The sequence below is a fragment of the Xyrauchen texanus genome, chromosome 1, assembly GCF_025860055.1.
Source record: "Xyrauchen texanus isolate HMW12.3.18 chromosome 1, RBS_HiC_50CHRs, whole genome shotgun sequence".
Classification (NCBI taxonomy): Eukaryota; Metazoa; Chordata; class Actinopteri; order Cypriniformes; family Catostomidae; genus Xyrauchen; species Xyrauchen texanus.
The window spans coordinates 8,453,937-8,598,115 of NC_068276.1; the positions used below are offsets into that span (position 1 = coordinate 8,453,937).

The 144,179-nt window shown below is 40.2% G+C and overlaps 2 protein-coding genes across 5 annotated transcripts; one reads left to right on the forward strand and one right to left on the reverse strand.

The window, feature by feature from the left end:
- The first annotated feature begins 4,359 nt into the window (after positions 1–4,359).
- On the forward strand, positions 4,360–17,766 carry LOC127651286 (T-cell surface antigen CD2-like). 2 transcript variants are annotated; one of them, XM_052137057.1, is made up of 7 exons: positions 4,360–4,557; positions 8,189–8,497; positions 8,645–8,905; positions 13,387–13,494; positions 13,612–13,682; positions 14,539–14,613; positions 17,046–17,766. In XM_052137057.1, the coding sequence occupies exons 1-7, from the start codon at positions 4,476–4,478 to the stop codon at positions 17,133–17,135; spliced, it is 996 nt and encodes a 331-aa protein (XP_051993017.1). In that variant the 5' UTR covers positions 4,360–4,475; the 3' UTR covers positions 17,136–17,766. The 2 variants fall into 2 exon arrangements, with proteins under 2 accessions (XP_051993017.1, XP_051993027.1); XM_052137067.1 differs by lacking the exon at positions 14,539–14,613.
- A 17,257-nt stretch (positions 17,767–35,023) lies between these two features.
- On the reverse strand, positions 35,024–81,397 carry LOC127651491 (vang-like protein 2). 3 transcript variants are annotated; one of them, XM_052137360.1, is made up of 9 exons: positions 81,280–81,388; positions 74,498–74,592; positions 62,179–62,447; positions 58,933–59,056; positions 54,025–54,632; positions 52,020–52,156; positions 51,788–51,923; positions 45,932–46,175; positions 35,024–37,991 (listed from the first exon to the last, which is right to left on the reverse strand). In XM_052137360.1, the coding sequence occupies exons 3-9, from the start codon at positions 62,247–62,249 to the stop codon at positions 37,731–37,733; spliced, it is 1,581 nt and encodes a 526-aa protein (XP_051993320.1). In that variant the 5' UTR covers positions 62,250–62,447; positions 74,498–74,592; positions 81,280–81,388; the 3' UTR covers positions 35,024–37,730. The 3 variants fall into 3 exon arrangements, with proteins under 3 accessions (XP_051993320.1, XP_051993306.1, XP_051993314.1); XM_052137346.1 differs by having other exon boundaries at positions 74,438–74,592; XM_052137354.1 differs by lacking the exon at positions 74,498–74,592 and having other exon boundaries at positions 81,280–81,397.
- Positions 81,398–144,179: the final 62,782 nt, after the last annotated feature.

The window sequence follows — 144,179 nt, forward strand, 5'->3', positions numbered from 1 at the left end:
GAATTCCCCTGAGGAAGGACCTTCTTTCTCAGGGACGGGGCATGCTCTGGCACCTGCACCCAGACATCTGGAACCTCCACGTCTGGCCCTTGGACGGGATGCGGAAGAGCTAGCCGGACCACCATTGACCGTCATAGATACTATCAAACAAGCCAAAGCCCCCTCTACCAGGCATCTTTAAGCCCTAAAGTGGCGCTTGTTCACAAATTGGTGTTCTACCCGGGCTGAAGACCCACAGAGGTGCACGGTTAGGTCAGTGCTCATGTTTCTACAGGAGATGCTGGAGAGGTGGCTGTCCCCCTCCACCCTCAAGATGTACGCGGCTCACCACGACACGATAGACGGCAAGTCTCTAGGTAAGCACGACTTAATTATCAGGTTCCTAAAAGGTGCCCGGAGGCTAACTCCCTCCCGGCCAAACCTGTTTCCCTCCTGGGATCTCTCGATCGTCCTCACGGGCCTCCAGAGACCCCCCTTCGAGCTGCTAGATTTAGCTGGACTCAGGGCCCTTTCTCTCAAAACGGCCCTGCTGATCGTGCTCGCCTCCATCAAGAGGGTCGGGGACCTGCAAGCGTTCTCTGTCAGCGACACTTGCCTGGAGTTCGGTCCGGCAGACACATACGTGATCCTAAGACCGCGACCGGGCTACGTGCCCAAGGTTCCTACCACACCCTTCAGAGATCAGGTAGTGAACCTGCAAGTGCTGCCCCGGGAGGAGGCAGACCCTGCCCTTTCGTTGCTGTGTCCGGTACGTGCTTTGCATATCTATCTAGACCGCACGCAGAACTCTAGACGTTCTGAGCAGCTCTTTGTCTGCTTCGGGGGATAGCAGAAAAGGAACGCTGTCTCCAAACAGAGGCTCGCCCACTGGGTTGTCGACGCCATTTCACTGGCTTATCACACCCAGGCCGTACCCCTACCCTTGCGGGTCCGAGCTCACTCGACCAGGAGTGTTGCGTCCTCATGGGCACTGGCCAGGGGCACCTCCCTAGCAGACATCTGCAGAGCAGCAGGGTGGGCAACACCTAACACGTTTGCGAGATTCTACAATCTCCGAATTGAGTCAGTATCATCCCGTGTTCTCTCAGGTCCGAGCCCGTAGAACTCGGTAACACGCCGACGTTCTGGCCAGGTGAATCGCTTGCGCCTAGCACCCTTTCCCTCAGCCGAGGTAAAATAGTGCGCCTTTGTTCCCAGGAGACCCCCATCTTCGGATCCCTGATTGATTCCTCCCTAGCCCTTTTGGGTCTGCAGTTCAGTGGAGGAACTCGCCGACCCAAGCCACTATGGGTACTCTATCTACCCTGTACTGGAATAGGTGCTCCACAGGTTAAGGCCTCCTGTTCGGACTCCCCCTGTGTGTAATTCCGCGGTACTGTCCCCTCACGAGCGGACTCCCGTGTCTCCCTTAGGCAGTTCCCGCTGCCTCGGTTGCCGTGTCGTAAGCTTCCCCCCTCTTCGAGGCTGGATCTTTCACCATGCCAACTTTCCCACATAGGTCCTAAGGAGCCATGTGTTGTATTCGCCACTCTTTGCCTCCCCTGCAGGGTAGGTGTGGTCACTGCTGGGTCTTCTCCCCCTGAAAGAATAAGAAAAGGGGTAAGACCCCCTTCCCTTAATGCATGTAAGGCCCCGGCCGTAGTTGCTCTATGCGAGAAACATAGAGAGAAAAGAGGCCCAGCCAGGCTTGGCCCGCTCCCAGGTTGGCAAGCATCACCTTGTTCCCCTCTCCAGGGTAACCAGAAAGATTCTGATGGCTTTAATGGGGCATTGGGGAAGGGTACATGCAGCCTGATACAGCTGGTCGCCTTTGCAGTAAAAATACCTGCCCGCTCCTGTATGAGCAGTTCACGTACACGGCTCAGCGCATGGCACGTTTAAAGGTGGACCCCTAGTGTCACTTCTCTGACACAACATGGAGAGAGCGACAGAAGGGGAACGTCTAGGTTACGTATGTAACCTCCATTCCCCGATGGAGGGAACGAGACGTTGTGTCATCCCCGCCACGTCGCTGAGCCGAGCCACTGTTGTGGCCGGACCATTTCCGGCTCCTCAGAAAAATCCTGAATGAACTCCCGTATTTGCCCCGCTTAAAGTTGGCAGATGGTATTTGCAATACGGGATATGCAAATACCATCTGCCAACTTCTCATTGGCCTTTTTTCATAGAACATAGGTATATATCGGCGCTCAAGAGAGACCCCTAGTGTCACTTCTCTGACACAACGTCTCGTTCCCTCCATCGGGGGAACGGAGGTTACATACATAACCTAGACAGGTTTTTTTCTTCCTACACATAAACAAATCTCATTATAGAACATGACAACAACTTTATTATTGCGCTGACATAACATGATTGATTTTCATTTATTTTACTTTTCATCAGAGATCTGAAATGTATTTCCCATTGGCAAGTTCTAAACATGCCCAAGTGTGCCAAGTGCAGTTTCGTAAAGCTTTCACAGAAAAATTTTAAAACATATATATTATTTCTGATTGTTTACTTCAAACTCAGTTATATTATTTTTAGCTTTGTGCTGAACAGTCACTTTTATGACATACTAGCAGGTATTTTAGGTAACATTAACAGTGGAAGTTAGGATGATTAGATTCAATGTTGATATTCAAGCGCATTGAGGTCAAGAGCCCTGACACAATTCCAGTACTGGTTAGCATTCCCATGCACAGTTGCAAGCCATTCACTAGCATATATCTTTAGCTCTGATATCAGAAGCAGTGAACTGGTAAAATATGTACATTTCATGTTTTTAAGAGTTCTCCAAAAATTTTACTTTGCTAAACTATCTACAATAAAAATATATAAAAAAGAAATAAAATAGAAAATGTATGATTTAGATTTGCTTGCAACAATGTAATAAGAATGCAGAGCTACTTTTGAATGGCCATAAATACATAAACATGCTTATTGCCAACATCAATGATGAACAGTAGTTATGGCATCGACTGAAACTAACTAACCAAATCTTATATTCCCCAAATTCTATTTCATGTTCTTCCCTAATGTGTCATACACACACACACACACATGCTGCCATGTGTAATAAAGCATTTTTTGTTCAGCATTGTCCAAAGCAGATGACCAAAAAAAAAAAAAAAAAACTCTTTTGCACTGCTTAACACACATCAAACACCTCAAACTACAAACACAAATTCCTCCATTTTAACCACAACATAGCACTCATCAGGCACTAGCTTTTGACTTTTGCTTGCTTGAATGTGCTCATATACTAAACAACTGTGTGAGTTAGATAAATCTTATGATTTTATTCTAATATCTAATAACTATATTCTAATAACCCCTGCTGGAGGGTTATTAGAATGTGACTATTTTTATTGCTCAGAGTATTGCAGTTGTTTTCAGAATTAATGGTGCTGAAACCTGATTCCAGTATGTGGATTTTCGTAACAGGGCCTGGCATCCAGAATACTTCAGAATACAGAATTCTGCGGAACCCTCTGATTAACACTTATTAAAATGTGTTTCACTTCCTATCTGATGGCCGGAAAGTCATTGCATTGCGATGTACTTTACAGCCTAAAATAGTTCATTCTGTTTCGGAAACTCTTTATCATCATTGCAAAATATGTTTTTGAGCATATACATTTTTATAATGCGAAACTCAATTGCTTAAAACTGGTGATGATTTACAAGATCTCTAATTTGGTTGAGATGTTCCTGAGGCACACAGACCCCTTGAGAAAATGAAACGAGTGGTTTGTCTCTAGCGTGTAATAAATTGGTGGTAAGTAGAGTTTGTTGCCTTGTGGTTGGCCAGCCTGACAGACTGCATACCATATGCATTATTCTCCAAAATTATCCTTTTGCAAGTTTCATGTCTTGAAGGAGCCTTCTGTTTCTCAACCTGGAACAGGGATGATTTGACAAATTTGACAAAGATGCGAAGGTGCCTCAATAAACTTCCTTTATTACTATTTGCAATGGAATTTCACATCACTTTTGCTCCCTAATGAGGTGACCGCAGACTATTTTTGGTCACTTAGAGTTAAGAAACATCTGTAGTGACTTGTCAGCTAATTTCATTATAGCTTTATTAAATCTACAAAAAAATTATTGATTGATTGATTAATTCATTCATTCATTCATTGGTAAAAATGAATCCATTTCAAATGTAGTAAGTAACCAGTGCAAATGTTCCACCTCCAACTACAGTGTGAGTGTTTGAAAAAATGGCGTTCTTGTATCAGACCCTAGTGGGAGGTGCAGACAGAATTAGAACAAAGAAATCCCCTAAACCTCAGATGTACATCTTTCAAAAGGCATCTCTCAAAGGTCTTGTCACCAATCACTTTGTTATGTGGTATTCGTGTTGCACGCTTTTTTATATTTGACAGGAACACAGAATATTCACAAAGACAGTAGAGCAAGCGAGTTTGAGGAAGTCAGATTTCCTACCTCTGTTTTCTTGTATCTGCTATATCGGATGTCTCAGTCATATGTTTCAGCTTCTGAAAATGAACACCTTTCAGGAGTCCTGTTGCTCCATTTTTGGCATTCTCTTGTTTTTCCTTCTTCAGGGTAAGTACCTCATTTTATTCATGGACAAATTAGGTTGTTATCAAATTGGCACCCTTCCTTATTTGTAGTTCAATAATTACAAGGATAAAAGGACAAATATATTATTAAGAACTGTTCTTTGTTCCACTGGAACTAGTAGTATCACAGTTACAGTCTTTTTAAATAATGGTGACTGTGTTTATACATAAAATATATGGAAGGCAAAGAAATGTAGGGTCCATTCATTGAATGTTGAAAACTATATTAAAGTTCAAATATATTGAATTTTTCAATTATAATTTGATATCTATGTTGTGATAAGTATTATCAGTGTCATCTGTGCCACTAGGCAGTTCAGCTCAGGAAAGCTCAAGACTTCAGGAAATGTGGTCAACTGTAGCTTCAACAGTTTTCTGTTGCAACCAGTAATAGAAAATGTATTAACCAAATGTCAAGAGTTAATTTCAAAATTCACTTTATTGTCATTTAGTGTTTATACGGGTGTATAAACAAACTATATCTTCACAAAAGAGCAAAGATAACCTTACAATAAGGTTCCATTTGTTAACATTAGTTAACATTAGGTAACATGAACTAACATTTTTACAATAGTTTTTCAACATTTATTAATCTTAGTTAATTAAAACATATACTAAGACATTTTTTAAATCAAAAGTTGTTTTTGTTAACAATGCACTATTAACTAACCATGAACAATTGTATTTTTATTAACTAACATAAATAGAGATTCATAAATGTTGTAAAAAATATTTTGTTAATTGTTTAAGATACCTAATGAATTATTGTCATGGTTACTGTTGTAACCACCGTTCCCTGAGGTAAGGAACGAGACGTTGTGTCGAATGAAGTGACTTCCTGGGATGCCAAACATACCTCTGAACCTGAGAAAAGGCCAATGTCAAGTTGGCAGTCAGAATTTGCATACCCTGCCCCGGATATACGGGTATAAAGGGAAGCGGGGCAGGTGCAAGTCAAGATTTTGCACTGAGGAACCGAAAATAAGGTACGGCCATTTACAGTGGTAGGTCCCCATTACAGAGCACCTGTGATTCGTAGTGGATCTGGCCGCAAATTGCTCAACTGAATTTGCGGCGGGGGGGAGCAGGTAAGAGGTAAGAGGAAGAGGTCCTAGAGAGGCGTCTTCAGAACTCGTCAGCGCTGGCCTGCCGGGGCTGAGTAGTCGTGGGGCCGGAGGCGAGGGAACTGCGTCCGGGGAGCCAGAACTGTAGAGTTTTGGGGCCGGGTGCCATGAGAACTGCGTGCACCGGCTGGAAGACCCAGGGAGTGAGGAAATTGCTCTTTATTGAGAATGTGGGAGCAGCAGCCCGAAGGCAGTGCTGCAAATGAAACAAGGATTCTCCTCCCGGCCCTCCGGAGCGAACGTCTGACTGCCTGGTTCGCCGTCTCAGGAGCGCTTCGGAGCTTTACTGGTCCTGGAAGGGGTCCTGGAGAGCTGGGCCCAGGTTGAGGTGGAGCTACCTGTTGTTTATCTGCAGGGGGATGCCCTCGACGAGCAGGCAGGGCGTGCTGGTTTGGCGGCGAAAACTGTTGGGTGAAGTCGTCGACGGTGTCGCCGAAGAGGCCAAGCTGGGAGACGGGGGCATTGAGTAAGCGCGCCTTGTCAAATTCATGCATCTCGACCATGTTCAGCCAGAGATGACGTTCCTGGACCATGAGGGTGGCCATCACCCGCCTGAGTGCCTGCGCTGTGACCTTGGTGTCTCTGAGAGCAAGGTCGGTGGCAGAGTGCAGTTCCTGCAGCATGTCATCGGAACTACCCAGGTGCAGATCTTTGAGTGCCTTGACTTGCAGGAGAGCCATGGCATGCAGGCCGGAGGCGGCCTGTCCGGTGGCGCTGTAGACTTACGAGGTCAGTGATGACGTAATTTAACAGGCTCTGGAGGGTAGTACCGGGCGGTCCCGCCAGATGGTGGTGTTCTCGAGACACAAGTGGATCGCAACCGCTCTGTCCACCTGGGGGACCTCCGTGTACCCGTGGGCCGCCAGGCAGTAAAAGGTGCCCTCCATGACCGCGAAAGCTCTTCATGCACTTCCGGGAAGAACGGAGCATGGCTATGTGCGGCGCCCTGACCCGAGGAACCGAACGAGTTGCCATGAGTGAGTAACGGAGGTTTCCAGTCCAGCCTTGTGCTCACGGTGGCCCGGGAAAGCATAGCGGACATCTGCATGTCAGCCTCAGACTGAGCGAGCAGACCCGATGGTGGCAGCCCAGACGAGTCATCAGCATCAGACGCCACTGTGACGTTCTCCGATACAGCCACGATATCGTCATCCAATTCCGGGGGCTCAAGGGAGAATGTCACTCATCCCGAGCTCAGACGGAAGCAAGAAAGCATGCCGGGAGGCGGGTGGTTCGTGGGGATTTACCTGGCGAAACCGAGCCCATCGTCATCCCCAAATCGCCTTCATCGCCAGCCGGGTCGTCCTCAATCCCGTGAGAAAAGGAAAAACATGGGGGGCGGCTGAAGTGGCTTTCTCTCGTGAGAAATGAAAGCCGCGACCGCAATGTTGCCATGGCTATGTTCTCGAACTGAGAACATGAACCTTTCATAAAACGCTGCCTGCGTTCAATTGCAGCCCAGACACACGAGGCAGCTTTTATGATCGTCAGAAGTGGAGAGAAATCAACAACATCCAGGAACTACACAGGTGGAAAGACATCTTTAAAAAGACGCGTCCTAAAAGGACGTTCAACGCCTGCTGTGTATTGCTATTTTATAAGTGGGAACTCAAAATCTTTTAGAGGAAAAAACTCTTTTTAGGAGAAGAAACACTCTTTCAGGCAATGAAAGCACTGACTGGCACTCTCTGCCCCGCTTCCCTTTATACCCATATGTCCGGGGCGGGGCATGCAAATTCTGTCTGCCGACTTGACATTGGCCTTTTCTCAGGTTCAGAGGTACGTTTGGCATCCCAGGAAGACCCCTTGTGTCACTTCATTCGACACAACATCGAGTGAGTGACAGAAGGGGAACTAATGTTAATGAATTTAACCTTATTGTAAAGAGTTATTCGAATGTTTTAATGATTCAGTAGTGGTTCATTTGAAACCACCACCAATTATATTTTAAAATTAAGGTAAAGTAGATAGGAGAAAAACAGCACAATTTTGTGGGTGGAAGGGGTGTGGTGTGTCACTTCCTGCGCAGAGTGCAAATTGGCACTGTTGAGCAGAGTGATGGTTCTAGATGAGACAGTTACAGAATGCAAAAACACGTGTTATAGTGCAAACATAATATCATCACAACAGATAGACACTGTCTGTCAGTCTAGGGGCTATCTGAAATTCAGTAGTCAGATGGGACGAAGAGAAAGTCTGTTGTGATAGGAGTGTATTCTCCTGACACATTGTTTGTTGAAGTTGCTCTGGAAGGGGCAGAGACGTCTTGGTGATAGGGAACAATTTTAAATTTGCCCTCTTTCTACAGTGTATTCCCTGTCTTACTGGTAGTTGATATTGTTGTGGTAATTATTGTTGTCAGACTGGTGTTTGATGGACACACATCATTTTGATTGACAAAATGGAAGATCAGCTTTTTTAGATATATAGAGTAATTGTTGTATAATTTTGTAATAATATGTAACCAAAGTTGTTTTCTCTTTGTTGTAGGGTCATGTGTGATTGTACATAAAGCTGTTGGGAGCTCTCTGCGTCTAATGCATGATATTCCAAAAGAAAACCTTAGTCTGGTACAATGGAAATTAAATGAGACAATGTTTGCAGAGTATGATGGAACTAAGTTTAATGACGTAAAACAAAACATTTTTGCTGGAAGGTTAAGGATGAACCTAAGTATGAGTCATATTAGTGTAACAGTAGAAGAACTTCATTTCCAGGATTCTGGAAGGTTCTCCATTGTTGCAGAAGGACCCCAGTCTAAGCAATATAAAACACAAGACATTGAGTTGCATGTGCAAGGTAAGGTTCATCTCTTGATATTTTACATTCACAAACTAATGAAAATAATTAAATATTCATTACATAGCCTTTTTTTTTTAAATCAAGGAAAAAGTACCTGCATACCATTGGCTTATGTATACCATCTTGCTGATTGTCTTTCCATAGATCCCATCAGAGATGTACAGATTAAGTCCAATTTTACCTGGCAGGAGTCAAAAAACACATGCACATTTCATCTTCATTGTCTAGTCTCTGGCGATCTGAAGCCGTCCTACAACTGGAGTGGCTATGAGGTTGGGAGTGAACAACATCTACATTTCAATCTCCATCCATCAATGAGCGTCACACTCAATTGCACAGCCAGTAACCGTGTCAGCATTAAGTCTTCTACCTTGACCGTGAAGTGCAGTGAGGAGTCTATATCAAGTAAGTGATTTGGTAAATAGTTTTTTTAATTTTGTAGATAGCAATGTCAAGTGATGAAAACATTCCCTAAGGATTAAATGATAATAGTTTGCTCACTCTGAACCCACTCTGCCCACCTTGCATCTGGCATTTTGAAACTGAAAGGTGTGAGAGAATACCAGGGGAAAATGAAAGCTGTTACTATGAGATCTGTGGAAGAAATTCAGACACAGATTTGAGGATATGAATACACATTGTCTTATTTAAAAGTTAAAGGAATATCTCACTTTTTATCATGCCAATTTTGGAATAACTAACTGTGTCAGATCTCAAAGAGGCAAGTTCTATAAACAGTTGTTCTGTTTTGGTGTGCGGTATTTTAGTCTTAAAACACACACACACACAAATATATATATATATATATATATATATATATATATATATATATATATATATATATATATATATATATGCTCAGCCCTTAAATAGTATTACTTAAATCAGATTGCTCTCACTGAAAAACAAGAAAGGTCGAATGTTTTACCAGCTTAAACCTTGTGTTGTCTTAAGGGTCAAAAATGACCTGTCACTATAATTACAAGCAGAGAAAACCAGCTAAATTATGATTTTTTTCAACTTGAAATTTGATGAATTTTCCTAGAGTGACCCCAACATTAGAAAAAATGAAACTTTGCCTTTGTTCATATTTCCATGAAAGCTCTACACCACCAGGGTAATTTTTGACCAATCAGTTATAAAATCATATAAAAGGTGCTGCAAATGACAGTACCCCCAGTTCTCTCTTTGCTGAAGCCATGAGTGCACATTTCAGTGCCCAACAGGTCGTAGATCTGATTTTTTCAGATGTCCAGGAGGAACAAGAGAATGTCATGGTTACTGTTGTAACCTCCGTTCCCCGATGGAAGGAACGAGGCATTGTGTCGATTGTAGTGACACAAGGGGTCTCTTCTGAGAGCCTCGCGTACCTCTGAACTTGAACTTGAGAAAAGGCCAATGTCAAGTTTGCAGACAGAATTTGCATGCCCTGCCCCCAGACATATGGGTATAAAGGGAGCAGCGAGCGAATGCCAGACAGGTTTTCACTGAGGAGCCAAGAATACGGTTACAGCACATTACAGTGGTAGGGATAGTGACGTGGCAAGGGCAACACAACGTCTCATTCCTTCAATCGGGGAATGGAGGTTACAACAGTAACCATGACGTTCCCCTTCTGTCACTCACTCAACGTTGTGTCGATTGTAGTGACACAAGGGGTCCCACTAAAAAAATGCCATGCACTAACCCGTGTTACGTGGCTGCTGAGCCAGGTGCCAGCAGGCTGTTGCGTAATAGAAGCAGCTGGGTCGGCTGCACGTAACCCTCCCCAACGCCCCCAATAAAAGGTGTCATATACCGCTCTTAGGTTCCCTGTACCCGTATGAAAACAAACGACATGACTTGTATGGGAGCCAGCCGGCCAGCCGCGACCTTTTCTCTCTCTGTGTTTCTCGTCATAGAGTTAAAAAGCGGCTGGGGATATCTTAACACTATAGATGCTTCGGGGAAGACTTTTATGATATTTTTCCGTTCCTATTCTTTCAGGGGGAAAAAGGCCCTGCTGAGACCATGACCTGGCCAGACTGGGGAGAGGTAACTTGTGGCGAATAAACATGGGGGTTGTCAAGCCACCCGTGGACATGTGCGGTGGTAGATCCTGCCTGGCAAGGGAGGAGTTGCTACAGACACGGCGACCGGAGGGCAGCGAAGACTGCCCAAGGGAGACACGGTCCTGCCAGTGGGTGACCGTACCACAGAAAATACGTCACAGGGAGTTGCCTGAAGCGGGAACTATGCCTGTGGAGCCCAAGCCCAACACAGAGCACTCGACTCGTGGTGGGTCTGGCGATGAATTCCTCCACTGAATCTGAGGCCAGAGGGCTAGGGAGGAAGAGAATCCAGAAAGCGAGAGCTTGCTGGCTTACCTGGAAAAGAAGGTGCACTGGATCAGCTTGGTGAAGGGCGCAAGGTGCAGGGTTTTACCCCGCGAAACCGAGCTCTTCGTCATCCCCGAATCGCCTTCAACGCCAGCCGGGTCGTCCTCAATCCAGTGGGAAGAAGGAACTACGCTGGGGCGGCTGAAGTGGATTTCTCTCGAGAAAAGAAAGCCGCGACCGCAATGTTGCCAAGGCTATGTTCTCGCACTGAGAACATAAACCATTCATAAAACGCTGCCTGCGAGTGTTCGCAGCCCAGGCACACGAGACAGATTTAATGACCATCAGAAGTGGGGAGAAATCAACCGCATCCAGGAACTACACCGAGGCGGAAGGGCATCTTTAAAAAGATGCGTCCTGAATAGGACCTTCAACGCTCGCTTGTGTATGTTGCTCATTTACCAGAAAAACAAACTCTTTTAGAGGAAAATAAACTCTTTCAGAGAAGTCAACTCTTTTATAAGAGAAGCGCTGTAAAAGCGACCAGGGGCAGAGTCTGCTCAGCATGCAGAGAGGAGAAAGCAGCTGGATTGCGCCGTCAGATCCAACAGAAAGCTCTCTCGCTGAGGTGGGTGAAGCAGTCGTGTGTCACACAGCTCACTGATCACACAACCGTTCTGCTCCGAAGAAAAATCTGTCTGGCATTCGCTCGACCACTCCCTTTATACACGTATGTCCGGGGGCGGGGCATTCAAATTCATCGACACAACGTTGAGTGAGTGACAGAAGGGGAACAATGATTTAGAAGAGGAGGAGGTATCTGAAGAAGAATATGGGGAAGAATACAACCCAGAGCACGATGCATCATCTTTAGATGAAGAAATCCCCCAAGCTGAAAGAGAGACATTTTTGTCAAAGAACAGCAAATAACATGGTCCTTGACTACCAGGGCAGGATGGCAGCACAAAATGTTATAAGGATGACCCCAGGGCCCACAAGACATGCAGTTGCACCTGGACAAGGTGATTGGAACTGCTGGAGGATGACTGCCCGCGGGCCGTAACATCATTGATGTGTCCTCACATATGCCTTCGTGATATGGAACAAGATCAACCCTACCTAGATGCCTGATAAGCGGAAAAAGAGGAGGGTGTTCCTGGAGCTGCTGGGAAAGGCACTTGTAACCCCACACATTCAAAAAGGGAGCTCCTCCCCCTCTGCAGCGCTTGTGAAAGCTGTTCAGGGGGCTCAATCTTGTCCTGATCCACCTGAGGCTGAAGCTGGTTCAGACAAGAGGAGGTGATGCTAATGCCCCGCAAAGAAAGACTGTAAATCAAATACTATGTGCTGCACATGTGAGAAATACATCTGCAAAATCCATGTGCAAACTTGCATACATGTGCTAATTAGAGTTGATTGATTTACATTCTTCACATTTTTGTTTTGTATCTATTACATTATCTTATTCTTATTTATTGTAGTTGTTTATACACCTTGTGGGTGTGGGCAATGGTTCAAAAAATGGGAGAAGACTAGTATTTTGTTGTTGAATTCCTCATTGTACAGTATATAAGAATATATCACTGTATCAGTAAGACTGTTATTGTTTCCCTTCGATAAAATGCATTCAAAACTACTTTCTGCACATTTCTGCTACTTTCTTAGGCTATACAAGTCTCTTGCTAAACAATTAATGTTTACACCTATGCAGTACCTTCAGTAATAATAATAATAATAATAATAAGAAGAAGAAGAAACCTCTACTTCAGTAAAGAAAACAATTACAGGTGTGTTGTAATAAAAACGAATGGTGTCCACTGATTAAGTCTTTCTGCACTGTGAAGAGGTAAAACCCACATATTCACAAAGTTTGTGATGAATGGCAGCTTGTTTCTTCATGCAAAATAAAATTTAATTAAGCTGCTTTATTTTAGGGGTTTGGTCATTTTTTACCCTTAGGACAAGGGGAGTATACAGAATGTTATGTCTGCACAAGGGTTAAATCAGTCTACTGCCCGGACAGGATTTCCAATTGTCAAAGATCAACAGGCACAGATACGGATGACAACCACTTAGCTTTGAATTTAGGTGGAAACATTTAACACCGATTTCCAGTTCATATTGTTTACACGCCTCCTTTATATGTACATTTTAGTGCTTTATTCACAAAACTCAAATACCTACTGCTTTTTGCAATTACATTATAAAGAGATGTTTATGTACATTTTCTGTTGATCATGGCATCGGCAATTTATCCATTGATGGATACATGATGGAGGAAGTACCTGCATCACAGTGGTGGGGTGATGCTTTATAGTCCTGACAGAGTATGGCAGATTGCTGTATTCTGGTACATTTTCCTAAAACTATTACTCTGATCCGGCCCACAATTTTGGATATTGTGCCATGCAAATTGAGTTCAACACAGATTTTGCGGGTGCACTTCCTGTGCAACAGAAGCTATTTCGGGTCCTAAAATAGCAAGTGTAAATCAACAGGGCAATTCATTTTACCTGTGGTAATATTGGTATTGATTTAACAATAATTTGGTTTAATTAAACATTACAGGTTTTCTTCAGTACAAGTACTTGCTGATTGCGGTAGGAACTGGAATTATGGGAATTCTCATGCTGAGTGGAATCATAGCAGCATGCTGCAGATGGAGGACCAATAAAGGTATGTTGGAAAAGTGGGAACATAAACATTTTGAATATAGCTTTTTATTCAGAAATGAAAAAATTATCTGGTCTGTATGATTTAATAATTGTAATAATTATTTTCACATGCTCTCAGAAAAAGGAGAGAGTGAGGCAGAGATAACAGTGTACGAAGACGTGAACTCTGGTGGCACAGCAAGGACAACGGTGAGCCGGCCATTCAAATGACATTATGGGTTAAATACTTTTTAACTGAAAATCTTTTGCCTGTGAATTTGCAAGGCCAGAAACATACTTTACGCAAGTATGCATATGCAGATGCCAGCGCTTGGCCATCGCATTGCCAATGAGCACTCTTGTTGAGCATGCTTAAAGGAATGGTTCACACAAAAATTATAATTCTCTCAATATGTACTTACCCTTATGCTATCTCAAACTTGAATGACTTTCTTCTACAGAACACAAATGAAGATGTTTTGATGGAGATATGATGTGAATATATCCATACAATGCAAGTCAATGGGGACCAACACTATCTGCCCATGAACATGCGCCGTACACGAGCTCTGCGCATGTGTCAGAGTTTTAAATAATAATCGTGACAAGGAAACTGCAGATGGCAAGGAATATATTGAAAAAGTGGTTACATTTAAGTCTGTTCTCACTCAAATCCGAATGTATCGCTTTAGAAGACATGGATTAAACCACTCGAGTCTTTATGCTGACTTAATGTTCTTTTTGAAGCTTGGGAGTTTTGTTCCCCATTGACTTACATTGTATGGATATATTCACATCATACCTCCATCAAGATATCATAACGGTGAGTAAATGATGAGATCACTATAATTTTTGTGTGAACTATTACTTTAATGTGTATTCTTGTGTTACTGTGGCGGTAATAAACCTCAGTACTCGAGGGGGCAATAGAGTTACCTTCAAAAGTCTGTGCAATTAAACTTGATGTGTCCTTATTCGAGTTGCTATAAATATACACACTTTATTTTATTTCATAATTTCCCAAATGGGATTCCACCAAGCTAACTAGATACAATGTGTATTGCAGAAACGAACAGAAAGTGTTGTGAATGGGATGTCTATTTATGAAACCGTGGATGAAACAAGAATCATGTCAAACATGGTATGTTTGCATACATAAAAAAATACAGCTACTATTTCTTCTTCCTCTTTTGCTAATTAAATGGGTTTATGAATGTATACACTACAAAAATGTTCAATAAAGTAATTGAAATACAATAATGGTAATGCCATCATTTTTATTTACATTATACCATCATAATACATTAATATTTTGGGTCATAGTAAAGCCATGATATCCTTTGAAGTACATTGAAGCACCATATAATAGTAATTATTCAGTACCATGGTATATCTCATGCTGTCTGATAACATCACTATACCATGGTACCACCACATTACTTTTTAGTAAGGGTAATCCTGGTGATTTAATCAAGGATGGACTTCAAAGACATTGGTCATTAATCTTACAGTTCAAACACAATCGACGTTTAAACACTGACCCTTAACACTTACTTAATTTAATAATTTTAAACCATGACTTTAACTATACATAATAATATTTACATTACATTCATGATGTTAGCCAGAGGAGAACTGGCCCCCACAGTGATTCTGGTTTCTCCCAAGGTTATTTTTCTCCATTAATCTACATCTTATGGAGTTTTGTGTTCCTTGCCACAGTCGCCTACAGCTTGCTCACTGGGGTTATTAATACAATTATTATTTAATTGTTTTTAAACACGATTAAGAATCGGATTTTATCTAATTACACAATAATGATTCATCGACTTTATAGACATTACAGTTTTATCGTCTGTTAATGCTGATCTTCTGTAAAGCTGCTTTGAAACGATGTGTGTTGTGAAAGGCGATATACAAATAAAATTGACTTGACTTGACTTGGTGAGCCTATCCATAATCTGTCTCTAATGTTTACATGCATATTATGGTTCATACTCAACTTTGCTTTTTGTAGAACTAAATCTAGTGAACTCATATTTGATGAGGGCCCCACCTAAAGTAAAACCTGAACTGAAAATGGAACTTGATGAGCTTTAGAGATTTTACTGATCCATCTACTTATTAGATTATCATAAATACAAATGATGATGTTAGTACTAAATCATAAGGACATTTTACATTAATTGTCTTATTTAGCTTTTATATAGAGAGAGACTTCACAGTGATTTTCCAAAAAAGACCTGTTACAGAGTCCTAACCCTAACATTGTCAATGAACTTCCCCTAAAATTAGATGGAGCTGGTAGGTTAAAAAGTACAAGGCCCCGGCACACTCACAGAGAAATTCTCGATTAGAGCCAAAAAGAAGTTTGAAACAGTCGATCAATGGTGTACTGTTTGCAAACATTCAGACACAAACTACGCCATGGGGGAAGCTATTTAGAGGAGCATTTAAATATGAGGACACTTTAGACTAACCTAAGGTGTTGGACCTTAACTAAGGTGACATTAAAATGTGTTATCAATGACTTAATGCCTCATTCTATGAGTAGTTCACACAAGATGTAGATCACTCATTTAAAATAATATACGTATATGCAGTAGATAATGAGTCATTTGCTAGATTATGAGATAATCTAGATGAGATCATTTGCTAGATAGTAGATTATGATTAATGTTTTCATTCTGCATTCATGTCGTAATGTAATTTGTAATGACAAAAGAATGATGAGTATTTGAGTAGATTTTATTCCTTTTGTAGATTAATTTCAAAAAATTGCATAACATGTTATTAAAATGTCTCTAAGTAAACAGTTGTACATACAACAGTTCGCTAATACACCATTGTGTTCATGTTGACTGAGCTCCAGGACCAATAGGAGTAAGAACTTTTACATTTACTTTTATGCATTTGTTAGAAGCTTTTATCCAAAGTTTTTTATCCACTGCATTCAAGGTATATATTTTATATTAGGGAACCAGCTGAACAATCAAAGTAATATTTTATGAAACTAAAAGACAAGACACATACAAACACATGGCAGCTGTGTGTGGCTCTCTCCCAAACTGCCGCATCCGGCTTGGCTCTATCCCTCTCCTCAGCTGATTAGCCCGACTGGGCACCAGCCATACGGACTCACGGCCTGGCCCCGCCCTCCTCCTTGTCACACAAACCCATGATAATGGAATTAGTTGTGCATTCTCTACCAGTTGAGCTACAGGAACAAGTGTTTAAAAGCTGTTATGAAGTTTTCCTAAAAGATTGTGCTTGCAAGCTGTTATGAACAACCAAAACAAACTCAAAAACACCTTTGTTTTGATCAGATTTTGTTAAAAATGACATCACACCCATTCGTTCTTTGATTTATGCCTGGGTTTTAAGCATAACCCTAAAATCTGATTTGTTGATAGGAAAGGTTTTCCAGGACAAACAAGGATGTTGATCCAGGAATAGCAAAATCACAGTGACCATTAATACAGCAGATGTGAGATTGGTTACAGCCAAAAGAGAGATTTCTCAGACAGTAATGTTGAAAAGAGTTCTGATATAATCTACCTACTCCCTTTACAGCCTCAAACCCTTTATGACAAAATCAACTATCAACGTCACCCTGCTGATGGCCCAAGCACTTCCTCTCCCAACCAGGAAGTCTTTGAGTAAGGCATAGATGGACTGTTTATGCTTCATTTCGAGCTTACACCTCTGGATCTGTTTAATCATCTTAACATATGTATTATAGTCTGAATCTGGTGACTTTTGAACTCTGTGATTGAACCCCTGCATTAAATTAATGTTTCATTAAATGTAACATTGAAACACTTTTTGCACGCACTAGCTATAACTTTCAAGTTCAAGTTGCAGTTCACCCTAAAGATGCAACTGCCCAAGTTTAGCAATAAACCAATCTCAGTATAATAGTGTGAATACATATTCAGAGTGACTATATTTTCTTTTGGAAAAAATACTTGAAAAGAGAAGCCATTCACTCACACCCTGCAATTAACTTTTGTATGATTAGTAAATCATACATCATTAGTAAATGCCTTGAATTGCTTTGAACTGTAATAACCTGTTCACAATTGAGAGAATAAATATATCTTGGCTTTGCATGTATTTATGGTACTTAAACCCTGAACATGTTTATCATTGAATGGATGAAAAATAAATGTTTACTAATGGCATATTGTAACTCATCCAAACAGCCACTCTGGTGACAACGGAACAGTCATTGACGTTACACCCCTTGAATTGGGTATGGTATTGCACAGCAAGTCAAATTCTGGCAACATTTTTCTATCTACGAATATCTAAGAGTAACTATTGATAGATTAACTGCTTTTCTGTGATGCAAAGCAAAGGTTTTAAAATGGAGCTTCACCATAAAATCTTGCTAAATTTACGTCATTGGCAAATGTTTACTGATTGGCCACTCAGTTCCCCAAAATAACATAATTGTTTCCATCAGCACAACTAATTCCCTTTTACCTATTTTTTCCATACCACCCCCTTATTTGTTTCAGAGTTGATTAGTATATCTGCACTATATGGCCATAAGTATGTAATGAACCGCACACCACACCCAAATGTGCTTGAACGTTTAATTTCAAAATCATAGGCATTAATCCCTCCGTTTGCTATAACAACTTCCAGACTTCAGGAAAAGCTCTCCACTAGATATTGGAACATGGCTGTAGAGATTTACATCAAAAGCTTCAGTGAAGTCATGCACTGATATTGGGCATTGGGACAAGGCTCACAGTCCCAGTTTATACCAAAGGTGTTCAGTGTGACTCAGGTTTGGGTCTTGAGAAGGCCAGTCAAGTTCTTTCACATCAGACTCAGTTATGGAGGGCCATACCTGCAAAAATAATAAATAAATGTAATAATAAGAAAGTAAATAAAGGAATGTCTTGATAAAACAAATATAATTAGTTTTTAATTAACTGTATTCCTGAATTTATTATTAAATAACTTTTTTCCTTTATTATTTTCTATATTAACTTCATTTTTATACTTTTTAACTTGTATTTATTTATTCATTTATTTTGCATTGTTTACATTTTATTATTTATGTGTCCATTTATTTTTATATACATTTTTTCCCACATATATTTATTTCCATATTTATATATTCCAATATACATTTATTTATTTATACATGTATTTATTTTTACTTTTCTGTGTGCAATATGGAAATGAGGGAGGCAGTCCTTGTGTAGCTCCAGTGCATCATTAGTTGAGATGGCACTTTTCCACTGCATGTTACGGTTCAACTCGCCTCAACTCTACTCGCTTTACTTTTCTGAGCTTGCATTTCCAATGCAGTTTAGTTTTTATTATTATTATTATTATTATTATTATTATTATTATTAAGCAAACATCAAAAATATTACAACAAAAATGCATTCAAATTACAATCAACTTAATTTTAACATGGGCTGACACACAAAAATAATAATATAATAAAAGACAAAAAATTAAAAAATACAAAAAACAATAATAATAAAATAAATCAAAATTACAACATCATATTAAGTCACCAGGGTACTAAAAAAATAAATAAAAAAAAATTTATAGCAAATTATATTCTTCAATTGTATCTATCAAAATCACAGCTTTTTTTTTTTTTTTTTTGACAGGCTTATTTGGTATTTAACTAGGTAATTCTTGAAAACTACAAGAATTACAAGGGGGGGGGGGGGGATCTACATTTATGTATAAAATGTTTGGCCAACAACAAAATATTGTTAATCAAAAACCCTACTTTGCCTTCTTCATAATTACCATATTTAATATCTACAAAAGACAAGTTCAATACAGCAGACTTTTTCTCACTCAACCAATTCTGCACTCGATCCCAAAAAGCATGCGAGAATTTACAAGTGAAAGAAATGTGATCAGTATTCTCTGTAAAGGAGTTACAAAATATACAAAGAGCTTTTTCAATATTAAATCTAATATTTAGAAACTTGCTAGAAGGATAAATATCAGCTAAAATTTTAAAATGAGTTTCTTTGACTTAAGCATTAATCGGAAGTTTTAAATAGGCGGTTCTAATATATTGAAGAGATGCTTGTCAAAAAAAAGATCCAAATGATTTCTAACCAATCGAAAAGGGTAGAGAATATTATTAAGGTTTTGTCTAATATAACTATTAGAGCATTTTTCACTTGTAAACTCAATTTGCCCAAGGAATAATAATGGTAAAAAATTGGTGATTTGTCCATGACATAACAAACCTTTGATTAATGGTGTGGCAGATGGTGTGGCAGAATGGTATGGCAGATATTACCGTAAAGAATTGTTTAGGATGGCATGTAAAACCATGTTTAAGAGTAAAAGCAGTATAATCCATTAACTAGCCAGAATCAGCAAATAAATCCCTCACAGACCATATATTTCTGTAAAACCATTCTTCATAAAAAAGTGATTTGTTTCTGTGTAGAATGTATTTATTATTCCAGATGATGGCGTTGTGCGGTGTGAAGTTATGAGTATAAGCTAGTTTCCACTGTAACAAGACTTGTTGATGAAATGCAGATAATTTCACTGGAAGTTTAGATATTTGAAAGTCACATTTAAGTAAAAATTCAATACCACCTAATTTCTTAAACATAGACACTGGGACTGTAAACCAAAAACTATTAGATTTGCATAAAAAACATTTTAGCCATTTCAATTTTAACAATCCATTAATTTGTTCAAAATTAATTATATTTCAGTTTTCTTGATAAAATGAGATTTATTCTTCCAAATAAAATTGTATAAAGCTTGATTAATTAATTTGGATACAGAGAAAGATGGAGCTAATGCAGTTGCTGGAAAAATAACTCTCGACAAAAACTCTGATTTGTACAATAAAACAAAAAAAAAAAAACAATTATTTAAAATTATTTTGGCCTTTTTTAACTTATCTATAAAATTAACTTCCATGCATCTCTATGGAAGTGGAGCGTAGTTCTAGCGGGAAGACCAGCAGGTGTACATCATCACATCATTAGCTGGGTAACTCCTAGCCAATCGCACGTAAGCCAATGCTTTATAAGTCCGCTCACAATCTATCACATTGCTGCTTCGGTATGCTAACACTGCAACCTCCACCTCCCCACCACCACCAGTTGAGCCCTGTCCCGCAGGGGGGTAGGCTCCTCGCCCCTGCCTCCTATCTCCGGCAGGACATGACGGTTCCGGGTACAACTCCCTCGGACGGCTCTAACATATCAAATGCTTTTCTACGCCAAAGAGAGAAACATCACCTCCCATTTTACATCCATCAAATAAATGGCATCTCAAACTTCACTCAAGCCTGCGTGTCTTCCCGATAGAACTGTGTTTCTTGTAATTGTAATACCTAAATATTTAATTGTATCCTCAACAGTGATGCCATTGATTGATGTAAGGTCACAGTGATGAATGGACATAAGCTCGCATTTGAACATATTTAATTGAAGACCTGAGGCTTTAGAAAAACATTCAACTAAAGAAATAGAAAGAGGAATCTGACCTGCGTCCTGTAAAAATAAAGTGGTATCATCTGATAATTTACTAATTCCAATTATTTCCCCAAACACCTTACATTTTTTAACACTCGAGTCATGAAAAACTAAAGAGGCAAGCATATCTGTTGCAAGAATAAACAAAAGGGGAGAAAGGAAGCAACCCTGTCTTGTACCATGTCCAATTTAAAACTTTTGAGATGTACCAAATGGAAGAGATATTGAACTATTCATATCCAAATAAATCATTCTTATAATGTTCACAAATCTATCTCCAAAACCAAAAGAATGTAAGGTTTGGAACAAAAAAGAGTGCTCTAACATATCAAATGCTTTTCTAAAAATAAAATAAAACCCTCATCCTCTATCCAATCACTATAATCCTGCAAATCAAAGATCAATCTAATGTTATTATGAATGAAGAGACCTGCTAAAAATCCTGACTGCGATTCATTTATTATATTATTTATAATTTTTTTAAGTCTGTCTGCGAATATGTGTGCAAATATTTTATAATCTGTATTTAGCAAAGTTATCTGATGCAACTTTACTACACAAACCTGGTAAAGATTCCAGGTTTAGGTAGGTGGTCTGAATCCAGCCAATAATCAATTCTAGATTTGCTGGATCCGTTGGATTTCCTCCATGAACACAGTTTACAAGATGGGTTCAAATGTCTCCATACATCTAATAAATTACATTTCGCACAAAATTGAGAGATCAGTGCGCATTAGGTCATGGAGAGGTAAATTTACATGGCTATCGATCATTAACCTCGTCTGGAACAACATTGAAATCCCCTCCCACAATAACGTTTTCGTTCGGATATAACGTCTTCAATTCTAAAATCAAGTTCTGAAAACATGTGTTGATTAAGCTTCATACTATTATAACCATATATGTTAACTAAAATAAAAAATACATCTTCAATATTTAACACCAGCACCACCCAATGTGATACCACCGGGTGATCCGCAAAGGGTCCGTGTGACCTCAAAGGGTCCTTGCCACTTGGCGAGTAATTTAGAGCTTGATGTGGGGAGTAATACAAGTACCTTATCTCCCGGTGCAAATTCCCGTAGTCAAGTTTCCCTGTTATACAGTCGGCTCTGCCGATCTTCAGCTTGGAGCAAATTCTCCTGTGTTAGTTGCCCCAAGGTGTGGAGTTTTGCTCTAAGATCAAGAACGTACTGAATTTCATTCTTGCTATCTGAAGGTCCCTCCTCCCAAGCTTTGCGGATGATCAGCTTGAACGGGGAAAAGCTGGTAGAGGCTTGCGGGACCTCTCGTACTGTCAATAACAGGGGTCGAGCCATTTATCCCAATTTCTAGCATCCTTGTGCACACAATTACGAATCATATCTTTGAGGGTTTTACTAAATTGTTCCACCAGGCCATATGTCTGCAGATGGTAAACGCTGGTCAAATCAATTTAATACCTTAAAAGTTGTGCCCTGACGGTCAGAATTTCTTTCGGAATCCCCACCCGGGAGATTATTTTGAAGAGTGCCTCCGCAACACTTGTGCTGATATGTTGCTCAGAGGCACTGCTTCCGGATATCATGTTGCATAGTCCACTAGGACTAATACAAAGTGATGTTCGCGTGCTGTCCGCTCTAATGGCCCGGCAAGGTCCAAAACCAGCAAGTCCCAAACCAGGCAGTGATGCAGTTGCTCAGGATGCTCTCAATAGTCCCTCTATAGAATGTAGTGAGGATGGGGGCTGGGAGATGTGCTTTCCTCAGACTTTGAAGAAAGTAGAGATGCTGCTGGGCTTTCTTGGCAATAGAGCTGGTGTTGAGGGACCAGGTGAGGTTCTCCATCAGGTGAACACCAAGGAATTTGGTGCTCTTGACGATCTCCACAGAGGAGCTGTCGATGTTCAGTGGAGAGTGGTCACTCTGTGCTCTCCTAAAGTCAACAACCATCTCTTTTGTTTCGTCCACATTCAGAGACAGGTTGTTGGCTCTACACCAGTCTGTTACCCGCTGCACCTCCTCTCTGTATGCTGACTCGTCATTCTTGCTGATGAGTCCCACCACGGTCGTGTCATCGGCAAATTTAATGATGTGGTTCGACCTGTGCATTGCTGCACAGTTGTGAGTCAGCAGAGTGAAAAACAGTGGACTGAGTACACAGCCCTGGGGGGCCCCAGTGCTCTGTGTGGTGGTGGTGGAGATGCTGTTCCCTATCCGGACTGACTGAATTCTCCCAGTCAGGAAGTCCAAGATCCAGTTGCAGAGGGAGGTGTCCAGGCCCAGCAGGTTCAGCTTTCCAATCAGGTGCTAAGGAATGATTGTGTTGAATGCTGAGCTGAAGTCTATGAACAGCATTCGAACGTATGAGTAATTTTTATCTAGGTGGGTGAGGGCCAGATGGAGGGTGGTGGCAATGGTGTCATCTGTTGAACGGTTAGGACGATACACAAACTGCAGTGAGGCAGCTGGGTCTTAATGTGCCTAATGACGAGCCTCTCGAAGCACTTCATAATGATGGGTGTGAGTGCGACGGGACGGTAGTCATTGAGGCAGGACACTGAAGACTTCTTTGGCATGGGGACGATGGTGGTGAACTTGAAGCATGTTGGAACGACGGCGCTGCTCAGAGAGATGTTGAAGATGGTGGTAAGAACATCTGCCAGCTGGTCTGCACATCCTCTGTGCACCCTGCCTCCTGGCAGACATTCCTATGTTGTCTGGTCCAGCAGCCTTCCGTGGGTTGACTCTACGTATAGTTTTCCTCACATCAGCCGTATTAAGACAGAGCACCTGGTCGTTGGGAGGAGGGGTGGTCTTCCTTACCACTACATCGTTCTGTGCTTCAAACCTAGCGTAGAAGTCATTCAGTGCATCAGGAAGGGAGGTATCTTTGTCACAGGCAACTGATGTTGTTCTGTAGTTGGTGATGGCCTGGATGCCCTGCCACATGCACCGCGTGTTGCAGCTGTCCTGGAAGTGACTGTGGATTCTCTGGGTGTGTGTGCGCTTTGCCTCTCTGATGGCCCGGGACAGTTTGGCCCTCACTGTTCTTAGGGCAGCCTTGTCGCCTGCTCTGAAGGTGGAGTCTCGGGTCCTCAGCAGTGCATGCACCTCCACAGTCATCCACGGCTTCTGGTTGGAGTGTGTGGTGATGGCCTTGGAGAAGGTGACATCATCAATGCACTTGCTGATGTAGCTGGTCACTGATGCTGTGTATTCCTTCAAGTTGGTAGAGTCGCCATATGTTGCAGCCTCCCTGAACATGTGCCAGTCAGTACAATCAAAACAGTCCTGAAGAGCAGAGATGGCTGCTGCTGGCCAGATTTTCACCTGCTTCTGGAGCAGTTTTGTGCATCTGACGAGCGGTCTGTATGCTGGAATTAGCCTAACAGATATGTGGTCTGTGTAGCTGAGGTGGGGGCAGGGCTCCGCCCGGTACGCGCCTGGGATGTTTGTGTAAACAAGATCAAGCATGTTCGCCCCTCTTGTTGCAATGTCCACATACTGATGTAATTTAGGGTGCACTGTCTTGAGATTTGCATGGTTGAAATCTCCGGCGACAATAAACAGTCCGTCAGGGTGAGCATTCTGCAGTTCACTAATAGCCCCATACAGTTCACTGAGCGCTTCCTTAGCATTAGCTAAGGAATGTAAACTCTGGTTATAATAACAGTGGTGAATTCCCGTGGTAAATAAAAAGGTCTGCATCTAACAGTCACAAGCTCCACCAGCGATGAGCAGTAACTAGAGACTAGCATAGAGTTATTGCACCATTCCGTGTTGATGTAAACACACAAGCCACCACCGCGAGTCTTACCGCACAGAGCTGCATTTCTGTCGGCACGAAACAAGGCGAGCCCGTCTAGCTGAATGGCGGCATCCGGAACTCTGTCACTGAGCCACCTCTCCGTGAAAACAAAGACGCGGCAGTCTCTAAGCTCACGCTGCGTAGTCTGCTGGAGTCGGATGTAGTCCAGTTTATAGTCCAGGGAGCAAACATTTGAGAGCAGGATAGAGGGGAGAGCCGGCCGGCTAAAGTTTGTTTTTAGCCTAGCATGGACCCCCGCCCTCTTGCCACGCTTTTGCTTCCACGCAAACTGCTTACGACGTCCCCTCCCCCGGTAATAGGCATCAGGCGACGCCGAGGACTGGAGGCCTGGTCTCCGCAGCAAGCCGAGTTCGCGTAGTTTCTCCTGCAGATCATCATGCAGCTTGGTTGTTGCATGAATCTTATATTTTAGCAGTGTCTAGCTATGGTAGACATGATGTAGTCTCTCCGATGTCCATGTGCCGTAAAAGTCGGGCTAAGTGACAAAAATAGCACCATTTTGGATCCGAAGTGGCTGCTGCGTGCTACCGCACCGCCATCTTCCTTGCCTAATGTGATGTCTCTGTGAACTTTTAATCCTGAGATTGGCAGGGCACTCAAATTTTGGCAGGTGTAATAATATCATTGCCAAAATGATAATCCCCCCTGGTAAACCCATTTTATTAAAGCTACAGTAAAATGGTTTTGAGGACACAGCTTCCATAGGACGATATGTCCCCAGTGTAAATGTGATGTCTCTGTGAACTTTTAATCCTGAGATTGGGAGGGCACTCCAATTTTGGCAGGTGTAATAATAACATTGCCAAAATGATAATCCCCCCTGGTAAACCCATTTTATTAAATCTACAGTCAAAATGCTTTTGAGGACACAGCCCTTCATAGGAAGATATGTCACCAGCATAAATGTGATATGACCTCAAAATGCTGAGTTGAGGGAGAGCAATATAATTTTAGCAGGTGTTAAGATGACATTGTCCAAATGATTCTGCCCACAGGTAAACCCATGTTGTTATGGATAAGGGATATAACAATTGATATGCTATAGCGAAAGGATATTATTACAGATCAGATTAATCTTTATACAAAAATAAGCAGAAATGTGCTTGTTGCAGTATATGATCAATAATACTTGCACTGTGGTATAAATGTTTAAGTATATTACAAAGTAAAATCTTTAAATCCTTTAGCAATTTTGGGATCTACCTTTCCCCTTTGGTGAAAATGTGAGTATGCTATCAACAAACATACTGGCTCACTTTTTTAACTTACCCTCATATATTCACTTCCATTGTCACATTTGTCAATGGAACAACAGATTTGTGTGCCTTACTATCTAAAAAAATATGTTACTTATTCTCTTATTTGCGGTCTTGTTGTATATTCATACATTTTATCAATGTATGTGTATTGAAATGTTATGTGTAAACCATAATGATACAGATTCATTAATATACATTTTTATGATGTTCATATTTAGGTCCAATGATAAGAGTTCATATCGTCAATATTACATATAAAAATGACAAGAATGACACCATAACCTACATGAATAGCATGTCAATGCAGTTCAATTCTACTTTGTTTTATCTGTGAAAGGAGTGAAATTCTTTGAATGCTTGTTCCACCAAAGTGCAGTCCTCTTACACATCATATATACATATTGCACTATTTGGCATAATGTACACATTTGACATAATTAACATAACAATGCACATTACACAAACAGATTATTCACAACTGCAAAGCTAGCAACATAAGGTGTACTTCTACACATCAAACATCACAAACGCTGAGGCAGCTGGACATTTAAGTTAAATTACATGGAAATGTAAAACACATTGAGTTTGGCAAAAGACCAAATCAAAGAGAAGTGCACAAACTGTCCTGTAATGCTTGCACTGTCAAAGCCTCTGCTCAGTTTCAGCTTCCGTTGTTACTTTATCCAAATTAAAATGCTTAATGTTTTTTTAATTCACACTTTCATGATCTTAATTAACAAATTCCTATGTTGCCTTGCCGTTAATTGTGTGAAAAACATTAATTATAAACAGCTTTGTAGGAAGAGTTTTAAACTCACTGCACCGCTGTCTCGTCAACTGGTGTCATGCGCGTGCACGCGAGAGACGCTCAGATTCTGGCAGGGATTCCAATTTCGGCACAACACCGGCAGCAACCGGAACAGGAAACATGTTGTCTGGAGTTCTTTGTATACTGAATGTTCTTATAAAGATATTTTTTCAATGTTTTTTCTGTGGAAAGATCCAAAAACACTACAGTACAGCCCATTGAAGAGACAGCAAGTCTATCCCTCACAGCCTCGTTGACATTAAAAATCAAAGATAGTGCTACCATGAATAAGGTCTATTGCAACTAAATTCTGACACCCTGTAAATGTGCGATGAATAAACACAGAGGCAATAGCCTTTTTCACAGACTGTGATGACACGTTTCTGCCTTATTTAGCAGCGTAAATCTAGCAAACTTTTTACATGATCATGTTTTTTGATATTGAGTGTAAGTTTATAACATTATGTTTGTGTTATATTACCCTGGAATTATAAAAAAAAAAAATAATTACCACAGCTGTGAGGGGCTTTAGATTAAATTCACCGCTCTCTATTTATTTTATTTTTTTCTCAAAAGTTATTCAAATAATAATAATAGTGGATTTTTTTTCTTTTGCTTTGGAGCAAATGGGAAAATGAAAATAATATTTGCTATGGTCTCCCATTCACCGCTGTCAATGTTTACTATGTAATCGTTTACTTCCGCGTTCCAAAACCCAGAGGGTGAAAAGGTGCAGCTCCAACTTGAAAGCTTTATTTTCACCACCACATACCAACAACCACTGGTGCTTGTTTAATACATTACTGGAAAGCATGTAGCTTAAAGTAACATGTCACAACTCTACAAAGTGTTTTTAAAATTCATCCTGTATTGACGGCGGATGTGCAGATAGATGCTGTTTCCTTTGTTATCTGGCTGATAAAATGGAATGCATATGTAGCCAGTGGGCTGCAAATAACCACAGTGGACTCCAAAATATCTCTGTGGTTTTCTTCACGGCTGTTTATTAAAAAAAAGGGGTCGATGGGGCTGTATTAAAAAAGGGGATAAAAAATATATATATAAAATGTGTTTTCCTACTTATTTGAAGAATGAATAATGGCCAAATGAAAAATGGAAATGAAAAAAGGTACAATGAAATACAAAAAATGAAATACGGTAGAGGCTAATGCAAAAAGAAATACATACATGGCATTAGCCTACCATATGCCTCAGCACACATCGCCCCAATACATGCCCACATCATTTTATGCATTTAATACATGCTTAAACTATCACATTTTTAACCAGGCTTTAAGGACATAGTTTAAAACAACAGAATGCTCATTAACACATTTTCACATATAACACATATTACAGTTATTCATTAAACTGGAAAACACTATCTTCAACAATCTGTGTGTGGCCAAAGTGCTGGAAAGGTCTTGCTAATAGTATCTGTCCATTATCTTTATTTGGGTATTGATAGAATAGTTATTAGACAATCTCCCAAAGTATGATTTTTGACTCATGATGCAGATGCAGATTGATGCAGAATCAACTTTGAACTTGCCACATTCAATCGTAACTTTAAAAGCGCTATATGTCCTCGCCACCAATACATAATCACGCAAAAATGTGTACCAGTTTGCTTAGGTCAACTGGAGCAATTTTATGTTCAGGCTGTCTTCTAGGGATGGCAGGTTATTTCCTGGTGAATTTGGAATGCTGTCTTACATTAACTATTTAATTTACCCTTTATTATTAATTGGATTCCATATTTACTCTGTTATACTTTCAGGGTTGGGGAGAAATGAAATAAAAGTAATGGAAATACATATTTAAAATACAATATATAAGTAACTGTATTCCACTACAGTTACAATTTAAATCATTGGTATATAGCATACAGTTACATTCAAAAATTATTTTTATTACTGAAGAGATTACTTTGCATTTTAGCATTTGTTTCATTTAATATTTAGTCCTTTCAGATGGAAAACATTTATACATATAAATGATGCGATCCAAAGTGCATTTGAACAGTGGAAAAACACTATCTTATTATGTGTTACATTCATATGACCAGACATAGAACTAAGTTTGAAGTAAGTTTGGAGCAGAAGAAATAGGAATAAACCTTGTGTAAATTGTCAGCTTTACGCTCAGCTAAAATGCTATTTCTAGCCATTTTGCATGCACGTTACCAGGCACAATCATGTTTTTTTATCAAGAAATTTCACGTTGGATCATAATTTCTTTTTTCTAGTAAGACCTTTGAAATTAGGGCAAAAATCGTATTCTTGATAATAATGTTTGTATTGTTTTCCTATAAAAATATCTAAAAGTCCTTAAAACAAGATCAATTTGATTTATTCTGTTTTAAAAACAACACTGCTTAAGATATTTAGGTTTTTCAGAGAATGTATTTCTAACATGTGTATTTTGTCTTACTGTACTGGCAGAGTTTTTATAGTCAAAAAAAGTGAAAAAATCTACCAGTGCTGAAGGAGTAATCCAAAGTATTTAGAATACGTAACTGACCTTGAGTAATATAATATATTCTGTAATCTGTAGTGGAATACATTTCAAAAGTAACCATCCCAACCCTGTATAATGTATATCATTGTTATGTATGAGTTGTAAGGGTAACTTTTAAATTGATGAGTTGCTCTTTGGGTATCTTTCTTGTGTTTGCGTACATGTGTCAGCTCATTTGTTCTTTTGTTTTTATTTGTTGGGTTACTTTTCTTGTAAAGTGACCTTAGACCTTAAGTATAAGAAATGCACAAAATAAATAAAACATTATTATTAAACCAAGCTTCAAACCTTCATGTATGACTTCTTTAATTGTGTAAGGCCCCCAAATCTCATAATTTGCGAATGCCCCACGAATTTGATGTGTGGCACAGATTTGTTTACACGCACACACTGTCAAAGATTTTCCCGTTAAAAAACAGTAAAGAACTGGCAGCAGGGTTGCCAGAAAGTTAATGGTCTTGCTGTTGTTGAAATTAACAGCTACAGTATACAACTGTAAGTTAGCAGCATATAGCCATAAAATTACCTAATATGTACTGTTGTTGAAATTAACAGCTATGTTCCCAGCATGCACTAAAGATTACTTAGTTTGTTTTACTATTTACTGGTTTATTTTTACGTTGTTTTCATTTTGACATTGTTTTTGTTGTTAAGTAACTTGCATTTTAATGTTCAGTTTTTACTTTTTTACCTAAAATATTTGTTAATTTGTTAATTGTCACCATTGTTGTGTTTTGTATGCCTTTTTTATGTTTTTTTTAAATATGTATGCTTTTGCAAAGCATTGGGGCTACAAAAATGGTAAAACATGTAAAAAAGTGCCATAGTGTTATTTTACTGTGTACAGGTTTTTTTTTTGTTTGTTTTTTTCTTCATAAAAATACATATACTGATCAATCCTGGCAACATTTTACATTTAATATGTACAATGATTTGAATGTAAACTTAGTAATTTGACTTCTCATTTGACAGGGTTTCAAAATGTCACTAGCTTTCACCAAGATGATATCTTGATTTTGAATGTTCATTTTTCCATAATGACTTGCAAACAAAGGCACTTGGCATGCTTAAAACAGCTATTTACCGTAAACTAGTCACTTCACTGTGAGCCTGCTCTTGATCTCCCAGAATGCAATTTTTTTTTTAACAGCAAACTGTTGTATTTAAGAATCACAGTAGATTGCTGCAGCAATTTGGCCGTAAATTTACAGCATTTTGTTTACAGTGCATGCAGGAGGTAGATTATTCTGATATAGTAAACCAAAAACCACATCTGTAATTACAATAGCCTCAGGCTTCTGATTCTCCTCCAAAAAAATAAAAATAACTCTTTTTCATACATTTGCATATAAGTATATATAGACCCACCTTTTAAGCTACTCTGGCACACAAAAAGGTACAGCACGGTTAAAAGTGTCCAGCGCTGAAAGGTTACTAATGTGACTAATGTACTAATTGGGCTGTAAAACCGTTTCCTTCAATGACAATGAGCGCCTTTGCAAGCACGATCTTACACGTTTATGCTTATTAAGCTGACAATGCGTGTGGCCATGTAAACACCTTACAGTAAAAACTGGTTTCCTTTATCAGGGTAAGGACATAAATGGCTATAAGCATAAACTGTTCAGCACATGTACTGTACATTTTTGCCCATTGCCCCGATATCATTTTCATTTTCAATTTCATGTTGCATGTAAACACCTTTACAGGCATTCTCACTGTCTTATCACTGTTGTTTGCCTTGTGTTTCTCCCCTGTCATCTGTTCCTTCTGGACTACATTTCCCATAAGTCCCTGCCCTCATCACTGTCAGCTGTCCTTGATTGTCCTCATCTGTGTTTCATCAACTCATTAGTCATTGTGTATATAATGCCCTGTTGTTTGCTTGTTCAGTTGTTATGTGTTTTGACCTCTTGTGTATGACCAGTCCCCATCGTGTATGTTTTCTCTGTTCCTGTGTTTTCCCATCGTGGATGTTTCTTTTGTACCTGTGTTTACCCCATTATACTGTACTTTGTTTAATTTATTAAATACTGTTACACTGCACCTAAATCCAGCTCACATGACTTCCTTCCAGACGTTTCAGTACAACTGACTACAAAATGGATCTAGTGGCTTACTTCACGTAACTAAGCCAAGCGGATTTATCTAAAAGGGAGTTTCCCCACTTCTTCTCCACTGTTGCCATCTACACGCCAGTGGGGGGAATTGCCGGAGTGCGGAGATTACACGTACTACTCGACACACTTGCTTCAGAGGATCCTCCTCTCACAATCCAGGTTCCAGCTTCTGAGACTTCCTCGCCTGAGTCCACTCCATGCCATGTCCCAACCATATCTAAGTCTGCTCCGTGCCCTGTCACAGCCACGCCATAGTCGGCTCCACGCCATGTCACAGTCAAATCTGAGTCCGCTCCACGGCATGTATCAACCACGTCTGAGTCCGCTCCACGCCATATCACAGCCACGCCATAGTCGGCTCCACGCCATATCACGGTCAAATCTGAATCCTCTCCACGCCATGTCACAGCCACGCCACAGTCAGCTCCACGCCATGTCACAGCCACGTCTGATTCGGCTCCACGCCGTGTCACAGCCACGTCTGAGTCGGCTCCACTCCACGCCATGTCACAGCCACGTCTGAGTCGGCTCCACGCCATGTCCGTCCCAGAGCCTGCGTTGCCTGCCACGCCTGTCCCAGAGCCTGCGTTGCCTGCCACGTCCGTCCCAGAGCCTGCGTTGCCTGCCACGTCCGTCCCAGAGCCTGCGTTGCCTGCCACGTCCGTCCCAGAGCCTGCGTTGCCTGCCACGTCCGTCCCAGAGCCTGCGTTGCCAGCCACATCCGTCCCAGAGCCTGCGTTGCCAGCCTCGTCCGTCCCTGAGCCTGCATTGCCAACTTCAGCCTCCCGGAGGAGGAGGAGGAGGAGGAGGAGAAAGGCTTCCGATTCCGAGTCTCTGCCCATGTACAAGAACACTGAGGTCGTTTCCGAGTCTCTGCCCATGTACACGAACACAGAGGTCATATCCGAGTCTCTGCCCATGTAGATGAACACAGAGGTCGTCTCCGATTCTATGCCCATGTACAAGAACACGGAGGTCATTTCTGAGTCTCTGCCTATGCCCACGACCACAGAGGTCATACTCGATTCTCTGTCTACAACGACAACCACAGAGGTCGTTCCCGAGTCTCTGTCTACGCCCACAACCACAGAGGTCGTTCCCGAGTCTCTGTCTACACCCACGACCACAGAGGTCGTTCCCGAGTCTCTGTCTACGCCCACGACCACAGAGGTCGTTCCCGAGTCTCTGTCTACGCCCACGACCACAGAGGTCGTTCCCGAGTCTCTGTCTACGCCCACGACCACAGAGGTCGTTCCCGAGTCTCTGTCTATGCCCACGACCACAGAGGTCGCGCCCGAGACTCTGCTCATGTTCACAACCACAGAGGTAATTTCAAAGTCATCCTGGACTCAGCCTCGAACCTGCCACAGGTTACTGCCGTCCGCCTGATCTGCTCTGGTCTCCTGGCCATCCCCCTGTTTTTCTCTGGTCTTCTGGGTCTCCTGACCATCCCCTGATCTGCTCTGGTCTCCTGGCCGTCCGCCCGATCTGCTCTGGACTTCTGGATCTCCTGACAGTCTGCCTGATCTGCTATGGTCTCCTAGCCAAACAAGAGTTCATCGCATTTTCAGATGCAAATGAGTTTTGCCGCAAATTTATGGCAAATAGTTAATTGTTGCCAAAGGTTTGCTGCAGGTTCATCAATACCTGTGAAGAGCTGCAAACATTTGTGGCAAATCAAAGCTCATTTGCATGTGAAAATAATTTGCTAGTTTGCTCTACATTTTTTGTTTTGCTTATTCAAATACATTAAGTTGTACACCACATCTTATCACAGTTTATGTTTGGATGTCCTTTTAATTTTGATGATTATAACTGACAGCTAATGAAAACCCCCCCAAAAAAACAAAATCAGTATCTTAGAATATTGTGAATAGGTTCAATATTGAAGACACTGGGTGCCACACTCTAATCAGCTAATTAACTCAAAACACCTGCAAAGGCCTTTAAATGGTCTCTCAGTCTAGTTCTGTAGGCTACACAATCATGGGGAAGACTCCTGACTTGACAGCTGTCCAAAAGACAACCATTGACACCTTGCACAAGGAGGGCAAGACAAAAAAGGTCATTGCTAAAGAGGCTGGCTGTTCACAGAGCTCTGTGTCCAAGCACATTAATAGAGAGGCGAAGGGAAGGAAAAGATGTGGTAGAAAAAAAAAGTGTACAAGCAATAGGGATAACCGCACCCTGGAGAGGATTGTGAAACAAAACCCATTCAAAAATGTGGGGCAGATTCACAAAGAGTGGACTGCAGCTGGAGTCAGTGCTTCAAGAACCACCACGCACAGACGTATGCAAGACATGGGTTTCAGCTGTCGCATTCCTTGTATCAAGCCACTCTTGAACAAGACACAGCGTCAGAAGCGTCTCGACTGGACTGCTGCTGAGTGGTCCAAAGTTATGTTCTCTGATGAAAGTAAATTTTGCATTTCCTTTGGAGTCTGGAGGAAGAGAGGAGAGGCACAGAATCCACGTTGCTTGAAGTCCAGTGTAAAGTTTCCAGTCAGTGATGGTTTGGGGTGCCATGTCATCTGCTGGTGTTGGTCCACTGTGTTTTCTGAGGTCCAAGGTCAACACAGCCGTCTACCAGGAAGTTTTAGAGCACTTCATGCTTCCTGCTGCTGACCAACTTTATGGAGATGCAGATTTCATTTTCTAAAAGTACTTGGAACCTGCACACACAGCCAAAGCTACCAGTACCTGGTTTAAGGACCATGGTATCCCTGTTCTTAATTGGCCAGCAAACTCGCCTGACCTTAATTCTATAGAAAATCTATGGGGTATCGGGAACAGGAAGATGCGATACGCCAGACCCAACAATGCAGAAGAGCTGAAGGCTACTATCAGAGCAACTTGGGCTCTCATAACACCCGAGCAGTGCCACAGACTGATCGACTCCATGCCACGCCGCATTGCTGCAGTAATTCAGGCAAAAGGAGCCCCAACTAAGTATTGAGTGCTGTACACGCTCATACTTTTCATGTTCATACTTTTCAGTTGGCCAACATTTCTAAAAATCCTTTTTTTGTATTGGTCTTAAGTAATCTAATTTTCGGAGATACTGAATTTGGGATTTTCATTAGTTGTCAGTTTTAATCATCACAATTAAATGAAATAAACATTTGAAATATATCAGTCTGTGTGTAACGAATGGATATAATATCCAAGTTTCACTTTTTGAATGGAATTACTGAAATAAATAAACTTTTTGATGATATTCTAATTATATGACCAGCACCTGTATGTGAAAAGTCTGGCATGGGCTTAAATGGTATGATGAACTTAATGTATGTATGTTTTTTTTAAGATTGTTCACAATCTAAAAAATGACAATAGCTATCAAGACATAACCAATGCAACTGTATAACACTATTTAAGATTTAAAACAATAATACAATTATTTTATTTGGGATAAAATACATCTTCGGCCTGTTAATCTATTCCTAAATTGGCTCTCAACCTTGCAAAATATCTCAACCAGAAAGTTAAGAATGAAGTTGAGTTGAAACATTTAATCAGTGAACCTGAAATAATGATAATAAAAAAACACAAACTTGGGTTAGTTATATCCCAAAAATGGGATTTATCCTATATGATAGGGATAAAAGGGATAGTTCACCCAAATATTATTTCATCATTTACTCATCCTCATGCCATCCCAGATGTGTATGACTTTTTCATCAGCACATTTGAAGAAAAATATCTTAGCTTAGTAGGCCCTTCGAATACAAGTGAATCAGTGATCAGACCTTTAAAGCTCTACATCGACTACAGCGGTTAATGTCTTCTGAAGTGATACGATCACTTTTGGTACGAAAAAGATCAAAATGTAAGTACATTAAATCATTGCTTACGGTCAGCAGCAGTATGTGCCTGTGACATAATTGCGTTGGCATGTTCACGCGAGAACTGACGTGCAACACACCCGGATGGGCAGTGTTTAAAACTAAGGAGGAGGAATGCTATACAGAAGCTTAGTTGGTTTTGATCTGTATTTGTAGCTGTGTTATTATCAATAGTGCATTTGTGTGCTTACTCAACAAAGAAAAACATTTGAGATTATGTCTGTAACATGCCAACGCGTATACGTCACACGTCAGATCACCATCCACTTGCATTTTAAGAACCTACTGAGCCAAGATATAATACTTTTTTTTCTTCAAATGTGTTCTGCTGAAGAAATACAAAGTCATACAAACCTGGGATGGATGGCATGAGGGTGAGTACATGATGAGAGCATTTTTATTTTTATGTGAACTATCCCTTTGATAACCTTCATTAATACTCAATTGAAATCAACTGTAGATAGGTATGTTTAAGTATCAAGGAGGAGGTTTACATTTGGTCCCATCATCTTATGTGTGTTAAACTGTAATCCATACCGAACTGATTTAGAACATTTAAATAGAGATGCAGATTATCTCAAGAAAGAATGCAAATACAATAAAAAAATAAGATAATGTTTTGATGAATTTGTCAAAAGTACAGTGAAATTTAAACAGTGATTTTTATACAAAAGACATAATTTACTATGTACAAGGCGGTCACAATATGCTCCATTTTTTTAAAAGTTAGCCATAATGCCTGATACTTTGAGAGTACACCATTATGAAGCAAATCCAGTGAGTGTACCATGGGCTCCATTTGCTAGTTTATAAAACTCGCTTTGTGTGAAATTCACTAAAAGTATGCATACTTTACAAATAAATGACTGGGAAACAGCTGTAATACATGAAGGTCCCCTCTACTCCTGACCTGATGGGTTTAAAATTAAACTGATACTGAAGTGACAAATGGGCCAACTTTTAAAAAAGGGTGTTAAAACTGAGCTTAAAAGGTGGTGAATGTCCACACTCTAGTAAATCTCTTTAATTTAGTATATTCTTAAAATATAAGCCAAACCTCATAAGTCGATCATTTATTTTAAAAAAAGCTGCAAAATTTTAGTTCTAAAATTATGAAATGCAAAGGTTTTCACACAATAACCAAAATCTACAAATCTCTTTACAACAAGCCATATTTTTAAGGGAAATAAGTTCAAAAGATTAGATTAACTTCCTTTCAAAATGATAAAAAAAAAAAAAAAAAATACAAAACTGCATCACCTATGTGCATGCATCAGGCCAGCAAATGAAACTGCAAGTTTTGAAAACCATAACTCAACATTTCAGATTCCTGGATACATGTATGTATAAAAAGGTTTTGTACACAAATGTCAGAGGGATAAAAAGTACAATGACTCAAATGTTGTCATCAACAGGAGAAAGAGTGAACTCTTTGGAGCAGACATGACGGGTGGTCTTCGTTAAATCACCTAAAATCTGAGACTGATTTGAATACGACCAGCTACTTAAATCAGCTCTGTATGCATTCACAACATGAAAAAGGCCTCAGAATTATAAAACTTTGGCACACAATCATAACATACTCAACTGTTATTTGATCGGTCATATGTGACAGACTTACACTTTATCCTAAACTCATATCCTACCTTTTGAGGAAAATTGCATTCTAAGGCCAACACCATTGCTGGTATACAGAACTGTTTTGCTACAAAATGTAAATTATGAAAAAGTCCCCTCAAATCATTAGAATAAAGAGAAGTACTGCAAACAAGATACATACAAAGTCTTAAAACATTCACAACAGATACAAAACTCAAGGGCAATAGGAGAGTTACAAACATGCATCTCATGAGCTCTTCTGACCTGGATGCCCAGGAGAGAAACACAGTAAAGCACTTGATTGTTCTCTAGTGATCAGTTACAACTTTTAAAGATTTATGTGTTGTGTTTGTCGCCCTTTTTAGGACAGCTGGTGAGAAATGCAGGGGTTTTAAAATAATTGTAATACGGTTGTACATTTGTTGAAGGCAGCCATGTTATGGTGCTTAGAATTGTTTGTAAATTGTTTGTATTGTGCGGTAACCCCTCAGCACCAGTAAGGACTGATATGTGACATTGTATTTGAAAAATGTAAAAAGTTATTCACATCTGAGATGCAAAAGAGTTAGTCAGTCTCGAGCCATCTTGACGAGATGGTCTCATAGATGGAAGACAGTTTATGTGAAGTAAAAATGTTGTTTAAAAAGACGTGAGTGATATCTAAAAGTAAAAGAGTGGTTCTCTCCCCATATCTTTCCATTGTTCTTTCATGCCCTTATTATGGATTGGTCTCAGTCCCTTCTTCGCTCAAGTCTTTTGCAATTCCTCTTGCTATCATTCTCCTCACATTTATTTTTTTCTTCAAACAGAGGTTTCCGACTGAAGCCGCATCACAAACTTGTGGCTCTTGGGATCGATATACTCCTCCCCCAGGTTGAGGAAAGGAAGGGGCGTCACTGTGACGACTAGAGCGAAATCAAGACGACGGAGGGAGAAAACCAGTCCCTGACGCAATGCTGACGTCACGGGCTCCTCGCTCACCAGAGTCCACTGGCGCCCTCTACCATTCTCTCGCTGGTACTGCATAGTAGGGCCCGGGGTGAGGTACCGCTCGAGAAAAGCCTGATGGAAAGATGGAGAGATTTGTTTAAATTCTATGTAAATGTATTTACATTTTAAATAGGCAAGAACATGATATATAGATCTAACTGATTGAAAATAAGCAAATTTCTAACATTTCTCTTGAGGAAAAATTGGTACACTTATTTGGGGCAGTTTAAATCACAATCCAATTATTATATTAAGATGTAACCAACTCTCTACTATAACTTCACTTCAAAATAAACAATTACACGATTATTGTAATTCTTATATTGCATTTTTCTGCATATTATATTCATCATTATAAAATCCTCATTTTGCATTTTTATAATACAGTCTTATTGTTTGCAGTGCATTGACCTACTAACTCCTGAACTGAACTCATATCAACCATTTCACAAATTGAATCGCTTAAATGGTTATATGTAGTTATAATTCTAACCAAATTGGGTATTGTGTAGTGGCTAAAACACTCAAAAAATCATATTAAAATATAATTAAGCATGTTGTTTATCTTCCTAAAATAACATCGGTTATAAATGTTACAAACAAAATATATCAACATGAAAATATCACGTCGACTCATGACACGAGATAAATATCTCAAGAGTGCCCAAAAGCATGAGATTCATCAGCACAGAAGGGCAGTGCCAAGATAACATAATAAGATAATATTCAACTTTGTCATTGTGCAGAGTACAGGTACAGAGCCAATGAAATGCAGTTGTTTTCGCATATCCCAAATAAGCTGGGGTCAGAGCGCAGGGTCAGCCATGAAACAGCACCCCTGGAGCAGATAAGGTCAAGGGCCTTGCTCAACGGCCCAACAGTGGTATCTTGGCAGTGCTGGGGCTTGAACCCCTGACCTTTCGGTCAGTAACCCAGAACCTTAACCGCTGAGCTACCACTGCCAAATCATAATTCATGAAAAATGTTCCTCCCCAAGTAACTTGATGCAAATGTCAGGGGAATTACATAGACCGATTGACAAAGGTGGGCTAGCCCTATCCAAGATTTTATTTTATTATTATGCATTCGGTCTCAGACATTTGGCTCATTGGTTGCTTCCACCTGAGAGAGCCCCTCCCTGATTTGAACAGAAAGGCTTTGTAATGTCAATATTGGGGCAAGAACTTCCTATCAACCTAACTGGATAAGTTAAGTTACACCCCGTTAGCACACATTTGCACTCGGTATGGACAAAAGTATCTGTGTGTTTAATTCAGACATTTATTTATATGTTGCCTCGAGCATATGGCTGGACACAAAATTATGTATTGATAAGTCCCCTTTCTGCTGGTCAGAGTGGATTGTGAGGAGATAAATACGCTCGGTGACCCATATGAGAGTGGAGTCTTGAGAACATTAAATAAATGTCAGATTTAAACATTCTGAACCCTTTTGTCCATACCGAGCAGGGTTCTAAGCCAACTTTTTTCCCCAAGGAGCACATGTGCTCCTAAATGAAAAAATGTAGGAGCACAAAAAAAATTAGGAGCACAGTGAAAAATGTAACAGTTTATTAACAAATAATTTATTACATACATATTTATACTGCGTGTGAGGGTGTGTATGCGTGTACTAAGAGACACGCATCTGTGAAACAGCACCACCAAAATCACACATTGATCCATGCCTACTAGAATCAAAGGATATTAGTTGTCCTGCTGATTTTGTATGTTGGCCATCTGGCACACTTTGAAGTCAGCCAGCGATCTCTCATTATGTCAGCAATTTGACCGATCATCTCCACACATCTTACATCATTGTTGTATGTGGGATTAATGTAAACCCGTTTTTGTGGTGGTCTGATAAGCGGCCCAAATTTGACAAAAGGTTCTTCTTTCGCAATAAAGGATTTAATGTTTATCTTTATTTTCAGCTGCCTCCTCCTCAGACTGCAGCACTTGCCTCCTCAAGGCTGCTGACACTGTGCCTGATGGGTTCTCCTGTCTCAACAGGTACAGATCTCTGCACTTGATATGCCGACGCGAGATGTTACATTTCGCTACGCTATCTCTTTTCAGATGTGGGTTTCCTGACACGAAGGACGAGTTGCCTGCCCGTTACTCCCCTCTACAATATTTGCAGAACATGACGTTGTTTTCGAACTCTAGCCATGGGAACATTGAGCCAATTCACATTGAATCTATATGTTCTCACTCCACCGGTTACAGTGGACGTTGAAGTGACAGTGGGGGTCACGGTGGGTTCGCTAACGTTGTTCTCAGCATTCCTAACGTTAGCCGCCATTGTCAACATTAGCCGCCTCAGGTATAACTTGTGAAGAGGCTTCATTAGTTGAACCTTGCGAATTCCCCTCGCCGGATTCCTCTTTCTGCTCATCTTTTTTTTTGCTTAAAATAAAATGCAATGTCTGCACATCAACTTATAGCCTATACCTGGGGTCGGGAACCAGTGACTCTTTGTAAAAATCGACAGGGTCACATGGTGTTTCACCATTCACCAACACATGAACGTTTAAAACTTACCAGAGATAATTTTTCAACAGAAAGTGTGGGTTCGATTGCAAAGCTTGACGTCAATGACCATTTTGATTTCCTTTCTTCCGAATTTGTCACATAGGTTTGAAATGAACACCCGCAAATTGTGTTTTTTTCATGCAGAGTATTTTGCTGATGTACCAGCCATTGTGCGAAGGCAACCTGTAATACTTCTCAGAGTGATTTATTACAAGGAATTAGACACAAAGATGCGCGTTTGACAAAACGCAATTATATTTTGAAGAAAAGATGAAAGAGAAGCTGCAGATGCGAGTCTGATTTAATATATGTGCACAGTGAGCTCTGCTGTACACAAGTGCAATGAAAGCACTGCTCCAAGACATGCACATTCATAGAGTTCTGGTCCTCCTTTCCCAATAACTCGTGATCTTCTCTGTTAAGAGCATTATCTACGAGCAATTTTATGAATGTTCGTTATTTTTTATGTGCACCCAGGGTGTGCTATAGCACCCGCAACCCGCAAAATGCGACGAGACTCAATCCAGTTCACAAGCTCCTCTTCCAAATGTATTTCATGAGCAAGTAATTTAGCAAATTACACCCGCAACAGGCGGGCTGGACTGGTAAATTGGCATACCGGGCATTTTCTCGGTGGGCTGATGCACTATGGGGCTGATCAGTGGAGGACTGTCATCGGGAGAACCGAGGGGTCCGGTGGGTCGGCCGCGAAACGGGACGAAATAAGCTAAAACCACATTATGCAGAACGGACCACAAAACGGCACCGCGATATGAAGAAAAAGGACCCCTCAACAACCTTTGGCTCGCAACTGAATGCACAAATGTCAAGGCGTGTCAAAACTTCTACAGGGCCCAAAACACCCTCAGACCCCAGAGGGTTAAAGTGCAATTTGAATTTAGAAATATCTTTTAAGTTTTTCATATTTCAATAAATTAATTAAATTTGTAAAGCAAAAATCAATCAAGCAAAAATATTCATTTATATACATATATTATTTATATATTACATATATTTTGATTATCATTCAAATATTTTTTTACATTTCACCCTGTCCAACAGATAGGGTGAAATGCAACATGTTAGTCAACAGAAAGGGTGAAATGCAACATAGTTTATGGGCAATAAAAACATTTTATTTTATCGACAAATGGTAAATTATTCATTTGTGGTACGGCTCTTTAAAAAAAATGCATCAACCAAATATTTTAAAAATTGGCTCCTATGTGAAAAAAGGTACCCGACCCCTGGCCTATACCGCTTGACTTGACGCGTGACTTGACTCTCAGTTTGATAGAGAGGCTTTGCAATGGCGAAATAGGGGCAAGAACTTCATGTTCAATACAAAACCAGGGAGGGGCTTTCTCAAGTGGAAGAGACCAATGAGCCAAATGTCTGAGACTGAACACATAGTAATAAAACAAAATCTTGGGTAGGCCTAGCCCACATTTGTCAATCGGCCTATGTAACATAATGAAATGCAATCTGGGATGCTTACCATTCCAAATGAAGGACTTTACTATGCTATCAAATTGCTTGAAATAAGAGAGGGGGACATCTACAGGGAGAGATTGTAGCAGGTAGTTACACTTTGGAATACAATTCATTTTAATAACATTAACCTTCCCAATCATCGATAAATGTAATGAAGCCCACCTGCCCAGATTGCTTGAAAAACTTTTTATTAAAGGGTCAAAATTTACACTAACTAAATCAGACAAATTTGCTGGGAATAAAATCCCCAAATTCTTAATGCCCTTTTTGGGCCACTGGAAGGCACCCGGCTGGAAACAGTTACTGGACAGTACGCTGTCAGAGCCAAAGCTTCAGATTTAGACCAATTGACATTGTACCCTGAGAACTTGGAAAAATAATGAATAATTCTGTGGAGGCATGGCATAGATCTAGTTGGGTCAGAAACAAATAATAAAACATCATCTGCGTAAAGCAGAATCTTATGCACCACACCTCCTTCCTTCACCCCTGGAAAATCATCCTCCTTATCGCGGCTGCCAATGGTTCCAGGGCAAGACAGTTATAATGGGGAAAGAGGGCAACCCTGTCGGGTGCCCCTATTTGGAGTAAAATAATCTGAAATTAATCCATTTGTTTGTACCGCTGCTACAGGGTGTCTATAAAGTAACTTAATCCAACCAATAAATTTACTCCCGAACCCATATATTACCAAAATCTTAAAAAATAATCCCATTCTACCATATCAAAACGCCTTGTCGGCGTCGAGTGAGATGGCAGCGAACGGAGGCTGATCATTCCATACTGACCACATGATATTGATGAAACGCCTAATGATATCAGTAGAGCTACAGCCCTGAATAAACCCCACCTGATCTATATGTATATGTGATGTCATAACTTTACTTAATCAGTTATCCAAAATTTTTTGACAAATTTTTACATCTAGCTGGATCAGGGAAATTGGACGGTAAATTTTACACTTGCTTGGATCTTTGTCCTTTATAAGAATCAGACTGATCCTGGCTTGTGTTATGGTTGGTGGAAGCTTTCCGTTCTTTAATGATTCTGTATAAACTTCTAACAAAAGTGGAGCCAATTCTGTAGCATAAGATCTAAAAAAATTCAGCGTCAAAACCGTCTGGCCCCGGAGCCTTTTCTGTAGGCAAGGCCTTAATTACCTCTTCAAGCCCTCTTTTTCAAGACTCTCTTGCCCTGAACAACCAAAACTACGTTTTCCATGACAAAATAGTATTATATCTGTATTTCAATTGGGTCAACTCTCTGAGGCCATCAGACGACATTCAGCTCTGCCTCTGCACTTTTAATATTCCCTTCCAACACGACGAGTTCACGTGCTTTGGACTTTTTGGTGAATGGCATACTGTATGATCCAACCCCTAAGAACTGCCTTAATTGCCTCCCAAGCCACGGCCACAGAGGATATTGAAGACCAGTTGGTCTCCATATAAACATTGATTTCAGTCTTTAACATTTGTTGGAAATCATCTATATGATTATAGATGATTTTGTTTATATAGATATAAAAACAAAATTCTAGAATAAATCTTATGAACTGATGAAAAAATGCATAGTCCCTACAAGATTGGTTCAAAAGTTGCCAGATATCTGCAAGACCAATATTTTTACACATCCTGTGAAGCAACAATGTTGCGCTAGTGGGCTTACACACTTTTGATTAAGGAATGAGTCCATCAAAAGATTAAAGTCTCCTCCCAATATTATACCATGAGGGGTGCCAGCGGCCTGCAAAATCCCTTCAAGATCTATAAAAAGACCTGATCAGAGTTAGGTGCATAAATATTAGCCAAAATCATACTTTGTTGTTTTAGGAGAAATTCAGGGGCAATGACTCTTCCTAATTTATCTTTATTCTGTTTGAGACATTTGAATTGTAGATATTTATTTATCAGTGTAATGACCCCCCTACTCTTACTCAAGCCAGCACTAAAAACAATTCCACCCCATATCTTACCAAACTTTGGTAAGATGTGTTTCATGAAAAAAACTATATCATATTTCTTAAGTTTAATCAATAACCTTCTTTCTTTTTATGGGGTGCCCCATCCCATTCACATTCCATGTGGAGAGAGGTAACTACTCATATTAACATTTGACATATTGCTATAATAGAAAAAAAATAAATTGTGTGTCAAAAACAAGATTATACAGACCACATTCCACATTAGTCCAACAATCAAACCCCCAACAAAACAAAGAGAAAAAAGAAAAACGTGCGCATTAACCCTGTGTACGACAGCGCCAACTCAATCAAGTCAATCCTTCTAAATTCAAAAGGTCCATGTATGCCACGATAGCCCGTGGCATACAAAATTTCACGAACTTTGCTGTTGGATTACGCAAGTCCGGTGCTTCTGCACATATTTTGAGGCAAAATTACATAAAATAATATACTTTGTAAAATAGACCCCAGCCAACAGAGACAATAAACGCAAAGAACATGTAGATAGTCTCAAAGGTGTGTTCCTCCACAAAACAAATTCCAGCTGATATAAAGCCATTCAGTTTGCTAGGACAGACAAACAATTGTTCTGTAGCCAGCCGTTACGAGTGCAGCAGATGACGAAATCATTCCAATATTCCTAAAAAATATTCCACAAAAAACAAACTGTCCCGATGCAGTGTAATTCCACAAAACAAGCTCCAGCCGCCAGGCGGAACCGCCACAAAAAGAAACGGGCATCCCGGTTTATCGGATGATCAAGAGCCAAACTCACTCAGAGGTCACACAAGAAAGAAAGAAAAAAATACCCCATGACTTACTTCGCCGACAACTTTATAATGTGAGCATGTAGATATTTTGCGGTCCTCCATAGTGTCCATTCTCAATCTGGGTGGGAACTTCAGTGTAAAAACGATCTTCTGTCAATGCAAAAGTTTCTTGAAGGAAGTGTCATTCCACAAATCAAACTCCAGCCGCTAGGCGGAGCAACGCAAAAAGAAAATGGCGCCCAGCTTCCTCAGACAACCGAGTCACTGAACAGCGAGTCAGTCCACTAATATAAGAAATAGCAAATGGCTTAATCAATTCAATGTATTTATTTTGTGGACATGTAAATACTTTGCTGCCATCTTTGGTGCTTATTCTCAGTTTGGCCGGAAACATCAGTGCAAAAGTGATCTTTCGTTGATGTAAGAGTTTCTTACATTCCTTGAACCGATCGTGTTTCTCTAATCGAATTCGCAAAGCCCGGGAACAAGAAAATATTGTGATTCTTCCAAGAAAGCTTTCCTTTGCAACTCCCATGGCGCAACAAGATCTTTACCGGATGATCTCAAATATTTTGCCAGAATTGATCGGGGCCTGTTTCCCTCAGCAGATCTGCAAGCTGGGTCTCTTTGTGAGCTTGCTCAATTTCCAGTTTATGCCCTGTTATTTCGAGCAGACTCAGGAAGACCTCGTCAAGGAAATTTACCACATCTCTGCCTTCTTCATGCTCAGGAATTCCAACAATCTGTATGTTATTCCATTTGCTCATATTTTCGAAAAATTCCAGTTTTTCCTCATGTTCGTGGGGAGGGGTTTAATTTATATAATTTTATTCTGTATTTTCTGTTATGTTTATTTAATTTGTGAATGGAATCAATAAAAATTGTTAATAAAAAAATATAAATGAATTTGTCTGTATGTTCCTCTCCTTCTGATACCATTGGAACATCTCTTGTAAAATGTTATTTTAATTCCCAGATGGCCTTGTGAAAAACTGTGTAATACAATGCAATGTTCTTGACAAGAGTTGTTCCTCTCCTTCTGATACCATTGGAACATCTCTTGTCAAGAACATTGCATTGTATTACACAGTTTTTCACAAGGCCATCTGGGAATTAAAATAACATTTCTGAAATAAGAAAATTTTCACATACGGTGCAGAAAGTGCATACTGTACAATAGTAGCAATTGTGGAATGCTTTTCAGAATAAATCCCTACTCCGAACATAGCTGAAAGTTGTCTATTAATTTACCTTGGGCGTCATGTTGTGAGTAATGCAGAACTGCAGATGAGCGATGATGCTCTCCATACTGTGGTAAGGCTGCTGTCGGGTCGTACGCAGGTATTTCTGCATGGCTCGTGCCATGGGGGCAAAAATGGCTTGTGCTGCCTCCCGTGGGTCCATCACCTCACGAGGGTGCTTGGGCGATGTTGCCACCTCATCATCTTGAAGCCTTTTGATATGAGTGAATGCCTCCTCTACTGCCACCACCAGTCTTGAAGGAGAAAAAGCAACTATCAACAAAGAAACAAAGTTCTTCACGACAGTAGAGCTGCAAAAACGAATTGATAATAATCAATGAAAATAATCAACAAGTTTCATTATCGATAAGTTGGTGATGTGTGTTGTGAAAAGCTTAGATTACATTAATATGACACTATCAGTAAGCATTTGTAAACTTTACATTTCTCTCCCATGCCAGAGCAGATCACTCTCGAGCTTAAAACAGACATGCAATCCCTCGCACTGAAAAGGTTCTCTTTCCTGCTCCTGGTTTAAGTTTTAGCAGTTTCAGTCAAACTCATCATTCAACACCTGTGGCAGTTTGTGTAAAATCATATTTTAGAGCTCCTTGTGTGCAATGAAGCAATTAGTATGTCTGTTACGTACATTTACATTTACGCATTTGGCAGAAACTTTTATACAAAGCGACTTAGTGCACTTAATACAGGGACAATTCCCCCGGAGCAACCTGGAGTTAAGTGCCTTGCTCTGTGGGGATCGAACCAGTGACCTTCTGATTAACAGTTATGTGCTTTAGCCCTCCACGCCACCACCACACCACGTAAATGTAGGACGTTGAGCATAGAGGTTTTTTTGTGATTGTGGATTTTACCCATACCTATAACTAAGTTGGGCAGTACCTGTTGATAACCGATTAATCAACGATGGTTTTTAAAACTGATACTGAATGAAAAAAAAAAAAATAACACTCAAAGTAAAACAGTGCTGAACTTTATTTAAAAAATAAACAGTACTGACTGATCCATGAAAATGTATTGTACTTTTTTAATGAAATAAATATCTAAATATTAATGTATGTAATATTCGAATTTCAGCCTAATTTTTCATTGACGTTGTTTACTTCAATCCACAAGAGGGCGTAATAAATACATAAAGCATTCAGCACCGTTATACCATTTCATATAGAAAATGTCTATCAAATAAGAGCATTTCATTTTCAACTAATGTGCATAAAATAAATAAATAAAAAGTTTTGTCGGTCCATATTCTCAAATGTTAAATCAGAAGTAAAATTGGGGGGGGGGGGCACACTTCATATACAGAATAGACAGTTCACCTGGTGCAACACTTGCACTGATTCCTACTGCTCCAGACTCAAGCTTCATAATAACAGCAAAATACCACATTTTATTCAGTACAGTTGTATGTAGAGTAGCAATATTCACAGATAGCAGTGGTATTCGGCTGAATTCAGGACACACATTTCCAAGTTGAACATCTTTACAAAGCATTTAAAAAACTCATTGCTTAATCTGAGAAACGCTTATGAGAAAGCAAGATGCAACGGCCAAAGACCTCCGCCAACTGTAAGGGGCTGTTCACATCAAACGCTTTTGCAACCATCCATTTGTTTTTCTATGTAAATGCACGCTAGACGAATGTCTTCGTTTCCCTTTGTTTTTGTTTATTCAGCGTCTCGTGTAGCGCGCTGTTTTTTAGACGATTTGTCTAATTAAAAAGTTCTTTAAAAGTATATTGAGATACCTGCTTTCTTTGAAACCGTATTTGTTGCGCTATGTCTAGAATGTGATAGATCTGAAGTCATCGTATTACAGTGACGGTAAAATCTGAGTTTCTGATTTGTTTATACGTTTCTCTCGGCTGCATGAAGAAATTAATTTGCTTTCTCATGTCACTAGCTTTAAATATGCAACGTAGCTGGCTAACGAATGCATAAACATGACCAGCTGGATATAAATGAATGCAAATAGATGGTAACAATCATAACATTTAAACATTTGGGTAAGATAGCATGTATGTTTATCACATTGTTCTAACCACTTGAGCTTAGCTTTAATGTTAGCATCCTCTCAGCCTTGTCGGCAAACATACCGCTGTTCTCTACTAATGCAGCATCAAGTCAACAAATGAATTACCTTATGACAATGTGTACTGTATAGAACTGTATATATTTTCATTGTTGATGTTTTAAATCCGCTGCTGAAGTGTTCCGCTCCATGCAGGGTGTAGTCTCACGTGTCAAAACAAACACCACAAGGCATCAGTGAAGTGTGTTTATTTCACCTCTAGAGGCCGCTCTTATACTGTATAATGACAGCAGACCCTTCCAGCTGCTCCAGCACCAGACGCAATGGGGAAAAACGGTCAGTGTGGATTTTTGCCAATAACGAGAGTTTCAGAAATCTGTTATCAGTGCCGATTAATCGGCAAAACCGATATAACGGACGACCTCTGGTTGACTGTATTGGATAGAATAGACACTAAAATTAAAATAAAACAAACCTTCCAATCTCCACGATGCGCATAACCACATTTTTGAACCTGATGTATTGTGCCACGATAAACCGAGCACACAGGAACACATTATTAACACTTCAAAGAAGATCATAAGAATACAGTTTAATGTGGATGTATTGCTGCATCAGGTGCATTGACAGAGCCCTTGTGCTGTTTGATGAGCTTGAGAGTTGTTTCTCTCCAGCGCATAACTTGTTTTAGACTTTAGAGTGTATACATGTTATGAATTCAAAATCAGGTGCGTACTTCTGCGTATTTCGCAAAACTGTTTGTTTTTACTACAAGCCAGACTCTGTTTAACTTTGAGCAAGCAAGCACACACATTTGTACGGAACCCCCAAAGTGACCTGTGCAAAAAAAAATCTAAGAGACTTTCGCGTGCGCACGCGTTACAGTTTCCGGTGTGTGTATAGCTCTTTTCCGATTGCGTCATTGCCATCATTCATTTACTCAAAGATACTGAGAGCATGGATGCGCATGAATTTATAGAGATATATTTTAAACTTGGCCTTCAATACAAAGACATTACTGTCTATGACATTTGTAATACTGTCATGGCTGAGACACGCTTTGATCTTCCAAAAGGACACTAATCAAGCAATAGACTTGTACTTGCATTTAACACTAGAACTACCGGAATTCTATAACTACTAGAATGGCCATAGTGGTCATTCTGACCGTTCATACTAGACTGCACCAAATATCATGTCATATTTACATTCGAAACTTCTATTGAGGTTTTAGAATGAAGCTTCTAATGTCTGTCGTCATATTTTATGGCGTCATCACCCTAAAAATGTATTGAATAAAATAGAATAATATGGATCAAATGGAGCCAAGCTGAACGCAGATAGTCCTACATAATACAATCTTTTTTGTAATATATAATAGTGCTAGACTATACACATACATAGGCCTATATATATTATATATTAGCTGCTAGACTGCCCCGGAAGGTGCGTGCCTCACTTTGTGTTTTTTCACTGGAACCAAATCCATGAATAAATGAATCTGTTATATTAATAATAAACACCAGGACACGAAATTTTAATTCTAATTTATGTGAAAATGTATTAGTTCATCGACAACCACAGAACTTGCTATTGTAGCTAATTACAGATACAAATTTGATTTATATAAAATTATTCTCTTTGTAAAATAAAAACAAATCAATACAATAGCTTATAAAAACATCACCAATGTGTATTTCAATGCATAGTAAAAACCATAGACATGTATGAAACACATATAGGCCTAACCCAAAATGGCCAAAGCGGTTAATAAAGAATATGAACATTCGAGAATACGAATTCTCCTAAAAGTGGGCTCACTTGAACAAAAAAGGGGGCCCACTTTTAGGAGAATTCGTTCATAATGATTTTACAGCATACTATTTTCATTATAGTTTTACAGCATGATGTTTTTGCTCACAGTAAAACAAATATTGCTTTCTAAATCAGTTCGTTTTCCCACAGTTTATTGAATGTTCATATTCTTTATTAACCGCTTTTGGCCATTTTGGGTTAGGCCTGTGTGTGTTTCATACATGTCTATGGTTTTTACTATGCATTGAAATACACATTGGTGATGTTTTTATAAGCTATTGATTTGTTTTTATTTTACAAAGAGAATAATTTAATATAAATAATCAAATTTGTATCTGTAATCAGCTACAATAGCAAGTTCTGTCGTTGTCGCTGAACTAATACATTTTCACATTCATTAGAATAAAAATTTTGTGTTTTAATATAACAGATTCATTTATTCATGGATTTTGATTCCAGTGGTGGCTGCATAGGATTGTTTCCAATTTCCAATAAATCCAGAGCGTTGTAAAGTCCAAAAGTCAACATATTTTGAAAAAGGATAGATGTAATAATTTGCAAAATTCACAACATGTTTTTATCTAACGAAATATTCCGCCTCAATCCATGTTTGTTGGCGTTTAGACTTTCAAAACCATTTTCACTGTGGTGAAAAAACTTGCTGTACACAAAGCGAGGCACGCACCTTCCGGGGCAGTCTAGCAGCTAATATATAATATATATAGGCCTATGTATGTGTATAGTCTAGCACTATTATATATTACAAAAAAAGATCGTATTATGTAGGACTATCTGCTCGCTTAGCGCTCCATTTGATCCATATTATTCTATTTTATTCAATACATTTTAGGGTGATGACGTCATAAAATATGACAACAGACATTAGAAGCTTCATTCTAAAACCTCAATAGAAGTTTCGAATGTAAATATGACATGACATTTGGTACAGTCTAGTATGAACGGTCAGAATGACCGCTATAGCCATTCTAGTAGTTATAGAATTCCGGTAGTTCTAGTGTTAAATGCAAGTACAAGTCTATTGCTTGATTAGTGTCCTTTGGAAGATCAAAGCGTGTCTCAGCCATGACAGTATTACAAATGTCATAGACAGTAATGTCTTTGTATTGAAGGCCAAGTTTAAAATATATCTCTATAAATTCATGCGCATTCATGCTCTCAGTATCTTCGAGTAAATGAATGATGGCAATGACGCAATCGGAAAAGAGCTATACACACACACCGGAAACTGTAACGCGTGCGCACGCAACAGTATCTCGTGCGCACGCGAAAGTCTCTTAGATTTTTTTTTTTGCACAGGTCACTTCGGGGGCTCCGTACATTTGCATTGCACACGCATTTTCAATAAAATACAGGAAATAACATTCGTTTCTGATTAATCAAAGAAATAATCAAAGATTAATCAATTATCAAAATGGTCATTAGTATTATTTTTATAATATACAGTATATTATAATTATTTACTATTTATAATTATTTGATCATTATATATTTAATTATTGTTATTTGAGGGGCTTCTTCAGCAAATATTTATTTATGCGATAAATTGGGATACATTTGATTAATTAATCACCATATCATGTAATTAATTTGATAAAAAAATTGTATCAATTGACAGCCCAATTTAAAACACCCTGGATTCAAACTCACGACTCTAGGGGTGGTAGTCTGCGTCAATACTCGCTGAGCTACCCAGGCCCTGATTCAGGCTTTGTTTAAAGTATTGTGAGATTATCAAATGGTGAATTTAGTATCGTGAATCAAACTTAATTGATATGAGTGAATCGATAAGCCCTTAATTATTTGTATTTATTTTTTTTATTTAAAAAAACAAATCATTTGAATTAAAACGGGAAATAAAACAGCTTTTTTTTAATCTGATTAATCTAATAAATAATCAAAGAATAATCTGTTAATCAAAACTGTTCATTCATACTCCTTTATCAGGAAATATGCAGCCAATGTTTTTCAGGACTCTGACCTGGCCTTGCGCTTTCGAATTCTGCGGTCCATCTCTGCCTCTTCATAGTAGTACTCATTATAGGAGTTGTCTCTTCTGCGTGCAGTGGCAGCGATCATTGCACGAGACTGACCAGTCGAGTTATTGGTGCTGTTCTCTGGGAAGGAACAATAAACAAAACAATTAAAAATTTGCAAAGATATCTACCATTAAGTACTTTTAATATTTTTTATAATTTGTTTTTATCATTAACCTTCTCCTAGTGAGTAAACCTTGAATCCAGACATCTTTTTAGAGAGGATAGACTTGGGTAGGTTGAGTAAAGCAGGGTTGTAAACAGGGAAATCAGTGTAGTAGTGATCAAGGACCCACACTGCTGCCCGCTGGATACTGAGAACAACACACACAAGTTCTGAAGTCAACAATATTACAATCGTTTTTGACACCATTGCCTTATTTACAGCTTTAGTCAGGCTATAGTATCCATTATCAACTAATTTTGATACAAAGAGAAGGATGTCAGGTAAGCTTCAAATCATCAGAATGTTGCAAAAAAAAATAATAAAATAAGATATACACAATTGCATACCAAAATTAAAAGTAAAACAGAACAAGAAACAGTTACAAACAACTTAACTATGATGCAAAAACCAGTACAGGTAATTATCAAACAAACTGAATTTGAGATTAATTTTAAATTACAAGGCAAAGTTTAGCATTAACAGTTTGCATTGTTTAAATGAGTTCATTAAAATACACTAGATTATGTAAGTGTAGAGTATAGGGTAGTAACCACATTTACTTTGAAAATCGACTAATCAAGACAACAAAAGCCAAATTACAATTGTATTTATTTATTTAGTCTCTGCGGTCACAGCTTCATGTCAGCACTGTCTTTCTATTGTGATCATTTCTGAGCTTTAATGGAGAAAAAACAAAAAGGGCTCCAGAGTACAACACATGGATAAGATGGAAAAATATTCAATTTTGTCAACTCTTTCAAATTCAAAATAGTGTAAAAGAAAAATAAATTATAAAATGTATTCGAACCACTTAACTCCTTAACTGAACACCATTAGAAGATAAGACATTTTAAAAGACACTCTTGTTGGATGGATCTAATTAAAATTTTTGTGTGTCTGACAGAGTGGACAACTTACAGTAAGATGTAAGTTATGAAGTGAACAAATGTCAACTTTCAGGAAGCTTACATGGTTCGTTAGCTGACATCTTTGCCTACATATGTATTTATTTCAAAGTAATTAAGAAATGAAAAACACAAAGATTTAAAACGTGTTTTGTCCCTTAAATCAAGAATCTTACTTTATAATTACTGTTACATTTAAAGCTATATTTGATCCATATCGGCATTGTTTTCACAATTAAATAGGGCTACTAGTTGCTATACCGATCTCTTAAAATAATTTTACACCATAAACCAGTTGCACTAGAAAAAAAAAAAAATGCAATTTCATCATGGTCCATTTTTATCCATCATACTTGTTTCCATTTAAAAAGCACAAGGGCATTCAGGGGTTTAGCATTCATTAAAATGATATACACATGACAGTGGATATGTAATAGATTTTTGCCTCCACCAGCGAGTGTGTTCAAGCCAAGAAGTTCTAGGGTGAATTAGCACCCGTCAATCAACCGGCATGCTAATTTTACATGGAAAACTTTACAGATATTATACAATTTGATTCCATGTCTCAATCTCAGGTTATGTGTTACCAGAGCCTCCACTATATGATGACTACTAACTGAAGGCTATGCAAGCCAGACATCACTTCAGTCTACTACGCTGGACTTCACAGAGGATAAACTGCTGCCAACTCTAATAGTAAAACTTGGGATAACTTAGCACTGGCCACTAACTAAACCTTGGTCATTGGATGGACTACACTCTCTCTTAAAATGGAACATATAGACAATAACTTTACTGCCAACTAAAGGCTTAATTAGCCAAAAACAAAAAGGACAATGCATTTACATGCACCTCCACAATCAAACCAGGATGGGCTTACAAGACTTTGACATTAAGCTTACAGTTCATCCAACATTCTTTAGTTTAAACAGTGGCCACCAACATCTACTCAGATTCCTAATTTAAACCATGACTTGTATTACGCATAGATAACTAATATTGCCATTTCATTCATGCTTATTAGCCCCTCCCCCGGTTTCAGTCCTCAAGGAGTCAAAAACCAAAACACACATCCCTAAAAACTCTGACACCAACAGATATACAAACTTACCTAAGGTGGCCCACATTGTAGAAGTGGCTAGTGCCGTCCGTGGTGCGCACCACTTTGAGGCAAAAGGCTGGCCTGAGGTGCCTCACTTCCAGGAGCACTAGTGCCAAATACTGAATAAACAACAGCGCGTCCACCAGCGACACAGCATATCCCACAATGCCCCTGTAATCCCGCTCTCTTGGCTCCAGCACCCTCACACCGTAGAAAAGCCAATAGGATGCCACAAAAAGAAACACCAGTGCCATCAGGAGGCAGCGGAACACAAAGAAGCGCGGGAGCGTGGCACGAGAGGGGCGGAGGAACAGAGCCCAGGAGGAGATCAGGAGGACGAGGAGTTTGAAGGCGAGGGAGACGTAAAGGCCCTCGCACGGGGTCCCGCAGGGCTCTAGCAAATCACGCCACAGCAGCTGAGGCAACAGGAGGAAGGCGATGGGCGTCAAAAGGGCAAAGAGACCCAAAATGCCACTCAGGATGGGCCCAGCGAAACGACGACACTCCAAGGGCGAGGAGTCCTCAAGTTCTTTAGAAGCCCGTGTGAGGTCCTCATTCGAGATGCTGTGCTCAGAAGTACCGGTGACGACGGTGGTGGTCTCACCCCAGTTATCATCCTGAAGGACAATGAGGAGAGAGAGCGAATAAGAGTGAGAGTAAGAGAGACCTTTTACCTGCTAACTAAAATGGCGACCGGAACATCTTGACGTATCGTAATGGTAAAAAGTATTTTATTATATTGATAATATTGGGTGAATATTTGACCCAAAAATGTAAATTCTATAATTTCCTCAAACTCATGTAACTTAAAACCCATATACTGTTTAGAGGTCTGCACGGGCCTTAAAATGAAGCCCAAACCCAACCCGTACCAGAGACAGTGTGGCCTGACCCTAACCGGCCCAAACAATACAGTCAGATTATAAGGCTTAACCCGACCTGAAATCAATATTTAGAATTTCTTCTCCTAACAAGTACTGTTGCAATAGGTTATATTTTATGTAAGCATATAGGCAACAGGGGGGGGGGGGGGAGGATTGCCTTACCGTTTATGTGCTGATAATTTGCTTAGTGCAGAACAATCTGGAATAATATGAAACAATGCAACAGTCCCCTCTATGCAGCCTGAACTTGTTCAGAATGTTGAATTTTTGTGACACCTGTGCTAAAAACAATCTAGACGCAGCACAAAGAATGAAATACAGAGCAAGTGTCTTGACAAGTATTTTTGACAATTTGAAGTTCTTTTTAACTTGAGTGTTTTTAACGGTGTTTAAAAAGTGCCGGTCCTGTGCGAGTTGCTGAAGAAACAGCGAGACGCGGTGCAACAGTCAAAGACATTCATCCAGCATGTGTTTACACAGGAAAACCATGGAAAAACAGAATAGATGCATGCAAAAACACATTCGTGTGAACGGCCATTAACTTGTTTGTTCCCGAATAAAATAACAATAACATATTATATTATTACAATATATAAGTGGAATGGATTAAACCCAATGGTGTGAATATAACTGAACCAAGACTAAATTTGACCAAAAAAAGAGAAATAATAATTGATGCCTAAATATTTAAATTATAATTCAAGTCATCCTACCACTGTGTAAGATTTTTAAAATTTCAAAGCCTTAAAAAGAAATCATAGGCCTACTTCATTATATTATTGTGAAGTTAAATTAATATGAAACTAAATAAGAATAAACAGCCTCCTCTTAAAGTGTATGTGTATTAGGCTTAAGGACTTTTACCACTGGCGGCAATGAGGTTATGAGAAGTGAATTGCAGAGGAATTGCACTTTCACATTGAAAGTGACACGATTGATTGCCGTTAGAACATTCACACCTTTACAACAGGTGCTGCTAATTGGTCTGCCATCCAACAATAACAGTTGAGAAGAACCACTTGACAATTTGCAAAACAACAAAAAAAACTATTAAACAAATTCTGTAGCAAACAAATAGAGTAAAGAAAACTGATTTTTCTTAAAAATGCCGACATGACAAGTTTATTGTCGATTTACTCAACAAAAACAAAAACATTCGAGACATTTCACAAACCATTTGAGTTCACCAGCGGGACAAGTTGATTGGCGGTATTATAATGTATACATAGGCCATGTCTACATGAATCCGGATACATTTGAAAATGCCGTTTTCAAAATGCTCAGTGTCCACAGACTCCACACTGCATTTTTAAGCATTTACCAAAAGATTCTCATCCACACTGAAGTGTCTGAAAACGCTTAAATCTCCTTACTGTGCATGCGAAAAATCTCAGTTCCATGTACAATCTGAAATGCAATTGTCCTATAGTTTTGCTGCTAGACTGCAATTCCAAGTAAACTTCCCGTCGCCTTTGAAGTAATACAATGTGAAGGTTGTACAAAGTAACATTTATCTATAACAATGCTATCAATATCATGGATATCAGGCACAACGGCGCTATTATAACTGGCCGCCATCTTGATTGTTCTGGTTGAATGGATCTTATGACTGAGTCACATGACAACAAATACATCATCGTTTTCACCGCTCGGCATCTATCGGTGGTGCCCAGCTCCGACTGGACTCAACATTTGGTGTATATAATATAATATAATATATATATATATATATATATATATATATATATATCTATCTATCTATCTCAGAGGGGAACTGTAGTTTGTTTGCTTGCTGTGACACTGGACTAGTAGCTGTTAGCCAGGAGATTGTGCTGCACTTCACTGACAATTAAGGTAAATCTTTGTCTATCTTTGACTTTGAGTTGCTATTTTGTGGGCTGGACTCAGCTGTACATCATTTAGTACTTAAGTACTGAGAGAACTGTAGCGGCAGCAGCAGCCTTGTGTGCAGCCCTCTTCGTGTGAAGAAATATCTTGGGTAAAGACATGCAAGCCTACCTGTGCGAGTCCCTATCTTGGGTAAAGACCTTCGTGTCTACCTGCGCGAGTCCCTATTTCGGGTAAAGACCTGCGAGTCTACCTGCATGATTCCACAGAGCAAGGACACCAACAAGGAGCCAGCCACTGCGTTAAGTTTTGCCCCCTTCTTTCTTTTCCTTATAGTTGTTCTTTATTCGACTCGTAATATTTTTTTTTTAGAACATTCCTGTTGTCTCGTGGGTGGAAATCTACACACACACACTGTAGACGAAGCACTCAATAGCACCTTAGGTCACTTATGGGGCTTTTCCACTGCAGGGTACAACTCGACTCAACTCTGCTCGTTTTTTTGGGGTTTTACACTGTGTATGGTACCTGGTACTTTTTTTAGTACCACCTCGGCCCAGGTTCCAAGCGACCCGAGCCGATACTAAATGTGATGTCAAAATTCTGCAGATCACGGATTGGTCAGGGAGAATAGTCACAACCAGCTTCACTGGATTTACGACACATCAACCTGCTAGTTTTCCTCTTACCTCAGATTACCGTAAACTATTTTCAACTTTTTCATCTCTTCTCTATCCTCCTCCACTGCATCCTACTACTTCTCTGGCTGCTGCTGACTTTGCCAAGTCTTTTTACTGACTAGTTAGTGAGCATCAGCAGCAAGTTTTCTACACCTAACACCCAAAGCTACTCTCTTCCAACATCCCATCCTCTGTTTTTTTCTTTCTATCCGAGACTGAGGTCTTCAAAGTACTTATTTCTAAGTATCCTACCACCTGCCCACTTGACCCTATCCCCTCCCATCTTATACAAGCTGCCTTTCCATCAATCTTAACCGCACTAACACATATTATCAACGCATCTCACAACTGGAAACTTTCCCAATACATTCAAGCAGGCTCGAGTAACCCCACTGCTTAAAAAACCAACACATAACCCCACAGTAGTTGACAACTAAAAACCGGTCAATCTCCTTCCCTTCCGGACTAAAACTCTTCAGAGGGTTATATTCAATTGTCTTCTTTTCTCTCACAGAACAACTACTTGACAGACATCATTCTGGCTTCAAAAACAGAGACTGCCTTCTTGTCCTTAGTTGAAACCCTGTGACTGGAAAGAGCCAACTCCGAATCATCCATCCTCATCCTCCTTGACTTGTCTGCTGCCTTCGACACCGTAACCACAAGGTCCTCCTGTTGCACTTACTACTGCACTTAATATACAGGAAAAAAAATCCTTGTCTGTTTCTTGCTTCTGAGCTAGCATCTTTACTACTCCAGCCATTGTGAGAACTTTGCAATCCTATACTGCAGATGTTGTTAAACTTTGTATGACAAATTGCTTGATATGGGTCTCATTTGTCGCAAGTCGCTTTGGATAAACACGTCTGCTAAATTAATAAATGTAATGTAAATGACTCCGGAGGCTGCTCAAATTTCTGCAACACCTTACATATTTTTCATTATATTCAACTTAAACATTATCAAAAGGACATAAGATCATTTACACCATTGTTCATTTTGAAGATGGAAAAAAAACACTTTTGTAATTTTTGTGTGTACTGTCTGGCACAAAGATGCCTCAATATATATGTTAGAGATACAAGGGAAATGCATGATAAGATTAAATGCAAAGGCAAAAAATCCATATTCCATATGGAATACATTATGAAAACAATCTACAAAAGATCAGAGAGATGGTAAAAGGCAATGATGCAACAATATCATATACATGATTTTAAGTTTTTAAGACATTGGATTCAAATAAAATCCCCTCACTGCTGGCTCAGGATTTATTCCTAGATTTACTTCAGTGTTTAATGTCAGTGGGCAAAACAGCTTTCTGTGTTTTAGCACCACCAACTGCACTGGTTTTGGTAACTGAGTGTGTTTAAATATTCTATAAACCATTTCCTTAACTACTATAACATTACTCATATGCATACACTTTCACAGCATGGTGCAATAAATGTGCATTAGCAACATCTGAATGATCACTCTAATAAGTCTACACAGTTTGTACCAACCCTGTCATCTCCGCGAGTGGACTCTACATCTAGCAGGGGTTCTCCAGGTGCCTGGATGGTCACAGACTTGTCTCCTCTGCTACTGCTGTCTCTGCTTTTAGAGCGATGTCTGTCTCTCCTGTCCCTAAACAAGACAAATGAGAAGTTAGGTCATATACATGACACTGATCTTTTGAAACTTGTCTCAAAACCAACACATATATAAATGAAAGGTGTTTACACACAGATTTTAATCTCGTTCATTAGGGCTGTCATGATTATGGTATTTGGTAGATGATTAAAGGGATAGTTCACCTAAAAATGAAAATTCTCTCATCATTTAGTCACCCTCATGCCATCCCAGATCATCAGTTTGGGAAGGGTTACAAAGCCATTTCAAAAGTTCTGGGAATCCAAAGAACTACAGTGAGAGCCATTATCTCTAAATGGAGAAAACTTGGCACAGTAGTGAACCTTCCCAGAAGTGGCCGACCTTCCAAAATTCCTCCAAGAGCAAAGCGACGACTCATCCAGGAAGTCACAAAAAAGCTAAGGACAATATTCAAGGAGCTGCAGAGGTCTCTCTTGCATTATCAGAAAGACACTGGCCAAAAATGCCATCCAAAGAAGAGTGAGGAGGCCAAAACCACTGATAACCCAGAAGAACATTAAGGCTCATCTAAATTTTGCCAAAACACACCAATGATCCTCAAAACATTTGGAAGAATGTTCTGTAGACCGATGAGTCACAAGTGGAACTGTCTGGAAGGCAAGGGTCCCGTTACATCAGGCGTAAATGAAACACAGGGTTCCACAAAACGAACATAATACCTACGGTCAAGCATGGTGGTGGTAGTGTGACGATGCTTTGCTGCTTGCTTTGCTGCTTCAGGGCCAGGGCGACTTGCATTAATTGAAGGAAACATGAATTCTGCTCTCAACCATAAAATCCTAAAGCAGAACGTCCGGTCATCAATCCGTGAGTTGAAGCTGAAGCGCACCTGGATTATGCAGCAAGACAATAATCCAAAGCATAGGAGTAATTCCACCACTGAAAGGCTCAAAAAGTTTTTTGAACCCGATTGAGATGCTGTGGCAGGATCTTAAACAGGCCGTTCATGCTCAAAAAACCTAAAAAAGCAGTTCTGCAAAGACGAGTGATGAGACGAGACTGATCTCCAATTATCTGAAGTGTTTGGATGCAGTTGTTGCTGCTAAATGTGGCCAACCAGCTATTAAGTTTAAATGGGCAGTTCGTTTTTAACATGGGTGATATAGGTGTTGGTTAACTACATTACTTTGCTTCAATAAAAAAATATATATATTTGAAAACTGTATTTTGCGTTTAATCCTTTATTTACTTTATATCTAGCTTCAAGATCTAAAATAATTTAGTATGAAAAATACACAAAAATAGAAGAAATCAGGAAGGGGGAAAATCATTTTTCAAAGCACTGTATTTGGGCGAATTGTTCCTTTAACTGTCAAAATATAAATGCGATTAATTGTCCATTTTAGGACTTTCACGATTATGAAAAAAAAGAAGTAATTTATTAATTATCATAAAATAATGATATACAATTTTCTTCAAGGCTTTAAAACCTTATGAATTACATGAAAATAATATTTTAAATATCAAAACATTTCCAAATACTTAAATATGTCTCTTTTTGGTCAACTTTAATCTTGGTCCATTATCATACAAGTTCACACTTGTAGTTCGGTTCGCTTGGTCTGGACCAAAAAAGAAAATGATACATTTAGTCCTGGTTCGCTTATCGTTGACACTGGCATTTTAAACACCGACCCTAAAGATACGAAATAAAAGGAATCAGGAAAAAGTCACAACCTGATTGGACAGCTTTTATGATGTATATTTTTGCAACGGAACTTACGGAACTTCCAAAACAATGCTGGCTGCTGGGCTAAATGTGCTCACTGGATTTATATATGGTAGTACTTTTACCAGCTGGGAACAAACAAAGAGCTAATAAAATGTGTTAAGGAGTCAAACCAATGCCAGGAAATCCTCCGTTGTAAACACAAACTAAGATATGCTGCAAAGATTGCTGACGGCGGTTCCGACTCCTGTACCGAACAATAATGGGCAATATAGCTCCAATGATGAGAAGAACCAGGTATGCTTGTGGTCAGTATTAGGCAAATTTCTTCCTGTTTTTGGTCCATGTTGTGTTCACATATCAATCGAACTGCACCAGAGTTAATTTGGAAACGGACCGAGAACCACTATTCAGGTTTGGATTTGGAGTTGCTCTGGATGTGATCCGCAGCATGACTCAATGACCGTGCGTTCACACCAGAGGCGGCAAGGGGTCAAATCGACCGGAATTCATTCATTTTCATGGACAGCCAGCGTCTCTTGACGGCGAGAAGCGGCGCGGCAAGACTTGGGCGGTGTGGGCATCAGATGAAAGTTCAAGTGCAGTCAACATTATGGTAATAAGCTGTGACACAGTTCGGCGGCAACCTATTGGAATATAGAAGTGCTCCGCTCTAGCGAAGTCTAGAGAACACAATGTTCAGTGTAAACTTTGGTTCCCACCAAATATTCGTTCCGAAGATAAAATGGAGAAACGAATTATTGCCGTGGCGGGTTTCCCAGTAATATATGATCTGTCCCTGTTTGCTTACAGGGATATAAAACAACCAAGACCACAGTTATTATTACAAATGTATTTTATTTTGATAACAAACAACTATAATTGTAATTACTTTCTGCCATCGATCGATTTCTTATTTTCACATTTTAAAGAGTTTACGAGGATATACGCTACTTGTGATAGGTCGGCATGTCTGGATGTTAAATTGCGGCCCCTTTAAATATAGTTCACAAAACAAAGCATTCTGAACAAACGTTGCTGCCTATTTCAACTACGTCAGAGCGTCCACAAGCATCCTGGAGCGTTGATGGCAGGGCAGCCAGAGCGAATTTTGACGCTCTCGCCGCTTCTGGTGTGAACGCACGGTGAGACGCTCGCAGTCCAGTTGAATGAGACATAAAAACACAACGTTCATGGCATGCATATATTCGCTTAAAATTCCTTTATTTAGAAAGTAAAATGTGACTGAAATTTGACACAATAATTGCAGATCTCTCATTTAACTGTGCTTAGATCAAATAATCAGACGGGCCTAAAATCATTTATACAGTTTATTGGACATTATACAAAAATCTGCCAGAATACAATTGTACTTTCATGAAGTATTCCAGTCATACAATAAATGAGAAAACGTGTTTGCATGTACCTGTGCTTGCGAGAACTGCGTGAATGTGAAGACTTGTATGAATAGCCCGAGTACTGCGACTCGTTGTCCATGTCTGGGGCCAATGGGCGGGGCTTGTGGACCCCAGCTCCACCCCTGGAGTGTTTTGTAGTTCCGCCAAGCTGAGTCTTGCTCTCTGAGATGGATTTGGATGACAGAGTCAACGGCAACTTAAGCAGTTCAACCTTAGTCCTGAGAGAATCTATCTTGGAGGCTGAAGGAGAGGACTTATCTGTATGGGGAAAAAATGCCTGAGAAAGAGAAAACAAAAAGGCTGAATCAATGATTTGCACTTTACAAATTTCTTGAAGGTCGCATCACAATACAAGATGCTTAAAATTTTCATATATTCTAACTCTAACTATTTTTACATAGATACACTATTCTTGAGTCAGACCAATTAGAAGGAATATAGCACACGGAACATATGGCATTCTTAAATCTTAAATATATATTTATAGGAGTCATGACATAATTTATGATTTTCCCAGAGGTATAATTTTATTAAAATTAGTCATAATTTACTAGTATATTATCATTATTCACCATGTCCTTTAAAACATCAATTTAAATGCCCATTGTTGTGATTGGCTTAAATCTCTGCACAGCCCATCTATGTGGTACCTGGTGCATCCCTAAAATACAGCTACAGTTGAAGTCAGAAGTTTACATATCTCATATTAGCAAGTCGTTTAAGACATCTACTTTTTGCATGACATGAGTAATTTTTCCAACAATTGTTTACAGACAGATTGTTTCACATTTAGTGACTTCTAGAACTTTCCAGTAATATAAATAGTAGTATAAATACAGGTGCCTTAAGCCCACCAGTTCAGTTTAGATCCAGCTGCCTAAGTGGATACATGAAGACCTTGCTGGAAGCCTTTTAAGTATGAGTACAGCTGGGAGGTCATTGGAGACTTAAAAATGGTGGCATTCCTGATGGGTCTCCAAGGTGGTTTTACCAAGTTTCCCTGCTATCTTTGCCTTTGGGACAGCAGGGACACCAAGGAGCACTACCACAGGAGGGACTGGCCACAGCGAACAGAGCTCTCTGTGGGGAGGAACAACGTCAAGTGGGAACCATTGTTGGACCCCCGGAAGGTGCTGATGCCACTACTGCACATCAAATTGGGCCTTATGAAACAATTTGTCAGACCTCTAGATAAGGAGTCGGCAGCCTTCAAGTACCTTCAAGACTTCTTCCCTATGCTGTCTGAGGCAAAGGTCAAAGCCGGTGTCTTCATCGGACCACAGATAAAGAAGATCCAAGAGTGCAATGAATTCCCCAAGAAGCTCACTAGTTAAGGAGAAAGCAGCTTGGAACAGCTTTGTCGCAGTGGTTCAGGGCTTGTGTGCAATCACAAGGCCGAAAACTATGTGCAGCAGGTTGAGACTCTGGTGAAGAACTATGGCACAATGGGCAGTAGGATGTCCCTCAAAGTCCATATTCTTGATGCTCATCTTGATAAATTCAAGGAGAACATGGGAGCATACTTGGAGGAGCAAGGCAAGTGCTTCCATCAGGATATACTGGACTTTGAACGCCGCTACCAATGACAGTATAATGAGAACATGATGGGAGACTACATTTGGGGCTGATTCATGAGTGATTTACAGTATAATCATAAATCTCTACTCCTAAATCTTTTGTAGTCATTTTTTTATTACTTTAGTATAAATACATTAATTTGGATTCATATGTTGTTTTTTTCTGACTTTATGTGAACGAAAAGACAAACATTTGCCCGTTTTCTCATTTGGAAATGGGTACATTTAAAAATATCACTGTCCTGGTCACAAAAGCTTATGGGGAATAATTGCCATTTTCTATACTTTTGAGGCATACGCAATTAGGAAATAACACTTACTACCCAGGAACAAAAATTGTGTTACATAATCACACTAGAACATATCACGATTTTCATGTGATTAGTTGTGCATTTCAAGTAACCGATCACAAGCTCAAATAAGCGCGTGAGCATTGGAAAGCAGTGTGTGTCAGTAAGAAAGTGTCGGGCACAGAATTAAATCGTGCTCGGTACTATCGGTACTGTAGAATCATTGGTACCGTGACATCTTTTTTATTTGAGTACTGACTTCGTACCGAAGTACCGGCACATTTGACAACACATATATACATACACATTATATATATATACATACACATTATATATATATATATATATATATATATATATATATATATATATATATATATATGATTACGTTTTGAAACTAACCTAATTAAATGTAATTTCATTTGACGCTTCATCTCTAAAAGGTGAATAAAATTATATATATATTATATATAATATATATATAATATATAATATATAATATATAATATATATATAATATATAATATATAATATATAATATATATATATATATATATATATATATATATATATATATATATATATATATAAATAATAGACAAAAAGTATTCTTACAATTGCTTTTACAGTGAGAATAAAACTAGCACTCTGTCCCTTTACGAGAGCACATGCATGTTAAACAGTCTACACTGCATGGAGAGAGACGATAATGAGACATTATGAACAGAGAGACATGGATTTTCAGTCCTATAGAATGAAACTTGATTTTTTTTCGCTACAAAATTCATTAAGTGGTTTTTTTTCCTTCTAATTTCTACACAATGGTAATAGCTGCTAAGACACTTGGAAAAGAGCGAGGACAGTGCTAGGAGAGTGCACTCGGTGTCTGCAAGATCTTGTGCATGCACGCGACGGTGCCTTGGCATGTCAAGTCAACCTTTATTTATAGAGCACATTTAAAAACAACAGAAGTTGACCCAAAGTGCGTTACAGATCAAACAAACTAAATATATAAAAACAGACGGATTAAAATATATAAAACATAATAATAATTATTTTTAATAAAAAAATATAAAAAATATAAAATACAACATCATATATTTATCCACTTCAACTTATTCAATTATCCATTCAAAAGCCATAGAGTAAAAATATGTTTTCAAAGAAGATTTAAAAATAGCTAATGATGAAGTTGACCTCACATGTAAAGGGAGACTATTCCATAGATAAGGACCTATCACAGAAAAGTCACGGTCACACTTAGATTTATAACGGCAATGAGGAACCTTCAATAGATGTTGATCAGAAGACCTAAATGCTCTGGTGGGGGAATAGGGGTGTATAAGGTCAGTGATATATTCAGGCGCAAGACCAGCTAGTGCTTTGTAGACAAAAATCTGAATTTTAAAATCAACCCTGAATTTCTCCGGAAGACAGTGTTGGGATGCTAACACCGGGGAAATGTGGTCCCTCTTTCTTGACCCTGTTAAAAGCTTAGCTGCTGCGTTTTGAACAAGCTGTAGGTGGAATAACGCAGTTTGGGGCAGACCAATGTACGTGTTGCAATAGTCCAACCTAGATGTGATAAGTGAGTGGATCACAATTTCCAAGTCTTGATGGGAAAGAAAATGCTTTATTTTAGCGATAGATCTAAGGTGGAAAAAGCTACCCTTGACAACAGCACTGATCTGCTTATTTAAAATTAATGAGGAGTCTTGGACTCCTCACATGATCTTGTACATTCGGCGATAGAGGGCCTAACTGAGCAACCAGGCCAGGTGAGGAGGACATGGAGGAACCTAAAATAAGAACTTCGGTTTTGCTTTCATTTAATTGTAAGAAATTGTTTGCCAGCCAAAGTTTAATCTTTTTGAAGCAATTTAGGGCATTCTCAGATGAACAATTCTTGTCTACACTCACTGAGAAATAAAATTGAGAATCATCAGCATAACAGTCATAAGATATGCTGTACTTATTCAAAATAGAGCTCAGAGGAAGCATATACAGTGAAAATAACAAGGGTCCTAAGTTTGACCCTTGAGGGACACCACACTGTAATTGAGCCTATGTAGAAGAAAAATTACCTAAATTCACAGAGAACGTCCTTTTAACCCTCTGGGGTCGACGGACGTACCGGCGCATCCTGCTGGATTTTTTCGTCATTACAGCGGAAACAATATAAAATTCTCAGTCATTTTGGGGCATACAGATAAGTGTAAGAAATCATTAGAGACTATAAAGGGTCTACTTTTATTTGTGTACATTCACAAAAACAACAAAGCCTTGTGCTTTTGTAAAATAAAGAAAATAAAAAGGGTGAGCTGTCAGCAGTCTCTGGGTTCGCGAGCATATATCTGAAACAAGTCACAAAAATTAACAAACTCTGCGAGTAAGCGAAAAAACTGAAAGCTTAAAATGTCTACATAAAACAATTCAAATTTAAAACAAATATTCTCCTGCAATGTAATTGGTATGAAACAAAGTGATGTACAATTTCTCCTGGCTCAATTAATTATCCCTAATGTGATCACACCGACAGACAGAAGGCGCTATTCATACGGTAATGTTATGTACGGAGACGATCAATGCAAATGCCCCCAACTGTGTCTCAAAAACAGTTCAGTCACTTTTCTGCGCATTTGGAATTGAGAAAACTCCTGGATGGTGACGAAGAGTTAAAAATTTCCTCAGAAGAAGAGCGGGACTCCAATGAACGTTTGTATTTTGAAGAGTGACTTGATCCAGCCGAGGATAAAATTTCAGACGAGTAAGTTCTTTAGTTAACATGCTATTTTATATAAACATGTACATAGTGGGACTGTTTCCAGATTTCCCAGCCATTCAGAGTACTGAAACTTTAAATATGTCCTAATAGGCAAGTTTTAGTAACATGTAAATGCTGTTTCGGCTAAAGCAGGCATTTAAATTGTATGCTGTATGATATAAATATGATATAAAAAATAATATATGTTAAAATAACATTTTATCTAGTGTTTATGCTGCCTCATCACCAACAAAGCTTGTGCTTGCAAATATCTGTTCAGGTTAAATGAGTAAAATGCACTTTAAATATAACCATATTAGAAAATCAGCATATTATAATGATTTCTGAAGGATTATGTGACACTGACGACTGCAGTAATGATGTAGAAAATTCACACAAATTGCATTTTACAATATATTCAAATAGAAAACCGTTCTTTTAAATTGTAAAAATAGTTCACAATATCACTGTTTTTACTGTATTTTGGATCACATAAATGCAGTCTTGTTGAACAGAAGATAATTCTTTTAAATGGTAGTGTAGGTCTAAAATTAAGTAAAGTCTTTACGTAAAGAAAATGTAGTCAGATTACTTTTGAACTTAAAACTTGATTTTGATCATTAAGTCTCCTCACATTCATTCTCTTTCGGTCACATTCCACATTGATAGGCTCAGGGGAGGGGTCTTTGTCTCTTCAGGTGTGAATTACAATCAATATTCATGATAATTCACGCCTCCTCTCATATGACCTTTCTAAAAGTTAACTTACTATATTGTTTTGTATGATTGAGTGATCAAGATGGTTTTCACATAATTTTGTAGTAGGGCTGCACAATTAATCAAAATAAAATCGAAACGGCGATATGACCTTGTTGCAGTGGAGGTGTGCACTGCATTGACGCATCCTGTGTATAATAACTGTGCCTTGTCCTACCCTTGATGCTTCTAATCGGATGTGCGCCCAGCTTCAATACAGGGCTTGACATTAACTTTTTGAGGCACTTGTCCTTTGGACAAGTAACTTTATGTTTCACTTGTCCTTGCACAAAAGTCACTTGCCTGGGTAAAGATTTATAATTTCATTTATTTTTTTGTGTTTTGCTAATGCAGAATTCGAACAAACCATTGAAAGCACCCAAACACTATCAATATTAATACAATTCAGTTGAAACAGTAGAAAGGAACGTGTCCCAAGAATAGAGTTCCCCTTCAACAAGAAATAAGGATCTCCAGACTCCATACTTTGCACGCTGGTGTGCAGTGTATCACCAGAGGTAGTGGTGACTCTTGGTGTAAAAAAACACTATTACTCCACAACACTATTCATCCTCTGTATCTTCGGACCGATGCCTTGATTCCCAGGGGTTAAATCCTGGGCGCCGCTGCCTTTGGCTGCAGGTCCACCACCTCTCCACCACCAATCCAGCATCAAAGTCTTGCAACTTTGGGCCCTCTACTGACAGAAATAGCAGCCTATGAAGCTGGACTGAGCTGAGGCTGGCCCTCCAGTCGGACTTGATCCGTTTCATGGTTGAGAACCCTCTCTCACACACAGCTGTGCTGACTGGCAGGACCAAGTAAATTTTCAGGAGTGTCAAAAAATATTTATACTTTTTATAACCACAATTGTTGGACGTTGGAAACGTCACAAAATATTATTTTTTTATTAATAATTATAAAATAAAACAAAGATGTCGGACGATTTTGAAGTTGGAGGAGAAAATTAGATGGAATTTTCATTTTGAGGTGAACTAATGCTTTAATGCTTGCTTACAGTAGCTACACAGCTGCCGACGCTAAGTTAGCTTGCTAACGGCACTTGTCAGCCAGGTTGGGTTGCACCCGACAGAAGCCACAGAACATTACTCCGTCTTCATAAATAACACAGTCGAATTCATCTTTCCATTAGGTTAAAAAATTTCGTTCCCGTTTTAATTCGTATGTTGTTGGTTTAAGGTGACTTCTTGTTTTTGGAGCTTTTCCTGGAGCTTGGCCGGGCTGCGGAGCCTGAAGAAACATAACTCTCCACCACTGCTGCCAGCAAGGTTTTCCAGCCCAAAACCTCGTCAAAAACCGCGAGAATTGGCCAAACCCGGTAATGATATTTTTCCCGCAGTGCTGAATGAGAAGAGCCATACTCTCGAACCATATACAGAGAGGTAATTTAGGCTATAGGTGATTTATAAACAGTCTGTTTATAACCTGATAAAATAACGAGGCATTTTAATGTTTTCTAAATCAGTGTTTGCTGGAAATATACCTCCATCTCCGATGTAAAGCGGATGCGCCTTTAGAGAGAAATTCATATGGACTGCATAATCAGACGGTAACGTTAGGCTATTTTCTTTCGATTCGACTTGGTTCTTTAAAAGTGGACATTTCAAGCTTTAGCCTAACGTTACATAGACTATATTTTGTTTCAGTTCCAGTTCACGGAGACCATGAAAGCGCGCCTGATTGTTTTATTTTATTTTGCAAAAGCACGTTTTCTTGTTATTGTGAGTTTACACAAATAAAAGTAGTTGCAAATTATGTATTATTATTTTCAGTATGACCAGAAATGATAGAGTATTTAAGTTGTTTCCACTGTTGATAGGAAAACGCAAGTGTTCGCGCCCGCGCCTCTGTTCCATGCAGTGCGCGCTCCACACTCCGCACAAACCCTTGGATATGCGTCAAAATCTTGTGTTTATTAAAAAATTTGTTAGTTTCAAATCGATTAAATTAAATCTGTAAAATAGACGTAATGAGTGGCACATAACGTGAAGTAACATGGCATTTTATTTTGTTTGAAATTTAACTTGTCCGGTCGGACAACTAATTTTCTCTTCTACTTGTCCTACAAAAAATCCACTTGTCCCGGACAAGCGGACAAGCCTTATTGTCGAGCCCTGCAATATTATGTACAGTAAATGCTATATCACCCCTTTGTGGTCTCCCTAAACTATTACGTCAGACTACATTAAACGGAAGGCCAACTGACAGAGAATAAGAATGCACACAAATTAGACAACTAATTCAAATGTCACTAATGCTAATATATCAATGCCTCAAACAAATAGAGAAAATAATGTGCCGATCAATAATCTATGTATCAATATTTTATGTAATTCTGATTATTCACATTATTAACGAGAAGGAACGCTTCCATCCAATCACTGCACTGCCTCATGCATGAGCTTGCATTACAGCAGGGAATTGAAAAAAATCAATTTCGGACATGACAGCGGTTCGAGGCCGGGAGCAAGTTCAACAGCACTCTCAGAACAGATCTCAGAGTTGACTTTTATTAAAGAAAACACCATTGTAAAATTGAACTCACCCGAATAGACCTCGGTCCATAACCGGACTGGAGCAAGCAATATAATATAAAATGTATTTCAACCCCAATTCCCAAAAAGTTGGGATAGTATAATTTATTTGATTAGCATTGCTAATCAAAGCAAAAAGGTTTATTAAAAGTTATTTGTAAATTATATTCACCTTTTGCCATTTTCAAAGCACTACAACTAAACATTATATGATGTTTTACCTTGTGAATTTCATTGTTTTGTTTTAAATGTACAGTAATTTCAAATCAGATTGCAAAAAGCTCCAATAAAGTTGAGACAAGGAATATTTAAGACTAACAACAATTTGACAAGTTAAAATAACAAGGCAATGTGAAACAGGAGTTGTTAAACAGATGAGAAAATTGTGTCATAGTATATAAGGAGCCTCCAAAAACCGCCTAGTCCTTCAAGAGCAAGGAACATTAGAGACATGTCAATTTGCCAACAGATGCTTCTGGATATAATCCAGCACTTTGAGAACAATGTTCCCCAAAGACAAATTGGAAGGATTTGGGGTATTACACCCACTAAAGTGCAAAATATCATTAAAAGATTCAAGGAATCTGGTCAAATCTTAGTACATAATGCGCAAGAAGAAAACCACTTCAGATCCCTTAGACATCACTGTCTAAAATAACATCATTCATCTGTAATGGATATCATGAACATGGGCTTGGGATTACTTTAGTAAACCTATGTTAGTCAACACCATTTACCGCTGCATCCACAGATGCAAGTTAAGACTTTACTATGCAAAGCAGATGCCCTACATCAACACTGTCCAGAATCAGAATCAGCTTTATTGCCAAGTATACTTAAACATACAAGGAATTTGTCTCGGGGACAGAAGCTTCCAGTGCACAACAATACAAACAATACAAAAACTGCAGCTAGACCTAGATAATAATAAAAAAAGAATAAATAATTATTATACAAATACGTACACACACTGACACACACATACATAGATACACACACACACACAAAGCAATTCTAATACAAAACGGTTATTTACAGTGCAAAATACAAATCTGTCATGTACAGTGCAATTTTTTATTTATTTATTTATTTTTTCCCCAGAGGAATGAAATGGCAGAAGAGAAGTGGTAGATGTGTTGGATAAATATAAAAAAGACTAAACTGTGTATTGCACATAATTATTGCTCAATAGGGCAGTTTTAACGGTTCATGAGATGGATAGCCTGAGGGAGAAAACTGTTCCTGTGCATGACGGTTCTGGTGCTCAGAACATGCTAGAAGGCAACAGTTCAAAAAGGTAGTGTGCTGGGTGAGTGGGGTCCAGAGTGATTTTTCCAGCCCTTTTCCTCACTCTGGAAGTGTATATAGTTCTTGAAGGGGGGCAGGGGGCAACCAATAATCCTCTCAGCAGACCAAACTGCCCTTTGTAGCCTTCTGATGTCTGATTTTGTAGCTGAACCAAACCAAGCAGTTATTGAAGTGCAGAGGACAGACTCAATGACTACGGAGTAGAACTGTATCAGCAGCACTTGTGGCAGGTTGAACTTCCTCAGTTGGTTAAGTGCAACCTCTGCTGGGCCTTTGTCACAATGGAGTCAATGTGGGTCTCCAACTTCAGGTCATGTGATGGTAGTGCCCAGGTACCTGAATGACTCCACTGCTGCCACAGTGCTGTTTAGAATGGTGAGGGGGGTCAGTGTTGGGGTGTTCCTCCTAAAGTCCACCATCATCTCCACCGTATTGAGCGTGTTTAGCCCAAGGTTGTTATGACTGCACCAGACAGCCAGCTGTTCAGCCTCCCTTCTGTATGCAGACTCATCGTCATCTCGAATGAGGCTGATGACAGTGATATCATCTGCAAAATTCAGGAGCTTGACAGAGTGATCCTTGGTGGTGAAGTCATGTGGTGGTGTAGAGGGAGAAGAGTAGTGGGGAGAGCACACATCCCTGGGGGGCACCAGTGCTGATTGAACAGGTGCTGGAAGTGAATTTCCCCTTTCTCACAAGCTGCTGCCTGTCTGTGCATGCTGGTGATCTACTGACAGATAGACATGGGAACAGAGAGTTGCTGTAATTTGTTCTGGAGTATAGCTGGTATGCTGGTGATAAACTGAAGTCCACAAAAAGGATCCTTGCATATGTCCCTGGTCTGTCCAGATGTTGCACGATATGATGCAATCCCATGTTGACTGCATCATCCACAGATGAAAAGATGTGCTACCAACTTCTCTGGGCTCTGTATTATCTTAGATGGAAAGCAGAACAGTGTTTTTTTGGTCCGATGAGACACATTTCAAATAGTTTTTGAAAAACACAGCCATTGTGTTCTCCGGGCCAAAGAGGAAAAGGACCATTCAAGCTGTTATCAGAGACCAAAAAAGCCAGTGTCTGTATGGGCCAGGGGTGTGCCAGTGGCCATGGCATGGGTAACTCAAACATCTGTGAGGGCACCATTAATGCAGATATGTAAACATTTTGGAGCAGCATATACGGTCATGCAGCACAGACTTTTCCAGGGACATCCCAGCCTTTTCAGCAGGACAACTTCAAACTACATACAGGCCGAATAAGTGGGGGTGCTAGATTGGCCTGCCTGCAGTCCTGACCGGTCTCCAACTGAGAATGTGTGGTGCACTATGAGGTGCACAAAACGGCAACGAAAACCCTGTACAATTGTGCAGCTGAGGACCTGCATAACGGATGAATGGGGGAAAATTCCACTTTTTAAATTTAACAAACTTGTGTATTCAGTGCCTAAATGCTCAAGTGTTATTAGAATAAATGGTGATGTTTCACAGTGGTAAAAACTCGACTGTCATCTGATTTGAAATTACTGTACATTAAAACAAAATGAAATTCACAAGGTCAACATATCAAACATCATATGTTTAGTTGTTGTGCTTTCAATATAGCAAAGGTATAATTTGCTAATTATTTTTCATACTGTCCCAACTCATTCGGAATTGGGGTTGTAGGTTATGTGCAGACCATTTCAAATAATGCTATATTGTTTAGATTAATAGTCAAGTTGTATTTAATTAATTAATAGCAAGTAGTATTTAGCATAATTAATTTGATAAATGAATCCGTACATCTAGCACTGTCAGTACTGGGATTTTGTTAGTCATTGGTTAAATACATGGATTAGCTAATCATGAGTGGGGACACACCTGTATGCATAATGTTTTGTGATTGAACTGGAAAGGAGCACGAGCTGCAGAACAGCAGAGCAAGTAGAGCGTGACACGAGAGAACATCGCTGCCTGCTGTCACACAATGCCCATAATAACAGCCACAATGAGCACTCATAATATAAAAAAACCTCCAGCATTGGTTCGGCACTTATTATAGCACGAACGAAATGAAAACTGCTCAAGAACTGAACTGGAAGCTATTTCAAAAAGGCTACAGTGGCAAAAAAGGCAAAAGTGCTAGAGACATAATCAGCTGTGAAAAGATAAAGCTTTTTTTTTTTGGTGTGTGCCGCAAAAACTCCTATGATTGAATTCTCATAAATGAGCTTGAAAAGCTGAGGCGTCTCCGTATAGCCGACTGGTGCCTCTCTTACTATTCCAAAACGAATGGGGAACTCACGTCCCACATCCCACGCCTTTACACATTACAAATAGATTTTTCATTCTATGACACTGCTCGAATGAAGCATAGATCTTATCTGCCTGCACACAGCATTTAATCTTTAATAATTGGTGTAATTAATCTTAATTACATTATGTGGAAATCTATTAAGCTTATGTCAAGGTTTAACATCTTTTTGTGAGTGAGTGTATCAAGTCATTATTTTGCAACAGACATTACGTTATCCTTTATCTATTAAGCATGTAACTTATCTACATGTACTATATGTCAATATGTAACAATCGTATCAATAATCATTTCATGGAATGCATTTTTTTGTTAATATATTTAGCCACACATAAGACAATCCTCCTTGGTCCTAAATTAATCTGTGACTCTAGCGCTCAAGTCTGGTGCATTTCTGTGCTTTTTAAATTCTGAATATTTAGTAAAAAAGCATATTTAAAAAAAATATGAACCATTCCAAAATAATCTTAATCTAAACTTTGTCAGAGTGAATCGTTACACCCCTAGTTTTTAGCCATCTCATGTTGCCCTGTAAGGATTATTTCAAGATCTATGCACAGTGTTATGTTGAGTTTAGGCTTATTTTAAATCACGCTCCTTTGCTGCAAGTAACGATATGCTATTTCCATATTCTGAAATGTATTGCCCCAAGTATTTGTTGCGTTTTGGTTTATTGCTTCATGAAACAAAGAGATCATGAGAAATGGCATGTTGTTACTTACAGCAGAAGATCACACACAAGACAATGTAACGAAATGCAGAGATGTTGAAATAATCCTCACAGAGCGACAGAAGTTTGTCTTGCAACACTAGCCTGGCTTTCACAGACAGACACATGGGCATGCACACTGTCCCTTGAGGCTGCCTGAGTCCCTGCCTGAAGGAAAGAAGACACAGGCAGTCAGGGAATCTCAGCCACAAGCAGATAAAATACAAACAAATTATCAGCGATAATAATATAAAATTTTTCCTGGTTATCTTCCAATATTGATATATTGTGCATCCCTAATAAAATGACTGTGGCCAATAAACATAATGCCACAAATTCTGTGGATAGAGCTAAACTTGCATCAAAATTTGTGAGTTATCGTTAAAGACCTTTTACACATCCGTAAAGTTTTATGCCCAAACATAAAAATGCAATCTTTTGTAAACTAAACTCTAGCGTCCTTCACATGCTTTCATATCTTTCACCATCTCCATAAAAACCCCATTACTCAATACCACACACACACATTCCACAGCAATCGCCTGTCATCTCCACAGCAACTTAGCTTGGCTGTTACTATGGAAATGAATATGGGTGTGTGTGCAATGGTTCAGGAGGGGGGCACTGTTTCCATGGCAGTCTGACATTTAATCACCCCACTATATGAGAACAGATATTTTAAATGATTTTAATACAGCAATTTTTTTTATGCATTTTTATAGTGTGCGCAAAGATATTTTTTTTTGTTGTTGCTCATTCCTGAGTTAAGGCCATGTTCCTTCAATTTGATTACCTAAATGAATAGCCACCCCTGTTGTCTATTTTTTACTTTTCTTTCTCCCATTTCTGTCATGTAATAAGATTCATGTGAGACAGAGAAAGACAGAAAGCATTTCTTTAAGTACAAATAAATAGACCTACACACAAACACATGCTCTGCCTCTGTCTCAGTGTATGTGTGGGCAGTCAGGAGATGTTTACAGAGCTGATAAGGCCATCAGGGACACCATTTGTCCAGGACAGTTTTGGAAAACATGCCCCAGTCTGAAGAGGGGATGTCAGTCTTTGTTACATTCCCTCAGGATTAAGACCATGATGTGCATTGAGAATTTAATGTTAAAGTTCACCCAAAAATTAAAATTCACTCATCATTTACTCACCCTCATGCCATCCCTGATGTGTATGACTTTCTTTCTTCTGCAGAACACAAATGAAGATTTTTAGAAGAAAATCTCAGCTCTTTAGGTCCATAAAATTAAAGTGAATGGAGACCAAAACTTTGAATCTCCAAAAATCGCATAAATCAGCATAAAAGTAATTCACAAGACTCCAGTGGTTAAATCCATATCTTCAGAAGCAACATTCATTAATGCACAAAATTTCATGTTGTTTTGTTATCGACAAAGTGAACATTTTTGGATTATCGTAAAAGAAATCTGCCCTTAAGACGTTTCCATACACAAATGTGAGTTTATTGCTAATTTGCCTAGATGTCCCTAATGATTTTTCCTCTAAAGTTTTGGTAAAATGGGGACAGTACCGAGACAATTAATTTAAGTTAGACAGCTTAATGTAATTTTAATTTCACAAATAAATGCAGTCAGAAGACGAGGAATTGCAATCAAAAGGGAGCTGTTGCCCACTGATAGGAGTGTAATATTGGTCCTGATGTTGTGTGAAACTTTCAGTCTTAGTATAAGGACCATCTGTCAATGTGTATATGCGGTGTGCACAACTATTAAAGATATGATACTGTAAAGGGATCAATGGAAAGGAGGAGGCGAGAACCGGCTTGACGATATAAATAATATTTTAATAGTAAACTTAAAAGACAACATAAACACACACGACGGACATGTCCGTAAACGATCTCTCTCTCCCGCACGATCCCCTGCAGTCGACCTTTAACCCTTACGGAGGCATAATTAGCCTAATATGGGACCGGGTGTGTAGGATCACGACCCGGCCCCGCCCTCCGCCCTGCCACAGATACCTTGTCGTCATGATTAACACAGGTTAACGATTGCGGTAAACTCTATCATGTGACACTATATTTTTATGTTAATGCCAATTTTCTCAATAAAAAGTGTTTCCAAACCAGTTTTTCACAACATCTGAAGTATCGACATAGTTAATGCACTAGAGTTAAACGGAAAAATATTATGTCAACACTTCTGAAATTGTCGCAATAATTTGCGTTTCCATCAGCTTTATTATTAAGTGCCAACAATTTTTCCTGAAAAATCCTTTGATGGGAACGTAGTTAGTTAATTGTTAATTTAATATTCTTTACGCAGCATAACGCATAACTACAAAAGAGACCCCACCACACACACACGTACTCACAGTGACATCACCGCATAACACACGTAACAAACTCACTGGCCAGCGAGCTCATTTCTGAAATGTAGGATCAGAAAGGCAGGGGATTGCAACGTTTCACTGAACAATCAGTTAGTGCTTTCTTTGTTAATATTAATAAGCCTTCCCCTGTCTTCTCACTTCAAAAGCAGAATGAAATTGAGCTACAAGGATCACTTATCAACATGGCTCAATCATGGATAAAGCAGTATTTAGACTGCTGTTTTTTTTTTTAACAAAAATGCCATAGTTTTTAAATTGAAAATTGTAGAGCGGAGGAGGGTGAGGCCAGGCTGGAACAACGCACGCCCGGTCCCCAATCAGCCTGATGGGGTGGATGAGGGATAAGGGTGGCCGGTGACGACAGTTCAAGAGAGAATGACAGGCAGCTGCTCTGTGTGTTTATGTTCGTGTGTTTCTCGTTTATTTCTTCATTAAACTATTATTTATATTGTCAAGCTGGTTCTCGCCTCCACCTTTGCATTAACCCCTTTACAAAAATATAGTTACTAATCATGGTAGTGAGGTGCCACGAATTGTTTTACCTATGGCTACCATGGTCTTATTACAAAGATCAATGTTAAAACGATAGATATTATGGAAGGACAATGGTACATTTTCATAATTATTATGGACCAAGCTATCAGTTTTCCAACTGTATAAAATGTGTTCTCTTGTAACGCTCTCTGATTGTAGGAAAATGTAAAGTTGTTGGGTTTGCCATCAGAAATTCCAAGAGATGACTTTAATCAGTATTTGCCTGATGAAAGGAATCTGTAAAGAATATCCAACTAGTCAAACTGCCAGAATATTTCAGTTTAGCTATATAAAAATTGGGTTTTAATTTTTTCCACAGATGTTACTGTTGTTATACCATAATTTTCATCTGCATCCCAACCTCAAAATCAATGCTGTACTGTAAAATGTGCATTTCAATGCACATAACATGTAATATTATTGGTAATTGCATGGGTGCTACCAAAGCAGGTGCTGGTGCTACATATTCAACAGGCCCAGGTTGAAATTTAGTTTTACACCCCTGTTTTAAGCTATTTCTCGTCCAATACATGTTAATATGGGTCCAGAGTTGCGGGGCATGTGGACAGGAACATATCGTACTGCTGCTGAAAAAGATCCTAGCGGAAACACTGGAAGCAATATAATAGGTGTGGGTGAGAAACAGATACATTTTTAAGTCCTATAAATCTCCTTTTTCATTATCACATTCTTCTTTTAGTTTTTTGGGAATCACATTCTTGGTGCATATCACCACCTACTAGTCAAAAGGGATGTTTGAGAGAAAAACAGGACTTAAATATTTATCTTCTCACTGACATTTCATTTCACTTCAGAAAACATGGATTAAACCACTGGATACATTTATTTTTGACTTGTGTCTTTTGGAGATTCAGAGGTCTAGCCACCATTCACTTGCATTATAGACCATCAGAATCTTAATTTGTACTCTGCAGAAAAAAGAAAGTCATACACATCTGGGAAGGCATGAGGATGAGTAAATGAGAGAATTTTCATTTTTGGGTGAACTATGCCTTTAAGACAACAATTAATACCAAGAGATGAATTTTGTACATAGTTTTGAAGTATTAGGTCTAATGCGCCTTTCAAGTGGAGTCAGAAATATCTTTATTAGGTGTTCCAAGTACATAAATGACCAAGCAAAGTCATCTTTACCAGTGTTATATACGGTGTATATATATATTCTCCATTATTTATGATTGTTTTGTCAGGCCAACTTAGCAACCAATAACTCTGCCCATTCAGCTATGGACAGCCAACTGCAAGAGCTGAGTGCAAATGTGTTCAAACATTCCATACTCTATTTTGATGGTTAAAGAAGTGCATTATCCGGGTACTTTTGGTTCACTTTGTTTGTTGCATTTTCACTGTTGATATACTACTCCCACTACAAAATTATGTGGAAAAGTGCGGTTTGTGATGCACCTAATGACTAACACTTTGTGGTTTGTTTTAAACCATTTCATAAATAATTTGTTAGATATGATACATTAATAAATCATACAGGCCATGTAAAATGATGCAGGGGTTTTCAGTTATGCCTGTCCATGGTAGGTACAACAGAAAAAAAAAAAATAATTTTGATTATTGTGCAAGTTTGGCATCTTCTATATTTTATTTCCCACTTGAATCACAGGTCCACTAGGAGGTAGCATTAAACAAGAGAGCTCCAGGTTTTGTATTAATGTGGGAACTGCTTGTAAAGCGCTTCAACTACAGGTGAGCACAACTCAAAACGGGAGTTAAAAAATATAATAATGGGCATTACGAGCCTTATCCTGGCTAACAAACATTCAATTTTGGTTGTGGGAATGTTACATTTGAGTTTTCTTAATGCAAGAAGAACATTATCGGCATTACAATACTATAAATGCTCTTTCAACTCCATTGAAGGAGTAGTCCACTCAAAAATTATTTATCTGTTATAATTTACTCACCCTCATGTCATACCAAACCCGTATGATGATGGCGAGAATCAACCCAAAAGCGGATGCCTTTCAGAATACTTGGAATATGATGCACAAGTATGAGAGAGAATGTTTGGCAAACGTTTTGTAACATTACATCTAAGGTGGGAGTGATGATAATAATAATAAAAACTGCTAAAATTGGCCAATTTTAACAATATTATACAAATGTGGACACACATATAGGCCTATTGTGCATCCCTATATAAAATATACTAGGCTACTTCTGCTTTTAGAACAAACAAAACACTCACAACTTCACAAGACCACCATTAGCATCAGAAGACAGCTCAATAAAAAGCTCAAGGCTTTTTTAATCCATATACCACACAAAATCATTCAAATTTAATGCAGGATGAGTTTTGCACCCTAGTTTTAAAGCTACAGAGGTTCTTATAATCCGTGTAGATATATCTGCCAGCTGCAGTGTTGGGTGTGAAGGTTAGGTGTGGCAGCTATGATTTATAAAATACTGGTCCCAGGTGTGTATTCTGCTTGGGATATAAAGTTACCCATTATTACAAGTTTCATTTGACCCATTTAAATAAGACAGTTGAGCAAACACAGGCACGTTCTCAAAGATACATTCAAAAGGCACTAAATGAGAGTTATTAAAGAAAATGAACAGTCCCTTTACAATGCGGGTTTTGTGAATTATGTTAAAAATAATAAAAAGCATAAAATGTATAATGACGTCAAAAAGAACTTTTTGTGCGCGTCTGTTGAATATTCCCAGCCACTGATCGGGTTACGGTCTCCTAGGTGACAGCGCAGGGGACATTTGAGCACATAGCGCCGGGCCTAAGAGCCTCGAGCTGGCGGCGATTGTGACGTGATTCTAAATTCATCCGCAGCGCCTAGGAGATTCCGAGGCTTTCGGGCCCCAATGCGAACATTCTCGACGTGACACAGTAATATAAATACAACGCTTAAAAAACAACTGAAGACTTTAAGGAAAATTATGGGACTGTCCTTGTTTAAGTATACAGTTGTGCATATGACGTTTAAATTTGCTGCAACAAAGACAGGAATAAAACGCCGTGTGAAACATTGAAACAAACGAGCCTTTCTGCAAACCATTGCACATGTAAAAAGCACCTTTCGTATTGTCAAACAATCCTTCATTAGTAAAACAGCAACTGATGAATAAATATTACAACTGATGTCCGATTCGCCAACGAATCGTTCTTTTTCAATGAACCGATTCGCAAAACGATTGTAAATCACAAGACTAGTAAGGTGGATGAAATGTTGGTACCATAAACATAACCATATGCTTCACAATCAAAATAATCTAATCGAAACACAGTTAAACAAGGGTAATTTAATAAAATGAGAACTACAAAATCCCACGTAGAATGTCACACAAGTACTTCTGGGAGAACAATGTGAATGATGGTTCACCAAAGTGAACAGTCTAAACAAACCGATTCGCTAAAGTGACCAAGACTCCCCAACGCAACATTTCGACGAACGGAGACACGGCTAATGAAGAAAAAAATATTAATTAATATTGGACAAAAGGAAAGATATCTAAAACAGAAAGCGTTTGCGGGCGAAAACCGGGCGAACATTTTCTTTATAACGAGAGTTTTGACTATCTTTGAACACAAAGGAGAGTCAGAGAGAAGGTCTCAAACAAACCGGACACAACAAACCTTCATTCAATCGCTCAGTTTACAAAAATAACGAAAACAAAGCATTAACGATCACTTCTCCAAAACATGCATGGATAGACGCATACACGACATCACTACTAAAAATTACAATTCATCACCAGATTGAATATAACACTGTCCTATTTTAAAACGATCCAAATTATATATTAAAGAGAGAATATTGAAAAGTAGACTTGATATCTATCCATCCAGCATCTCCTGAGATACACGCAGAGATGTATCTTCTACTCATCTCTTTGTATCACATTTCAGCATAACTTTAATCAAAATGATAAGAGATGCAGGAAATCCTCTTTTCTTCATAAACTCACAGTTTGCAGATAAGTAAAACAGTCCTCTTCTTGTTTTAAAAGCTTCCAGGATCAAAGAAGTCATATGTTCTCTAGCCTGCAGGCTTTGCTACCGATACACTCCCCGAATGAACGCCCGACCTCCCCCACGTTCCTGCTCCGCCTCCCGAATACCACCATCCCCATAAATAAATTCGATTCGATTTTTTGCGAAAAAGTTTTAGCGCATCAAAATAAATCTGATGGAAATACAAATTATCGCTAAAATTTCACAAGTGTCGACATAATATTTCCCGTTTAACTCTAGCGCATTAACGATCATTAATGTGTATAGTTCAAATGTCGCGAAAAACTGGTTTGGATTGGAAACACTTTTTGTAGAGAAAATGTAGTGTCACGTGACAGAGTTTACCCCAATCGTTAGCCCGTGATAATCATGACAAAAGGTATACATCCTTGAAAGCCAATTTATTGTAGCCTACCTGATAATGGATTGACCTTAACGGCATATAGATCCGATGCTGCAAACATGACATTTCCAGGAGTGCCAACACAAATATATCCTATAATCCACATCGACAAATACACGGAGAACAAATGAATGATCACTGCTTTTGATTAATTTATTCGCGGTAGCCATCTGTTTATTTATTAAAGTTGCTTTCCCAAACCATTCAAAATAACAGACGGCTGTCATGGAATTAGCCCATTAAAGCATTAAATAAAATAAGTAATTACCAAACGAAAAAAATTATATATAATTGCCTTTTCTTTAAACAAATTTAAATTAGCTGTTCTGTAGACGAAAAAAATAGGCTTGAATGACATTCTCAGAATGTTCTGCAGTTTTTTCAAGACTATAAACTCAGAACTATTTGTCCAGTGCTGAGTTCACTTTCAGAAATCAAACATTCAAACATCTTAAAATTTTAAATATTTTAAATCTAACCCTCTTTACCTCGGATCGCATTTGGTGAGCTTCTTCAGACAATGTAAATTGCATTATGACACAAAAATTTATTTGAGATGACAATCAAGTTCCGTTGGTCGTTAAAAGTTGCTGGACATAATGTAGTTGTGATGGCAATGTTTTAGATTAGATGGTTGTTCAAAAAAGTATTTTGAATATCAGGAATGTATCATATGTAAACCCTGATATTACACTGCATTTTTATTTAATAACTGGGCACACAGCATATACACATCCATGGATAATCCTTATACTAGGACTGAAAGTTTCCCCCAATACTTGCTATAGGCACAACATTAGGACATATATTATCAGAAGAGCAAATGTTCTCTTTTGATTGCATTTCCATCTTCTGATTGCATTTATTTGTGAAATTAAAATGACAGTAAGCTGGCTAATTTCAATTAATTGTCTCAATACTCTCCCCATTTTACCAAAAGTTATCATCTGGGGACATCTGGGATGCGAAGAGTACACAATAAGCGATAAACACATTTCTGTAGGAAAACAGCTTTGTGATAAGCAAAAACGTATGCATAAAAGTGTCTTTTAGGCATAACGCAAACCATTTTTATTGATAGAAGGCCATTTGGGTGGAAACATGCAGAAGACGGCAAATTTTGCTAAAACATTTTTTACGCATTTTCACTTTGTCGATAACAAAATACTGCAAAAAGTGTATGGAAGCTAGGCTTATGAAGCTAAATAGTGCCTAAATGATTTTCATGCACAGATTAAGCGTAAATGAAGTTACAAGCATGTACATTTGCATAAACAGTGTAAGATTTGTGAAAGTGTAAATCAAATTGCAAGCGTAAAAATAATTGTATGTGGACAGAACTGGTACAAGAGACATGATATTCATTGTCATCAGCTTTCTCTATGTAATGCTCAAATGCTAACATAATAAACATGAAATTTTTTCATTGATGTTATACGTGTAGGTAATAAAACATGAAAATCCCTAGTTACATTTACGCATTTGGCAGACGCTTTTATCCAAAGCAACCTGGAGTTAAGTGTCTTACTCAAGGACACAACGGTGGTGGCTGTGGGGTTAGAACCTGTGACCTTCTGATTAACAGCCCTGTGCTTTAGCCACTACGCCACCACCACTCCAGGTTACAAAATCATATTGGTTTTACACATCATTGTATTTGATCAAGTTAAGCCTTATAGTTACCATTCTTATTAGAATGAGATGAATCATACAAAATTAAAGATTATATTTATCAATAATAGGTGATTGCACATCGCTACACACATTTTAAAGAGGTCCATCAGTCTATAATCATTCATTTGTCAGGTACAAACGATACCACAGTGCAAAGCAATTTTCAGCATTATCTAGCAAGGCTAGATTAAGATGAAATGTCTTAGAGTTGTGCAAATCTGATGGTCCTTGTAACCTTACAAAAGAGAAGACTGCTTTAACTCTATGTTGAAGTTCAGGAGATCAGGTTGCGGAAGGGCCTTTCTGACCAATGAGGACGCCTGGGCTGTTTGATTTATGATGGTGAAGAATTCCAGGACAGCAAAGGTTGAAAACTCTAGATTCAAGTCATATCGTTTCAATTCTTCTGCATGAATAATACTACATGAGCTACTGAGAGGAACAGTTCATCTTTCCAAAGACAGATTTTTGGTGATCCCTTTCATCTGTACGTGCTATAAAAACTATTTTATTGTCTACTGCTAGACGATTAACCCTCTGGGGTCGACGGATGCACCGGCGCGTCCTGCTGGATATTTTCGTCATTACAGTGGAAACAACTTAAAATTCTACATCATTTTGTGCATACAGATAAGTGTAAGACATCATTAGAGACTATAAAGGGTCTACTTTTATTTGTGTACACTCACAATAACAACAAAACCTTAAAAATAAAATAAAAAGGGTGAGATTTCAGCAGTCTCCATGTTCGCGAGCATATTTCTGAAACACTTCACAAAAATGAACTCAAACTCTGCGAATACTTATCACACAAACATGAAACATATGTTTAAAGAAAGCTTAAGATTTCTACTTTTAAATAAAAACAATTTAAATTTAAAACAAATATTCTCCTGCAATGTAATCTGTATGAAACAAAGCGATGTACAGTTTTTACTGGTTCATATAATTATAGCTAATGTGGTCACACCCACCAGCAGAGCGCGCCATTCATACGCTAATGTGCTGAAGCAATCAAGGCAAATGGTAAACGCCCCCGACAGTGAGGTTCGATGTAAACACAATTCATTCACTTTACTGCACGTTTGTAACTACACACAGGCGAGGAAACTCCTGGATAGTAAGAAAGAGTTAACATTTTCCTCAGAAGAAGAGCGGGACTCCAATGAACATTTGTATTTTGAAGAGAGACTTGATTCAGCCGAGGATAAAATTTCGGACGAGTAAGTCATTTAGTTTTCTTTAGTTGACATGCTATTTTATATAAACATGTACATATTTTACTAGTGGGACTGTTTCCAGACTTCAGGATTCAGAGTATTGACATTTGAAATATGTCCTAATAGGCAAGTTTTAGTTACATTTAAATGTTGTTTCGTCTAAAGCAGGTATTTAAATTGTATGCTGTATGATATAAATATGATATGTAATATGATATAAAATTATATGTATAATTGTAGAATATATTGTATCTAGTGTTTTGTGCTGCCTCATTATCATCAATGCTTGTGCTTGCAAATATCTGTTCAGGTGTAAATATGCCTGTATTAGAAAATTACCATCTTATAATGATTTCTGAAGGATCATGTGACACTGAAGACTGCAGTAATGATGCTGAAAATTCAGCTTTGATCACAAATTGCATTTTACAATATATTAAAATAGAAAACTGTTCTTTTAAATTGTAAAATGAGTTCACACAATGTTTTTACTGTATTTTGGATCAAATAAATGCAGTCTTGGTGAGCAGAAGAGACTTCTTCTAAAACTTTTATACGGTAGTGTAGGTAAGTCTTTATGTAAAGAAAATGTATAGTCAGATTACTTCTTTTAACTTAAAACTTGATTTTGATCATTAAGGTTTTCACATTCATTCTCTTTCTGTCACATTCCTCAGTGATAGGCCCAGGGGAGGGACCTTTGTCTCCTCAGGTGTGAATCACCTCAAAATTCATGATCATTCACGCCTCCTCACATATGATCTTTTTAACACTAAAATTGTCTTACAAAAGTTAAATTAGTGTATTGTTTTGTATGAATGAGTGATCAGGATGGTTTTCACATCATTTTGTAGCAAAAACTCTATGCTACAAGTTCCAGTTCGCAAAAGTCTTGTGGACAAATGTTTAGTATGTGTTATATGGCCTTATTTCAATGACTTAAAGAAGTTGTTTTTCAAAAACCACGCATAAACGTTATTTTCTCAAAAATACAAACCTGTACATACATGTTGCTCACATATTATTGTAGCCCAGTTTGTGCTGAATACAGTGTTATCAGACTTTAGCCATTAATATGTTTTTAAGCAACTGCAAAAAAGCACAAATGTCAAGGCATGTCAAAACTTCTCCAGGGCCCAAAACCCCCTCAGACCCCAGAGGGTTAACCAACCTCCGTTTTACTTTATATTACACAAATTACTAAGTAAAGGTGAATTTTACAACAATTCACATGATTGCCTCGATCGCCAGAATACATGTACTTTATGCAGGCCGGATGTTTCATCATCCGCCCTTGAGGAGGGGGACCATTGGTACATTGACGGGTTGATGGGTCCTGTTCCAAGCCAAATTATTCTGTATACTGGTTTGGTTATACTGGTTGTTTGCGTTGATCGGAGCATGCCAATTGGCTAAAGTTAAATCAATCAATATATACACAGACTCAAAGTATGCTGATGAAGTAACAAAGTGGGCTGCAAAAAAGTTGTGGTAAGCCCAGACCTGAATCAAGCTGAAGAGACTTTTTCCATGATGTAATCAACACTGGTAAAAGACACTGACATTACATTATTAAAGGCAAATCCATCTGAATCTCACATTCAACATTTATTTTTTTAAATGTATTTTCATAAAGTAAATTCGTTCCCTCAACTGAATTGAGTAATGGTGTCTCCAAAACTTGTGCAATTATGTTCAATTAACTTGGTGTTCATATAGAATTAACTTAACTATTTATTGTAAGTTAAATTAACTAGATGCAAGAAGAATTAACTCAGATTTGCTATTTAAATGATGTTATTTCAAATTAATTTTAACAGAATCCAAGTTGCCTAAAGGGGATGCAGATCACCCTAATGGTGACAAAACAACATTACTAATTCCACAAAAGAGCTATCACCTCTTTGAACTATTTAACTGCCCCATGTGTTTGACAAAGGAAACATATTATATCATTCAAGCATATAAGTCATTGTGGCTATTCCCCATAATCAATTTTGTACTCAATATTATTAATATTATTACTCAATAATATCAACATTTATATTTAACCCCCACCACTACCCCTCCCCCTACCAATCACCAACCCTACCCTGACCCACAACAAACACCCATGTGGTCACATATAAGAATACACACACACACACAAATAAAATAAAATATAATAATCATAGATAATTAAACTACCCATCTCTCTCCACAGCCCCTCCCGAGAGTCCAAAAAAAATTATAAATAATAGCCCCATTTTCTGTCAAACAAATCCCAAAACCCCAGCCTTCTACTTAATACCTCCTCGAAAGCTGCCAACCTCTCCATCTCCGCACACCACTACGGAAATTAGGGCGCTCCATCTGACTACTATCTCCTTAAAATAACCTGCCAACCAATAACCACACTTATCAGAACCATTATGTGTTTATCCCCCATATTGATGATCGCCCCCATCGCCCAAAATACAGAGTCTAGGGCAAATTGAAATTTGAAGCTTGTAGGCAAGGCCTTAATTAACTCTCCAAGCTCCTCCAAGGTTTTCTCAGAATCAAGAGAATTTATTTGCTCATTCATCAATTTAGGGAGTTCTAGTGGTTCCACAAATATTCTAATGTCTTCATCAGTAGACAAAGACGTGGAACTATAGAGATCAAGATAGAATTCTTTAAAAGCATTATAAATATCAATGGCAGAGGTAAATATTTCACCACCAGCAGATTTCACTGAAGGAATGGTAGAAAAAGACTCTCTCAGTTTTATATATCTAGCCAAAATCTTCCCTGCTTTGTCCCCCAACTCAAAATATGAATAGCCCTGAATAGCCAAAACTCCACCTTCCATGACATAATAATATTATATCTGTATTTCAATCGGGTCAATTCGCTGAGGCCATCAGTTGACATATGGCTCTTCAGCTCTGCCTCGGGACTTTTAATATTCCCTTCCAACATCACGAGTTCTCGTTCTTTGGATTTTTTTGATGAATGAGGCATACTGTATGATCTGACCTCTAAGAACCACTTTAAGTGCCTCCCAAGCCACGCCCACAGAGGATACTAAGGAGCAGTTGGTCTGCATATAGACATTGATTTCAGCCTTTAGCATTTGTTGGAATTCAGGATTTTGCAAAAGGGATACATTAAAGCCCTGATCATCAGCGTTAGGTGCGTAAATATTAGCTAAAATCAACCTTTACCCCATAATTTCTGCTAAAACAAATGACTCTTCCTAATTTATCTATAATCTGTTAATATATTTATCTATAATCTGAAACATTTGAATTGTAGATGTTTACTTATCAATGTAATGACTCTCCTGCTCTTACTTGTACCAGCACTAAACAAAACATGCCCAACCCATATCTTCGCAAATTTTTCAGTTTCCTGCGGGGAAAGATGCATTTCTTGAAAAAACACAATATAATATTTCTTATGTTTAAGATAAGAAATAACCTTCTTTTTATAGGGTGCCCCAACCATTCAAATTACACGTGGAGAGAGACAATCCTCTCAAATTAGCATTTGACATTTTGACATATTAGAAAAAATAGGTTGTGTAACAAAAGCAAGATTATAAAGACCACATTCCAACATTTGTGCAACAATCAAACCCCAAACTTCTCTCTGAACCAAACAAACATAAACAATAAAAACGTGCGCATTAACTCCGCCCACGACAGCGCCAACCGGCGTCCATCCCTCTAAACTCAAACAGTCCATGTACGCCTAGGAGAGCCCCCACGGTAACTTTGACATCGTATTGCTCAAGTCTGGTGCTTCTATACAAATTTTGTGAGACAGAATTACACAACAAAAGATCATCTATAACACAAACTCCAATAGGCAGAATAAACACAAAGAAACGTGTAGATTCATCCACATATCTGTCCCGAAGGTGTGTTCCTCCACAAAACAAACTCCAGCCACTAGGTGAACCAGCACAAAAAAAGAAAGAAAAAAAAATGCTCAGTTTCCTCAGACAGTCAAATGAATATTCAGTGAGCCAGCCCATTCAGCTGTTACATGAGTGCAACAACTGACCTAATCACTCCAATGACTTGTAAGAAATACTCCACAAAACAAACTCCAGCCAATCAGAGGCATAAGCACAAAGAACGTGCAGATTCATCCACACAACTGTCCCAAAGGAGTGTTACTCCACAAAACAAACTCCAGCCGCTAGGGAAGCCAGTACAAAAAGAAACAAAAAGGCGCTCAGTTTCCTCTGACAGTCAAGTGAAATTTCAGTGGGTCGGTCCACTTGGCAGCAACGTGAGAACCACAAAATAACTTACTCCATTGACTTTATGAAGGACATCGCTTGATGGGGACATGTGAATTTTTTTACGGACATCCTTAGCATCTATTCTCAATTTGGCCATGAACATCAGTGCAAAAGCAAACTTCCGTTGATGTAAGAGCTTCTTGCATTCGAATTGATCAAGTTTAACTCTTGTCGAATTCACAAAGTCTGGGAACAAGAAAATGCTGTGGTTCTTCCAAGAATGCCTTCCTTTACTCCTTGCCTTGCGTAGCACGCAATCTTTATCGGATGATCTCAGAAATTTGGCCAGAATTGATCGGGGCCTGTCTCCTGTCAGATCTTCGAGCCAGAACCCTTTGAGCTCACTCGATTTCCAGATTATTGCCTGTATTGTTGAGCAGACTCGGAAAGAGCCCGTCCAGGAATTTCACCATATCCTGACCCTCTTCGGCCTCAGGAATTCCAACAATACGGACGTTATTCCGCCGGCTACGGTTCTCCCAGACACGATCCAAATCCATCATAGTCCCTAGCGGATTAGCAGATAATTCCCTCTCCAATGACTCCAAACAATCGGTCCATTTCTCGACATCCCCCACTCTTGTTACCATCTCAGTGAATTTTGTCTCCATGGCAGTGATCAATCGACGGATTACAGCAAGAAGTCAGCAACGACCTTCGTCAGCATTGCAGAAATGTTCAACATTTTTTATCTAATTTCCTGCACTTTCCCAACCCAATCGACTCCCTGCTGCTCGGGGTTGTCAACTTGAGTCTTTTAATGTCTCCAGAGTCCAAGGATTTTGAATTTTTTGGCATATTGTCCTCCTAGAACAGTTATGGAACAGAGTGTATCGAATCTCACCGGTTTATGACATTAATACTGTTAAAACTAGCAAAGTGCACAGAGCTCGCCATTCACAAGTCCAAACCTCACATGGCATCCATGTTCCGCATCGTTACAGAACATAGTTATAATTTTTGAATTATAGTGCAAAATTTACATGACTGAATCAAGTGTTATACTATTAAAAATCATCATATTTCAGGTATTGGAGCAATTCACCAATAATGATCAATAACCTTAAATTCAGTCTCACAGACTCAATCAGCAAAGTGCCATAAACCGTATGAGTCAGTGATGGGAATTCCGTCTCTTTTCAGTGAGCAGGCTCATTCGACTCAGCTCACCAAAAAGAGCCTGCTCTTTTGGCTCCCAAACTGCTCTTTATAAAAACATGTTTTGTATTTGTTCAAGTCAAACAGTTGGTGATAGTTTGACTGTAATTGGTGTTAAAACAATTATAATTAAATTATTAAATGAAATTATACTCTACCTTAACCACGGTGTATTTAAAAATGTATTGGTTTGTTATGAAAAAAAATGCTATTAAACATTTGCATTTAAAGTATATCTTATTATTGTATATAAACAAAGTGCATATAAATCTAACCATTCAAAATTAATACAGTCTGAACAGCATAATAGAATATTGCACCATATCAAAGAAATATATATAACAATTTTGCAAACTGCAGCATCCCACAAATTGAAATAAATGTAAATAAGAAGGATGCTATTACACATGTGCATTTAAAGTATACGTTTTTAATGTATATAAACAAAGTGCAAATAAATATAACAATTCAAAACGAATACAATATGAACAACAATAATACGTTGGCTCCGCCCTCCCTCACGCATCTTTGGTTCATTGGTTAACACTGCGTGTCTGATTGACAGGAACAACAGGTGAGGCTGTTAGTCTGAGCAGACAGTTAGAACGCATGTGTGTGCGCTTGAGCATTTAGGCATATATTATTTTATTTCTTTTTTTGCTCTTTGAATTAGTTAATTATATTAATTTAAATCTTTTGATATTTTTTTATTTTTATATATATATTTATAAATAGATTTGGCTCCTCTGATGTGCGAGCCGGCTCTCAACGTTCACCTACAAGACCCGGCTCTTAGAGCCGACTCGCTCGTGAATGACACATAACACAAATAACAAATATTTGGCAAAAAATATTTCTATAAAAAATATGAAACAGTATTTTGCATTATATCTATTAAAACAATAGCCTAAAATAAAAGTTTGTCGTTGACAACCCTTTTAGATTACATTTATCAATGGGATGCGGCACTACAGTCACTATAAAATAAGTTAGTGGTGGTTCGGGACAATATTTAATGAAAATTGAGACAAATTTGCAGAGCGACCCCAACACTAGTTCAGTGGTTCCCAAACTTTTTACAGTGGCGTACCCCTTCAAACATTCAACATCCTTTCGCGTACACCCTAACGCATAGATACAATTCACACAATGTAGGCCTAATTTGAAAATATGTCTGTTGAACACAATTATCTTTGTAAAACAACACCCTTAAATTAAACATGTTATATTTATTACTTGTTTTGAACATGTTAAATACATACTGAATAAATGGCTTAACGATTGAGATGGGAATACTAGATATAACTGCATAACTTGAAAACACCCCCCTCATCGCGTTGCGGTATGCAAAGCGTTCGGTTCTGTGCCTGGAATTGCGCACCATTGCAGGTATGGCTTAATACTGGCCAACTTAGAGCATTGAGGGTAAGTATCTGTGCAATTGCGCGGTCAGCTCAAGGTGCTTTTTTATGTCACATTTGACACTGTTAGTCCAGTATTGGAGTTTAAACATTTCAAATTCAAACCTATTTAAAACACAACGTAATATTAAATTTGGCAAAATCACACTTATAATTCAAATTCAAAAGTCTATCATACAAATTGACACAATTCGAATTCAAATTGTTTTGTCAGATTTCTGGCTTTAGATACCTATGCATCTAACCTTAAATACAAATTACGTTTTAAACTGCGAAAAAAAATAAACTAAACTAAAATCGTGGATGACTGACATGTGCGCGAGTCTGGTAAAACAGTGAAGTATTTTACTTGCTATTACTAAGCAACATCACCTAGAACTGGGCTGGGTTGGTGAAAAAAGATACTTGCGTGACGCACGACACATGAGTAGATGCATTATTTTTAACCGCAAAAGATAGGTTTATTTCATTGCATATTTTTATGACCTTTATGACACAACCATTTTGGTGTTTTTACACTAGAGGGCACACAAAATACTTTTTGCTAGAGAAAACAAGTAGTTCTGTAATTGGACAATTCACAATATAAGTACCAAAAGCACAATGAAAATACCATGGACTTTTGTACATACTGTATCAAACCATACCATGTTTTTGGGACATGGTATGGTGGTACCATTTACCTGTTTATGAGACCATCTCTTTCATGAATACTTTACACTCCCCAACAAGGTCTCTTGATAACGTTACTCCACTGAGTACAATAGGCCTATTCTATGCGATATTTAAATTCATATTAATACATCCTGCTACTTGTAGAAATTATAGAAACTATTCTTTTTTCCAGATACATACCTCACTACACGTATTTTCTATGGAACATTCCTGTAAATAAGAACTCTCTGTACCATTAATATATCTTTTATCGTGTTCATTTTATAAATATGCCATTCTTCTGTAATTCTCAGGTCTGTCATATTTCTTTGAGCAGTGGAAGCTTTTGTACTCAAGCCAAATTCCTTTTGCATGTGTACACACAGTGTAATCTTTTTGATTCTGATATAATACCATGGTATTACTGTTATTATAAAGTCCCAAAACACAATGGTAAATTTTATTTTAGACATGAACCATGGTAACACCAAGTGTTTTGTACATGTACCATAGTAATGCCATATTTTTGGAGTACCTTATAAATGGTACTACCACCTACCACACCCACAACACAACTCTCTAAATTTATCTTTATACCGTCTCAGATTTATTTACTTTCTCTACACAGGATTGGTGTTCTCACAACAAACATCTGTTCCCCGTCTGTCGCTCTCGACGTTGTGTCGGAGAAGCGACACAAGGGGTCTCTCTTGAGCGCTGAAGATGCCTCTGATCTATGAAATAGGCCAATGAGAAGTTGGCAGACAGTATTTGCATACCCCGCACCCGGACTTACGGGTATAAATGTGAGGAAACACTATGAGTTAATTCAGAAATTTTCTTCGGAGCCGATGGTTGTGCATGCTGTTTGCATCGGAGAGCGCGGTATCTGACGCGGATGACTCCCCTGGGCTGCCGCCTTCAGGCCAGCACGCTCAGACTGAGGCTGACGCTCAGATGACCGACATGCTTTCCCAGTTCGCCGCCAGCGTGGGCTTGGACTGGAACCCTCCGTCCTCCCCACAGCCATCGCGGTTGGATGACTGGTTCCTGGGGTCTGGGCGCTGCTCACAGACCATCCGACTCGGTTATGCAATTCAGTTTGCCAGGCCCCCGCCCCCCTTCGCGGGCGTCCGCTTTACTGCAGTACACGGCGAACATGCTAAATCCCTGGGCGCAGAAATCGCTACTCTTTTACTCAAAGACGCGATAGAGTCTGTCCCTCCAACCGAAATAAAGAAGGGTTTCTACAGCCCTTACTTCATTGTACCCAAGAAAGGCGGCGGCTTACGACTGATCTTGGACCTTCAACCGGGCTTTGCGCAAACTCCCATTCAAAATGCTCACGCAAAAACACATCTTAACTTGCGTCTGGCATCTAGATTGGTTTGCAGCGGTAGACCTGAAGGACGCGTACTTCCACGTCTCAATTCTGCATCGACACCGACCCTTTCTACGGTTCGCGTTCGACGGCCAGGCATATCAGTACAAAGTCCTCCCCTTCGGCATGTCTCTGTCCCCTCGCGTCTTCACAAAAGTCACAGAGGCAGCTCTTGTCCCGCTCCGAGAAGCCGGCATCTGCATACTCAATTACCTCGACGACTGGCTCATTCTGGCCCACTCACGAGAGCTACTATGCGCTCACAGAGACCAGGTGCTCCGGCACCTCAGCCGCTTGGGGCTTCAGGTCAACTGGAAAAAGAGCAAGCTTGACCCGGTTCAGAACATCTCTTTTCTCGGGATGGAGTTAGACTCAGTCTCAATGTCAGCACCCTCACCAACGAGCGTGCGCAGTCTGTGCTGAAATGCCTCGCCAATTTCAGGCCAGGCACAACGGTCCCTGTAAAACTCTCCAGATTCTCCTGGGGCATATGGCATCCTCCGCGGCGGTCGCGCCATTGGGGTTGATGCATATGAGACCACTTCAGCACTGGCTTCAGACTCGAGTCCCGAGACGAGCATGGCGCTGTGGCACGCACTGGGGAACGATCACCTCGCCTGCCGCCAGTCATTCAAACCCTGGACAGACCTCTGCTTTCTACGGGTAGGAGTACCCTTGCAGCAGGTGTCGCGACGTGTCCTGGTCACAACCGACACCTCCAGATTGGGTTGGGGCGCCGTATGCAACGGGCACGCAGCTGCGGGTCGTTGGAGAGGGGCCCCACTGCGCTGGCATATCAATTGCCTAGAGTTCTTTGTTCTGGAAGTTCCTCCCGTTAGTTTGGGAAAAACATGTCCTAGTCAGGTCAGACAGCACCACCGTGGTAGCGTACATAAATTGCCAAGGCATCGTACGCTTCCGCCACATGTCACGCCTCGCACGTCGTCTCCTCCTTTGGAGCCAGCAGCAACTCAGGTTGCTACGTGCCACTCACATCCCCGGCAAACTCAATGTGGTAGCAGACGCGCTGTCACAACATCGCTTGCCCAGTGGAGAGTGGAGACTTCACCCCCAGTCAGTCCAGCTGATTTGGGACCGGTTTGGAAAGGCCCAGGTAGACCTGTTTGCCTCCCAAGAGACCTCCCACTGCCAGAGGCTCCCCTCGGGGAAGATGCATTGGCACACAGCTGGCCTGCGGGGCTGCGCAAGTACGCATTTCCCCCAGTGAGCCTTCTTGCACAGGTGCTGTGCAAGGTTAGGGAGGACGAGGAGCAAGTCACCCTAGTGGCCCCTTACTGGCCCACCCGGGCCTGGTTCTCGGACCTCGTACTCCTCACGACAGCCCCTTCCTGGCGAATTCCCCTGAGGAAGGACCTTCTTTCTCAGGGACGGGGCACGCTCTGGCATCCGCACCCAGACCTCTGGAACCTCCACGTCTGGCCCCAGGACAGGATGCGGAAGATCTAGCTGGTCTACCACCTACCGTCATAGACACGATCAACCAAGCCAGGGCCCATTCTACCAGGCAACTATACGCCCTAAACTGGCACCTGTTCGCAGATTGGTGTTCTTCCTGGGCTGAAGACCCACAGAGGTGTGCAGTTAGGTCAGTGCTCTTATTCCTACAAGAGAGGTTGGAAAGGAGGCTGTTCCCTTCCACCTTGAAGTATGTTCCACCTTGTATGTTGCCGCTATCGCAGCTCACCACGACCCTTTAGACGGCAAATCTCTGTGTAAGCACGACTTAGTCATCAGGTTCCTAAGAGGCGCCCAGAGGTTAAATTCCTCCCGGCCAAGCCTGTTCCCCTCCTGGGATCTCTCGGTGGTCCTCGCCGGTCTTCAGAGATCCCCCTTCGAGCCGCTAGAATCAGCCGGACTCGGGCCCTCTCCCTAAAGACGGCCCTGCTGATCACGCTCGCCTCCATCAAGAGGGTCGGGGACCTGAAAGCGTTCTCTGTCAGCGACACTTGCCTGGAGTTCGGTCTTAAAGACACATATGTGATCCTAAGACCGCGACCAGGCTACGTGCCCAAGGTTCCTACCACGCCCTTTAGAGACCAGGTAGTGAACCTGCAAGCACTGCCCTGGGAGGAGGCAGATCCAGCCCCTTTGGACCGCACGCGGAGCTTTAGATGCTCTGAGCAGCTCTTTGTCTGCTTTGGTGGACAGCGGAAAGGGAACGCTGTCTCCAAACAGAGGCTTTCCCACTGGGTCGTGGATGCCATTTCATTGGCCTATCACACCCAGGCAGTGCCCCCGCGGGTCCGAGCACACTCAACAAGAAGTGTTGCGTCCTTGTGGGCACCGGCCAGGGGTACCTCCCTGGCAGACATATGCAGAGCTGCGGGTTGGGCAACACCTAATACCTTTGCAAGATTTTACAATCTCCGGGTTGAGTCAGTTTCGTCCCGTATCTTCTCAGGTCCGAGCCGGTAGAACTCGTGGCACGCTGATGAACTGGCCGGGTAAATCGCTTGCTTCCAGCGCCCTTTCCCTCGGCAGAGGTAAAACTGTGCGCTTTCTCTCCCAGGAGATCCCACTCACTAGGATCCCTGGACGATTCCTCCCTAGCCCTTTTTGGGTCTGCAGTTCAGCAGAGGAACTTGCTGACCCAGTCCACTAAGGGTACTTAATCTACCCTGTACTGGAATAGGTGCTCCACAGGTCAAGGACTCCTACGCGGACTCCCCCTGTGTGTATTATCCGAGGTACGGTCCTCTTACAAAAGTGGACCCGCGTTTTCCTTAGGCAGTCCCTGGCTGCCCACCGGTCGCAGTGTTGTAGCAACTCCCCCCTCCTTGAGGCTGGATCTACCACTGTGCCACTTTCCACATGTCGCCTAAAAACCCATGTGATGTATTCACCACTCTTACCTCCGCTTCCGGGCAGGTGTGGTCTCCGCAGGGTCTTTCCCCCTGAAAGAATAGGAAACTGGGTAAGACCCCCTTCCCTTGATGCATGTAAGGTCCCCGGCTGTTTATTGCTCTATGCGAGAAACATAGAGAGAAAAGAGACCCAGCCAGGCTCGGCCCGTTCCCAGGTTGGCAAGCGTCGCCTTGTTCCCCTGTCTAGGGTAACCAGAAGTATTCCGATGACTTTTTTGGGGCGTTGGGGAAGGGTACGTGCAGTCTGACACAGCTGGTCGCCTGTGCACGTAAAATACCTGCCCGCTCCTGTGTCAGCAGAACACGTACACGGCTCAGCGCATGGTGTGATTTAAATTGGACCCCTAGTGTCGCTTCTCCGACACAACGTCGAGAGAGCGACAGACGGGGAACATCTAGGTTACGGATGTAACTCCATTCCCTGATGAGGGAACGAGAGGTTGTGTTCTCCCGGCCACATCGCTGAGCCGAGCCACTGTAGTGGCCGGACCATTTCCGGCTCCTCAGAAAAATCCTGAATGAACTCATAGTATTTCCTCGCTTTTATACCCGTATGTCCGGGGGCGGGGAATGCAAATACTGTCTGCCAACTTCTCATTGGCCTATTTTCATAGATCAGAGGCATATTCGGCGCTCAAGAGAGACCCCTAGTGTCGCTTCATCTACACAACGTCTCGTTCCCTCCATCAGGGAACGGAGGTTACATCCGTAACCTAGACGTTTTCATGCTTCAATCTTAATGTGAATGTGTTTTCTTTCTCATTTAATCACAGAAAATGTGCTTAAATACAACCTGAAAAATGTTTCTTAAATTCACTACATTACTGAAAGACAAGCACAGCCTTGCTGCTTTCCTCGCATCAAAACACCAGTTCAGACAAAATTTATTGAACTATTCCTCAAGCTTTTGAATTGCTTAATAATTAAATGCTTTTTGCTCTTTTAAAGTGCTGAAGAAAATGTAAACAGTGGAAAATATAAAATGTTATGCTCCAGTATTATAATGCAAGCATCATCTTGGCATCAGCCCATATTCAATTTCAAAGAAGCTTTTAATTTCTTATTAGTTAAAATTCAATTGAATTTTGATAAAATAATAAATACAATAAACCGGTTAGATCAGTGCATCTAACAATCTCACCATAAAAAGAGGGGGAGAAAATAATTTACACATCTTTTGTCTACAAAAATAAAATTAAAGAAATGATCAGAGCTTTACAGTAAATTAACATCTTTGAACTCTATATTACATGTGTTACTGTCAATAAAAATAAAAGTTTGCATACAGTAGTTTGCATGAGTATGAATTGCATTGTGCAACATAATTCTACAAATCGGTGAGTTAACAGTTATGAATAAACATGGAAAAATGGATGAGAGGGAAGAAAGAAATGACAAGCTTAAAGGGGAAACAAACAACCAGAGAAAAGAAAAGTGTAAAACTTGTTTGAGGTGAGGTAACTGTCATCCTTTTGCAGTTTATTACAGCTTTACATGCTAAATGCATATATAAAGATATTTGCATTTCTAAATGTAAAATTTATGTTTTTCGAATTGGAGTTCCAGATACTTTCATGTGTTTTAAACATCTGTTGAGAGCTACGACTGAACTACGGCAACTACCGTGAGGGACAAAATTTCACATTATTTACATGTGGGACGACATGTATGCTTGAAGGTCATGTGACGATGTCAGACAATAGATTTCATAAAACAGCCCAGTCATGAACTGTCAGGAGGAAAAACTGTGCATAGAAACAAACATTTGTTGAAATCTTTTTATTTCTTCCATAGCACAAAAAAAAAAAAGAAAACTTCAAAATGAAACCTTCATCTTTTCTTTTTCCTTCTTTCAATTAGTGTTATTCTATTAAATACTGGCCACAATATTAACAAATTATATTTGTGAGACCTCATATTTTCAGCAGGGATCCCAGTGCAAAAGAACCTGGATTTGTCAAAGCCGTACCATGGTCAATGCTGCCATCTTGGCTTAGGATGATATGGCTCACAATGTGCCCAAGCCAAAATGGTGCCTGTTTGGATTTCTGAGTTTCTTGATTAGCTGAATGGATGACAAGCATGTATAGCAGCAGGTAAAATGCTGGGGTTTCCTTCAAAAGACAGTGTCACGTCTTCAGCCACACTATTGTTCATTCCATTATTCTACATTCATTTCACTTCCTTTTCATCACTTCACAACTACGTTCTCCATCAATACATTATTAGAATCCACATGAATCTTCTCTTTCATAATTTCTCTCTTTCTAGATGCAGGCCGAAGGGTCGTCTATCCTGTCTCAAGTCCCGATTTTCTGATTGACACAAACAAGACACTACTCAACCTGGATTGTGCTTCCAGGCACAAGGCATGCTGGGAAGGGACTACATCATCAGTGCGCTCTGCATACATGTGTTTGTCTGTGCATGAGAATCTTGAATAGGTCCAGTGTAAAATGTCAGAACCTAGTAGACTGGATTTTTGGCTGAGGTGGTTCTGCAGAGATGCCTTCTTTGCCTAAATTACAGAAGTAAACAAATAAATCATTTGTTGAATTATGTAATATTGAATTACAAAAAAAGAGCAGGCTTACATATATACGTCTAATCCTCAAATGATCGTCTAATTCTACCTTTTTATATACAGTAGAAAGATGAATAATTAGAGATTATAATAATTAGAATAATTACTTAAATTGCTGTCTGTTCATCATACAAAGTGATCATATGTCTTCAGAAGACTTGGAATATGATGCACAGACTACTTTCATGACACTTTTGGGTGTTAAAGTAAGTCACTGTCTACTGCCACTGTTTCAAATTTAGCCATCAAATATTCATACAATTATCTCCCATTAAAGGAATAGTTCACCCAAAAATGAAAATTCTCTCATCATTTTCTCACCTTCATGCCATCCCCAGATGTGTATGACTTTCTGTCTTCTGCTGAACAAAAAATATGATTTTCTGAAGAATAACTCTGTAGGTCCTCACAATGCAAGTAAATGTTGACAATAATTCAGAAGGTCCAAAAAGCACATAGGCTGCATGATAGTAATTCATATGACTCCAGTGGTGTGAAACAGATACAATATTAAAGTCCTTTTTACTATAAATCTCCACCTTTGACCAGCCCCAAGCAGTAGGCGGCTGAAACCAGAAAGTGGGAGTGAAAGTGTAGATTTATAGGAAAACAGGACGTAAATATTTATCTGTTTCTCACCCACACCAATCAATATCGTTTCACAAGGCATGGATTTACCCACTGGAGTCTTATGGATTACTTTTATGCTGCCTTTATGTCCTTTTTGGACCTTAAGAGTTCTGGTCACCATTCACTTGCATTGTGAGATATTCTTCTAAAATCTTAATTTGTGTTCTGCAGATTAAACAAAGTTAAACACCTCTGGAATGGCATGAGGGTGAACAAATGAGAGAATTAAAATTTTTGTGTGAACTTTCCCTTTAAGGATTCAAGATTCAACTCACTAACCCCCCAAGTGAGCAATGGCAATTCACTTTTTAAATATAAATATTAACTATGTAGGTAATAATCACAATTTAACAAGTAATAGAGTTGATTAGCCAAACTGCCAATTAGAATTTAAAATCAGAACTATTTGTTTTATTACAGGACATATTTGAGTCGGAACTGTCCTCACCATCGCCTACTCCACGGTCCAGTGCTGGTATTCCAACTGCTGTGGGAGACTTGTGGATGAGGTCACTTGACCTTTTATCAACAGAAAGAGGCTTTCTTAATTTCTTCTGGAGTTTGTAGTGGTCTGCTTCAATGTCCTACAAGATCAAGGAAGAAGAAATACACCAAAAGTTAAATCATGAAGGCTTTATAGCTTCATTTCCTTGTATATCGGGTAGTTACACGTATACCATTTATTTTATATTAGGGAAGTAATCTTTTGTTTGTGCCCTAAGTTGCTGAAGTTTACTCATCAGCTCCTCAATCGTGTGGAAGATCTCATTCACGTTCTTGACCATGTGTCGCTGGATGTTAGCGTGTGATTGGCCTAGCCCTACCCCTTGATTCTGGTTCTCAGTCAGTGATTGGTCTGTTTGAGACAGGCAGGGAGTCTCTTGTTCTTCTTCCTCACCAATAAAGGGTGTTGAGAATACACTCTGTGTCTGATGCTGATTCTGATGTGTGTCCGAGTCTTTGATGGCATCTGTGCTGCTTTCGTCTGTAAGTGCACCGTCTTGGTCTTTGGGCATGACCAGATAAAACATATTTCCTGCAAACAGTTGGCATAGCAACAATCACCAGCCTAACAAGACTCGGACAGCACTAAGGCTTTGTTCAAACTGCACACAAATCCAATCTGGTTTTCAAACCTGATCTTTTTGCAGGGGATCAGATCTGTTTTTTCAAACCATTGAGTCAATATCTGGTGCATCTACATCAGATGCTTTAGTAATGACTTTGGATATCATATCCAAAATGAAAACTCTGTTATCATTTATTCACCCTTATGTTGTTTTAAGCCTGTATGACTTTCTTACGTGGAACACAAAATGTGTTATTGGCAGAGTAACAGACTCCATTCGCCATTCACTTTCATCAAGACACATGAGAAAACAAGGGGCAATTCCTGCAAATACCATGTCCAAAACAGCTTTCTCGTTCATATTTTCACAACATAGTGAATTTCACCATTTGCAATATGAGGAAAGAGTGGGTGAAAATGCATGTATTATGACACATTGTGTACTTTGTTTGACATTGCTTACTGTCCTGTGCAAGATTTTAAGGCAGTTGAGAAAAATGTTATGACATAAACATTTATTTATCAATCAACTTCATACACAGTGAAGTAAACATAAAAAACAAAGTTAATATTTGGTGAGACCACCCTATGCCTTTAAAACAGCACCAGTCCTCCTAGGTACACTTGTTGGCTGATCCAAGCATCTTGGATATATTGCCACAGTTTTGTGTATTTAGTCTGTATTAATTGTTTCTGTCTCTTCATGTAATCCCAGACTTGATGTTGAGATCTGGGCTTTGTGGGGGCCAAGGCATCTGTTGCAACTCGATTTTGGCCGAGGGTGTCACGGATGCATTATATCCCAAAATGCCACCACAACCAATAACAATATTAAAAATTATATTTTTTTATCTTATGCTCTGCAGGATTTTTGGGCTGCCACCTGAACCTTTTCACACTCAAATTTAAAAGCTCTTGGTTCACACATACAGTGGACTAATTTCATAAAAATGGTCCCATTTTACAGATAACCCCGTAATTTTAAGAAATTATTGCAATAATAAATAACATTGTATATGTTTAAAATTTACAATTTAATTATTTAATGACAATAAAAAAAAAAAATACATCTTTCCTTGTCTGTCTCTTCTGTGCTTGCTTCTATACTATTGTAGCTACTCCTGGAACTTGTGATCCTGCAGATATTGTTGACATATGTATGACATATTGTTAATGTTCCTAATTTTCTTTGGATAAGTGTCAGATAAATTACTTAATGTAAATGTAAAAAAGGCACTAATATGGAATTTTAGATTTTTTTTTTGCCAAAAGACAAAATAGGCTCAAAACCCCGAAAATATGAACAGTGACTACTACTATCTGATAACAGAAACTTTGACATGAAAAAGCAGTGTGCACGTGAAATAATACAGGAGTAATAATATTTTTAATAAAACACTTTGGCAAGAGCTTGTAAATGACGCATTAAAGTAATCTGATTATAATTTTAATACTGTATGTAAACAGCCCTACGTAAAATTCAAATGCAAGTGCATTTTCAGTTAACAATTGTATTTCCTAGTTGTGTAAATTTTATTAGAAGTGAGACAAACAAAACAAGTCATGTACAGAAATTGTAGAGTACCAGTGTGCTTTTAATCAGTTTGCCAAAAATCAGATGCATGTTATTCTGAGTTATTACATGGCTCTCTGGAATACTTGATTCTGATTGGTCAATGGTGCCATCTAGCGGTTTGATATTTCTCTGTAACAACCATAAATAAACATATCAAACCGCTCATCTGGGTATTTGCGAGCCGTCTTTCCTGCTTCTCGGATCACTGTGCAATATCTACAAGTTAGCTAATAAAATTATTAAAACGTTTCAATAATGTCATGTGCATGTACTTATTTATTTGGCAGGTAGACTTGTTAGCTGTCAGACATTAATTAATTAAAAAATAAACCAACATTACTCTGTTGCAGACTGGAGGCGGATACCAGCCGTTGAGCAATTACATTTTTTTTGTGATACATTTTTTTTTTTATTGATTTATATATTAAACAAAGAACAGCAATATATATATATATACAAACAGAATCAATACTTAACCCCCACTAATACCCACCCTGGCCCCCAAAAACACCCCAGTGGTCACACATGATTATAGACACAAAAAACAAACCATATAATCACACACATTAACCACTACCCCTCTCTCTCCACTGCCCCTCACCGAGACCCCTCCATAAACACCAGATATGCATTGCCCCATTTCCCCACAAACAAATCCAAATTCCCCAGTTTTCTAGATGACCCTTCCTCAAAAGCCGCTATCCTCCTTATCTCCGAGCGCCACTCCTAAAATGGGGGCACTCCAGCCGACTTCCATCCCCTTAAAACTATTTGTCTGGCAATCAATGAAAACTATTTGTCTAATGATGCTGGTTAGAACCCAACTCTTTAAGTGCCTATTCTCCACATCAATGTCCGCCCCATCGCCCAAAACACAGAGTCTGGGGCAAAACGAAATTCGAGTGCCCAATACATCACACATAAAACTCTGAACCTTCAACCAAAACTCTTGGATCTTAACACAACAAAAAGACATGGGTTGTGTCTCCATCATCTGATTGGCATAGCCAGCAGGTGGGTGTGTCTTTAAGACCAAGCCTATACAATCTAGAGGAGGTCCAACAGAATCTATGTAATATCTTGAATTGCATAAGGCACAACTTTGCATCTTTAGATGCAAACTTGAGTATCTATTCTCAATTTGGCCAGGAACATCAGTGCAAATGCATCCTTCCGTTGATGTAAGAGTTTCTTGCATTCCTTGAATCAATCACGTTTCTCTCTTGTCGAATTCACAAAGTCTGGGGACAAGAAAATGTTGTGGTTCTTCCAAGAAAGCCTTCCTTAACTCCTCGCCTCGTGTACCACGAGATCTTTATCGGATGATCTCGGTAATTTGGACAGAATTGATCGGGGCCAGTCTCCCTCAGCGGATCTCTGAGCCAGAACTCCGTGAGCTCGCTCGATTTACAGCTCATGGCCTGTTATGTCGAGCAGACTCGGCCAGAGCCCATCTAGAAATTTCACCATATCTCGACCTTCGTCTTTAGGAATTCCAACAATTCGGACATTGTTTCATTCTCTAAGTTTTCCAACTTTTCCAAGAAACTCTTTAAGTCTATCTTGGTCACTAGTGGATTAGCAGATAAGTCCCTCTCTGATGACTCCAGATAATCGATCCGTTTCTCAACATCCAACACTCTTATAACCATCTCAGTGAATTTCATCTCCATGACAGTGATCGATCGACGTATTACAGCAAGATCCTCAAAGTCAGCAACGACCTTTTCAACAGTTGATGCTGAATCTTTCACCGCACTGTCCAATTTTGAGTCCCGAGCTTGCGGTCTCCTCAGGGGCTTCAGCTAGAAGTGTCTTTTAATGTCTCCAGAGCCAGAGGATTTTGAATTCTTTACATATTGTCTTCCTAGAACAGTCAAGAAGCAGAGTGTATCGAATCTCACCAGTTTATGACATAAAAAGTATTAAAACTGGCAAACTGTGCAGAGCTCGCCGTTCACACGTGATACCCTTGCATGGCGCCATGCGACTCCCATTCAGCGATTTCTATCTTCTCACAAAATTACACAATTTCACTGCAAATCCATATTTTATGTCCATGTATTTATTTATTTATTTGGTTAGTAGCCATGTAATAAGTGGGATAATGCACAGTCAGCCAGTTTTTATAGAAAAATAAACTCCTTCAGGCTGATACAAGACCCTACCACTTCCCGTCAGGGTCCTGATCACCCAGTTGGGGATTAATTTGCGAAAACAATCAACAGACTGTACATCATCCCTTAAGTAACTTTGTTCAGTTTTCTGCATATCATAATGGTGTCAAATAAGCAAGAGCTCTGTTTGGATAAAGTTGTTTAAAGTCAATATTAGATTGACGCATGTTTAACTACACTGTTTTTTCAATGCAGTTGTCATTTAAAATAATAATACAAAATAAATAAAAATAAAAAATAAAATGTTGGAGCTCACAGTATATGTTATTGTGAAGTCACACCAATTAAAGGTAGTAAGTGTGATCACTTTTTTAAATCATAAACAAACAAAAAAACAGACACAACAACTAAATATTACTTGAACTGTTAGTTACCCCAAAACAAAGCTAACTTAAAATAAGCATTTTTAGTTTAAGGCCAAGTGTATCCAGAGGTATCAGCCAGCTAAATTTTTGAAACACAACAGCCCAATACCTATTCACTTTCACTGTACGGATGAGACTGAGAACACACAGAACATTCAGCTAAATGTATCCTTTTGTGCAAGAAAAAAAATCATATGGGTCTAATGACAAAAGGATGAGTAAAAGATGACAATTATAATTTCTGGATGAAATATTCATTTAAATTGTATATTATATACAATATGCCCTCGAGATATTGGAATAAGCTATTGAAAAATCCATATCGGCCAACCACTAACAAACTTCAAATTCTAAAAACAAACAAAAATGCATCTTATGTGATCTTGACTACTTCTGTCCTTTTCACATGTACAGACTATATCCCCTTGTAACACGTATACTTATTTTAAAAGCAAAGGTGCAGACATTTTTAATTGTTGAAGCTCAACAACTGGCAAGATTGACTGTATCATTCAGATTCAGTTTCCAAAACTGAAGCTACATCTCATACCAGATTGAATTACACAGCCAATGGAGACTGAAAACAAGCCATGAAGTTTGAGACACAATTTTTCAGAGGAAATCAACCCAGAATGTATTTGCCAGAGTATTGTATCACCTCTCTCCACTAAGGATTGGTTGTTGATATCATCAGTTAAGTCATCAGGAATAGAAGAGCTCGCACCCACAACTGTGTAAGAAAGACAGGTAGAAAGTGTGTGTGTGTGTGTCAAAATGATAAGTGTGCAAATATGAGTGTACATTTTTTTTTTTGCAAATATGGTGCATTTAGGTTTGTGCATTTAGTTAGCAAGAGACACATACAAGAAAGCCATAGCACCAGTATGTGTCAGTGTGTGTAAGAGCGAGTGCATGTATGTATGTGTTTGTGGTGAAAAAGTAGCAAAAAGAGATGAAAACGTGTGTTAAAATCACATAAGCTTAATCACAGCGAGCTCTAAGCACATGCAGAGAGAAAGAAAGAGAAACAGAGGGCAAAAGATAGATAAAAAGTTAAATTAGTTTGAGAATTAAAAAAGTGAATTTTACAGAAACAATATCTGAGAAGATTCAACCCTTAAGATCCCTTTAAGTTAACAACCAAAATTATTATATTACAGAAATGTGTACTGTAATACTGTAAAAAAATACTGCACTAAGTAATGACAATCTAATGGAAACCACTATCGAGAATAATGGGAATCACCCCTAAAAACCCTCTAAAGTAAAACCATCTTGATGCATTACAGTAATAGGACTATGGGGGGAAATGTGCTTGCCACAAAAATAATGTCACAATACAAAAAGCCTTAATGGTCCTAAAATCTTCATTTTCTTTATGCAAAATATCATTTCTTATTCATCCGTTTCCAACATTTGCTCATTCTGACTTGAAAAAACATATAATGATAATGAAAATTATAATGATAACACTGGCCAATGCAATATAGTCACCGATATATCATACATTCCTATTGATAAACATTTAATATTGTGAAGATAAATGGTCTCAATGTTGCTTAACACAATCAATGAGTTTTTACCTTTCCTCACAACCTGAACAGTAGGTTGCACCACCTCAACATGTTCCTCCACCCACTGGTTGTGTCTCTCGCTAGGGTCAGATTCAGAAACCTCTGGTCCCACTCTGTCTGCAAAAGGACTTCTTTCATTGGCCATCTCATTTGTGGGTGTGTCATCTGAACCTTGATTCCATCCATCCTCAAGATCCCTGAAGATCAGTTGTCTTTGCTACGTTCACACCGGACGCGAATAGCGCGTCAAATTCGCGCCTACCGCGTCTAGTTATACGCTTGACCACTTTGAATCCATTCGCGCGTCAAGAGCGAAATTGACGCGCGTAAAAAACAAAAGTTTGAAGCGAAATTTACGCTGCGGACGCAGCGCCAGAGGCGAAATCCGTTGACGGCCATCTTTTTACAAGATGGCTGATGTTGATCCAGCATTCGTGGAGAGAGTCACCGCTCTGTATTTGCTCTGGAGAGCAGAACAGCGGCGTATGGGTCGTCGTCGCCGCATTTGGGTCCACCAGACCCTCCGGAGGCGTTCCTTCGGCGAATTTCATCATTTGCTCCAGGCGCTGCGCCTGGATGACGGCCGCTTCAGCAGTACTTCCGCTTGTCCCGCGCCCAGTTTGATGACCTGTTGTCCCGCGATCGGAGCGAGGATCACCCTTCAGGACACCAACTACAGGCTCTATCCCAGCTGTGGAGCGTCTGTCCATCTGTCTTCGGTTAGTAAATGTATATAAAATGTTAAATACAGTATATTAAATATATGTTAATTTACGCTATGCTAGCAATGTTTTTCAAACTGTGTGGTACGGATACCACTGTTGGTGCTCTTTCTAGTGATACTCAGTTAACTGCTGTAACGTTAACCTAAAAAATAAAATATTATTTTGGCAGACGTGATAATGTCTCTATCTGTAAGCAATATGTAGTAACGCTACTCTTTCTTTTGATAATCAGTTATTGGTTATTGGCACACTAGTGATTTAAACCATATACACATATACCCTTTTGTTTTGAAGATTCAAAACTTTGTTAAATTGCTTGCAAAATTGCTAGCAAACAAACAAATATGGTGCATTAAAGTAAAACAGACTGGTTATTGTATATAGTTGAATATGTAACTACAAGTGTACTTATAAAAATATTTTCTAGGTTTCTTGCCACAGGGGACTCATTCAGGACCATAGCGTCCAGCTTCAGGGTTGGTGTCTCAACAGTGAGCCAGATCGTCCACCAGGTTGTGACTGCAATCTGGGACTGTCTTGTGGAGGAGTACATGGCTGGGCCCACCACTGATGACTGGAGGTCCATCGCAGAAGGATTCCAGGAGCGATGGAACTACCCTCTATGCTGTGGAGCGGTGGATGGGAAGCACGTGGCAATGAAGGCACCCCCCAACTCAGGATCCCAGTTCCACAACTACAAGGGAACATTCTCCATCGTTCTCCTTGCAGTTGTGGATGCGAGGTATCGCCTCGGTTGATCGATGTTGGGGGTACGGCAGGACCAGCGACGGTGGGATTCTGGCAACTCCGCCTTTGGACAGGCTCTCCGTGCTGGTACACTTCATCTGCCTCCTGACCAGCCTCTTCCCGGTGCTGATGAAAGAGGACCCCAGCCCCATGTCTTTGTGGCTGATGAGGCGCTCCCGCCAGTGGAGGAACCTCATGCGCCCTTCCTGGACGCATCCTTCCTCCAGAGAGGCGTGTCTTCAATTACCGCCTCCAGAGCCAGGCTGGTGGTGGAGAACGCCATTGGCATCCTCTCCTCACAGTGGAGGATGTACCGCCGCCTCATCGAGGTCCACCCAGAAGTTGCGGAGAAGTGTGTGAAGGCGACGTGTCTTCTCCACAACTTTCTGAGGTGTTCGGAGGGGAGAGAGGCACCTGCTGCGAGGGGCGGGACATGCTGGAGAGGAGCCACTGCCAGGTCTGGGTCGGGTTGCGGCCAACAACTCCTCCAGAGAGGCACTCGGGTGAGGGATGTCTTCATGGCACACTTCTCGGTGGAGGGAGCAGTACCATGGCAGCCGACGGAGTAGCGTTTGAAGTCCTCCTCATGACTTCCCCACAACGGCTCTTTTAAGAGCCACCCACAAACCTATAAAGAGCTAAACTATCTAAAAATAGTCCATTATTATTATATTTTGTTTTTTTTTTCCCAGGTTGTCAGCCCCAGTTCCAGGATGTCAGGTCCACAACATGCACATTTATTAAGTTGAGACTTAAACTTAAAGTTTAAGTTTTTAAAAATGTCAGGTTTTCCATGGTAGTATATCATGTTAAATTATTTATTTATTTTTGTTTTGATGATAAATGGAGCCAGCCTCAAAAATTAATTAACCTGTCCTGTGTTTTTTTCCTTATTCAACACTGTCCAGACACTAATGTTGGTTGTCTTTACATTACAATAATAATGTTTCATATAATCTAGATTTAGATATGGAATAAATAGCAATCAATACAAAATCAAAATGTCTCATATATTGAAATCAAGTTATGTGATAAAAGATTTGCTTTGTTTGTGCATTAGAACCACACCAGGCATTTAGTCATATTACAAAATAATTTATTGAGGCCAAACATATGAAGTAATTTTAGGTATAACATTAAAAAACATATTTAGGCAAAACGTAAAAAAATTATTTAGGCAAAACATATAAAATAACAATATGAACTGAAAAAATGAACAATATGTGCAAACTATTTACATTAAGAGACAGGAACAAAAAGGACCTCGCTTGGAAGGTGGAAGAGCCACAGGGAACGGCATAGGAGAAGAGGAAGGAGGGCATTCTGCGTTTCCTGCAGAGCCTGCTGCCTCTTTTTTTTTTTTTTTTTTTAAAGTTTACTGTGTGGGGGGGTCCAATTGTTCCAAATTTAGCACAATGGTGCTATTTTCCATTGCCAATTTGTATATTTGAAATTTAACTTTTTCTTTTAAATGAGGCGGCATGCTCTGCAGAAAAGGCAGAAGGCTGAGGAGGAAGTACTCATCAGCTGAGCGTGGCGGTGGGGTTGGAGGTCGCGCCAGAGGTTGTGTCAGAAGCTCCAACAGCGTCTGCTCCACCTCCGACGGACCATCCTGGGACCGCTCACGGGGCCGCCGCCGGGCTCTCCTCCTCTGTTGGCCTGTGAAAGCAATACACAGTGCAATGAGAAGGCAGAAAGATGATACCTGATTTTCATGTTCACAGTAAAGGTTAACAATTTAATTGAAACAACAAAATTGTCTAGATATTGTGAGAATACTATCTGTGTCAGTGACATAGACAGTGCTTAAATGCAAGTGTGAAATTGTTTTGAACTATATATCAAGTAATTACAAGTTATACTTCAGACATGTACATAGATAAACATGCAAATGAACAGTAGCTAAAAAGTATGTATGTACTATTGCCTTCACACACCTGTGAGTTCAGCAGCAGGGGCTGAGGGACCAGGGACTGGGGAGACAGGAGAAGAGGCAAGGGATCTCAAAATATCCTCTTCCCCCTCTGATCATTTTCCTCTGTCAAGACAATATTAAATGTTAATACAACACGTTGGTAACAATGATCATAGAGAGATTACATTTCTTCATCTGTAAACAATGACAGCATATATGCCTTGTAATGTGGATTCATTGGAAACACACCAGTCTCTGTCTCCCACGCCGTTTCTCCAGGCTGTCCCTGGTCCTCGAGGTGGTTGTCTTCTCTGATCCGGGCCTCGACCCCTCCATGTTACCACTAGTCTCCCGTGGGGTGACGAAGGGGTCGAGGAATCCCAAGATCTGAGAGTACTTCCACCTCTTCCCAGACCCTGCTGCTGACCCACTCCTCTTGTCCATCTCCTTCCTCTTCTCCTTCAGATATGTGTCCCTGAGGCTCTTCCACTTTTTTCTGCAAAAGTCCCTGAATAAACAATATCTTGTAAGCAAAAAATGTAGCTGAATATAAGCGGAAAATAATTGTAAAATAGCACAAGGCAGCTTGCTAGCTGGTTAGCAGGTCAATAACGTGACTCAAAAGTAGCAGGAAAATAGTTAAAAATAGCTAGCTGCTTAGCAGGGCAATAACGTGACACAAAAGTGAAATGTGTAATTATATATATATGCGCGTGTAAAAATATACCCATAAATATTTTGTTCAAGAAATTACAGTGACTGTAGCATTTCTATCAGTAAAGAAGTGGACAAATATTAAAGATTAATTTGTATTTACAACTTACCAGGTTGCCCAATCTCCTCACTGACCCTCTTCCAAGCGAGGTCCTTTTTGTTCCTGTCTCTGTAAAAATATGAACTGGAATCGTACAATTCCGGGTGACTGCTAACAGCAACAATTAATTTTTCCTCCATAGCTGTCAGTGATTTTGGAATGAAAGATTCCGAGCGGGAGTTTACGTCACTTTACCTCCTGAGTGACAGCAGGCAGCTAGGCTCCTGATTGGTTAACGCGGCGCGAATTGACGCCAAAGTTCAGATTTTTCAACTCATTCGCGCATAACGCTTTTCAACCATTCGCGCGTAACGCGTCTACCGCGCCGCGCTCTACGCCTCATTCGCGCCGCAGGAATTTTTTACGCGCGTAACGCGTCTTGGCATTGACTTAACATTGAAATCACTCGCGCCTGACGCGCTATTCGCGTCACTGAAAAATAAGAATAAAAGGAGGGAGAAAAGTTAGAGAAGTTTTTGTAAAATGCCAATTTCAATCTGATTGGCTGGCTTTTTGGAGCCAAGGCAGCACAGGTTTTTACACATTTGCTCCAGTGAGAATTTCTGGGAAAAAAAAAAATTAAATAAAAACTTTCATTAAAAAACTTTTAAGTGGCTAGAAGTTTGTTACCTCTTAATGGTGAAAAGTTATAAACACAAACACACTCAGCCAAACAATCCCTCACCGTCTTGAGCAGCATCTGCAATACCAGCTTTTGCTCTGAGGCAGACATCCCTGTCCAGATGACATACTTCAGACACATCTGTCGGTGTGGTTGGTGCGACAGCACATTCATCATCACTAGCAGAGTCCTTCTCCAGAGACACAGACTCCTCTGACAGTGATATATCTATCGAAAAATTTGGAAACATGTTGCTTTCTTTTAATACTAAAGGAACATGAAACGAAATTCACAAGACATTTAAACATAATGTGATGTATTTCTGAGTGAAAAAGTACATTCTGCATGAAATAATGTGGAGGCAGATAATGTTATAAAAGTTTTACCATGCACAATAAGACCAGAGACACTTGTTAAAAGTAAAAAGGGTCCAAATATCATGTTGACTTGAAATCTTTACTTGGAAGTGAATGGAGAACAAGGTGTAGTGTGATTGTGGCTTGAGTAAATTGTGACACCCTAGCCCACAAATGAGACATAAATGCACAAATGGTCTTACGTAATTGATTGGCAGATGATTGGCAGATGGCACACCTGATGACCTAAAACAGAGTGACAATATGACAATTTCATCAGACAGAATTTAATGATGTTAACAGTTTTGAAAAATGAAAATATGTCCTAATCATGTGCTGACTTACGGAACAGACGATCCTTGTTTGGCTTCGCCTGCCCTTTGAGTGGCTGAAGTGATTGTCTTTTCAAGCAGGTCTTTCCAACTGCACAACAGTAATACAACAAAGACTGAGAAAGCAAAGCATTACAACACCTTGGAATTATTTCAGTTACATAAATCATCACCCTCTAATCCAGAAACATGGTGTACATAAGTCAATTTGAATGTAAATTAAAAACACAAAAAGAAGATACAATAATGATGGGGATGAGTTATACTTTATTAAACGAAGATGATAAGCAGAAATACGCAATACAACAGTTACAATAATAAACAGTGTCCTTAATAATTTCTTTGGAATTAAGGCTAGGCAAAATGCAAGAAATATGTTCACAATATTTTTATAAAAAATATTGCGATGTCCAATTTCAACACAACCAGGCGGATTGGGGAATATTCTTGCTTTATTGATTTTGCTTTAAAAATTTAATTAATCTATTGAAACACGAAAAACTTAAACCAAAGATATTTCCAAATTCAAATTGCACTTCAACTGAAACAAAAAAACTATTAAAATATAGTAGTAAAAATAAAATCGTATTAAACCACCCTTCTATTTGCCATCACACAAGTAGCCATCGACAGGGGTTTTCAAAGTGTTAGAATAAGCCCCTCTCACAAAATTTACAAGACTGCCCCAAGAACTAAACTTTGAGCACCTTCTGAGATAGTGTGAGAGGTCATTTGCAGCATTCTCATATACAACACTATTCTTACAAACAGTTTTGAGACGACTGAAAAATAAAAGGAGTGAGAACTCCTTACGTGCACACACACACACACACACACACACTTAAGGAACCTTAAAACTGCAGCAATGTTATAAAACACTCAGATGTCATGAATATTAGTTAACATGTTACGGTAACATCACCGTAAAACAAAACAATTTGCAATTGGTAAACACAATATCCCTCCAGTAACCACACGTCTGAATCAAGCACTTCTTTTCTGTGCTGATGGACATGACGCAAACACACAAGGGCGAATGATGTAAGCCTGCAATTTCATGCCAAATCCAACCCAGCAGCTCAAAATGTAAATCGTTATAGTAGACATATCGTAGTGAATCGAGATAAGGCAAGGACAGGGTTTTGAACACAGATTTTTAAATGCACAGTGATTTGAAAAATTATTTGCCCCTTACAGATTTCTTCTGTTTTTGTGTATTTTTCGTACGTACTAAATTGTTTTAGATCTTCAAACGAGATATAACATTAAAAAAAGGCAATCTGAATAATCACAAAATACAGTTTTCTCAAAAAAGTTATCCAACACCTATATCACTCATGTGAAAAATTAACTGCCCCCTTAAACTTAATAGCTGGTTGTGCCACCTTTCGCAGCAACTGCAACCAAATGCTTCTGATAAATGGAGATCAGTCTTTCACAACGCTGATGTGGAATTTTAACCCACACTTCTTTTCAGATCTGCTTGAGTTCAGCAACATTGGAGGGTTTTCGAGCATGAACTGCCCATTTAAGGTCCTGCCACAGCATCTCAATCGGGTTCAAGTCAGGACTTTGACTAAGCCACTCCAAAACTTTAATTTAGCTACTTTTGAGCCATTCAGATATGAACTTACTCCTACCCTTTGGATCATTGTCTTCCTGCATAATCCAGGCATGCTTGAGCTTCAACTCACGGATTGATGACCAAACATTCTACTTTAGGATATTCTGGTAGAGAGCAGAATTAACATTTCCCTCAATTATTGCAAGTCGCCCTTGCGCTGAAGCAGTAAAGCATCCCCACACCATGACACTACCACTACCATGCTTGACTGTACAGTTGTGGCAAAAAATATTTGCACCCTTGGTAAGCAAAGGCAGCTGTGAAAAGAAATCTGCATCGTTTATCCTTTTGATCTTTCATTTGGTGATCTTTCATTGTCTGATTGTTAGAATCACAAAAATCTAACATTTAATTGAAGTAAAACTATTGAAACAGGGGAAATATATCATTATTAAATAAATATTTATACACCTGGCAAGGTATCGGAGGCCATTCCTCAATACAGAATTTTTTCAGATCCTTCAAATTCAGAGGTTAATGTTGGTGGACCCTCCTCTTCAGTTAACTCAACAAATTGTCTATGGGGTTCAGGTCAGGGGACTTGGATGGCCATGACAGAACCTTGATTTTGTGGTTAGTGAACCATTTTTGTGTATTTTGATGTTTGTTTTGGATCATTGTCCTGCTGGAAGATCCAATCAAGGCCCATTGACAGGTTTTGATTTTTTTATCTGTTGGTATTTGATAGAGTCTGTGATGCCACTATCTGAACAAGATGTCCAGGACCTCTGTCATAAAAACAGCCCCACAACATAAAAGATGCATCACCATATTTAACCGTGGGCATTGGGTACTTCCTCATCTCTGTGTGTGCCAAACCCATCTCTGGTGTTTGCTGACAAAAAGCTCTTTTTTAGTTTAATTTGACCATAGAACCTGGTTGCATTTGAAGTTCCAGTAGTGTCTGGCAAACTGAAGATGCTTGAGTTTGTAGTTGGATGAGAGCAGAGGCTTTTTTCTTGAAACCCTCCCAAACAACTTGTGGTGATTTAGATGATCTGATATTTATTTTTTAAACTTTCTGACCCCAGACCCCTCTAATTTCAGCAATTCTCCAGCTGTGATCCTTGGAGATTCTTTGGCCACTTGAACCATCCTCATCACTGTGTGTGGAGACAATATAGACACACATCCTTTTCAATGCCAATTCTTAAGATCTTCAGTTGATTGGAACATGTTAATAACTGCCCTGATGGTGGAAATGGACATTTTCAATGATTTGGCTATTTTCTTATAGACAGTTCCCATTTTGAAAAGCTCAAGACATTTTGCCCCACATCAGAACTATATTCTTTAGTCTAACCCACTGTGATTGATGATTAAGGGAATTTGACCTGTTTGTTACCTCATATTTATACCCCTGTGAAACAGGAAATCATGGCTGAACAATTTCATGTTCATTGTCACCCAGGTGCACTAAAAAATGTAAAATATGAATGGGAATATACTTTAGATATTTTTGACCAGAGTCTTTCTGATAGTAGAGTCATGAAGAGTGACCTTTTTCCACAGACTGTGATGACGTATATATTACTGTGGAATTAGTAAAAAAAAAACATCTGCAAGGGGGTGTCTATTACAGCTGCAGAGAGAGTGACTGTAAATTTGGCATCTTCTCCCAACTGACTGTCTTAATCCACCACTCTCTATTTTTTACCACAAATAGGTAAGTGAAAATAATTTTTGCTGTGATCTCCCATTCACCGCTATCGAGTTTATCAAGTTTATCCTGCAAATGTTTACACAACCAGAGCCTTTGAAATTACATTGTAACCCTTCCCAGACTGATGTATTTCAATCAAGGGCATAGCCAAGAAATTAATTTTGGGTGGGCCTCAATAAAAATGGATGGGCCAAATTATTGTTCCATTGTTTTTTTTTTTGGTTTTGTTTTTTCCCCCTTAGCAACAGAAAGGTGGCACATTCAAACTGTTCTTTCACACTTTTAGAAAGCAGAATTTACGCATTTTGACATTTACTATTTTATAAATATATATTTTGAAGTAAAAAATATTCTCTAATATTCTGAGTGGGTCTGGGTGACCCACACTTGGCTATGCCACTGATTTCAATCACCTTTTTCCTCATCATTTCTGGAATTTCTTTCAACCTTGGCATAGAGGGCTGCTGGGTGACACCCTTTAGCCAACTTCATGAAGCTGAAAAAATTCTATTTAGGTGTTGATTTGATTGAACCGGGCTGGCAGTAATCAGACTTGCGTGTGTCTAGTCCAGCTGAGCCCCCATTATGAATGCAGTTTCATAGATTTAGTAACTAAGGGCAAATATTTTTCACAAATGCCCAGTAGGTATTGGATTAATTTTTTGCTTTAATAAATAACATTATCATTTTATGTAAGATTTTGTTTGAATTTTTTAAAACAATTTAGTATGAAATATACACAAAAACGGAAGAAATCAGGCAAATACTTTTTCACAGCACTTCACATCAGTTATTGACTTTGATCATTTTTACCACAAAAATCTTATGTAATGCAGCTTTAAACAGTATTATTCTGGTAACTAGCTACAAACTTGATGTTATTAATCACTCTAACCAACTTTTTTATCAAGATTCTCATCAAACCGTTGCTTCGCCATGACCTAAAAGTTTACCTGAAAGAGAGAAACGACCATAGAACACAGCTTAACCTAATGCCCACTAGAGCACCCCTTGCAGCAAGGTTAAAAATATAAAACGTACTTGTATTGCATTATGAATTGCATTCAGACACATTTCAAAACAAGTAAAATTGTCCAAGTACTTACATTTAGTATATTTTGTGGATAATATTTACTGACTGAATTAAAAAATGCTGTATTGACTGGCTGCACTTGCTCTCATTCAAACTCAAGCCAGCAAGGGATCATTTGAGATTGACTCACTTGTTCTTCTCTGAGGATGTCCCGGCCACCAGCTCATAGATCTGTCTCTCTGATGTGCTGATCACATAAAGCGCCTTATTGTCTGTAGAAGTAAAACATACAATAATAATAAACCGTCAAGTTAATAAACTATGTGGAAGTTTGTACAGATCTTCTGTTAGTAGTGAGTAGCTATTTATCACATGCAGAAATTTTCACAAAGGCTATATCTCACTACCGATAACATTTAGAGACAAAATACCAGTCACACAAATGTGTTTTTTTTAGCAGAAGTTTTGTATGATAATTTCAAACTCCTAGTTTAAAACCCATTTAAATTATACATTTTTGCAAATTCTACCCTGCACAGTAACATACTCTAAACCCATTGACATCCATTAAGGAAAGGTTAACTGTTTTAAGGGCAAATATTTACTGAAAGGTTTATATGTGTTCTTAGGACAATGGACAAAGTAGTTTAGGGCATGTTATCATATTTTTTTCGTGGCAAACAATGTTTTTATATTTTTCCCCCATTTTTGTTGTTTCATTAATTATTTTGTTTTATTTTTTCAATGATGCTGAAAAACCAATGTCATGCAGGATTAGATTTAAAGAGGTAGATTCTGTTAGTAGCTGGTTGTTTATGGTGGGATGATTGGGGAATTTATCACCCCCTAATGTTCACATGAAACCTAGGTCACTGGTTTAATCCCATGTTCCATTGCCACAACTTTCTCCACATAGTGACAACAAGCAAGTGTTTATCAACCTTTTGTTTTTAAAAGTGTTTAACTTTTTTTTCTCCATGGGAAATAACGGTGAAAATGTTTCATTACTTTTTTATAGCCAAGATTTAAATGTACCTGGCTTTCAGAAATTGATTTTCAAAAATAAACCTTTCCCTATAGTACAACGTGTGACAAGAAGCCCTAGTCTCCCCAATTTTAACCACAGATGTGTTTTATTCAACATAGCATGAAGAGACTTCGGAGTAAAGATGCGTTTATACAAAGCACATACAAAGTTTTGCTGTAGAAAAGTTTCAAATAAAACAATACATTTGCAGGAGGAAAAATGTCTAAAGAAATAAAAAATAACATTGGAATATATCTACTTTTCCAATATAATGCTATCACTCATCATTTGCTTTAATTGTATTACCATAATGCATGCAAACAACTGAAAAACAACTTCATTTAATTCTGCTATGCAAACTTTATGAAGAAACCAACGAACATGTGCATCACTCGTTGTAAATAATTGTGGGACATTTGGTAAGATTCGGCAGCGATTCGGTACTTTGTTGGTTTTGGTGTGAAATGATCTTAAAAGGAATAGTGCACCAAAAAAATGACAAAATTATTATTTATTTTTTAACAGAAGAATCTGTTACTACTAGAAGAATCTATTACTAACTATGTAATATTTGCTATACAGAGAATGCAAATGTCTGACCACCAATCACATTTATGTTGGCTGTGTTCTATTCTTGGTCAAACTAATTAATGGAGATGAAAACAATATAAACGACACAAACTGTTATGATTAATGACATAAAAAGCTAAACTCAACAGCATCCATTCATTTATTTACTAGGATTGCCTTAAAATATTCAATACATCGATTGCTGATTGTCACATTATTTTCTTGATACGTTTTTGAAGCATCAATTTACAAACATTAGCCAAAATTTTTATTAGAATCCTAATTTGCGTGCTACCCAATTCACTGTCAGTTGGCCTTCTGTTTAATGTTTTCTGGCATAAAGTCGTGTGAACGGCGAGCTCTGTGCACTTTGCTAGTTTTTAATATTTTTTGTGTCATAAATCGGTGATTTTTGATACATGCCGTTCCATAACTGTTCTATGAAGTCCAAATGTCAAAGAATTCAAAATCCTCGGGCTCTGGAGACATTAAAGGGTAACTAAACACCTGCTCAGAGTCTGACTCCACCCACTAGAAATATTTGAAAATGCTGGAAAAGTGGGCAGACCCCGTCGGGGATAGAGGGAACGAACCGAGTGCGGGGCTGAGCGGGGGGGCACCTGAGACTCATAGTGACGGATTAATTGACAGCTGCTGTCAGACTCTATGTTATTATTATTCCTCACACGGTCGCAAGACGACATGTACATGAATCTGACGTGGTGAGCTGGAACCTGCTTACGTCAGCTGTCACCGCTTACGTCATGAAGTACCGCAACAGCCAATAGGAAAATTCAACTGCAGTAGCCACCGTTCAACCTGAAGAGGGCAGCACTCAGACGTTTTTACACCATATATTGTAGAATTAAAACACTTTATACACAAATGTCAAAAAAATTACTTGAATCAATGACCAGTACTAATAAAGCCCCATGCTTACAGATCATTAACTAAAAAAAGTTGGTTTAGGGTTTAGTTACCCTTTAAAAGACACTTACGTACTCAAGCTTATACCCCTGACAAGGCCGCAGACCAGGGACTCGGTTTGGATGGTGCGGTGTGAGAGATTCAGCATCAACTCTCAGGCATGTCGGCAATGCTGGCGTAGGTCGTTATGGACTTGGAGGATCTTGCTGTAATATGTCGATCGATCACTCCCATGGAGAGAAGTTCTCCAAGTTGGTTACAAGAATGGGGATGTCGTGAAACAGATTGCCTATCTGGAGTCATCGGAGATGGACTTTAGCTGCTAACCCGCTAGCGACCAAGACAGACTTGGAACACATTTGAATTGTTGGAATTCCTGAGAACGAAGAAGGCCGAGATATGGTGAAATTCCTAGACGAGCTCTTTCCGAGTCTGCTCGACATAACAGGCCATAAGCTGGAAATCAGAAAAGATCACTGGGTCCCGGATTGTAGATCCACTGAGGGAGACAGGCCCCCATCAATTCTGGCCAAATTTCTGATACATCTGATAAAAATCTCGTGTTACACGAGGCAAGGAATAAAGGAAGGCTTTCTTGGAGGAACCACAACATTTTCTTGTTCCCAGACTTTTTGAATTCGACAAGAGAGAAACATGATCAATTCATGGAATGCAAGAAACGTCTCGGGTTATGACTATAACCCTTGTTCCCTGAGAAGGGAACGAGACACTGCGTCGTTGAAAACGACTCTTTGGGGAACGCTCCTTAGCGTGCGCCTCTGAATTATGAATGAAACTATTCCAATCTTGATTGGTGTTGCGTCATGACGTAACATGTGACGGCATAACCGGATGCATAAAAGTGACGCCGGTACACATACACATTAGCCTAGCGATGAAGCAAGCCGCTCTCAGGCCTTGAGGGGCGTGGCAGGACGACGCAGTGTCTCGTTCCCTTCTCAGGGAACAAGGGTTATAGTCATAACCCGAGGCGTTCCCTTCGAGGGAACTCGCACTGCGTCGTTGAAAACGACTCTTTGGGGAACGAATGCCCACTAGGCCACGCACCGAAAAAAAGGCCTGCCCTAGGGTGAAACTGAACTCAGGCACTCAGCTAGGGCGAGAGCACACGCGTCGCCAGGCGTACTAGGGAGGTGCAGACTGTAAAACCTGATGAAAGTGTGCGGGGTAGCCCAACCGGCTGCCTCACAGATCTCCTGGAGGGGTACTCCCGATAAGAGAGCCCTAGAGGACGCCATGCCTCTAGTTGAATGAGCCCTCACGGCCAAAGGTGAAGGCAAATTACGCACCTTGTAGGCCGAGATAATAGCCTGAACAATCCAATTACTAATGGTTTGTTTCGAGGCAGGGAGCCCCTTCTTAGGTGACCCAAAACACACTAACAGTTGGTCCGACCTCCTCCAAGAAGAGGACCTCTCGAGGTTAAACACTCAAATATCTGACAGGGCAGAGCAAATGGAGCCTCTCTTCTTCTGCCGACACATGAGGTGGAGGATAAAAAGCCTGCAGGACCGTAGACCGTGCCGTGTTAGACGGCACCTTAGGCACATAGCCAGGTCTCGGGTGTAAAATGGCTTTAACTCCGCCAGGGGCAAACTCCAAGCAAGCTGGCGTCACTGCCAGGGCTTGAAGATCACCCACCCTCTTTAGAGAGGTAATAGCTAAGAGAAAAGCCATCTTGAACGTCAGGTCCTTGGGCTGAAGCCGACTGAAGGGGTTCGAAGGGGGCCAGGGATAACCCTTCGAGAACCACCGCCAGGTCCCAGGCAGGAACCCTGGACCTGGTTGTCGGTCTCATCCTCCATGTACCATGGAGAAAACGAATGACCAGCTGGTGCCTCCCCAGAGGCCCATCACTCAGTGGTGCATGGAAGCCGAAATGGTAGCCACGTACACCTTAAGTGTGGAAGGGAGAGACCCGCAGAGAAACGATCTTGAAGAAACTCCAGAACTGAAGCCACCGGGCAGTTAACTGGATCTAATTCATGTTCTCTACACCAAGTGGAGAACACATTCCACTTGAGGCCATATAATCTCCTAGTAGACGGAGCCCTAGAGCCAAGTATGGTTTCAACCACCCCCGCTGATAGACCAGCATTTAGGTACTGAACCCCCTCAGGGGCCAGACCCACAGTTTCCACAGCTCTGGACGAGGGTGGAAGACTGTGCCCCCGCCTGAGACAACAGATCCCTCCTCAGAGGAATCTGCCATGGCGGAGCTATCAGGAGTGAAATTATGTCTGAGAACCATACTCGGGCCGGCCACATGGGGGCAACCAGAAGTAGACTGATGCCCTCTTGGCGGACCCTTTCCAGGACTCCCGGAGCAGAGCGATCGGGGAAATGCGTACAGGCGAAGCCTCGGCCAAGCCTGTACCATGGCGTCCAACCCCAGTGGGGCTGGATGTGAGAGGGAGAACCAAAGTGGACAGTGGGACGTCTCTCGAGACGCGAATAGATCCACTTCTGATGGTCCAAATTTGTCCCATATCAACTTCACCACCTCTGGATGAAGTCTCCATTCCCCGGGCCTCAGCCCCTGCCTCGACAGGATGTCTGCTCCCTGATTCTGAACCCCGGAATATACATGCTCTGATAGACAGTATTTTCCCTTGGGACCAAAGAATTATCTGATGCGCCAGTCTGCACAGAGGGCGCGATCTGAGTCCTCCTTGTCGGTTCAGATAAGCTACCACTGATGTATTGTCCGAACGTACTAGGACATGGTAACCTTTGATGTCTGGAAGGAAGCTCCTCAGAGCCCTGAACACAGCCAACATCTCTAGACAGTTTATGTGCCAAGAATGATGATGGTCCTGCCACAGACCCCTGGCAAAAGCGGCCGTCCATGACCGCGCCCCAGCCAGTGAGGGAGGCGTCTGTCGAAACGGTTTTCCGGCGACATGACGCTCCCAACACTGGCCCTAGGGACAGGAACCAAGGTTTCTTCCACATTAGCAGAGAACGAAGGCATCTGCGCGTTACTCTGATTATACTGAAATGGATTCCCCTTGGGGAAAACACCTTGGCTTTCAGCCACCACTGGAGGGGCCTCATGTGCAGAAGGCCCAAAGGTATCAAGTTGGATGCCGCTGCCATGAGGCCCAGCAGTCTTTGAAACTGCTTTACAGTGATGGCCTGGCCTAGTTTTAACCCGGACACCATCGCCAGAACGGACTCGATACGTGCAGGAGACATGCGTGCCTGCATCGTAACCGAAGTCCCACACAACACCCAGAAACGTTGTGCACTGGGATGGTTGTAACACACTCTTTTGTGTTGAGTCTCAATGCCAAACTTCGAATATGGCCAAGGACGACATCTCGATGCCGAACCGCCATTTCTCGAGACTGGGCCAGAATGAGCCAGTCATCGATAAAATTCAGTATGCGGATGCCCTGAAGTCTCAGAGGAGCAGGAGCTGCATCCATACATTTGGTGAATGTGCGGGAGAGAGTGCTAGGCCGAACGGAAGAACCCGATATTGGTAAGCTTCAGCCCCGAAGCGAACCTCAGGAACCTCCTGTGACATGGAAGGATGGGTACATGAAAATAGGCGTCTTTTAGATCTATCGTGACAAACCAGTCCTCGGATCTGATCTGACTCACGATGACAGGAATGGTAAGCATTTTGAACCTGAACCTCCTCAAAGGCCGGTTCAAAACTCTGAGATCTAAAATCGGCCTCAACCCCCATCCTTTTTTTTTTTTTTTTTATATGCAGGACCCATGCAGATATGTTGGGAAGATGATTCCATGCCTCTACAAAATCTACTACAGGAACCAGCCTCTCGAGGCTGGTCTCGGTGTTTTTCGAGCACTGTTCTCGACTTCCTGAAGCGAGATACCGGCAGGATTTAGTCGATACAGTCCTTGTGACCACAATTGATGTGTGTTTTTTATTTTTTGACGCGAACGGCACGGTGTGCGTTCAGCTGGAAATTGATGTGGCCCGAAGCGTCAGAGACGGCGGGAACCGACACCGATTTCCTGAGAACTCAGCTGCGAGAGCAACCTCGGTTGCTCTGCAGCGAGGGAGACAGCCCTCCGAGGTTCTACCACCTCGGTAGGACCTCTTTCCGAAGCTTCCACTAAGGGAACCAGCCTCTCGAGGCTGGTCTCGGGTGTTTTTCAAGCACTGTTCTCGACTTCCTGAAGCGAAAGACCGGCAGGATTTAGTCGATACGGTTTCTGTGACCACCATTGATGCTTGTTTTTTTTTTTTTTGTTTTTTTTTTTTACACGAACGGCACGGTGTGCGTTCAGCTGGAAATTGATGTGGCCCGAGCGTCAGAGACGGCGGGAACCGACACCGATTTCCTGAGGACTCCGCTGCGAGAGCAACCTCGGTTGCTCTGCAGCGGGGATAGCCCTCCGAGGTTCTACCACCTCGGTAGGACCTCTTTCCGAAGCTTCCACTAAGGGAACCAGCCTCTCGAGGCTGGTCTTGGGTGTTTTTCAAGCACTGTTCTCGACTTCCTGAAGCGAAAGACCGGCAGGATTTAGTCGATCACGGTTTCTGTGACCACCATTGATGCTTGTTTTTTATTTTTTGACACCGAACGGCACGGTGTGCGTTCGCTGGAAATTGATGTGGCCCGAGCGTCAGAGACGGCGGAACCGACACCGATTTCCTGAGGACTCCGCCCGAGAGCAACCTCGGTTGCTCTGCAGCGGGGGACAGCCCTCCGAGGTTCTACCACCTCGGTAGGACCTCTTTCCTGAAGCTTCAACTAAGGGAACCAGCCTCTCGAGGCTGGTCTCGGTGTTTTTCGAGCAGTGTTCCCGACTTCCTGAAGCGGGAAACCGGCAGGATTTAGTCGATACGGTTCTTGTGACCACAATTGATGCTTGTTGTTTTTATTTTATTTTTATATATTTTTTTATTTTTTGACACTGAACGTTCAGCTGTGCGTTCGCTGGAAATTGATGTGGCCCGAGCGTCAGAGACGGCGGGAAACCAACACCGATTGTGTGCGGCCATGTAAGCCCTACTTATTAAAGCAGATGTATCTCTGCAGGGCTTACTAGGCAGCGCCGGGTTTTAGCCCATATACCGTGCCCCCAAAACATCGTCTGTAATCAAACACTGGGGCTGGAGATACGGGACGAATCGCGGTTTACCCCGATCTCGTTTTAGATATCTTTGTGGAGATCGGAGAAAAGCGGCAAACCCCGGCGCTGAGTTTGTGATCTGTGCCGCAGGAAACGCACGTCTAATTTTCAACTTGCGTTCCCTGCTCATTTTGTGGCCAGCTGATATTCAGTCTGGCCACGGCACGCGTCACAACCTCAATCAGCTCCTCATAAGCTTGGCCAAAAACTGGCGTGCTTGGCTCACGGTCGTCCACATCGATGCTGAGCATATCCACTTCCTCGGAAGCAGTGAGCTCAAGCAAGGGGACCTGATCATGGGCAGAAGAAGCGCGACGCGGGCTTCTGCACCACTCACAGTAGGCTCGGGATCCTCAAACGAAGAATGAGAACGTGCGCAGCAGTCTCATTCTCATCTGCAAAATCCGCTGCGAACCCCGCGATTTCAATCGCCGCGCTGCCTCAACAGACGCGGGACCAAAACCGTGGGGAACGCGAGCCTGACCGTGCTCATCGAAGCACGCCAACCAGGAGCGCAGCACTCTCATGGGTAGTGCTTCACAACTTTCACAGGCAGATCCCTCGAGAGCTGCCTGTGCGTGCTGTGCTCCCAAACAGTTCACACATAAAGCGTGCGTGTCCCTACCCGTAATGAAACGAGGGCAGGGGTGCACGCACTTCTTGAACTGTTCGGTGGCCATAATATTTTTAAATCAGACAAACAACACCAAATAAGACAAACAATTTCAACATAGAGCGCTTGCTGAAGAGCGAAAGCTAATGTGTATGTGTACCGGCGTCACTTTTATGCATCCGGTTATGCCGTCACATGTTACGTCATGACGCAACACCAATCAAGATTGGAATAGTTTCATTCATAATTCAGAGGCGCACGCTAAGGAGCGTTCCCCAAAGAGTCGTTTTCAACGACGCAGTGCGAGTTCCCTCGGAAGGGAACTAACATCAACGGAAGGTCACTTTTGAACTGATGTTCCCAGCCAAAATGAGAATGATAAAAAGGATGGCAGCAAAATATTTACATGCCCACAGCAAGCCATGTCCTTCATAAAGTGGATGAGTAAGTCATGGTGTGATTCTCATGTTGCAGCTAAGTGAGCCTGACTCACAGAACATTTACTTGACCGTCCGAAGAAGCTGGGCGCCTTTTTTGTATCTTTTTGTACTGGTTCAGCCTAGCAGCTGGAGTTTGTTTTGTGGAATAACACTACTTCAGGAGAGTTTGTGGATGATTTTCTGCATGTTCTTTGTGCTCATGCCTCCTTTTGGCTGGGGTTTGTATTGTGGAATATTTTTTGCAGGACATTGGAATGATTAGGTCATCTGCTGCACTCATGAATCAGCCAGTTCACTGAGCATTCTTTTAACTGTCTGAGGAAACTGAATATTTTTTGTTTGTTTTTTTGTGTGTGTGCAGGTTTCGCTAGAGGCTGGAGTTTGTTTTAGGGTGGAACAAACCTTCGGGACAGTTATGTGGATGAATCTACACGTTCTTTGTGTTTATTCTGCCTATTGGCTGGAGTTTGTTTTATAGATTTTCTATGTATAGTCACAAAGATTGTATAGAATCACCGGACTTGAGCAATCCAATGGCAAATTGTCGCAGGGGCTCTCGCAGGCATCCATGGACTATTTGAGCTTAGAGGGATGCATGCCAGTTGGTGCTGTTGTGCAAGGGTTAATGTGGATTTTTTTTCTTCTGTTTGTTTGGTTTAGGGGGAAGTTAGGGGTTTGACTGTTGTGCTAATGTTGGAATGTGGTCTTTATAATTTTATTTTTGCCACAATCTTTTTTTTTCATATGTCAAAATGTCAAATGTTAATATGAGTGGATTGTCTCTCTCTACGTGGATTGTGAATGGATTGGGGCGCCCCATAAAAAGAAGGAAGGTTATTTATTTTCTTAAACGAAAGAAATATGACATAGTGTTTCTTCAAGAAAGGCATCTTTCACTGCAGGAAGCTGAAAAATTTGGGAGGATGTGGGGTGGGCATTTTTTCATTAGTGCTGGCTCAAGTTAGAGCAGGGGAGACATTACATTGACGAGTAAACATTTACATTCAAATGTCTCAAACAGAGTAAAGATAAATTAGGAAGAGTCATTATTGTTTTAGCAGAAATTCAGGGGCAAAGTCTTATTTTGGCTAATTTTTATGCACCTATGTTACGTCTTAAGGCGTATCTTTCTTTTATTTTCTTGTTACATCTGTGGATGTATAAGTTGTATGTATATTGACTATACATTTTTGTATGTTTTCTGTTGTCTTCGTTGTGTTCCATGTCATCCCAACCAGGTTAATTTACATCAGCTGTGGGTAATTAAGATCGAGTGCTGAGCAGCTCTGATTGGTGCACTACCAGATGAACATGGGAATAAAGCTGAAGTGGAAAGACTGCTAGGACAGACTCTTTCCTCCTGCCCCAGCATTGAAAGCCTTTGTGTTTTTCTATGCTGTCGTTAATTGGAATCTACAAGTTGTTTTCTTTGTTAAACTTACCCTAATTTAAATATTGTTCCTTTGTTGGGTGTGCGATCTTTTCCACCCATTGGTATCCACGGAAGCGGTAGAGAGGTGGGCGCCATTTTCTTTGTTAAACCGGTTTTCTCTTGTTTATTGCTAGGTAGGGAGTAAGGCAATTGTTAATTTCTATTTCTTTGTCTGTAAGGGTAAGGACAATAAAACTTATAAACTTTTTTCGTAACCTGTTGTGGTTATTGTTGGCTGGGACAGGAGTGAAGACCTCCAAACACTTTTTTTTTTCCTATCTTTAAGTTCCTTATAACTTGTTAGTTTTCGTCCTGACCCCTAGACGGGGAGGAAACGTAACACCTAACTTAAGCTTTTTTTATAGATCTTGCAAGCCGCTGACACCAATGTTTATATGGAGACCAACTAGTCCTCAGTGTCCTGAAGCACTGAATGCCGTCTGATGGCCTCGGAGAATTGACCCGCTTGAAATCGTCTAGGTTACGTATGTAACCTCAGTTCCCCGATGGATGGAACGAGACGTTGTGTCGAAGAAGTGACACTAGGGGTCTCTCGAGCGCCGAGTATGCCTCTGATCTATGAAAAAATGAATTTTTCTGAGGAGCCGGAAATGGTCCGGCCACAACAGTGGCTCGGCACAGCGACGTGGCAGGGAAGACACAGCGTCTCGTTCCCTCCATCGGGGATCTGAGGTTACATACGTAACCTAGACATTCCCTGTCTGTCGCTCACTTCGACGTTGTGTCGAAGAAGCGACACTAGGGGTCCAAATTGGATCGTTCCATGCGCTGAGCCATGTACATGAACTGCTGATACAGAAGCGGGCAGGTACTCTTGTGCAAACGCGACCAGCTGCATCAGGCTGCACGTACCCTTCCCCAATGCCCCATAAAGTCATCAGATTCCTTCTGGTTACCCTAACGAGGGGAACAAGGTGATGTTTGCTAACCTGGGAACGGGCCAAGCCTGGCCGGGCCTCTTTTCTCTCTATGTTTCTCGCATAGAGCAATCACGGCCGGAACCCTTACATGAATCAAGGGAAGGGGGTCTTACCCAGTTTCCTATTCTTTCAGGGGGAAAAGACCCAGCGGAGACCACACCTTCACAAGGGGAGGTCAGCATGGTAAATACGTCACATGGGCTCAGAACGTCTAGAGCTCTGCGTGCGGTCCAAATAGGTATGCAAAGCACGTACCGGACACAGCAATGAAAGGGCTGGATCTGCCTCCTCCCGGGGCAGCGCTTGCAGGCTCACTACCAGATCTCTGAAGGGTGTGGTAGGAACCATGGGCATGTAGCCCGGCCACGGTCTTAGGATCACATATGTGTCTGCTGGACCGAACTCCAGGCAAGTGTCACTGACAGAGAACACTTGCAGGTCCCCGACCCTCTTGATGGAGGCGAGCGCTATCAGCAGGGCCATTTTGAGAGAGAGGGCCCTGAGTCCAGCTGAATCTAGCAGCTCGAAGGGGGTTCTCTGGAGGCCCGTAAGGACCACTGAGAGATCCCAGGAGGGGAACAGGCTTGGCCAGGAGGGATTTAACCTCTGAGTGCCTCTTAGGAACCTGATAATTAAGTTGTGCTTACCCAGAGACTTGCCGTCTACTGCATTGGGGTGAGCCGCGATGGTGGCGACATACACCTTAAGGGTGGAAGGGGACAGCCTCCCCTCCAACCTCTCCTGTAAAAATAAAATCACTGACTTAACTGCGCACCTCTGTGTGTCTTCAGCTCGGGAAGAACACCAATTTGCAAACAGGCGCCACTTTAGGGCGTAAAGGTGCCTGGTGGAAGGGGCTCTGGCTTGGTTAATCGTGTCTGCGACAGCATGTGGTAGACCGGCTAGATTTTCCACGTCCCGTCCAAGGGAAAGACGTGGAGGTTCCAGAGGTCTGGGTGCGGATGCCAGAGCGTGCCCCGTCCCTGAGAAAGGTCTTTCCTCAGGGGAATTCGCCAGGGAGGGGCTGTTGCGGGAAGCGTGTTGGTCCGAGAACCAAGTCCGAGTGGGCCAGTATTGAGCCACTAGGGTGACTTGCTCCTCGTCCTCCCTGACCTTGCACAGCACCTGCACAAGAAGGCTCACTGGGGGAAATGCGTACTTGTGCAGCCCCATGGGCCAGCTGTGTGCCAGTGCGTCTGCCTCGAGGGGAGCCTCTGTGCGGGCATACCAGAGCGGGCAGTGGGAGGTTTCTCAGGAGGAAAACAGGTCTACCTGGGCCTTGCCGAACTGTTCACAAATCAGCTGGAAAGAAACAGTGACCGGAGTCGCTGCTGGCTCCAAAGGAGGAGACGACGGGCGAGTCGTGAAATGGTCACGGTCTTAGGATCACATATGTGTCTGCTGGACCGAACTCCAGGCAAGAGTCACTGACAGGCGAGTCGTGAAATGTGGTGGGAGCGTATGTCGCCTTGGCAATTTATGTACGCTACCACTGCGGTGCTGTCTGACCTGACTAGGACATGTTTGTCCTGAACTAGTGGGACAAATTTCCTCAGGGCAAAGAAAACAGTCAACAACTCTAGGCAGTTGATCTGCCAGCGCAGCGGGGCCCCTTTGCACACGGCGTCCCAACCCGAACTGGAGGCATCGGTTGTGACCAAGATGTGTCGGGACACCTGCTGCAAGGTTACTCCTGCCTGTAAAAAGCAGAGGTCTGTCCAGGGTTTGAATGTCTGGTGGCAGGTGGTGGTGATCATCACACGGTGAGTGCCGTGGCGCCATGCTCGTCTCGGGACTCGAGTCTGAAGCCAGTGCTGAAGTGGTCTCATATGCATCAACCCCAGTGTCGCGACTGCCGCGGAGGATGCCATATACCCCAGGAGCCTTTGGAAAACTTTTAAAGAGACCATTGTGCCTGGCTTGAAGGAAGCAAGGCATTTCAGCACTGACTGCGCACGCTCGTTGGTGAGACGTGCTGTCATTGAGACTGAGTCTAACTCCATGCTGAGAAAAGAGATGCTCTGAACCAGGGTGAGCTTGCTCTTTTCCCAGTTGACCTGAAGCCCCAAATGGCTGAGGTGAGCACCTGGTCTATGTGTATGCATAGTAACTCTCACGAGGGGGCCAGGATGAGCCAGTCGTCGAGGTAGTTGAGTATGCGGATGCCGGCTTCTCAGAGCGGGGCAAGGGCTGCCTCTGCGACTTTCATGAAGACGCGAGGGGACAGAGACAGGCCGAAAGGGAGGACTTTATACTGATACACCTGGCTGTCGAACGCGAACCATAGAAAGGGTCGATGTTGCGGAAAAAATCGAGACATGAAAGAACGTGTCCTTCAGGTCTACTGCTGCGAACCAATCTAGATGCCGGACGCAAGTCAGGATATGTTTTTGCGGGAGTTTGAGCAGAGCCCGGCTGAAAACTCGCAAGTCCAAGATCGGTCGTAAGCAGCCGCCTTTCTTGGGTACAACGAAGTAAGGGCTGTAGAGACCCTTCTTCATTTTGGTTGGAGGGACAGGCTCTATCGTGTCTTTGAGTAAAAGTGTAGCGATTTCCAGATGCAGGGAATTGGCATGTTCGGCGTATACTGCGGAAAAAAGGACACCGCGAAGGGGGGGCGGGTGTACAGAAGGCCATGAGTCAAACGTGTATATAGTTAATTTGGAGACGTTACTCATTATGCCCAGTAGGTGGCAGCCTGCCCTTACTCAAGTTCATTGCAAGTATTGTATCAGCCGTAACATATGTTGTGTTAGGAGAAAATTGGCCGAATCTCCGGTCAAGTGTGGACTGTTGGCGCCTTGTTCTTGAGAATTTCCCCTGTTCTGATAATTCCTGAGTGGTTTTAGTTGGTGTGCGTGAATGATGATATGTAAGGGTATTGTTTATTGTTAATGTTTCTTTGATTGTGTTTATAGCAACTATTTAATACCGTAATGTATGCTGATTCATTCTAATGCTAAGCTAATCATAACTGTTTGTGGAAGACATCATTTGTATAATGTTTGTCTAGCGTTAAGTGACTATTCCCACTGTAATCATTTATTGACTACTGTTGATTACATTATTATGAGAATATTGTTCTAATATCCTAGTTTATTAGCATACTGCTGTACTAATTTGTGATGATGATATCAGTGCAGTTAATAATTATTCCTTCTCTCTGTTTATTTTAGAACCACACACACACACACACACACACACACACACACACACACACACACACACACACACACACACACACATAAGTGCATATTGTGTAGAGTGGAACAAAGTGAGAAATACCTGTATGCCATACCGTGCTGATTGCTGTTTCCTTATTCCTAATTATTGAAGTAAACCCATATCAACCTGATTCTGTCTTCCTGAGTCATGACTGACATCCTGTAGCGAATGCAACATATTACCACCTGACAGAGTCATACCTAACCCTACCTAACAGCGGGGGCCTGGCAAACTGAATTGCGTAACCAAGTCGAATGGTCCGTCCCAGCCAGTGTGACGGGTTAGGCAGTAAAAGCCACGCCTCTAAACTCCGTGTTAAGGGCACCAAGGGGACGAGTATTTTTGATGTACCCGGCGGGGCTTCGCAGCGGGCGGAGCAGGTAACGTGGCGTCGGGAAGCAAGGGTGCGTCGGGAGGCAAGGGAAATGGCTCTGTTTTTAAGAATGTGGGTACCCCGTTAGGGAGTGCGGCAAATTAAATAACATAGGATTCTCCTCCCGGCCCTCCACCGGGGGACGGAGCAGTCTTACCATCTCTGGAGCTAACGTCTTCGACTCTGGGTCGGATGTCTCAGGAGTGCCTGGGAGCCTTCCGGTCAAGCTCAAGAGGATAGGCAGACTGGCTGTGAGGCGAGCCGCTGCTACCTTGAGCACAGACGAGAGTCAACGAGCCTGCCGGGGTGGGTGGTCTGAGGGGGCGTACCCGGCGGAGTTGCACCCGCTGCCATCCCCAGATCGCTTCCAGCGCCAGATGCATCGTCCTCAATCCTGTGGGAAGAAGGAGCAATGCGGGGGGCGTTGCGATTGCAACGTTGCCATGGTCATGCCCTCGCAGTGAGAGCATGAACCATCCACAAACGCACCCTCGGTGTGATCGTTGCCCAGATACACAAGACAACGCCTGTGGATGTCTGAAGTGGAGAGCACTCTACCGCATCCAGGAACAACACAGGGGCGGAAAGGCATCTTTACAAAGGTGCGTCCTGAAAAGGACGTTCAACGCCGCTGTGTTTTGCTCTTTTAGAGGAAATTAATCTATTAAAGAAAATCACTCTTTTAAATAACTCTTTCAGTTGTCTGCGCTGTCGAAGCGCCCAGGGGCAAAAATGCACAATCCAACAGCATGAAGAGCATCAAAGAAAAAGGCAGGAACTGGTGTGTGTGACTCGCAGCAGACTGCATGCACTACCATCGGCTCCGAAGAAAATTTCTGAATGAACTCATAGTATTTCCTCGCCTTTATACCCTTATGTCCGGGGGCGGGGTATGCAAATACTATCTGCCAACTTCTCATTGGCCTTTTTTCATAGATCAGAGGCATATTCGGCGCTCAAGAGAGACCCCTAGTGTCGCTTCTTCGACACAATGTCGAAGTGAGCGACAGACGGGGAAACAGCAATAATACTATTTTGCTGGCTATTTTATTTTGGCTATTCAGGGCAAGACAGTCATACTTTGAGTTGGGGGACAATGTAGGGAAGCTTTTGGCTAGATATATAAAGCAGAGACTATTCCCTCAGTGAATTCCGCTGTTGGTGAAATTTTGAACTCGGCCATTGATATTAATAATGCTTTTAAAGAATTCTATCTTGATCTTTATAGTTCCACATCTTCGTCTACTGATGAAGATATTAGACATTTTGTGGAACCATTAGAACTACCTAAACTGACGATTGAGCAAAATAATTCTCTTGATTCTGAGATAAACTTGGAGGAGCTTGGCGAGGTAAGAAGGCCTTGCCTGCAGGCAAGGCTCCGGGGCCAGATGGCTTTGCTGCTGAGTTTTTTTTACATCTTATGCTACAGAACTGGCCCCACTTTTGTTAGAAGTGTATACTGAATCATTAAAGTATTGAAAGCTCCTGCCAACCATGACATCAGTCCGATTCTTAAAAAAGACAAAGATCCAAGTGAGTGTAAGAGTTATCGTTCAATTTCCCTGATAAGTCTAGACATTCACATACTGTCAAAAATGTAAAGTTATGGCATCTCTTATATGTATAGATCAGGTGGAGTTTAGTCTGGGCAGCACCTCTTCTGATAACATTAGTCGTCTCATCAATATTATGTGGTCAGTGGTAAATGATCAGACTCTGGTCACGGCCATCTCACTTGACGCTGAAAAGGTGTTTGATATGGTAGAATGGGATTATATTTTTAAGATTTTGGCAATACTTTTATTGGATGGATTATGTTACCTTATACAACACCCAGTAGCGGTGGTACACCCAAATTGATTAATTTCAGATTATTTTACTCTGGATATGGGCACCAGGCAGGGTTGCCCTCTTTCCCCAATATTGTTCTGTCTAGCCCTGGACCCATTAGCAGTCACGATAAGAAGAGATGATGATTTTCCAGGGGTGGTGTGGCGCATAAGCTTTTGCTTTACGCATATGATATTTTATTATTCATCTTCTGACCCCACTAGATCTATGCCTTGCCTCCACAGAATTATTAATTACTTTTCTAAGTTCTCAGGATACAGAGTCAATTGGTCTAAATCCAAAGATTTCTCTCTGACAGCAAACTGCCCAGTAACGGCTTTTCAGCTGGGCACCTTCCAGTGGCCTAAAAAAGGGCATTAAGTATTTGGGCATTTTATTCCCAGCAAATTTGGCTGACTGAGTTAGAGTTCATTTTGACCCCTTAATTATTTGAGCGATGTTACAGGTTAATGTTATTAAAATTAATTGTATTCCAAAATGTAACTACTGGTTACAATCTCTCCCTGTAGATGTCTCCCTCCCTTATCTCAAGCAATTTGATAGCATAGCTAAATCTTTCATTTGGAAATTCCCTGGTTCTGTATTGAGCAGGAAGTTCTTGCACCTATTTAGCCATTGCAAAGCCTTTCTATCAAACCAATCTGAGAAGTTAAGTTAGAAGTAACACCCCATTATCTTGCATTTGCACTTGGTATGTGTTTAATTTGGACATTTATTTAAATGTTGCCTCAAGCATATAGCTGAACCCTAAATTATGTATTAATAGCAGAGATGGCCCTAGAGTTTTGGGGGCCCTAAACAAAAATAGTGTATGTGGCCCTACATGTTTCTGAACCAGCCAAAAAGAAGAGAAATTAAAGCTCTCATTTCAGAGAGAGAATTTTACAAATAATTTACCAGAACAGTTAGTAAGGGCCATTCACTAGCAGTGTCATCGGTGGAGGTGGTTTGTGGTCCTGTCCCGAAATACATTAATAGTGCTCCTGAGGAGAAGGAAATTATACATACAAAAAATGGATGGAAGGAGCATTACAATTAACCCTCTGTATATAAAAATTCACATTATTTTTATATCATATTACATATTATATTTATATCACTCATCATACAATTTAAATACCTGCTTTAGCTGAAACAACATTTTAAATGTAACTAAAACTTGCTTATTAGGACATATTTCAAATGTCAATACTCAATAATCTTGGCTGGCAATTCTGGAAACAGTCCCACTAGTAAAATATGTACATGTTTATATAAAATAGCATGTCAACTAACATAGCTTTGTTTCATACAGATTACATTGCAGGATATTATTTTAAATTTACATATTTTAAATTGTTTTAAATTTGAATTCTTTCATTTAAAAGTAGACATTTTAAGCTTTATTTAGACATATGTTTCATGTTTGTGTGATAAGTATTTGCAGAGTTCCAGTTCATTTTTTGTGACGTGTTTCAGAAATATTCTTGCAGAGACAGAGACTGATGTATTTTCTTTATTTTACAAAAGGTTTTGTTGTTATTGTGAGTTTACACAAATAAAAGTAGACCCTTTATAGACTCTAATGATGTCTTACAGTTCTGTATGCCCAAAATGACGGAGTAGTTTAAGTTGTTTCCGCTGTAATGACAAAAAAATCCAGCACACAAAAAGTAGCAAACAATATTAAAAGAGCTTCTGGCATGCACTATTGTCTGATTCGGGAAAACAGCATTTCTCTGATCCAGGTGGGTACGTTCGCCTCATGATGGCTGGATGTCTGTTACCTAGCTACTGCTCCTGGCAGTTGACAAACGGAAACAGCAGAGTGCTGCACGCATCATCCTCTCGGCACCCACACAATTTAAAATCCTCCATCCTCGTTCCAAAATTAGGTTTAAGATATTTAGAAAAATATACGAAACGAAACATACTACGTTTCATTGATACGGTTGTGTGTTTTGTTGATTAGAGTAATTGATTTTCAAAAAATAAAATAATTGGGGGTGGTGGGGGGCCCAGAACCAATCGCAGGGCCCTAAACAAATGTTTAGTTTATTTATTTATTGGGTTGGGCCGCCCCTGATTAATAGGTCCCCTTTCTGCTGGTCAGAGTGGATTGTGAGGTGGGTTACTACACTCGGCGACCTATATGCGAGAGAAGTGTTGAGATCTTTTGAAAATTTGGTTAAACTTTTTGGGATTCCCAGATATCAGTTATATAGGTATTTACAGCTGTGCTACCTGCTCTGTATTGTATTTGGGAGTAGCACACACCGCCCTAAAGCAGCAGATACTCTGGGAGAGTTTTTTACCATTTTGGAAAAGGTCATGAGGCATCAGTGTATTACTCCCTGCTAATTCAGAGTCTGGGGGATGGAGCTTTTGTTAGAACTTCTATCAAGAGATTATGGGAGAAAGATTTATACTTGGTATAAATATACTTGGAGGGAGTGAGGGCTAGGATAAAAAAAAAAAATTAAGTCTGCATCTAGAGATGCAAGGGTGCACCTTATGCAATTTAGGATTTTACATAGATTCAAAATTGAGCTCAGGTGAATCCTGTTTCACCTGATCATCTTTTAAATCTTTGCAAATGTATTTAAAAAAAAATAAAAAAAAAAAACACATATTCACAGCTTTTGCCATGACACACAAAATTTAGCTCAGGTGCAACCTGTTTCCACTGATCATCCTTGAGATGTTTCTACAACTTGATTGGAGTCCACCTGTGGTAAATTCAGTTGATTGGACATGATTTGGAAAGGCACACACCTGTCTATTTAAGGTCCCAAAGTTAACAGTGCATGTCAGAGCACAAACCAAGCCATGAAGACCAAAGAATTGTTTGTAGACCTCCGAGACAGGATTATATTGAGGCACTGATCTGGGGAAGGTTACAGAAAAATGTCTCAAGCATTGAAGGTCCCAATAAGTTTGGAACCACCAGGACTCTTCCTAGAGCTGGCCGCCCGGCCAAACTGAACAATCGGGGGAGAAGGGCCTTAGTCTGGGAGGTTACCAAGAACCCGATGGTCACTCTGACACTCCAGCGTTTCTCTGTGGAGAGAGGAGAAACCACCATCTCTGCAGCACTCCACCAATCAGGCCTGTATGGTAGAGTGGCCAGACGGAAGCCACTCCTTAGTAAAAGGCAAAAGGCACCTGAAGGACTCTCATACCATGAGAAACTAAATTCTCTGGTCTGATTAATCAAATATTGAACTCTTTAGCCTGAATGGTAAGCGTCATGTCTGGAGGAATCCAGGCACCGCTCATCACCTGGCCAATACCATCCCTACAGTGAAGCATGGTGGTGGCAGCATCATGCTGTGGGGAAGTTTTTCAGCAGCAGAAACTGGGAGACTAGTCAGGATTGAGGGAAAGATGAATGCAGCAAATGTACAGAGACATCCTTGATGAAAACCTGCCCCAGAGTGCTCTGGACCTCAGACTGGGCGAAGGTTCATCTTCCAAAAGGACAACGCCCCTAAGCACACAGCCAAGATAACAAAGGAGTGGCTATGGGACAACTCTGTGAATATCCTTGAGTGACCCAGCCAGAGCCCAAACTTGAACCTGATTGAACATCTCTGGAGAGATCTGAAAATGGCTGTGCACCGACGCTCCACATCCAACCTGATGGAGCTTGAGAGCCTTCAAAGAAGAATGGGAGAAACTGCCCAAAAATAGGTGTGCCAAGCTTGTAGCATTATACACAAAAGACTTGAGGCTGTAATTGGTGCCAAAGGTCCGTTTTTTTATTTTTAATACATTTGCAAAGATTTCAAACAAACTTCTATCATGCTGTCATTATGGGGTATTGTTTGTAGAATTTTGAGGAAAATAATAAATGCTATCCATTTTAGAATAAGGCTGTAACATAACAAAATGTAAAAGCAAAAAGTGAAGCGCTGTGAATACTTTCCGGATGCACTGTGTGTATATATATATATTAGGGCTGTCAATTGATTTAAAATCTTTAATCAAATTAATTACATGGTGTCCCGATTAATTAACATATAATCGCATACACAAATATTTGCTGAGAAAGCCCCTAATATAACAATAATTAAATACGTAATCATGAAATTATACATAGTTATCTTTAAATATTAAACAAAAAAAAATATATATATATAAAAATATTCAGATAATTAAAATGCATTACATTCTTGTAACAGAAAAGTTAATCATTGATAAAACAATATAAAAGCGGCTTTAGAATACAATGTATTGTTTACTACCATATTATTGATCATAAGTCAATCATTGGCATACTGGTCACAGCAATCCATTTACACAAGTGAATTTGTCAATCAGTTGGAGATTTATTATGAGGGCTTGTTTAAGGGCCCGTCAATGTACACCTGCGTCAGACATGCTTTTTTTTTTTTTTTTTTTAGAAACAAGCCAGGTGTATATATAGACCACAATACTACAGATATATTTTACAATAATGCCAAGACATTATATTCATTACATAGTGCAATGTTTTTCAATGCTTTGGAGTTGTTGGAGGTACAAAGCGTATTTAAATAATATATATATATATATATATATATATATATATATATATATATAAAAAAAATACTACAGTGTGGGCACATTCCCAAAAAAGGTGAGGGGCAGGGACACGAGGGAGAGATAACTTACTATTATTGTACTAGGTGAATAAATATTGATTTTATATTAGATGTATTTTTGCAGTGATGTTAAATGTTAATGACGGTGCTGTGAACGTCACTCAGTTTGGCATAATGTCTACGATACAAACAAATTTTAACAGCTCAGACCTACTCAATGTAAATATAATGAAGAGAAAATAATAATCTTATCATTAAAAAGCACATTTCCAAATAAGCACATCAATTCCATTATTAAAGACTAGAAAGATTAAATGCGTTCTTACTGGTTTAGTGCATCTTGAATTAATTTTTTTTTTTGTCTGATCTGGCTGCTTCGAGTAGGGCCTTCTCATTCATTATGACTGTAGAACTCCTGGCAGGTGTAGGTTTTCACTTTCACCAGGAGTTCACTTTTGATGAGGTCCACAGGTGCTCAGTTCCTTGTCTCGGTCCACGCTAGTGCCATCAGTGAAAACACCCTCTCCACGAACACGTTGGTTTCAGGAAAGCTCAAAGCCAAACATATCAGAGCTGTCATGTTTGGGGCACTAGAGCTGTCCGTGAAACTTCAGTGGCATACCCTGCACTGTCCTTTTTTAGGGTCACCTGTAACTGGTTTTAACCATGTATATATTTTCTCCAATTCTTTATTAAACGAACAAAGAAACACCTTTTCTTCTCGGGAGCTCCGGATAGACCCATTTTTCTGTTGCAGTTTTATTTTTCCCAGTGTTTTCCCGCTCTGGCAAGAAAAAAAAGGCTGCGCTGCGCACGTTCAGTGTTTTCTTATTAACAATTTTTTATAGTGATTTTGTAATTAAAGGACGATGAAATAAAATGATGCCGAAATAATAATTAAGATAAAAAACTATACAGACAAAATTTAAATGCGGGACACCGCTTATGACTTGCGGGACGCGGGACAAAGCTTCCAATTTCAGGACTCTCCCGCCAAATACGTGACAGGTGGTCACCCTACCATACGACCTGCGTCAGACATGCTTGTCTCGGGTGTGTTGCATCATACAAATAAAATGTTTAGGTCACTGTGTCAAGTTAAATATAGTTTAATACTCAATCTTTAAACACATATTGAGATCCCTTAGTTCGCATTTGGACCCTTAGTAACGCTTATCTGTGTTGTTTTCTTCACTGTATAAACTCTGCTCACACAGCTGAAATTTCACTTACTGCCCTCTGGAGTATACAGGTGGTACTACAAGCATGCGATTAATGCGTTAATTATTTTAACGCGTTATTTTTTGTATAATTAATCGCACGTTATTAACGCATTAACTCGTCAGCCCTAATATATATATATATATATATATACACACGTGTTGTGGTTTTTTCTTTGTGTTAAGTCTATGAATCAATAAAAAAAGTTCATCGAAATTTCTTTTTTTTTTTTTTTTTGTCTGGCGTGATAGCTTTGGTAGACCACAAGGGGGTGATATAACATTTGATGTACTGCTGGTGTTTTGTTTTGTTACATTGTGTGTAAAGTTATGGCGGACAAAAAAAAATGGAAGAGATTTTGGGAAAGGGCAAAAGATCGAAGTTCTGAGTCATTTTGGATTGTGGGTTGATGGAGCTGGCCAATACACCTTATTCACGCTAGTGCCATCTTAGATTTTTTAATGGGAATGACAACGAGGCAGTGAGGGATAGGCTTACAGTCTCTTCAATGGCACAAATGATATAAAGCTGCATAAAGCTCCGAGATCACATCTGACTTTCCAAAACTCATGTTGTCTGCAATTCTTTGTATATTGAATGTTTCTAGACAGATATTTTATCAATGTTTTGTCTGCTGAACGATCCAAAAACACTTTAAACTGCAATACAGCCTCTACAGTCTTTCGAAGAGACTATACATCTATCCCTCACAGCCTCATCTTCATTCCCATTGAAAATCAAAGATGGCACTTGCGTGAATAAGATCAATACCTGGACAAATAAAAAACAGTGTGTAAAAAGCGCAAGGCAGAACTGCCATAATCTGGGAACACAACCAATCTAATATCCCATATGAACAGATATCACAGTGAATGGCAGGGATGTGCAGCGAAAGGAAGTAAACAGGTACAACCTACAATTGCGGAAGCTTCAACTGATTCATCACAGACCAAGAAGCTAACAAATTCTGTAGCTAAGTTTATAGTCAGACATATGCAGCTGCTTAATGTGGTGGAGAGCCCTTTCTGAAGAAATGAAAGCAGAATTAGTTTACCCTGCCACTCACACTCGTGTTGAGAAATATGTATGATGAGACAAAGACTATTGTGTGTAAGCAGCTTGAGAATCACTCTTAATACCGACTCTTGGATCTCACACGCTACCAACAAATACTGGTAAGCCTTTGCAGTAGATTTAAAGGTTTGTTGAAGAAACGGTTAGCCCGATTTATATATATATATATAAAAAAAAAAAATGCCAGTATAGTTCGATAATCAGAAAATTTTCCTGATGATTATCAATGCATTGATTGACATTGGATGTTGTCTCTGTCTGTTGGTATAAACACTTGACCATTGAAGTCTCACCTGTAGCGACTGATCGGATGAGCAATGAGTCAAGGCAGACGACAGGAGAGAATGGAGCTTTAAGGTCTGTAGTCCCGCCCCCACCCAATGATCGCGATGGACAGCGCAGGATGAGCCGGTCATCTGGACCCCTCTGAAGCAGCACTAACAGATCTGAGAGCAAGAGCGCCTGAATCTCTAAAACATTTAAATCACACGAATAAACAAATCAAGAGTCAAATTAAGAGATACACCATGTAGCCTGAACACGAGAACACACACACTGCCCTTAAACATAGTTTCCATCAAAATACCAGAGTTACTACAAATATTACTACTTCTGTAAAATAACAATTAATGAATACTGGATCCTTAGTGTAAAAAGTTTTCAGAATAGTAGTCATTTAAATGTATTTTCTTTTTTAGAATACCAAGTTATCACAGTTTTATTGTGGTAACAATAAGTGGGTTGAAATAATAAGCCTAACGATTAACGCATTGCACTGCTGCCACACGATAGGCTGATTAGATAATCTTATGAAAAGGCAGGTGTACAGATGTTCCTAATAAGGTGTTTAGTGAGTGTATAATCCTCTGCTCTCTTTTATTGGGAAAAGGTTATAATTTTTTTTTTAAGCAAAACTTGATGAACGCACATGGATTTTTGCCTGTTACCTGGATTTCACTTTGCAGGTTAAAGTCTTTAATTGGCATTCTGTCAGTTTATTCAAGTGTGAGCATTTTTGTATGTACTTCTGTTTATGTAAACAGAACTTTTACATTTCATGTAAGTGGTCACAGGAGATGCATTTAAGTGACCAGGTGTAAACAGCCATGTGTCTTGCCTGACCACAAGTGATTGGACCACCCGAGTTGTATCTTAATACCAGGTGTTTAATTGGGGTCAAAGGCAGTCCTGTCTGTATCAAGTATGGTTTTGCTCAGACATTTCCATCTGCTTTAAACATTTCATAAAAAATTTTAATGTTATTTTTTACCAATCGCTTTGTATTTGCTGACTTTCCACGTGAGCGGTCCTTCATGGATCATTCTCTTAATCGTCAGATCCAGATTCTGTGGCAGTTGAGAGAGGGAATGATCAGAAAAGCAAGTAGAAAAAGAGAAAGACAGAATGATGAATGATGATGCCGTCATTAGCAGAGGTGGGTAGTAACGAGTTACATTTACTCCGTTACATTTACTTGAGTAAGTTTTTGAAAAAAATTATACTTCTAGGAGTAGTTTTAAATCACTATACTTTTTACTTTTACTTGAGTAGATTTGTGAAGAAGAAACTGTACTCTTACTCCGCTACATTAGGCTACAATGAGCTCGTTACTTTTCTTTTCGCCTCTTTGGTATTCTATGCATTGTTTTTATCCCCACGTACAGCGATAGACTTCCGCTGAAGGCTCCACCACGTTACTGTGTTTCACCAATCAAACGTAGTTGTCAGTCGTCACGTGACCCTACTCAATCTCAACGGCGGGACGGGTTAGCTTTACAGTCGTAGGAAAACAAAAATGTCAGAAACCGTCAGCAATGCAGACACAGACGATCAGGAACACCCCTGGCCTCATATTGAAAGCATGTTTACCTTAGTAAAAGTGCGAAACAGCAGCTACATTATGCGGTGTCTTCTGTGTCTACCAAAACAATCGGACATTTCAGCATTCAAAAACTCAACATCTAACTTGAGGAAACATGTAGCGGTAAGTTTTCTAAATTAGTTTTCTTTTTTTTTTTGCTGTGGATAGGCAAATGTTTGTCTTTTCACATGTTTTTAATAGGGCTGTCACTTTACGTTCGAAAATCGATCGGACCAACCTTTTCATTCTTTTCTTTTTTTTTTAACCAAAAATGTGTTTTAGGTGGAGAGATCAATACAGTACACAGTCACAGAACATGTAGGATGTTGGAAAATAACAATGTCTTTTTTGTTAACAAAATGCTTTTTAATATTCGCTATTTCTTCAATGCAAGTGAACAAGCGCGCGCCGTTATTTGTTGCTAAGTGACGTGTGTGTTCAAGCAAGCCAGTTTCTGCGCAATATGCTGTATATAATATATCAAGAGGAGAGGACTCACGAGTTGCGTATTTGCGCTAAATCCGCGCAGCTTTGGCTACACGAACTTCCCGAGCACGAATTTGTTAATTTTAATCCCTGAATGTTGCACTCCTGTTTGTCATTGTGCACGAAACTTAACGCCAATAAATCGTCAGAAATATTGCTGACTTGTGCGCGTTTCAAGCGCCTTCTTTACGCTCATCCTAATGTCTGTTAGTTGTCCGTGGATTTGCCTATATTTGGTGTTGAAAATGGAACCGTCTTTCTTTAGACATGGAAAATCGATTTTACAATTCGAACACTTATGTCTCAAAAATCGAACAGGATTTTTTCACAAATGTGACAGCCCTAGTTTTAAACATTTCCTATATATCCATCCAAATTTGATGTAATAAGTCTATTTTAATGTCTTGATCTCCCTGTAGCCTCACATATTTATTTTTTTATCCACAGAGGGTTCATCCCAACAAATTGTCTAAGTACACAGACTTACTAGAGAACCACAGAAAGCGCAAGTCCTCCTCTTCCAGTGATACTCCTGTGAAAAATGCTAAAATTCCAGCCTTCGCTGCCCCAGGGCGGGTAACACAAGCAACGCTTGACAAGTTGGTGCTAAATTTTGTATGTGAGACAAACCAGCCATTTTCTGTGGTTGAGATGCCATCCTTCAAGACTTTGATAGAAACCTTGCAACCTCATACAGTAATGACAAGGAAAACGTTATGCACAAGAATACAACAAGCTGCAAAACACAAGAAGAGCATAATAATCAAAAAGCTGAGTGCTGTGAACTATGTTGCTACCACAACAGATTGCTGGTCTGCCAGACAACATAGCTACTTAGGTGTCACCTGTCACTGGATAGACAACACCTCACTGGAGAGGCACTCCGCTGCATTGGCTTGTAGACCTGTCAAAGGCTCGCACACGTTTGACGTCCTTGCTGCTGCATTAGAGGAAATACATTCTGAGTACCACATCAGGGAAAAAGTGACCAGGACGACAACAGACAGTGGCTCAAACTTCCTGAAGGCCTTCCGATTATATGGTGAGGAGGAAGCCACCAATGTACAAGAGGAGAGTGACTCCACCCTTGATGATGCAACAGAAGATCAGAGTGAGTCAGAGGAGTATCAAGATGTGGAGTATCAAGATGTGTCTGCTATTCTGGATGACAACCCAGGCCTTGAGTACCAACTCCCAAGGCACCAAAAGTGTGCATGCCATCTCCTCAATCTTATATCCACAGTTGATGCCAATGCTACAGGAGGAGCTGCAAACGAAACATACAAGAGGCTGTCTCGGTCTGCTTTTGCAAAATGTCATGCTCTTTGGAATAAAACCAGCAGGTCAACCATGGCTCATGAAACAGTGGAACGTGAATGCAAGCTGCAGTTTCTCCGACCCAATCAGACACGCTGGAGCTCCCTCTTCCTCGCTGTAGAAAGGATTGTGCGCATTCACAGAGAGCAAGGAGAACAAGCAATTCGCAATGTCTGCACAGCATTAAAGATAAAGATGTAAGTTGACCATTTAAATTTTGTTTTTAAAGAATAATACAAAAAAATAAGCCTTGCTGATTAATGGGTGAATCTCAAGAAACCAAGTTTTCTTTGCATGGTGGTGTGACAATTGTGGATGACTTAATTTAACTATTTTATTTTTATTTATTTGTGTATTTAACATGTACAATACATAATAAAGACATTGTACTAGAAATAGCTATAAGTCATTTTTTTATCGTTACATCTTTTATAGGTTCCATCCAGCTGAAATGGGGTTTTTGGTCGAGTATGCTGCTGTGATGAAGCCCGTTGCCATGGCCCTTAATATCCTCCAAGGGGAGTTATCTGTGTATATGGGCCTCCTGCTGCCAACACTTTACCAGTTGCGGGACAAGCTGAAGAGGTTGGAGTCATCTTGCAAAATGTGTACGCCTCTTGTTCACTCCCTGCAGCAAGGGATCCAGAAACGTTTTGGAGAGGCCATGAAAGAGCCTGAGTTGATTGCTGCAGCAATACTCCTACCAAGATTCAGAACATCCTGGACCACAGAGGAGAACATCTTAAATGCTGGTAAATATACTTGTTTATCAATTCAAATGTGAACTAGTAGACACTGACCTATATACAGTAAATCTGTATAATGTTACTGTCATTTAGGATTATAGTGTGTCAGTGACAAACCACAGGGCGGCAATATAGTTAGAAGCTCAGGTAGCTTTTAATGTCAAACAT

Excerpts from the sequence above, each read along its gene's own strand:
- LOC127651491 (XM_052137354.1), bottom strand. The coding sequence starts at position 62,249 with ATGGACAACGAGTCGCAGTACTCGGGCTATTCATACAAGTCTTCACAT. Across the intron at positions 51,924-52,019 it reads GGTTTACTCACTAGGAGAAG|AGAACAGCACCAATAACTCG; the intron begins GTTAATGATAAA and ends GTTCCTTCCCAG. Across the intron at positions 37,992-45,931 it reads CTCACAACATGACGCCCAAG|GCTTTTCTCGAGCGGTACCT; the intron begins GTAAATTAATAG and ends TCTTTCCATCAG.
- LOC127651286 (XM_052137057.1), top strand. The coding sequence starts at position 4,476 with ATGTTTCAGCTTCTGAAAATGAACACCTTTCAGGAGTCCTGTTGCTCC. Across the intron at positions 4,558-8,188 it reads CTTGTTTTTCCTTCTTCAGG|GGTCATGTGTGATTGTACAT; the intron begins GTAAGTACCTCA and ends TCTTTGTTGTAG. Across the intron at positions 8,498-8,644 it reads CATTGAGTTGCATGTGCAAG|ATCCCATCAGAGATGTACAG; the intron begins GTAAGGTTCATC and ends GTCTTTCCATAG.